The sequence below is a fragment of the Haliotis asinina genome, chromosome 2 (assembly GCF_037392515.1).
Source record: "Haliotis asinina isolate JCU_RB_2024 chromosome 2, JCU_Hal_asi_v2, whole genome shotgun sequence".
NCBI lineage: Eukaryota > Metazoa > Mollusca > Gastropoda > Lepetellida > Haliotidae > Haliotis > Haliotis asinina.
The window spans coordinates 30,560,950-30,705,128 of NC_090281.1; the positions used below are offsets into that span (position 1 = coordinate 30,560,950).

At 39.7% G+C, this 144,179-nt stretch overlaps 1 protein-coding gene across 1 annotated transcript; it reads right to left on the reverse strand.

Annotated features, from left to right (window-relative positions):
* Window positions 1-22,815: 22,815 nt before the first annotated feature.
* On the reverse strand, window positions 22,816-116,199 carry LOC137273574 (CCN family member 2-like). The gene is made up of 5 exons (XM_067806323.1): window positions 115,524-116,199; window positions 50,938-51,133; window positions 38,522-38,815; window positions 36,878-37,077; window positions 22,816-26,334 (listed from the first exon to the last, which is right to left on the reverse strand). The coding sequence occupies exons 1-5, from the start codon at window positions 115,671-115,673 to the stop codon at window positions 26,053-26,055; spliced, it is 1,122 nt and encodes a 373-aa protein (XP_067662424.1). The 5' UTR covers window positions 115,674-116,199; the 3' UTR covers window positions 22,816-26,052.
* Between the last annotated feature and the right edge of the window lie 27,980 nt (window positions 116,200-144,179).

Below are 144,179 nucleotides of genomic sequence, written 5' to 3' on the forward strand. Positions count from 1 at the left end.
CGTTTCATTTTAAATATGTTTCATTTCTTTATGATTGTTTTGTTAACCCCTGTCAAGTAAGAATTAGCAGTTCGTTTTTAGGGTGTCGTCTTATTGATTTTTTAAATAATGTGATACAAAAATGGAAAGACAAGACCGGTACCGTAATGATTAGAGCTTAAATCCATTGTGCCAACAACAAACACAGCTTCATTCCGGCGACAAGGGTATCATTGACACCTTTCCTGGCTTCAAACCAATACATCATTTAATCGGAATTGTTTAATCAAATAGCACAGATCGTTCGATTGGTTTCTCGGGTTTCCTTTCAACGCCTACATCATCAATCAATCTGGACATTTTTGGATCATTAGTTCGAGACCGGGGTGAAAACCTTTCAACCATATTGATAATCTAAAAACTGAGTGTGGAATCTTTTTTCACGTGTGGATACGGCAACATTACGTTCTGTCCAGCATTGACATGTCTGCTGCATGGACTGATGGTTGTATAATGACTACGGTAATGTATATAGCGTTACCTTACACTATCGTAATCAAAGGCAGGGGTAAAAGCAGAACCTTTGAATTTGACGGAAGTCTGTGGCAACTTAAGTGTGCCTTATAAATATAACTGAATGCAGGGTGACATGTTGTACCTTGAAGTATGGGTGAGTGAGTGGGTGAGTTAATATTTCGCGCCACATCGGCAACAACATTCTCGGACATAACGTGACGAAAACAATGTATGTATGAAAAAAGCATACATTTTCAAGAATAAAACCTGTCACGATGGACAGTAAAACTACTAGTGTATCACAGGTATGGGTATAAAACTAGCATCGAAAAGTTAAGGATTCTAATAATTAAAGCACACAATACAATACAAAACACGGGCTATGGATTGCCAACAACTGAAGGTAAATCACCATATTAGGGGTCCATGGGGTCTTACAGTGCCTCTGCTACCTGCATGGACCCCAGCTGGATTTACATCATCCCCTCACCTGCTGGCGATTGTTAGCTACAACTTAAAATGACAATAATACTACAGCTAACACGTGGAAAATTTGACATTGAATGTTTTGGGACTAACGTGCACTCTCAGGAGGACAATAATTTTACGGTACTTCAACCTCCCTTGAGTGTACCACAGGGACTTGTATCGCTTATAGACGGCATTCGAAAGACATATAGGTGTATAGACCCTACCCTCATACTATATAAAAGGAAAGGGATGTAACGAAGAAACCACCCCCTCCTCGATCAAAGTTACATGTTACCACGTAAAATATTTTTAAGGCCCCGTCGAGGCCAATGGATCGAAAGCCAGATGATGTCCCTACGAAATGAGCTATAAAGGGTCACAATCTTATAATTATTTCAGAAGTTATACTCTACGAATCATCGAAAACAGCTACCTCCGCAATTTCACGCCAAAATCATGGATCACCAATTACGGCGAAAACTCACCTCTTAAATTCGTTTATTAATTCCAGCCACGTTTACATCACCAGCGTTGGGCTGGATTCGATCGGCTGCAGCATTCTGCGGGTCGGAAAACTTATTGCAACATCTACATGTCATTTTCTCGACAGTAAGCAAACATTTTCAAGCAAGCCGGCAATCCTACTCACATGTCGGCCTCACATCCGCGGAAACAGACTCGGGCCATCCGATTGGTTGGAAACAAAATATACAGTGGAAATGGCCCGAGTCTGTTTGTGCGGATCTGCTCAGTTCACTTGAATGTCAAGGTCACTTATGGCCGACATGTGAGTAGGATTGCCGGCTTGCTTGAAAATGTTTGCTTACTGTCGAGAAAATGACATGTAGATGTTGCAATAAGTTTTCCGACCCGCGGAATGACGCGGCCGATCGAATCCAGCCCAACGCTGGTGCTGACAACGTGACTGGAATTAATAAACGAATTTAAGAGGTGAGTTTTCGCCGTAATTGGTGATCCATGATTTTGGCGTGAAATTGCGGAGGTAGCTGTTTTCGATGATTCGTGGAGTATAACTTTTGAAATAATGATCCGATTGTGACCCGTTATAGCTCATTTCGTAGGGACATCTTCTGGCTTTCAATCCATTGGCCTCGACGAGGCCTTAAAAATATTTTACGTGGTAACATGTAACTTTGATCGAGGAGGGGGTGGTTTCTTCGTTATATACCTTTCCTTTTATATAGTACTAGGTTAGGCTCTATACACCTATATGTCTTTCGAATGTCGTCTGTAAGCGATACAAGTCCCTGTGGAGTGTACAGCCACTAACAATCTGAGGTATTCATTTAAACTTCCAATCATCAAATACCGAACTCTTTACAAATCAGTCAACAAATCTCATTCTTTTCTGATCAGATAGTTTGTAACATATATACTCTTACAAAAAAGTAGGGGAACCTGAACTTTGAAGTCTGGTAGAAAGAAAACCCATTGAGGAACGTTACAATGACATTCATCTTGTGTATGCAGCATCATTTCACGTTATCACCACACGCAAACACAATGCATGGGAAGCACGTGCACAAGATGGGAGCCTCCTACACGTGTATGGAGTGTTGACGTTTTTCAGGCAGGTCGTTAAATCACTATAGACCATTTTTTCCGATAATTTTCTTGCATCTGTGAGTGATCAGGGTTTCAGGGTCAAATCACACACTACTGACTGAAAATTGTAAACCTGAAATTTTCATGTCGTACTTCAGTCACCTAACAAGGGGGATAACTGAACGAATAGCTTTGCTTTGAATGGAATCCATATCGTGATGCATTCTCAAAAAATCCATTATTATTGTATCAACATTGAGTCAATCCCATATATCTCACAATTTCGACAATCGTACATTGAAAGCACAGTTCCCCTACATTTTTAAAAGTATATGGACATTAATTATACTTAACATTGTACATTTTTGTATGGGAGCTCTTTTTAAGCTTTGACGTTATACTATAGCATTTTCATGTGGGTACGAATAGGGCCGTGTAATGTGTTTCCATATGCTTGCGTCTGAGTATGGACACTGGTTGGATACCATGTAACTTATATTTTCATTTTAGTGTAATCAATGTCTGAATACTGTGTTAACATACCTGCTTATCTGGATTGGAATACTGACTGGATACCATTTGTAGAGTATACTTCTAGGTATGACAGTGGCAAAAATGTACAGTTTGTAACACTCAGCACTGCATGTATGGTGGAAAAGATCTGAGAATGAAAGTTAGCTATACATTTCAAATATGCAGAATATCACAATACCTTATACATGTGATCAAATGTCATTTGGTAGTTCGTATTTTCCAGTTGTAGATAGTAATATAATATTCAGATAGGTCGATTAAAAGGTGCCTTTAATTACAAGTATGTATAATTTGTATGTGTAAGCTCACAGGCCGAAATAACACTGTTGTGATGTATGAAGCCGGTTTGGGGGGTACTGCAAAGTGCGGTCATAGGCTCCATAAAATACAAAATAAAACAGTTCCTCTGATACATTTGCGAGTGTTGACGGTTAAGATAGATTCAGGGCGGAAAAAGCGGGGGGGGGGGGGGGGGGGGGGGGGGGAAGTAACACTATTTAAAAACCAGCTCTTATGCGTGAAATAGTGATGAAAATGGTATTATTTGTTAAACGAAAATCCACCCAAAGACCTAAACCGAATGGGTTCCGGGAATGCTGAGAGTTTGAGAAACACTGAAGACATGGTAAAAACGACGTCTAACCTCAAAGAGAATTGAACAAGGTGATTAATCTGAATGAGGTCCAGAGTGCTTGAAGCTCCAAATAATTCCAATGTTTTCTTGAGTTAGACGAATATTCACTTTAAAAGTAGAATACATGACAACCCCACCACGCGGAATTGTACACTATTAAATGGTAAGTCTCACTAGTATCAGCACAAAACCCCCGGGTTCGTTTTCTTGGTTATTTTTCGGGTGACGGGGGTGGGGTCTCTCGCGTACAAGAGTGTCCTTTAATGTAGCGATGATAAACTTTAATATTGTAACTGTGCTGTTTATTACAGCGTTTTTTTTAAATTTTTTGTTTTGTTTTGTTTGTTTTTTTTGTTTTTTTTGTTTTTAGGTCTTTTTGTTTCTTTTTGCATAGCGCCTTTTACTTTGTTTAATCATTTACGAAAAATAAATAGCAACGATTGTTTGTTGAGTCTTCGACAACCCATGCTTGTCATTAAAGGCGACCATGCTTGTCATTAAAGGCGACCATGCTTGCCATTAAAGGCGACCATGCTTGCCATTAAAGGCGACCATGCTTGCCATTAAAGGCGACCATGCTTGCCATTAAAGGCGACCATGCTTGCCATTAAAGGCGACCATGCTTGTCGTAAGTGGCGACTGACGGGATCGGGTGGTCAGGCTTGCTGACCTGTTTGACACATGTTAGGTTTAAGTTGTAGGTTGTCCCTATTGCACGGATCGATGCTCAGGCTGTTGCTCACTGAATTGTCTGGTCCAGACTCGATTATTTACAGGCATGTAAATGTTACTGAGTGCGGCGTAAAATTAAACTCAACCGCTCATTTGCCTGAGTAGATCTATTGTCTGTCAGCCTAGACCATAAGAAAACTTGTTTTATAAATCCGCCATAAACACGCACCCAGACGGAAACATTACATCAAACTTGTATTCTCCAGTTTGCTAAGATTTAAGAGATCTCGTGCAAATTGGTTTGTTTTATGGGTAGCTTCAGCTAAATGCATTTAGACACGATAATTGTGTTCAATAAAAGAAAGGTAATATCAGATGTGTTTGGTGATGCGATAGCATACATTCTTTGAAGAGAAGAGTTTTCATTGCTAAAAGATCCAATTCATTTTACGTATCGCTACAGTTTGATTATCTGCCGACTAGTATTGCGGGCTTTCTGTTGTGTGTCTTATGTACAACAGTGAAACATTTATGCATTCTTTATGATGACATTTATGTTGAAGATATTGCGAACACGCTCAGCGGTTCGCCTTGCAGAGTTGTATCCCTTGTGGAAACATATAAACTACAACACTACATTTTCCCTCTTGTGACCTCTCGTAAAATATAAGGGCGGATGGGTAACCTAGATGGTAAAGCTGTTGTTTGCCACTCTGGCGACCTCTGTTCGATTCCTCACATGGGAACAATGCCCGTTTCTGGGAAGCCCATGTGTCCATCGCCGTGATATTGCTGGATAAGTCTAAAGCAAATATTTGAAAAAAGCTAGTAAGAAATAAATGAAGCACGTCTACACCCATGATCAGTTGTATCATCTGCATGTCCCAGTTAAACTGATAACCATTATTAGTGATATATCTTACAAAGTACTGTAAAACTATGTTCACTCATTCCCTGCTAATTATGACGAATGTCACATCTGGTGTGAATAAACATGATTGTTTTTCACAAAAACATTAAACAAAAACCCAAGTAGTTCTCATTCATCTCCAACATCTCCTTTAATGAATACTTTTGATATGAAAGATTATGAAATGACGGAGAATACCCACACCCTATCTCATATCCACTATAAACCAAAATGTAATGTTATTTCAAACAATTTGTTTGTCCTAAGTCAATATCTTCCGAGGCAACATCGTCAATGTATTTGATTGTCTCGTCGTTTAAAGATGGTCAAGCTGATATATGATGTTTAGCGTTAGCCAAACAAACTGATAAAAAGTGTATCGGTGAAATTTCAGGATACGCGTGGCCTTTTGAATTTTTACACTTGCTACACAGTATTTTTTCAGGTTTCAGGCTACATTCCTGGAACCCAAAATTGTACATGGATTCCTTAGTAAGCGTCGTCGAGATATAACTATAATAAGCTAGGGCAAAAGGGTACTTGATTACACTTTACACGAGGGTACGTTGAACGTTATTTCTTAATTCTGAATAGGTTCTTTGAAGTTTCTAAAAATGAATTATTGATTCATGTCTCATGAACTATTTATACCTGAATGAAAGGTTTGACTCTGAGAAGGTTCCTGCAATCCAGGATATATCATTTCTGTGAAAGAATGTTTCGAAACTGCCAGGACTGCACTCTCCTCCTAAACACTAGTGTGTACAATACCCATTTCTGTTCTGAAAGAATGGTCTAAATCTATGTACACCGATCTCCTCTTATACATTGAAAGAATCACATTCACAATGAAAGAATTCTTCGAATCTCCAAAAGAAGAACACTCTAACATTAATGTGATTGAAATCTCTCCTCGCTAATGATACAGGGTGAGTGGGTGAGTAGGTTCGTTTTAGGGCGCTTTTTGCAATATCCTAGGGGACACAGAAAAATGGACTTCACATGTTGTACCAGTGTGGGGAAAACAACCTGGGTCTTCGGTGTCATGGGCGAACGTTTCAACCACTAGGCTATCTCACCAGACCCAGTGAGATAGAATACAGACTTCATTACTTTTTGATGTGATATAACTCTTGAGATATAGTTCTACGTGCTGAACATATGCCATATAAAATCAGAGAATTTCTGTCTCATTCCGCATACACAAACTTCATGTCTAGATGAACTCCTAAGAAATACTCCAAGAATCCTACACCAGCATATACATACACATACGGCATTATGTTTTAAATAATAACAGAACAGTCAAAGCCGCCCGTCAATCTGAGCAGGAAGCGACTCCAAACAAATACATATTCGAAATACAAATCGTCATATCGTAAATGTTATAACAGCATAAAATTGCATTTTAAACCGAGTGTCTTCAAGAGATCACATGTTGACACAGTCTTTGATCAATCGTGTTATCCTATGTTTACCTTGCTCGGCTTTGTGTTCAATGAATGGCAATATGTTTGTTCAATCGAACAAAGTATGAAATGAAAACATTTATATTTTAGGCTTCTTTTAAAAGATCAGAAAGCACAAACAAGGTAAACACTCCCGTATTACAAAATGTCAATGAATCGTTGTTCTATGTGCTGACATAATTGTTGTATTTTGAATATCCTTTGTTAATGACACGGATCTACACAGAGTAAACATAGGTATGTTGTGTGCGAAATTGACAGCTACATGCATATATGTCTTACTCCTTTATAGATCTATGTTGTAAAGGAAGCATTTTTCGCTGACAACGGGTAAAGACCCGTGAAGATCCGGGTTAGAATTAATCTTACGTCTTGTCGTAAGAGGCGACCAACGATGGTCAGGTTCCCTGGCTTTGTTGACACGTCATCGTATCCAAATTCCGTAGATCATGCTTTTGATCACTGGATTGTCTGACAGAGATTTTATTTTTTAAAGACCGCCACCATATACTGGAATGCTGTTGAATGTGTCGTTTGCGTATTATGCCCCGCTGGTTGCAGTCGTCATAAATATTTGCAAAATGTTTGTGAGTTCATCTGAAAAAAATCGAGAAAGTGTGAAAAACTGAAGTATCAAATTTTGAAACGTTCCTTACTTGCTCACCATTAACCTTTTGAAAGCTATACGCAGGTCTTGACTGCTGTAATCTTCATCAATCAACTTCTGACTAACAGTGGTATGACGCTCTTTGAATCCCACGTTAGATGAGAAAAAAATATTAAATGGCGTACTCTTTTTCTTCCCTTTAAAGGGACTTCCCTTTTGCTGTTTGATGGAACGCTTTCTTGACTGCTTCTCATTTCACTTCATTTTAACCGGCATCAACATAAATTTCAAAAGAAACTTCATTGAACAGGTCCGAAATATGGAAACAAATGCAGTTGATGTTTTGGTTTAAAGAAACGTTCTCGGTCAAATACCATTCACATAAATGTACCAAGCTAGTTCATATCTTGGGAATCAACAAGAAGTTCATTTTTTGTATATGAACACGATGTTTAATGATTTGAACGTGTTGCAGAAAGTGGAGCTGACAACAGGCGGAGTAAATTCCACTGCACGTACATGTAGCTGTCAAGACACTCATGCTGGACATACAATCACAGTGGACAACGTGTCATGATAACAATCACCTTTGATTATGAAAATATGTACCAACATGTCTTGAATGGCGTCCTACCAACATGGATATCGATATGCTATAGGTCGCAAGACATGATAATACATGGTCTGGGTTGTGGTGATGCTATTCGTGCAACAATGTCATCCTGACAGATTCAAGATTGTAGTCTTTTATGGCTGATGTGTTTCTCTAGCCACAGGGATCGTATTTTGTGCTTTAACTGGCAGAATATGAAAAGGGGATTTGGCCAAGAAGGTTCGTTCAAGCTTCAGTTACCTAGGTGCTCTGGTATTTATCTTACCTCACACATGAATGTCGCTTTCTGATTGGCTGAGCGCTATTTTCAATGTATCCCGCTTGCAGGCGATGTATTATTTTCAATGTACACCGCTGGGAATTCCGAACTCTTCTGGTGCTTCATGGTAGTACTTTTCTTTGTATCGAATAACATTGCATCACGCATCAGCACGGAAATTACCGATGTTTTGAGATTGAAAATCGATGGAGGGTAGATAACTCTAAATCTGTTGTGTCGTCTGCAAAATGGCGATTCGTCTCGCATTCAACAGTTCAAAATTATAATTCAGGTGGTCGGTAAGATAAATACGTTGTTCACTGGTCGCTAGGGGGCCATGGGCTCATGTACCCTCGAGGGTTGTTTATGTTCCCCGAGCCCGCAGTGAACAACTTTTGATGTAAAATGATGAAGCAGCCTTCCTGTCCACGACCTGTGTACTCATGTCACAAACAGCCTGCTTTCAATGAAATTCCAAAGATTCGGGCTCACTGATGAACTGATACAGATGAAAACTCATCAAGTAGCCTGACCTTGATTTACAATGCAGTTGATGTTTTAGTTTAAAGAAACGTTCTCCGTCAAATGCCATTTACATAAATGTACCCAGTTAGTTTGGGAATCAACAAGAAGTTCATTGTTTGTATATGAACACGATGTTTAATGATTTGAACGTGTTGCAGAAAGTGGAGCTGACAACAGGTGGTGTAAATTCCACTGCACGTACATGTAGCTGCCAAGACACTCATGCTGGCTCACTGATGAACTGATACAGATGAAAAAACTCATCAAGTAGCCTGACCTCGATTTATATACTCATCTTTCAATCGTCGTGTCCATTATTATCTGAAGTGATATTCCAGCCGCTTCTTCGATTGTATCGTACAATTTACGCATTTGACGCATCGATATTCCAAGTACAAAGCCGAGATTCAGATGTGTGCGATGCCTGTTGTCTCTGTTCCGAATTCCAGATTGGCCCTGATTGTGATGTTCGTGGGATCGTCAGTGAAGCACACGTCTGACCCGCATCTCTTCCATCGTTCGTCCCATGTCCAACTCACACGATATTGTGTTTAAATGCCATTAAATCCAGATCACTCAGTCAGTATACGTGTCAGTTGATGAACAGCGTGACACTGAAAGGATATTGCATGCTATTACCAGCTTCATCATAATAAAAATTCATCAACATCGCCAACCCTGAATATAGCACATGTTACTGCAGCCAATGTTGAAGTTCAGATTCAACATTTAAACATTTGGTTAAATAAAACAACATAACCTAATGTGGGCTACACAAGGCGATGATAGTGTGACGACTACCGTAAACCTACAGTCACCGTGTAAGTATCGATCGCTTCCTGAACAGAACTCGTAGTGTTAGTTTTGCTTCACGAATATCAACATTAACATTAACACCGGGTGGAACGGAACACGACAAGCATCAACCGTCTTTACTTTAAATCACTCATATGCCGGGGATGCCAAGTACTGTAATGATTATGACTTTAAATCGCTATACACAGTCGATATACTGATTCAGTATAGGTAATGAGTGATTTATCCGTCACTTGTCGCAATTTCCCAATAATATTATGACGGGGAACACCAGAAATGGCCTTCGCACATTTTAACCATGTGAGGAATGGCAACCCGTTTTACCCTCTTGGGACCCTCTTGGGGGTTATCCCTCTTTCCTAGTAAAGGTAAAGAAAATTCAGATTTACAAATCGCTGCTAAATAATACATAAGCGACAATCAATGGAATAAATCCTGATAGGGAACGGTAGAGCAAGTAAATATGTATTATATGTCCCTACGGTATACTGCGTGGTTTCTCCCTTTTCATTATTAACTGTGAACTTATAAAAACATGTAGCTGGTTTCAACCCACTTTTAGCAGAAAATTTAGAATCTAGTTATTTCACTGTTTTCGCTGATAGGCTCTTATTGATTCAAATTAAATATGTTAACGATTCATCATTATCTTTGAAACATTGCCAGCAGAGGGCAAATTGTAACTCACTCACTCCTACTTTGACCATGACGCTTATAGCCATAACAGGTCAGGGACTTGATTGACTTAGTTTAGTTTTACGCCGCACTCAGTAATAGTCAAGGTACATGAGCGTGAACTGTAAATAATGAACCTGGGCCTGAACCAGGCACTCCAGCGCTAAACAGCATGATTATCGGTCTACGTAACTGGTACATGATGACATGTGTCAACCATGTCAAAGAGCCTGACCACCCTGCACCATTAGTTGCCTCAGTTGCTGGAGATCACTTTTAACGTAGATCTTCCCGAGTGGAAAGGTCACGAAATAAATGACTAGAGCATCACATGTATTTTAGGGACAGTGTGCTAGCCTAGTGGGTACAACGTTTGTTCGTCAAGCCAAAGACTAAGGTTCGAAATTTCTAAAAAGCAATATTAAAACACCATGATGTTGCGGGAATGGCGTTAGAAGCGATATAAAGTAATATTCACTCACATGCCTAGCGAATGTTCCACTGACCTAATTCCTAAACCCTTTCACTTTACTGTGATTAAATTTCAAACAGAATTCGAATGTCCCTGAATTGGATGTCCCTCGTGAAACAGGTGACATAAACACCATGTTAATGTGATCCTTTCATTGGCGTCCTCACACGAAACTCCCACAGATAGGCCATACTCCAAACACGTTTGTAGCCCGTGCTATCATAGGCCCTGAGGACTGAGTGTTCGAGCACAAACTGTCGATGCAATCGGCTTTATTGTAGTCAATGTGCTCAATCATTCATGATGCTCATGCCCTCGAAGGACAACAGGTGTCCATTTGTAGCGTCATTCTACCATTAACATGTTGACTTCTTGAATCTAATTAAAGGGTTCAACACAAATGTGACGAGCAGAGCGAGGAAAGACTATAAAGCACTTGAATTCGCACGCAATGTGTCTTGTTTTATACTCAAGACGAAACTTGGATGTGCATATTTCAATAGGTGGAATGTGGTAATGGTTGGAATAGCGCAGTTGTGAATGTTACGAGCTTTTTGTGTGGAAATGTTATGGTAATTGTTTGTTTTATTTCAGACCTTTTGATCAAGTGCATCTGTTTTTTTAAGAACACACAAAGGAGAATATTCTGCTGCTAGTGCCCTGTCTCCAGAATATCACATTCATACTTCTCCTGGTTTTGCATGCAGTGGCTGTAAGTCTTTAAGATGTGCAATTCACACATTACACTATACGTTTTCTTGTCTTGGAAATTATTCACCTCTATATATAACATGAGGTTCGAGGAAATATCTTGCATCCGAAAATAATGACATATACTGTACAACAAAAGAAACGCAATTTCGAGAAATGGAAATCTCATGAAAGTAAGCGTTCAAGTTCATGTCATCTATTTAAAAACTTTACCAAAACATTGTCGCGTTTCTTTTGCTGTTCAGTATATGACTTTCAATAAATAATCGCCGTGTGAAAGTTAAGCATACATACGTGCATGTACGGAAACAAATGCATAAGGGAACACATGAAAGTATAAGTGTTCCTCCTTTAGGTTTCTTCCGCCAACGAGCATTATTACCGTGCATCACATCATACGAAAATATTCGTTAAACATGCTGAACGTGACAAACGATCGACAATAAAACGGCATCAGTGAAGTCAGAATACCCGCCCGACCGTACAACATAATGACATGTATATCGGAGATGGTGACTAGTAAGGCCATACTTGATCTGAACCATTGCAGACGCTAAATGAATCTTCTTTAGAAAATCCATATGATAGTAGTGCCTAGTGTTTCACATTCGTGCGGTCTCTATATACACGCATCAGTGTCAAACATATAATTTTATACATGTACATGTATATGTGTGTGTGTGTGTGTGTGCGTGCGTGTGTGGATTCCCACATATATACATACCGCCATCTGCAGAATTTTCCACCATAAGGGATAGATATTTTAATGTCAAAACAGTTAAAGATCCTTATAACACTGTTCTTTCTAATTTAATTATTGGTTTATTAAAGGAAATTGAATTCATTGAAGAATTCTGATTGCTGTTTTCTGCAGAATGATGTATTTTAATGGTTGGTAGTTTAGATTTGGATCTTGAATTGTTAGTGACGGTAAAGGGGGTTGAAGTATTGTAAAACTATTGTCCCCCTGAGAGGTTACGTAAGCCCCAAACGTCCGTGTAAACATACTAGGACTTTTAAACGTACATGTAGTATTCTTGTTATTTTAATTTTGGCTAACATTTCTTGCAATCGCCAGCGGCTAAAGGTATGGTGTAAATCCAACTGGGGTCCGTGCAGTTAGCAAAGGTACTGTAAGTTCCCATGGTCCCTCGTGTGGTGATCTACCTCCCGTTGTTGACGATCTATAGCCTATTTGTATATTGTGTTGTCCCTTATAGCTAATATGTTTTAGATTCAGTTACTTCTTTCACATGTATACCTGTGATATTCTAGTTATTTTTACTGGCCATCGTTGGCAGGATTGTGTCTAATCTATCTTTCATTACTGTTAATCTATATATTTTGTGTTACGATATTGCTGAAATATTGCCAAAGTGACTTTATATTTTAACTCACTCACTCACTCCATTATATATCTAATTGCTTATGAGTACAGATGTACACACTACCATTTCCTTTCAGATGAAATGTAATGTTACATGCACATGCATATGAATACGTACAACTGAAGTCGTAAGTAAATGATTTACCTATTTGTCATTCGTCGTTTCCTCATACATTGAGCGTTGTTGCTATTTGACATATCTATGGGTGTGTTTGTGGTGTGTATCTTTTGTTGTATTGGATGTGTTTTCAGTGTTAAACGTGCGAAGCAAATTTCCGTTCGACTGATAAAGCATTATCTTATCATGTTTTACTATATGTACGTAAATCCGTTGTAGATTCAATGTTCACCAATGATGCGTTATTTATATGGATGCTCTCACAGCCAATACAGGCTAATATATCCCAGTAGGAGTCATTCTTATGGAACTACCAGTATTTTTATCTGAAGGATCGATTTGGACCGGAATATTAAATCTCTCAAAGCATCTTAGCATTGTAAAGAGAATCAATACTACCACGACAGCACAAGAGGGTATTGTTTGCTCGATGACTGAGTACATATTTACAGACATGTGTGACACAAAGAAATAACATGTAGTTGTTTGTCCGATGCAGTCGTGTTGATAACAGTTTTCTATTTATTAAGTTCTGTATGACTCTGTTCAGTTCACAATATTTAATGAAGAACACTCAGGGAACGTTTTGCTCCGGGGAAAACACTAACGCCAATATTTATGACACAAAACCTCCGTAAGCATCTGAGCGATGGCTTGAAACTAATGTTCATGTTGTGGAGTACACGCTGCAGAATTTGGAAATAATGGAATCAACATTGTCATGACTACTGCCGTGTTTTAATTGATGCTTAAAAATAAGAGTAAAATGCACTTGTGTGTCTTTAATTTTGTATAATCCCTTAGAAAATAACTTGAAATTTTCAATTGCAGGAGTTATCAGTTTCTAGGAATTGTTTGTATGTTAATAATGGATGATTTAAATATACGAAAACTAGGTAGAGTGTACGAAGACAGATAATATGTCATCATGCTCCGCCTGGTCCACGTTATGTGACATTGATAGACAGGTCTCCTTGTCATGTTCCAGAGGCGTTCGCGCCCGGCTCGATTCAATACGTGAGCATAATAGCGTGACGCCCCATTCATTTTATATTCTATCGTCATGTATAGTTAAATTATTTTAGAAAGAATTACTAGGATTTTTTTTAATGTATACGATTATCTGACTGTTTGATGTCCTTTGTTGAGAGATATTTCTAATTTACTTTTAACTATTGTCCATTTATAATTTGATTCAGTCACGATATGACGATATGGCTGAAATATTGCCGATCTGTCTATAAATTGTACCTCACTCACTCATTTCGGAAAGAACTGATACTCGGTTTGGAAACAGCTGACCGCCATTTTGGAAACACAAGGACAAACTATTTTGGAAACACAGCCGATACTCATTTTGGAAACGCATCTGGAACGCACTTCGGAATTACAACTGATACTCATTTCGGAAATACAGCTGATACCCATTTTTAAACACATAAGATACCTGTTTGGAAAGCACAGTTGTTTCTTACTTTGAAACTAAAACGTCCACAAAAGGTGATAAGAATCATGAGTGATGACCTGCGTGCGTGCGTCATCGCTATAGGTAGTGCTCACCGAAAAGATATTAATGATGTTATGTGTAACGCCATGGAAAAGGAACGCATGGCAACGGTTAACAAAGCATTGTGATGCAATGTTCATTGCCGCAACATCCCCAGGGACCTGCAGCATGATCTCACCCAAGCAATATCTCACTTGGAAGCCTTGTCGGTATGATAAAAACATAAATTGATACATTAATAGTTAATAAGCTATTCATAAATACCACCAGGATATAACTATTACATAGTCAATAATTTGCTTTGTGTCTAATATGGTCCATTGTATAATAATGCCTCCTCATGCATCGATGTTTTGCATAATAATGCTGCCACAAATATGAATGCATTATACACTCTTCTTATATGTATTGATGCCTTTACAGATATTAGCATGCATGAAATGTACCTACAACATACAAAAAGGAAATCGATAAAACTAACTTTTGATACATGGCGTTGCATTAACAATGTTCGAGAACACTATGTTGATTTACGTTCCGTTTCCTTTTGTGAGAAGTCGATTCCTTTTACTATAGATTTCAACTCTAAGGAACCCAACTAGCATAAATCAATAGTGGGGATCAACTTCCCTTTTATCTGATCAAGCATGACTTCATGGAAAGTCCAAGGATAAAATATCAGAAAACGGACTAAATCATCTCCCCAGACAGATCAGTAATGGTGTGTTGTGTATCTCCTATCAACCAGATGTCATGTTAGCTACAGAAGATGGACATACTTTGAACGGAAATGGAGCTCAGGCGTTTCAATAAAGACCCTTGAAAAGGGAAGATTACTGCAATACCTCTTGATGATATCAGCATCTTATCCTGGATTACTACATCGTAGCAAATAGTCTTTAGAAAGAAAGTTCTTTCGTGTCTGACGTTTGTTAATGATTAGCGTAGTGGTGTTATGGGCCATCAGACCAGAGCATGTTGTTAAACATTGAGTACGATCATGCCGAGTTTTGTAGCGTCTAATGAAATATCGACTGTGTTTGACTAGATTGTCCAAAAGATAGTGCTGAGATTTTTTCCCATCTGATATAAAGGATTGTATCTGTAGAATGCATGTGTTAAAGCGTAATGGTTGCGTACAAAAAAATCGTCCATGGCATTTCGAAGTTGGTGCAGTAAAACAATGCAAACTTTATGAATAACAACCTCTTTATTGGTGTTGTTATTTATAACATTTGCCTTGTATTGCATACAATAGGGCAGATTTTAACTATTGTTTTGCATTTACCCATGTGGTTTTTAAACAATACATTGCACTTGATTGTGTCCATCTTAGAAAACCTCCTTGTATTACACTAGTAATCGGCGTTGAACAGCAACAGAATATCAACAAGACTCCCGGGGATACCATAGTTCAATAAATCATTACAGACATATTAACAATTTCAGCAATGTGCCGACAACTCAATGCTGCCAAATGGACTTATATTGAACCAGTTTTGTGACATCACATCAAACCTCTATGTGGACCTGGAGGCGGAATGTCTTCATAGTTACTGTCAATGTGGACATCGCATAATGCTTTGTCTGTGTTATACATGTATAAGCTTTTGCTTACTCGATACCGAGTTAGATGAAAAAAAGTAAGTCTTACAACACACAACTTACTTTATGATTTAAAAATAAATACATTTCTTTGTGAAGCCGGTATCGCTTGTCTACAGTAGTGTACAAGGTATCACAAGAAGCGATTCTAGTAAAACGATTCATATTGATTTTAACTTGTTATTCATATGGTTGAATGAATTTCAACCACGAAGCAGCCTTTACTAAGGTTAACCTTAACTCCAATTCTATAACATTGCACTAAGGTTACCTTAGACTAAAGTAACCTTCGTGCAATAGTAAAGAATGGGAGTTAAGGTTAACCTTAGTTAAGGTTGCTTTGTGAAAGGAGCCCCAGATCACAGCCAAAGTTATGCTTAAAATTGTGAAACAATTTCATTTAGTCAAGAAAGACGCTGTTTATTGGATGACTTTGTCATCATGACCTATTATATGCGCATATTTACTCTTTATATCGTATTCCCATTAATCTCAATTATTCCGCCCGAGGAACAAATCTAACGACGACCATAATTTAGCAATTATCAAGACATGCCAATGGCCAGAAGCACATAACACAAGTCCGATCGTAACTGATCGAACTAGGCAATTTTGTGTAGTGGAGATTGCTTTGACAATTACCAGTTTACTCGTATTTGATAGATTCGTCAATAACCCAAGTGTCTAGTATCAAATGTCGGTTTCCTTTGTTGGTTGGGAACGGGCTGCTTCCAGAGTGGAAATTTATAGCAGAGTAACAGATGTGCTACTTGAGAATCTCGGGTAAATTGATACAAATTTTGTAAACAAAGGTGATACCCATTTCGAAAACAGCTGATAGCCATTCTGGAAACAGAGCCGATTCTCATTGTGGAAATACAGCTGATACCTTCTCCGGAAACACAGCTGATAACTATTTCAGCTGATATTCGTTCCGGGAATACAGCTGTTACTCATGTAAGAAACCGTTTACAGTCATTTTGGAAACACACCTGATGGCCATTTTAGACATACAACTGATAGTCATTTCGGAAACACAGCTGATATTCACTTTTGAAACAGCTGATATTCATTTTTTCAAACAGCTGATACCCATTTTGGAAACACAGCTAATATATATTGGAAACATAGTTGCTACCCATTTTGGACACACGTTTGATAACAACTTCGGAAATACGGTGATACGTTTCTTGATGGTCATTTCGTAAACAAATGTCCACAAAGGGAATTGATTAACATCGGACACATCATATTATCCCATATTAAACATAAACATAGCTACTATCGACATATTCTTTGTCTCTGTATCCCTTCTCTTTTCTTCCTTCCCCTCGTCTCTATTTGTTCTGCCCTTCTCTCCCCTTCCTCTCTTTCTCGTTACCTCTCTTTCCTTCTGCCATACCGTTTCTCTCTATTGCTCTCGCGCTCTTAACTCCTCATTCTCTCACATACCCTGCTTTCTCTTTCTCTCAATCTCTTTGTCTGTACGATCATCTCTGTTCCCTTCCCTCTCCCTTTCTCACTTTATTGCCCCTCCCCCATACCCTGTCTCACTGTATGTTCATGCTGTTGCCTCTACTATGCTAATGTATTGGCACGTATGTATCGGATTAGTCCCAGTACGTTAATACCGCAGTTGAACATACCCAACACAGACATAATATAATGAGCACAAACAGACTAGTTCGCCTGAACTAAATAGGAAACAAAATGTTCTGAGGCGGTGAATGAGGTGATTCTGAAATCAGAGCTTAGACCATCAGTGACTGTAAAATTATTGTCCTCCTGAGAGGGTACGTAAGTCCCAAAACAGTTGAAGTCAGATTTAATCTTCCACTTTTTTCAGTCGTAGAATATGTGTCATTTTAAATTGTGGCTAATCTTGCACACAGTCGCCAGCAACTGAGGGGATGGTGTAAATCCAGCTAGGGACCATGCAGGTAGCAGAGGTACTGTAAGTACCCATGGTCCCTAGTATGATGATCTACCTTCTGCTGTTGGCGATCTGTGGCCTGTTTTCATATTGTACTGTCCAAACAGTGATAATATTAGTTTGTAAGTTTCCACGCTAGTAATAAATACTAACTGTGATAATCTAGTGGTTTTACTGTCCTTTTTATGTCACGTATGTTCTCGTCACGATATGGCTGCAATATTGCCGACGTGACGTAAAATATTAACTCACTCACTAGACCATCAGTTCTCCATACATTTTACGAAACTGTGGTGACAAACATATTATCCACTCGCGCTAACGTCTACACCATCTCGTAGGTGAAGGTGACCACACGTATTCATCACTGGTTTCCCTTCAACTGTCTCTGACGCTAATACAATCGGGCTCTAATGACCATCTGAACTCTGCCGGAGACACCACACCACAGGGAGTCACTCTGAAGCCTTAACGGCTCATCCAGTTAGACTCATTGTGAAGGAGCAAGACAACACAGGAACATCATTAATTCCATGAAATGGAAGCAAATTTGCTATTTACGCCCTCAATGATGCTACACCCGGTACCACCTATGAGTCCTAATTGGTCTGCCAACATGATGGCCAAATAACCATACTTGTCTATAGACAAAGTGGTTACAATAGAACCAAATGAACAATATCGATGATCGAAACTGTCAACGGTCGAGCTGATTAAATGGGAAGTAATTGGAAAGCTATGAGTTCTTGTTTTGTTGGTAGACATTTCAATTTCTACTTTGGCGGCAGGAGTTCTGAAGCAGACGCTACAAATACTCACGTTGTACAACCTATTTATCCACTAACATGGTCACTTTGGGTTAATGATGTTATGAAGATTTTCCCAGATTGTTGATGGTTACAAACAAGACACAAGTTCTTTCCTTTTATATTTTTGCGATATCCGTATCTAATTTGGGATTTGAAAAAGACGTTTTTCGATAACATAATACTGCTCAATGTTTTAATGAGAACGTATTATCTAGTATTTATATCCAGTCTACGTAGGCAGTAGTCTGGAGGTAATCCCTTCACCGTCATGTTGTCGATGATAGACTGCGCAATGTTTTCAAAATCAGCTGGGTTGGCAGTGTTGAGAAGAAATAAAACATCCTACTTCCCAGTGATGAAACCTATGAATAGCAAACGGTTTATGAAAACCGTGCTCCACATTAAGTTTGTCCATGTGTTGTACAACGGAGTATTGCCTTTTCATGCAATTTGCACGTGCCTACATTCCACCAGACCAGATACTTTTGTTCAAATGGCAAAGTTAAATTTGGCGATGTTTAACCACGTCCATCTGACAGATTTTATACTTAGTCGAGTTTATTTTTTTTATTATTTATACGGGTATCCCGGTTCTACCTTCTAGTGACTGTGTTTGGCCAAAAAGAATGATATACAATTTTTGAAGGACGTTGCTGTGTCCAATACATTTATATGAAAACATGTTGGGGCTCTGTAATATTGACTTCTCTCTTATTCATTAAGTCCTTTAGACTAAATTATGCATTCTGAAAAGCAGAATTCCTGGCATTGCCGTATCGAAGTGATGCCAGGCTGCTAGTTCTAACCAAAGTTGACGATGGTTACAAATAACATAGCACAGTTGTTCTGTTTCAGTACAGATAGTGAACACATTTGGCCCAGTTGGTTTCGTCCGTTTAATGTCATAACGGATAGTGTTCGATTCCCCGACCCGCTGGGTTCGATTCCCCGATTCTGTCCAGCTCCAGCTTCCTTTCTGACAGTTTTCAAATATTATGAAGAAATACCGTTAAGAACGTAGATATTGGTAATTTACTCATTCATTACTATATCTATATATAGAGTCCAGCTGGACTCACAATATCACACATGGAAATTAATACGATGCTATTGATTCTCCCTGGCTGTCTGATAGTATTTCCCTGTTCACTGGTCTTATCAACTAAAGTCACAATGGCGGCGCCGCCTTTCATCTCCACATGCTACTTTTACTAAATGTACACCTATTAAGAAAGTAGTACTGGTAAGACTTACTGACGCACAGAAACCTAATGGATACTACTGTGAACCCAAAATAGACATTTCTCTACTTCAAAGATTTTGCTGTCTCGGAACTGGTCTCGTGAGAAAGAATAGATAACCCCAATTATCAAGATTCAGCATCTACTTGAACCACTTTCCCAACACGCTAAAAGAGAGCCATAGCAAAGACTCTAGGATACCTGTTATTGCCAGCACAAATCAGAGTTGGCTTTATGCAAATGAGGACAAATGTGAAAACAGAATCACGGACTTGTGGTGTCCATGTGGTGTATGTCTATATGAGGTACTGACACTGACGTGTTACAGTTGTGATAAAAGTTGTTTTTCAGTTTTGCTAATTGAATATGTGATGATTAATAGCAAGATGTTTGGCGACATCGGTGTACATCAAAAGGGGCACACGAGATACAGGACCGTGACGACAGTTTGTTAACATGGCAATGGGAAACTAGATTTTATATTTGTTGTAGGCACAACATCAGTAGGTGTACTGTTACATGGGATACAGGGCAATGATGATGGTTTGTCAGTGTAGCCATGAGAAACTAGAGATTTCATATTTGTTGTAGGCACACCATCGGTATGTGTACTCATCTGTCACATGGGATACAGGGCAGTGATGATGGTTTGTCAGTGTAGTCATGACAAACTAGAGATTTCATATTTGATGGTCTATCAATGTAGCCATGGGGAAGTAGATTTTGTACTTGTGTGCACCAACATCAGCAGGTGTATTGCCACACGGTGTAGCAGGAAATGACGAAGTTTTATCAAATTGGCAATGGAAGAACAGAGATTTATATTTGAGAGTGCCACACTGAGATAGGTAACATATATTCATAAACAGACAACTATATATTTTAATATCGGACTATGAAACCTACGTTATACACCTCGATACAGCATTAGAATTTATTTATTTATTTATTTATTTATTTATTTATTTATTTATTTATTTATTTATTTATTTATTTATTTATTTATTTATTTGCATGAATATTAGTCGGTATTGCCTCGGGAGAAACACGACGCTGGAGGAATCAACAAAGTAGTGATAGAAAATAACAATGTAATCATTTTGTGCACGTAAACATGTGACAGTGTATGGTAATAATTAAGGATGCTAAGGTAAGATATTTTTCCTAATACCTATTCTCAGGTAATTATCTATTTATCGGCAGTTTACCGCATGTTGGCCGTATTTGCCATGGAGCTGTTCTCTTTATATAATAAAACGACTTCATATATGAAGTCCCGCAGTAGCAATCAATACTGTATGACGTCACCTACGTTTCTTTACGACACGAATCATGCTGTACGCTAGTAAATACTCTAATGGCTGCCACGTCTTCACATTCTTGTCCAAATATGCCAAACATTCATTCTCTGCATTGGTGCATGGATTACGAATAACATGACACAGAAACTACAACCTTCGCTAATGACGCAAGATTTCGCAGGACCTATATTTTTTGTCACATCTGAACAAATAACACCTGGCAATAAGCATCCCCGACATTTCCCCTGGAAGTGCACATTGTGCATACATATTTCACATTTACTGTCATTTACCGCCATTGCAACCTTTAGTTCAACGTGATTGGTTGGTTGGGTTCCACATTCACTGATATTCCTGCAAAATGTCACCTGTCTGTAAAAGTCGATCCTGGACCAGTGAATCCATGAGCATTAGCATGGGCTTCGATCAACGCAGTTATGATACGATCACATGTGTCGACCAAATCAGCGAGCCTGATCGCCCGATCCCGTTAGTCGCCTCTTACAAGAATCATGGGATGATGGTCAAGATCAAATCTTACACGGATCTTCACCTGTCACCAATCTATAGAGGTGATCCTTTAGATAGACATTAGTAATAAACACACAGTTTTTTGTTTTTTTAAAAAAGAACTTCTTATGAGAAGCTCTTGTACAGCAACCCAGTGTATGCACAATTATATGATAACTACGTCTCAATTATCCGCAAAACAGGCTAAAATTTCGATTTCACAAATGTATATTTGGACTACTGTGACGACACCAGGGTAGAGGTGAAAATGCCATTCTCTGTTTGTAGACGTGTGCCAACACGCAATGTTCATACAAACTGTACATTGTGTTTGTTTAGTGGAACTCATCACTGCACACAGCACTACGCTTATCATAAATTTATTACGAAGAGGCTTCATGTTCAGCCAGATACAAACTTCTTAAACAGACAAAAAATTAAACAGAGTTAAGCGAGATGGATTTATTGTATATCACTCAGACAGAACATCATATGCTTGATACAACGTACAGCCTGTTATCGTGGTTACAGCCTGTTATCATGGTTAGGCATTTCAACATAACAATCTGAAGGCATCACTCGCAGAGGAATATACATTCTTTATTCCGCCATGAAACACGTGTATACGATGAAGTATTCTACCTAATATGTGCTAATGCAATGGACAGTTGGACACACCTCCATTAATGTTTCAGTTCCCATGAAATCTGTTTATAGTTTGAGATGAAAACAGTTTAATCACCATGCCTTCACATGCAGGTTTAATTATGTGTTTCATAAAGAAAAACGTGTACAATATCATATTTACGAATTAAATAGTGTCCCAACGTCTACGTGTTCGTCTCTAAAACATAACATTATATGACAATAAAAGAAGCACACTTTGTTACGAAGTTTCCCGAATACAAAAATGTATATGCTTTACGTAACTTCTGCAGTTTGATTTGAAAAACATCATCAAAGATCTAATGGATATTTTTTTTCTGTAGGAGATAAACTTGCCAGTGCATGAAAGGTCCTTGGGATAAGTATAAAAAATAAATGGAATGTTAATGCATTTTCAAAGAAAAATACATTTGTGTTAAATCAAGCAACATAATAACACACAAACAGTATGGAACTCGTACTTACGACATGTGCTATATATAATGTGTATGTCAATATTATATACATGTACCTTCAGTTAACAGCCAATACACAACACTCATATTTTCATGCAAGTTGTTGCAATATATCTGATGAAGGCAAACGTTTGAAGTCATGATTCAAATATATATGCCATATATGACTTCTAAAATAACTAGTAACATAGGTCCTTTTAACGCACAGGCCACATACGCCCGTGAATGCTGTATGTGTGTGTGTGTGTGTGTGTGTGTGTGTGTGTGTGTGTCTGTGTGTGTGTGTGTACGCATGCATGCATGTTTTGTGTGTATTTTGTTTCCGTAGCACATGTAAACTGGACGAGGGTGTACATTTTGTCCAAATTGCCAGACCTATACAGACGTATGTCATATATAAGACTCAATATTTCTTATTATCTACGAGGGCGATATCTTTTTATACGATGCCCTAGGGCAAAATATCATTTTGTCTCGGGAAATATCAACACCTCGTCATGGTATGACATGGCCAGTCAATATTTTTTTATATACAACATTTTGCAGGGAATCATTGTCTTATTGGCAAATTATCTTAAAGGTAGACAAAGTAATTTTCAAGTGTTTGTACTGTCACATATAAAAGAGGGATGGTCAGAGGAATCTTCATAAAAATAGTTTAAGCCAGAAAAATCAAATTAACAATAAAACTGAAATTTTCCTAATCGCGAACAATGAAATATACAAACGGTGAACATGTTACAACAAATCAGGTCAATGTGCTGACATACTTTTTGTTATGTTAATAACACTTGGCGAGCCATGCAACAACGTTTTCTGCTCTCCATACTTGAGGTAAAGTATTTGTTTGAATCAAGCATAAACAAATCCGTTTTGAAGGCCAAACAGAAAGTCATACAATTCCCAAATTGTACAGCGTATCATTGGTTATGAATGCATTATATACAAACGTATTCAAACGTTGTCATTAAATGACAACGACATGTTCAACACACATATTGTTACGACCTTTACACGCTGTGCTGTAGATGCACACGGTGATAGCTGCAGTAACAATCCGATCAATATGTATATTGATACATAAATAGTTTCCAGAAATCCAAAATATGTTCCTTCAAGCGTTCAAGAAGCAGTACGCCGTGACCATTCTTGTGTGTATTTACAGAGCAAATCTTTCGGTAGTTTATGATCTTCATTGTCAAGGACAACAGTTGGGTTCAAGTCGAACTCATTAACCATCACTCAAGGACTAAATATGTATTAAAGCTACAAATATTAATATATACTACCGATGTTAGCAGTACGTGTTCACTAGAAGCCAGACAAGTTCCTTGTGATTAGTCCAAGCAACCATTTCTTCACGTAAATGCTTTTGGCATATTTTGAATTTGAGAAGAAAAGACACGCGTTATTTGGTCCAAAATGAAGATAACTAGGTTATTATGAAACTTCTAAAAAACTTCTAATACGCCAATCTTAAAGCAATATAGTGTGTTCTTAAATGCGAAGGGTCAGCAAGGAAATGATCAATATTGATCTTGTTGGTACATTTCCAGTCTGAAATATGACACTCACAATTCTAAACACAAATGGACTTGTCAACCCAAGAAATTCATCTCTAGCATAAAGTATGCTTATACCTGAAACACGACATTATACATTAACCATTATGTTAAAGTTTTCTGGAAGGATCTTATTATGATAACGTCACAACATGATATTCACATCTACCCTTCACATCAGGTTAAATACGCCTAATATACTCAACAACGAAAGAAACGCAACTCTTGCAAATGAATTATTACACCTTGTTTCACAATGTAAAAACGAAGGTTTTGCCCTGCGTTTTACAAAATAAAAAAGGACCGAAGCAATACCCAAAAAAGCGCTTATGTTCCCAACAAAAACTCCAGAAACGGCCCTTCCTAACTTCCTAAACCAGGTTATTTAATGGTCCGTCAATGGTTTGTCTTGGGCTCACGATCTGATAATATCGTGATGAAAAGCTTCCTACACTGTCACAAAAATCAAACGGTGTAGTGGAACAGCTTTTGCGACAATACTTGAATATGTACAGACATGATACCACACAGAAGTATCGTTGATCGTGATGACACCGCTCCAGACAAGTGCTCCTGATGTGAGTGAAGTTCTTGCAGCCGTTTGCAGACATTCCCAAAAACAATTGCCAAGGATTCGGTGTGTTCGAACAAAGAGCTTCACCAAGTTAATATATTACCTTCGTAATGTAGTTCTATTCGCCGTAAGCAATACCAATTGTGTCCGCGTTGAAAAGGAAAAAACTACTTGCATTTACTTAGTGTAAGCAGTTACGCTGACGAACTGTGAGACTTTATGGCAGCAGCTTATGTTATAGACCAACCTCTGCCCCTTACTTCGTATTGCAAGCAGTTGTGGAGCTGAAGTCATTGTATCTCACAATCGAGATAGTTGCTGAAATCTGCATCTTACCACAAACGTTTGAGTGCAGTGGGAGTATGAGACAGTCTTCTGGATCGATCATATTTTGTGATTATTTTGTCATAAGGTTTTTTGCTTGCGTTTTAACAACACACTGCTTTGAAGTCTGTAAAGCTGTTATGGACTGACTCGTCAATAATGTTCCGTGCGCAGCTTCGCCAGGATGATATCAGCAAACGATGTCGCTGTTATTAAGCTATTTGCTGTAAGAACACGTAGGGTTCTGTTATTTTCAGGCACTGGAATAGTTTGCAATACAAACAGAGGACCATTCCCAAACATGACTGGTTTCCTTTCAGATTATCACAAAATATTGACAAAGCTCCAATAGGCTTCTTATTATTCATCAATGTCTTTAAGTAAACTAATCCTTTGAGGTTTTCCCAGTCTGATGTGATTGAAATACCTCAATGTATTGATCAGTTCTCGATTCCCACTGTACAAGTTCTCGGTGAGGTGGTACTCATCCCTTGGGAATCTGGTTCCAAGAATTTTGGCTTCAAACATGTTAAAATGTCTTCTTTGCATTCTGCACATGTAATATCTCATGTTCGTATGTTTGTTCGAAATGATCTTTAGAGTTTGGTGACATGTGCAATTTACTTTTTGTTCAATGCCGAGTGTCCCAAATATGACGCTTCTTCTTGTTGGGGATGTAACACTCCCGGTCACATGCGCACTTCTTAATCCACATAAAGTTCATTATTTCTCGTCGGCCACCACTACATTCGAATTCTACGAACTTGGTCCTGGTTTTCTGAGGGTAACAACATCGGTCTTTTTTACAATTTGTACAAAATTTCATTTTGAATTCTTTCACACTCCGGCAGTCCTGGTACTCTACTCTGTATCGCTGCCCACTGCGAGTAGTCGGTGTGCACTTTTTGCGGCCCTGAAACAAAAGAGAGAGAAAGGTATCATTCTACGACATTTTGCAATGACTCTAAACTTGCTCACTACTGTGTGCATAATGCCCTTTAATGAGGATCTGTATAAAAAAAAATGGAATTCCACAATTCCGTTGCTAATATTGAAACTATATCTCCTTTTCGTTAGTCCACTTTGACAACTCGTTACTTCTTGGGTGGACATGATGCTGGCCAAATTGAGAGTGGGTAGTTTTGCTGTATTCCGATTTTAGCAAGATTCCAGCAATATCACGCAAGGGGACACCAGAAATGGGCTTCACACAGTGTGTCCATGTTGGGAATTGAACCCACGTCGTCGGCGTCACAAGCGAACGCTTTAACCAACAGGCTACCCCACCGCTCCTGACCAAACTAAATCAGAAACATATGACAAATGACAGTATAAACATGAACTATGTCATTTAAAAAGTAAATATTGTCCATACAAATCTATATTTACAGATGGATCTAACGATGGTGACGCAGCTGAAGCACTATTATTGGGTCCAGAGCAACATTGTAGCGAATGCCGGAGAACAGCTTTCACATTTACATCAGAAATAGATGCCATTGTAACAAGTCCAAATGTATCAATATTCAGTCCAAATATAAACAGTGTTTGATATTTTCAGATTCACGTTCGTGCCCCAAGACTATTAAAATTTGTCATGTGAACGCCCCCTTGTAATAAAAACGATTAAACTTTGTAATGATAGTGATACTGGCAACGATGCTTTCTGTTAGTTACACAGCCGTGTTGGAATGCATAGGAACACAATAGCCGATTCTGTTGCTAAAATAGTGAATGAATCTGTGAAAATAATTCTAATACAATATACCCATATACCGATTACAAGACAGGTTTTATATGTTTTATCAGAGAATTAATATTAAACAGTTTATGTGCAATAAAACCACACCCGGTTACATCACTTTTCGCCGTCAGTCCAGATTTGAGACTTTGCTGTATTGGCCACAGCAAATATACTCATGATAGATTATTGAAAGGTGAGGAGTTTTCGATTTGTATTCCTGAGATGAAAGAATCACGTGCACTGAAAAACATGTCCTATTGGACTGTGCTGGTCTTCAGTTACAACAAATACATACTACCCTGTCAAAATAAACTCGTTCACATTTAAGTATGACTGTGTATTCATAATTGAAGTGAAGTGATGTATTGTATACATTGGTAGTATATGATGGGGTAGCGTAATAGTTAAAACGCTCGCTCGCCTCGCCGAACAGCCTGGTTCGATTCCCCACATGGGTACTGGTTGTGAAGCCCATTTCTTGGGTTTTCCGTCGTGATATTGATAACTCACACACTCACTCTTATTGGATATAGATTGTGGCTCTGCCCTCAACGAGAGTTGAAGGATCATAAAGATATAAAAAAATGGCCTCCTGAGAGGTTACAAATTATTATGGTATCTATCACTGTTTTAATTGTAGAATATGGGTTCTGTTAATGTACGGCTGAATGGTGTAAATCCAGCTGGGGTCCAATGTACTGTAAGCCTCCATGGTCCCTGGTGTTGGGATCTATCTTACGTTGCTGTGACGATCTGTGACCCGTTTCTGTATTTTATTGTTCTTTATAGTGATATCCTTTTATAAAATAAACCCTGCTATTTGTAAGTCAAAATCTATGATACTATAGTACAATCATTTGGAAACAGTTTTGTAATGTGTTCACTGTGCTCGCAACTGCTCAGCTGAAATATTGCCCATGCACGTTTTATATTGACACTAACTCATGATATACATGTTTCAAAGTCGTTCCAGTTTTGACTTTCCACACTAGTCTTAATTCAAATCGTGATGCTCTAGTTGTTTTACTGTCCTTTGTCGACAGGTTTTTATAATATACATATAATCCTTTTCAGTGTTAAAGAATTCAATATTGCCGATGTGACGTTAAATATTAACTCACTCACTCACTCACTCAAAGTTGTTCCTTTGTTGGAATGGTAATGCACGCAAAAGCTTTGACAATGTTAACAACGGCAATAACCTCTGTGAGTTATTCTTTCATGTATTCAGTTCTTTTTAGGATTTTTGTTTTTAATGGGGTTGTCATTCGATCATTCCTAATCCATGAAGAGTAGCCTTGTCAAGCCGATGTGCCAGGTTCGATAACCCCCAAAGTGGGCCCATTTCCCGTGTTCTCTCAGTAGTTCTGTCTATGTTTAACACCTTCGGTTAAGTCCCGTCATGCCTCGACAATATGTAGAAGCCGTGAAGAAAGACAACTTGTCTTCAGTTACCTATACTTTTCGTAAGAGGTCAGTAACCTGGTCAGGATCGTTGATTTGGTTATCGTATCCCAAGTGCGTAGATTGTCTGGTTGAGACGCGATTATTTACAGACCGCCGTCATATAGTTAAACTGTTGCTGGGTGCGGCTTTCAACAAAAAACCATCCATCCTTCGAACGTTGTTCGAGGAAAACAAAGTGCCGGTAAAAGATGCCACCTTTACCATGATACCACTATTTCGCACGATATGGCGAGTTCGACTATAGACAGCTAGATTCTATTTTTATAAAATGTTACGATTTTACATTTTAGACCTTGAAAGATAACATCGACACACTGTCGTACACCAGCGCTCTGCCTACTTCTATGTCAATCGATATTTTCCGTGCATTCTTAAATACAATATTCGACGGTAAATCCAAGGCTGAAGACACAGTATTCCATAAAACATTCACGTCTAGATTTCCAGGAACCTTTCCCCTGATTTACGTCAGTTCAGAACACTACTGACCCTTAACATTCAAGTACATCGCAAAAGAGCATCGATACTATTGATATTGAAACTGAGACCCAAATCCCAGCTCTTCCCAGAAAGCACTCAATCCCTCTAATCATGTTTTTCTCAATGCGCAAATATAACGTCCATTCCACAATCTTGACCATCGATCTTGGGGCGCTTTCGAACCGAACCTTCACTGTCGACAGGTGCTCGGTTCACGCGGAGAGGATTATGTGACATTCTTACGACACAAATTAAACACAATTAGTCCGTCTTGAAACAAAATCAATATCATGTTTGCCCAAATGTGATCCGAGGTCTCGCGGAATCAATGATCAGCACCGAGGAGTTCCGAATGCTGATCTGATGCCATCAGAGGAGGAGATTTCACAAGGATGGGCTTATTCGCGCTAGTTTCTGGAGCTTCACGATATAGATTGAATGACGTACAGTTTATAGTCCTAAATTGACTTATTCATGTTTTGTATGCGTACATAATCATGAGCTTGTGTCTGTAATGAAGATGTGACATCCAGAGGGAAGAAATGATCTGAAAGACTAGCCTAATGGTCTTACACTTATCTTTGCTCTTCTTTTCTGTCTTTCTGTTCGTTTGTTATTTAGGACCGAACTCCCTTTCGTGGACTGAGACTCTCTGTACACCGGTTTGTTTGTTGAATATTGGATATTACAATCAGTAATCACAATATGATAATGATTTGTAAGTAAGGATCAGACTATCCAGTGATAGATATAATGAGCACCAGACTACGCAACAGGGAAACGATGACATGTCAACCACGACACCGACCGTCATCCAACGGTCCCGTTAATCGTCTCTTTCGAGAAGCATGAGTTGCTGATCACGAGGATCAGTTTAAACCCGGATATGCACGGGTTCCTTTCTGTAATGTAAAACGCCACACGAAACTACTGAATATTCTGTTACATTTTATTTTCTTCTGTAAAATTCATATATTTTCAGGCTCAAAGGGTTAGTTCAGCTAATCAGGACCTCCCCCATCCACCCCCCCCCCCACACACACACACCCAAATCTTTATCTAAAAAGACCACAACGTCCTTAAAACGTATTGCACCAGTTTGAATATAATCTTGTACGAATTTTAACAGCTTTGCGTGACACATGACGGAATTTGAACATGAGAGAAAAGACTGGAAATGAAAATAATGACTCATTTATAATTAAGGAAACAAAACACTAAGAAACGGATAGCGAAAATTAATATTTGTTCACCAGCAGGAAAAGAATTCGAATCATATGATCACCTAAAAATAATTTTTTAAAAGAACGAATTGAAAAAAATATATTCATTTGAGAACGTCACGGGAAAACTCTATCATCATTCATATCCCTCATATCTGTCAATAAAACAATATGGGGCATGATTCGTAATGGATGCCCGAGGAAGCGATCGTTAAGGGGCATTTACACAACGCAGAGGGTGAATCTCTGTTTCCCTCGGCCACATCAATGTAGTCTCTCCGAGGAGGCTTTTGTCGAGTGGTAATCTACCTTCCCCGCGGAGACCGATTCTTTTGTCACCCTGTGGTATCGGAGTTCTTATTTTCGCTTCGTACGTAATGGGCATCTGACCACGGAATCCTCGGGGGCACCGGTTGTCTTGCCTCCTCACGTGGACCGTGAATGAAATGTGCGTCGTAGCGAGAGAATCCTTATTTGCAATGTGGTGTCGGGGAAACAGGGGAATTCGGTGCAACATTAAAGTATGTCTAGCGAGAAAAAGCGCTCAATAGACACAAGGCTATCATGATGCCAATGTTCGTTTATGAAGGAGTCCAATTTTGTACATGAAAATAACAATCCCAAGAGCGCATTATCTATGAGTGATTGGGTCACAATGTGATTGAATCGTCAAGCCTTCGAAGCAGCTTGCTACATCCCCAGTGTTAAATGACAAAACCAATGACATCCCATGTTATGTCACTGGAGCAAACATAATTGTCTCCCAAGCTTTATGTTTCGTCACCCTGCAGATGCAGGTTGGCAGAACCAATGCGGATGGTGGTCTGAAGGGAATGTTCCTGACACCCTCGTCCTCACCAGCATGTTATGTGTGTGATTGGACGCACACACTCGGGATATCAGTTCACACGTACAAACCTGAGGTAAATTGAAACTGCCAGCGGAAAAGAATACCCAGTTCATGCTATTCTAAATACATATTTCTGTTGGTGTAAAGGGCAAAATGATAGCTAGAGATGAACACTTGAAATCACTGAAAATGATATTCGGGAAAGGCATTATCGCTATAATGCCATACCATAATACCATAATCGCTAATTAAACATTTTAATGCCGATAAAAACCATAGCTCAAATGTGGCCCATGTCCCTCATTACACTGTAGGAGAATGGTAGAAAATATATGCAATGGCTTTAGGGAAATATCTAGGCCATTCTTTTACGCCAGTCAATTTGTATCCCAGAGCAGCAATACCAGTAACAAGATACACTACAACAAAATACTAATTGCTTTCCAGGACATATACATGGAAATACACAATGTCTAGATATTGTTGTGTTATGTGTTTTGAAACCGCAATCCAGCACGCGGGGCGGTTTGGGTGTAATGTTAATCTGATGATGTCCTTCATTAGAACAATAACACCACAAGAATAATTCCCTGCGTGCCAGAACCACATCTTCATGTAAGACACCAAATTATTTCAGATTCCGATTACCATCGACCAAGCAATCAGTTTATGTTTGAATGAGATCGTCAAACACATCTGTGTATGGATCTCCTGGGAGTGGAGTGATTGCAGGGCGAAATAATCAGAATAAAAGGTCACAGGAACGGCCACGGTGTTGAGATCAAGCGTGTGCATTCTGTCTCGTACACATGCATTCCAGTTTGATCAAATCTCATCTCATTTTGTAAAAAAAACACTCATTCAGCACGAACGAACCCAAATTAAAAGGTAAACAACGCTCTTTAAATCACATATTGTGATGTGGCGTGTTAAGCGAACTAAGAAGGACCTTTGTTTCACAGCTGAGGTAAAATGGAATAGATATCGTTTAGGAGAACAATGTTCCCGTTGACATATCGAATATTTCACTGATTACTAATTACAAATTACGCCTCCAATGAGGTCAAGCACCAGCCATTTACCATGCAGATGCTCGATGGTTCGTTGTTGTTTAACACTGCACTCAGCAACATCCTGCTAAATGGCACAATCAAGTAATCAATCAAGTCTGGACCAGACTATCCAGTGGTCAACAACATGAACATCGGAACCCAAATGGGATATGATGACATGTCAACCAATGATTGGAGTCTGACTAGCCGATCCCCTTAGTCGCCTCTTAGGACAAGCAATGTTTGTTGAAGATTCTCCATTCTAACCCGAATCTTCAAGGGTTCCATGGCAGATGATATATTTCAATGGCTTTGCGAAAGGTGCCACAAGCGTTCACCTTTTCGCGACCTTCAGGTATTGTCTCAAAGTGATGCATGAAAATATGCTTAGGACATTCTACTATTAGGAGGGCAGAATCAGTCTTTTGATTACGGAATGCTTTTATAGACTGCATGTATTTGGTCAAAACGGTTTGCACTCGGAACAATAACACTCGGAACACAGTTTACTCTGTGAATTGAAACTGTGTTAAGAGAACTGTTAGATTCTGACAAACCACGGATAATAGCAAAGTCAAGTTGGATTCGAAGTGACTCTAATAAATTCCGTCCGTCTGGTGCGCTTCATAAATGCATGGTCAAGTGATTGCCAACTTCAAGACGTGTTCAAACTGTTCGGTAATGTGTCTACTCGGATGTGATCTCTTATTGAGGACTCGTCGTTTCAGTTTGTGCCTAGGATACCAAAACTATTTTTTCCAAAACTAAATAAGGCTTAAATAGGGTATGTCATCTGTCATTTCAGGCAAATCGAAGCTGTTGTATGCTGTTGTATGCTGTTGTATGGTTGCCCAATATTACCAACAGCAAAACCGATCATATGTGTATATGGCGACCAAAAAGCAAAGGAAATGTCATGAGACAGGCAAAAGTTCCCCAGGATTTAGGAATTCCGAAATGTTTTATGTAGGATTTGTCATCTGTCATTAAAAGCAAATCTTACCTGCATATATTGTTGATGCAAAAAGTAGGGTGAAATGGTTGCCCAAGATGACCTACAGTAAAACCTGTCATCCGTGTATTCAATATAAATATAGTCGTGATATTTCCCACTTGTGTTGGTCTTTGTCGGTTTGTCAAGTGATGCACGTATGGAGTAGGACTGTCATTAATTAACCTTTCCATTGATATTGTGCAATACTATTTCGGTGTCGCCCGCGGAGTTTAATAAGGGAAATCGTATATTCTTCTTTCTCGGCAATGTCAGGTGGAAAATTTGTGAGAGGCCATCAGACAGGCGTTATAGTAATAGCTGTCTGATCTTTCAATATACTTAACGGGGTTCATTTGGGGAATGGTTCTGTGGGTTCTTTTCTTATCACGGGGAAACCAGTAGGTGGACGGAAACTCGTATTGTGAGCTTGTATATTCTGAATTATCCCACGGAATTGACTGAATGTTGTCCACAATGACTGCGACAGAATCATTTTTCTCTTTGATATGAAACTGTTAGAACACATATGTTTCATATTGCTTAGACTTATATGAAGAATGTACATGGGCAGATCCCAAAGGTCAGGTCTATAATATTTATAAACAACGACCCAAACACAAGACCAAGAGAACATTTTCCTTTCAGAACATCTCAAGGACCTGACTTTAGATGGCCATGACGCTGTTCAAGTGTGCACTGTATGCACAACGAATTAGGAATGAGTGAGTGAGTTAATATTTAACGTCACATCGGCAATATTGCAGCCATGTCGTGACACGAAATAAGAAACCCTATACCGTATTGCTGTAACAATCAGTTTCCGATGCCTGACTTTCTTTCTCTAAAATACCCCACAGCATGACTTATTCACATGTTTCGAAATAAATGGTACTTGTTTTTGTGAACTGCTGCGTAAAAGTTGTATTCTGGAAAACTATTTCTACTTCAATAATCATTCTGATGACTAAACTAGAGTGTTTACAGGCTGTCGTCATATAGCTGTACTATTACAGAGTGCAACACATGAGACATTCAACACAACAAACACATGAGACAAACAAAAAAACATAAGCGCTTACTTTTAGTTTAAGCATACATATTTGCAAAAGAAAGAGCCGGCTATACTCGTACATTTGCCTTGCTGATGTATCAGGAGTAGGCGGTGGGATAGCCCCGATGGTGCAGTGGTTAAAGCGGACATTTGTATCTTCCCAGCCGTGACAATGCTCAGTCATTCACAACGGAATGAGTCAGTGGTGAGTAAGGGTTAGAACTGGTCATCAGTCTCAGGAACCTATGTTTGTTGCATGAACCAAACTAATGAACCGAGGTGATCAAGCTCGTTAGCATGACACCGTATCCTGACCCGTTGTTCGTTGCTCATGATATCAATCATAATAATGAATATTGAAGGTAACTTTTCGGGGAAAGATAACTCAACCTTTAAAACCTACAAGGAAGACATTGTCTTGCTTCAGAGAGTAATGACGTCAAATGGCGCCAAATGTTTACATCCAGGAGGGGTGTTTTTAAACCACTTACGGAGCTCTCGTTTTGCAGCTGACAGTGAAAGATCAGTAGCCTAGCGGATATGCATTAACGCCTTTTTAAAATATGTTCCTTAATGGACGGAAGAAACAAGCAATTAACTGCATCATGGCGGCTAGGCGACTGGGAAATTGAGGTAATTTTCTGGACGAAATTGTAAGTGGAAGAAATTGGACACAGCTTTGGTTTGGAAATAGGCACTTGTGGCAATGAAATTGAGCAGATAATTTGATGAACTTTCTGATCATACGCTATGGCTGATTAAAAGACCGGCGAAGATTATCAAAGAAGAGGATGTCATTCAACTTCAAATTCCTCAATACGTCACATCTTCTTTCAGGTTGTTAAGGCCGTGGGGATTATATGGGATTGCGTTGTTATTCTTGAGCAATTATGTTAAAGGGGTTTAATCCTTTATTCTCGGGACATTCTCGAAACATCAAACAGAGTAAGTGCACATCTGTTTGAGAAAAGCAAAACCTCAGTTTCACACTGAATACATATCGAATTTCGCTGTGGACAGCATAAGATAAAACCAACATCTTCTGTCAATTTAGACGTGTTTTTCAAAGGAATGCTATTAATTGTAATTGCCAAATGATTTCAACGTTAATTATCTCTTTGAACATTATAACAACGTTTTTAAAATACGAACTGTGGTGGGGATTTCAAGCTGATCACCCTGCCTAAAACGACGTAGGTAAGTGAGCAGATTTGTGTCCGTTGGTGGTAACAGGATCCGCTTGTTGAAAGTTCTCGTCGTATATCCGTTTTCTTTGGCTGTTTTCACGCGACTTGGTTACTATGACTGCATGTATGGTAACTGTCGTGATTTGATAGGAATACCATCATATCTGCGGATAAACACTATTTACACATTCGCGCATGCTCTAATTATAAGTGTAAATAATGTGTGTTTAGATGTATTATAAATGTTATACTGTCCTTATCAGTAATTCATATATACCAAATTTTGCAGGATACTTTTAGCTCAACTATTGCAACTAAGATTACTGATTCTGTTCATTCGCCCTAAACACATCCGGGAAGATCAACTGTTTAATATACATCAGATCTGATATGAGGGGATATCAAAAAAGTAGTGGTAGTGAACCTAACTATATTCTCGATGTCCATTTTTCATTTTTGTTGTGAAGGGATCATTTGCAAAGCCATATCAAAAAGTTTCACATCTGTGGGTAATGTGGTTCTCGAGATATGAGTCATCACAATGCATAGTAGTTATTAATATTTCTAAAATAATTGCAGAAAATGAAAACAACATGTCAACTGATACCTCCTGGATAATGGTATGTCCTCAGATAATATCGTATAAAATGTGGTCAAAATGGTATTGAATGTATTCTGTCTGTCTGTCTGTTTATATTCCCGTCATAATCAACAGCCAAAGATTAGGATTGCGCGATTCAGATTTAGGCCTGGGCTGTTTTAAGGACACCCCACTTTGATCTTTCACGAACATTGTGTCCAGATATTCAAGCTGGCACTGTTTACAATATATTGGGAGTTGACACTTGGGTGACGCTTCAGTATTGAGCTTAACCATTGGCATCATGTGTGAATAGTGAAAACATCAGAATCAGTTATGTCCTTATGATGAAGTCATTTGGAAGGGGGTGGGTGGGTGTCACTTTCGCAAGCGATTGTATTTTCAATTTGCATTTTATGCACAGTGCATTAAAGTGACTTTAATAAATACGTTTGATATTAGCGGACTTTTACCTACATCAAACATACAAAATGTTTCTTGCATATTTTGTTTCCTGAAGGTTGTGATGCAAATATTGCAGATTTTGCGTTCATGGGGACACACAATAACGAGTCAAACAAAGGCTGGTACATAGAAAACCAATATTATGTAGGAAAACAGAACATAAAAACAGCGGCATTTATATCATTCTCTTGGTGACCCTCACTACGTTTTGATATACCTTCATAAATTAGCACATCTTCTCATTGGCTAATGTTACATTCTTCAGTTTAGCAGAGATTCATATTATGTATTATATAACTGGTACAAAGCGATTCTTTGATATTTTCGCATATGTTCGTCGACTAAAAAGCTAGTCATAATTACCAGAGTAGACACCTCTTCGCCACAAGGCCTGAGGAAACAAACTCTGCGTTCCTGCTCTGCTTTACAGTTGATAATGTCCGCGATGACTCTGACAGAAACGCCCACGCCACAGGTTACAGAGCAAGGCGTCCAGTTTGTTGACGTCAAGTGACAGCGCGGCGTTATCACAGCTGGCTTTGGAGTTGTCATTGTTGGAGGGGCTGAAATGACATCGTTAGTTTCGTTGTAGAAAATGTGTTATTTTCTTTGTTTTCTTCACTTATCGTTTTGCCATGACAACAGTAGGCATGCACCTCCTTTCTTAGAATGCCTTTGATGTTTGCCTCACTTACGTTTCGGATAGACAGGATGTCATCAGCAGGTGCAAAATGTGTCGTTATTGCGAACGAGAAGTAGTTTGAATTTAGGTTTACACTGCGTTTAGTAACAACCCAGCGCTATCACCCGAACCCGGGTCAGCAACGTGACGACCGAACGCTTTAACCGCTCAGCTACCCAACCTCACCTTACGACAAAAAATACCCGAACAATGGATAAAGTTCCTATATGCAATAGGGTATAAGACTTACATGATCATGCTTTAATGTCCTGTCAAGAATGCTTAAAAATGTGAGCATGTGAGCATGAAAGGTATCATACTACTTTACTTCAGAGAATAAATAGAAATTGTTTACATGTTAAGGCTCAACGGATCTCTTGTTCGGACAAACCCATGCTTGCCATTAAAGGCGACTACACTTGTCGTAAAAGGCGACAAACGGGATCGGGTGGTCAAACCCGCTGACTTGGTTGACACATATCATCGGTTCCCAATTGCGCAGATCGATGCTCAAGATGTTGATCACTGGATTGTCTGGTCCGGTCTCGATTATTTGCAGATCACCGCCATATAACTGGATTATTGCTGAGTATGGCTTAAAACTAAACTCACTCACTCACTCTTGTTCGGACACTTACGAACAGTGTCTGTACATGACAAGATGCTGCAGAACATTTGGTCTTTAACACGTACAGGGAGTCTGTGGCAAGACAAGGAACCACAGAAGAACAGTATGTTTACGTAGGTGTCTGTGTATTACGAGGCCTTAAAGAACAATAGAGAACAATACCGTGGATTGTTAGAAACAAAGGAGTTTTACGTTACAAGGCCTCAACTTACAAACAAAGGATACTTACAAACAAAGGGTCTGTACATTACATGGCCCGGTAGGACAAAGGATTTGTATATTTCAAACTGCCACATACCATGGTTTTGTATATTTTCAAAAAACGCTACGTGCATGACCAGGTCCCACAGAATATGAGTGAGTTTAGCTTTACCCCGCACTGACCAATATCCCAGCTACATGGCGTCGGTTTGTACATTTTCGAATCTGGACCAGACAAGGCAGTGATAAGCATTTGGGATACGATGACATGTGTCAGTCACGTCAGTGAGCCTGACTACCTACCCCGTTAGTCGCCTCACACGACACGCATGGGTTACTGAAGATCAATTCTACCCCGATCTTCACGGGTCTAACAGAACATTAATACGTATAGTTACACATGGTCAGAACATTACAAAGAATATGAGTACAGGTCGTTACAAACAAAGGATCTGTGCATTACCAGATCCCGCAAAACATGTGCATGGATACTTACAGAAAAAGGGATTGTGCATGACAAGGTTCTGGCTCTCCAGCGCCATGGAGCTGTCCCTGTATGCGAAGTCCTCTAACTTGTCACAAGTCCACTCCTTGCAACATTTGCCCGGGACAGGGAGGAGGGCAGGGTTCTTGCAGTTCTTGAGGGACGGCTTGCTGTCTTCCTGGGGGCACAGACTGACACAGCCATAATAACCGTTCTGGCACGTACACAGGCGTTTGCAATCAGGTTTAAACTGCTCTCCGTCATGGTACGTGGATCCATCCATGACGCAGGATTTCTTCACTTTCGCTGCAATGAGGATATTCAGTGTATAAGATCAGAAGCTTCGGTGCGATGCGTTGCGTTGCGTTGCGTTGCGTTGCGTTGCGTTGCGTTGCGTTGCGTTGCGTTGCGGTGCGGTGCGGTGCGGTGCGGTGCGGTGCGGTGCGGTGCGGTGCGGTGCTTTACTGTCTGGTGTGGTGCGGCGCATTGGGTGTTATGCGTGTGACTATTCGGTGCCATGCGACGTTGGTATAAATGACAATACACTTCTGATGAGATGGGAAGTGAAGGGATATGCCATATACGGGTATGGTGTGTAACTGAGGAAAAGGGCAGGGTGCGTTTTTTAGCTGAGTACGAACGTACTGCAAACGTACCGTGATACTCATCTGATAGATTAACTCAGTCAACGCAAAAACTGAAATGGTTATGAAGGAAATAAGCAGTAATTGCAATCACTATCACTGACCACGTCGTATGTTCAGATCAAAGTAAAGCAAGGTCACTGTTGATGACATTATGTCTGCAACGAAAATCAAAGCCCCAGGATATTACGCGTCGGCCCATAAATAGGGGACGTCTATTGGGTCACGTCCGACGTCAATGTCAATATAAATTGCAGCGCCAGATTACCTACATAATATCGATTATCTGTGGAAAAGATTCCAGTTTCAATGTATAACTGTTGAAACTATATATCATAATATTTTGAACACTCGTGGCCAGTAATCAAACAAGCACGCCTTCTGTAACTGAATAAATTCATGCAAAATGTATGGTGGGTGCTGCAAGCTAGTTAGTGAGTTTAGTTTTACACCGCAATCAGCAATATTCGATCTTTGTGGTGCCGGTCTGAAAGTTTGGAACTGACAATCCAGTGATCAACATCATGGACATCGATCTACGCAATTGGGCTACGATGACATATTTCGATCGGCTTAAACCTAAACTCACTCAAATACTCACTCACTCAGTGTTTTTGTCATCTAACTTCCGCCATATGTTCCAGCTCGCTATATAATCCCTACTTTGGTTTTGACCATTGCCTTAGCCCATTAATGCCGAGCTCCAGACAAGGAAACAACAAGTCACACCCACTGACCATTTTCAGTTTTCTCGACGACGCTGCTTTTTCTTTGGACTTGACACATCCGCCTGGTCACTGATGTGATTTGTCCAGGTTTACGTGGGCAGTAATGACTTTCTCAATACATTTTATACACGCAATTAACATTATTCCTTAACTGTCAATCATGCTTATGACATTAACAACATGACGTACATTTTAAAATATATATATACATTCCTTTGTATTTTACAGGTGTTGTTTCCAATCGATCGAGTAATGTCTCTCCATTGTAAGTTCGCTTCTCTGTTTCACGTAAGTTCCTATTTAACGATGCATCATATTTCAAAATGATTTTGTGCCAACCTTTTGCATGTAGGCTATAGAGAAATGTCTTATACATCAGTATGTTAAAGGATGTGATCTTTTCAAAGTGCATTTTCTTGACGTCATTGAGCGGTGTTTTTAAACCCAACCTTGGCTTGTTTTTTTTGTTTTAACTTTAAGTAGGTTTTGACTTGTTGATTCCGAACTGACATGATTTTAAGACTTTAAAGACAATACAGATTCGAAGGTTGCAGTAGTTTAAGCCGTCATGAGAACCATTTATAAAACAATATTATTTCGTTTCTACCCGTGAAGACCTGGGTTAGAATTGCTCTCCTGTAAGTCATGCTTCCTGCAAAAGGGTGGTCAGGTTCGCTGACTTGGCGCAGTCGTATCTCAACTGAGTAGATCGATGGTCATGCTGTTGATCAATGGATTGTCTGGTCGAGGTTGGATAATTTGCAGACCGCCTCTTTATAGCGTTAAGCAACAAAAAACAAAGCTATTTCGATCCATATTGGCAATAGCTGTGATGACATGAAAGCCACTTATTAAATGTTTCAATAGCCGAGATTATTAATATTACCTGGCAAGCCAACACCTGACCTGCTTAAGTGATTCGAGTTATCCAGTGTTCAACACATCCGGAAATGGTGGCTATATAAGGAATAATGAGGGACTTAACCTCGAAGGAGCAGTAAGGTCAAGACGTGAAAGTTCGACACAACGGTGTTTCGCTGAATGATACCCATTCACATCACGTTAAAATGGTGCTTGTTGCTTCCTTGCCTGGCCCTTTGGTTTAAAGATATTAGATACGACTTGGAGCTTGGAGTATAACCCGAAGTTAAACCCCTTTTCATCTCAGTTCCATATAAATAAACATTATGTCATTGGCTTTGACATGTGAATTTGATTCCATACAATTAATATGCTTTAATGGATAAAGTAATGCTAATAGTCCTAACCCGGCTGAAAATTAAAGCCATAATTCAACTTGCCAAACCACTTGACAGGTATGAATTATGTGCCATGACAGCATTAATTCCCAAATTCATAAAGGTCCCTAAGCGTGTATTAAGTCACTAAACAACGAGCCTAGCAGCCGAGGCAAATGGCTGGATATTGCATTGTTGGTGAAGGCACCATGTAAACAGTCGTCCCGTTAAGGCAACCACTCAATTGATTTCACATGAAATAAAATTGCCTGTACAGTAAATCGAATAATTCGGCAAGTCAAAGCTGTTTATAGCTTGTCTTGGCTATTAAATAAAGCACCAGCTCTTCCGAGCTTTTAATATAACGAGATTAACCCAAATGTCCATGCATGGTAAAGCTGTATTGAAATAAAACCTGCGTCATTATGGTAATATAGAGACCTTGCCTATTGCCGGAAAAATAATGATCTATGCAGGCCAGAATTATCTGGGTAATCATATTTTTGTTTGATATACGGATAAGGATTACCCGTCACCCAAATAACCCGTGATAATGAAAATGATGGATTTTCACCAGATATTGGCCAGTGTGGGACCAAAATCATATTTACCTTGACTGTATTAATATTTGCAGCCAAGCCATGTGAATAGTCCGAGTAAACGCTCTTCCTGTTCTAGTCCTTAAGGGCGAGAATGTAAACTGGGATAGTCTAGAGTGATTTACCATAGGTATTTGCATTCCCCAGTGCAACAGCGCCCTTCGTATTTGCCATGTAGCAGTGGATTTGTGGAGCATTCAGTGATGTAGATAAGAATTTCTTGATTATATATGCCAGATTATCAAGTGATTGTTCAAATATATACAGAGATGATTATAATGGTTCATGGTTCATGTAGATGTAGAGAACGGTAATGAGGAATATTTTCATTTATCATTCGGTAACGTGTGACAGCGTAATAAGATATCAACAATGGAGGGATATTATTACACAGAATTCAGACCTTGGGAAGAGTTATAAAACTGACATCATTAACGGACGAAAAGTATCATATCATTTTCGAATACGAAATATCAGAAATGGAAAAATAGTGCTACATAATTTTCGGCTAATTTGGGAGCGTAGTAACACTGATATCAAAGACGAGAGAATGGTTTTAAACAATATTCTGCTAAATAAATAGCATTATGAAACCGACGCACGCAAGCACGAGAAACCTACAGATATAATCGGAGATACTTAGCGAATCGAATCCACGGTCAATACTGGGCTTCAAGCATGCAATTCTGTATATTATCATGGAAGATGTTTATATCAGATCAATGACCACTGACTATAAGGTCCATGCACACTTCGAATGAAGGATACCAGGGGTATTTTAATACTCCACAAAGTGCAAAGGTAAAGAAGCTAATGAGATCATAATCGGATTAAGGCATATATTAGATAGTGCGATTCTATGACACACATATTACTTAATCTAAGATCAAAGAGAGGCCAATAAGGCTGTGTCTATACGTCGTACTTAGTGCACTGAAATGAGATACTTTCTATTAAATTATTGTGCCGAGTAATTGCTAAGAGTAGCACTGATGATCTCATCTTTGATTGCGAAAAACGTCAGAACACGTAATAATCAACTTGCCATCGACTTGGTTGCCATTCTTCAGAAGCCAAGTTGTAGTTGGTGTCTTCTTGGCGTGGTTTGCAAGGCAACTGTTCAGGGATATATATATATATATTTGTTTGTGTAATACAAGCCAGTGTGCGTAGTTGAAACTCAGTATATGAATGTATGTGTACGTGTGTGAAATGTGTTTGGCGTGTGATCTGTAATGCAGTTGTTGGATGGCAGTGATGTGTGTAACGTATGCATGTTTATGCGATTGACGTTAGCGTCTATTGCGTGTGTATAGGTGGAATGTGTGTATGCTTTTGCTGTGTCACGCGTGCACTGTGAGCATGTCGCAGGTGTATAACGGCTGTGTGTGTGTGTGTGTGTGTGTGTGTGTGTGTGTGTGTGTGATGCGTTAGTGTGCAGTGCCTGTAATGTCTTTGTGATGCCTTTTTGTAACCTGACATTAAACGATGACAACTATAGCAGGGAATCGTAGGGACTGACAGGTACTTCGAGTTATGCTTAAGATTCGAACCATCGGGATTTGACTATATATACACTGTTGTGTCGAAGCCTACTGCTTAAAACGTTCGCTCGTACTGCGTATAAGACATGGGTTCGATTTCCCAAATATATATAATGTGCGAAGCCTATTTCCGGTGTCCCCACTTCATGACATTAATCGAATGTTACTGAGACCAATAACTAAAAAATAACTCACTCATTTTGTGGTGTGCGTGTGTGCGTGCATTCGAGTTAGACACATTACGATACGGCAACGGCTTGAGAAGACACATACAAACACATAAAACACATTTTCCCTCTTCACGTCACTATCCTTGTAAAAGCGTGCAATTTCTCTTTTTTAATCACTACATTAGGTAGACTTTTAACGTGCAGTGGAAGATTGAATTGTTACTGTAACCTAAGGGCACCCTTCGGGATGACTCTATCGTGCAAGAAGGATGAAGACGTGTTCAAGAAGCATCAATTATACCCAAAACACAATTCTCCGAACGGCAGTAATTAAGCTTGCGCCTCCGCAATTTCGCTACTTTTTACACTGATATTATACCATTATCTCAGAGAGGTCTTCCTAACAACCGCCCTTCCCGTTGTGGAGGAGGCCACTGCACCAAGTTGTGCACATCTGTTCGTGTTTGCTTCAAAATATATATTCATGTGGCATTCAGCCCAAACGTCCACGACAAATATTCCGTGCGTAGACCTGGCTTAACCAGTTGCAGACAATTGGATTAGTGTGATAGCATCAGTATAACGATATAGTGTGTGGAATAGTATCAGCTGACGCATCACGAGGTTCTACTTGTTGTTGCTGTCGCTGCCGTTATCGATGAGGCTGGTAGACGCGATGGCGTGTCACACCGCGTGTTCTGTGTATGGTGGAAAAAGACGCGTGCCCAATCCAACCCTTCTAATGTGTGAGTGAGTACAAGTTAAAGCTGTAAGTCATATCGACAATATTTTAGGCTAACCCTACAGTCAAACCCTTTTACGAAGTATCGGCAGTGTGACGTTGTACGTAAACGTTACATGACGATAAGCTGACAGGATAAATGTTTGCTGGAGATTTTACTCAAGCAATCACGACATCACGTCGTCGTGTCCCGAGTGTCAGCACTGGATAACGATGACAATAGTGATAGGTTTGTATTGCGCCTGATTTCCACCAGACGATGTAAACGGCGCGGAAAACACTCTCTGATTGTCATCAGCCCAGTTAACCCAAGCTGCCTGCTGAGTGCTGAAAGGTTATTCGTCACAGGATTTATCCCATCGAGTACCCATTTTCTGCTGGGTTAACAGAGGCACTTGTGAACATGCTCACATGCCTAGGGTGAGACTACATGTTTCACATGTGTTTCGTCGCGGGGCAGGACTGAAGCCCTAGAAACTCGCTGGGGTAAAGCTGCAAAATGTGGATATTCAGACAAGGACTATCCATGCGCAACGTTGCTTAAAGGTCACATGCAACGTAAAACACAACTTTGCAGATTCTGATACCTTTCGGTATGCACTTACCGAAACAAATCATAAAAAATGCCAATTCAACCTATAAAGTTGAAAAAAACGCGATGAAAAAAAAAGCCCGCGAAATCGGAGTTCAAACGTTTCACTAAATTCCCCCCAGCGCTGGGGGGAAAACTGGTTTCAATAGCTCTGCTGCGCTGCGTCCATAACGCATGCGCAGTGAATAGGTTCGCGGAGCTTGAAACAGTATGCATGCCCAGCGTCTGAGGTCGTGAGCAGTAGTCTAATCTTGGTTGTGTACACAAACAAGTACATAATCTACTCGTTACGTCAAAAACCTTGTTGATTGTGGTAAGCAGTCTCTGTCACAGAGAAAGCTCAGTGTCTGGTTTATTCACACCTATATGTCTGCCTGTCTGTCTGCTAAAGACAACATGCAATACACAGCTTCAATCATTGACCACGTGCAATTTGAACTTAACACCTATCAGACTATACGACATAAAGAAAATAAGATGATTTATGACTCGTGCACCCGAGTCCCGTGTCTGCCACATTATGTAACTAGGCACGTGTGATACACATGACATGTTTTTATGTCTGTGGGTTGCAAACAAACTACATTCATTTTTTTCGGATGACTGGATCTGACGGAAACTGGTGCAAACTTCAAGTCCTGCTTTGTACTTGGACGAACGACAGTTTCCAGTTCACCAACTCTGCTGAGATAATTTTTGATTGAATCGAACGAAAATTCAGAGAACATGTATTTTCCAAACCCAACATCTCTATATACATTCTTCATGGATAACGACTTCTTTTAGTGTATATGATTTTGTTTGACAACAGTATATGAATCCATACTGAAACGACGCATCAACTACACAAAAAGAAGTTGTTATCCATAAAGAATCTTACTTTCTTGTGACTGGCTATACTTCTAACATGCCCATCAAACAGATCATCTTTCTGTACACACAATGAACCCTCGGCATATCAGCAAATGAAACAGCCAATCGGAAACCGTCGTTACACTTGAGTGCATATCCACCCGCTATGACTGGGTTCGGTCTCCCGAGGGCTTCGTTTCGGGGGAAGTAAGCCCAAGTACAAAATATTGCACTTTTGAATCGCGATTGTACGCTTATAATTTTGTTTATTTGTTTTTTTAAAAGCAGCAGTGTATATTATATGTCATGAATAAGTGATAAATGTGTTTTAATTATGTTTGATTTTTTGGTTGCATGTGACCTTTAACTTCAACTGATTTGTGACCTGAGCTAATTGCACGCCACCGTGGTTTTGGTACTGATGGCCCGATCTTGAAATGGAACTAAACACAGCACCCTGGGCATTCACAACGACGAAAACATATCTTACAAACATAAAACGACAGACGAATTCAAATCAGCACTTTCTCTAATGTTTCAATAGCTTCGTGAAATTGAGTTAAGATCATGAACAGGTACTTCATAAGACCAGTGAAGATCTAGTTAGAACTTCAGTACAACATGTCGTAAAATGCGACTAACGGGATCTCGCTGACTTGGTTGGCAAATGTCATTGCATCCCAGTTGCATAGATCGATGATCATGCTGCTGATCACTGGACTGCCTGTCTCAGACTCGATCATTTTTAGATCGTCGACTATAAGAAATGAAAAGATTTACGACATCTATTCGGTTTGCAATACGGGGGCAGTAGTTCTGATGGCTCAGCTCCAACAGCCTGACGGTCCACAGACTGACGGTAGATAAAATCTTGAGACCAAGTAATTAAAAACTGGGACTTCAGTCTAAAAAAGAAACGACATTCATTATCATTATTAGTTGTATACAAATGTCAAAAATATCGGGGAAAATTAAAAGGGACTCGTCAAGCTTGTATTAGTTGCAAAATAATTGGATATCATTAGCCAAATGGCCGTAGCAGTTCGAGTGTACAAAACGCCTTACGGTTCTAAGGCTCTTGTACTTAGAGGAACCACCGACAACCTCTCAAAACCCTCTCTTCCTGTGTCTGACCCCTATATTCCCCGTAGGTATCGACAAGAACTGTAGACCTAATTGGGGTTATTGAACCGTCCCAATTTATCCCGCTTACAGGGTTATCTGATTATTTTCATTCAGTCGTGTAAGCGAATCGACTGCTCAAGAAGTGTAGTGAATTACAAAGGGCTAAATCACTCACTGTTTCTCAGCGGACCGGGAAACGTTATCATAGTCCATACATGTCTACTCTGTTTTTGTGATTGATGTGTGTTCATTTCACACCCGCCTGATATCGACAAGGCAAATGCATCATGTACTGTGTGTCTATATCACATGTCTGTATCCCATGATCAGTTGGTTAAATAATGAGGTCAGTTAGACATAGACGACGATGCATTATGGTTAGAAATCGATGTGATGATGAATCTACCAGATGATACCGTAAATAATGTCTTCAAGGTACATTTCATCATCGAGCTACATCGCTTGTGTGGTGATGATATAAGAGAGTGACAGTTGTACTATTTGAGTAAGATACTAGCTACAGTAATTTGCTGATACTGTGTAACGGTGTTTGTGTGATTTCCTGTCAATTAGGTCCTTTCCAAATCGTTTAAAGCAAATAGTTGATTGAAGAAATAGCTTCATTTCTTACATGCAGATCATTGCTTGACTGCTTCATTTCACAACCAATCGGTGGTGTAGCCTTGTGGTTAAAGCGTTTGCTCGTCACGCTGAGGATTCTGGTTCGATTTCCTATATGGGTACAATGTAGCCCATTTCAGGTGTTCTTATCGTGATATTGATGGAATGCTGGTAAACACTAAAACTCATTCATTCACCCAATAACAGTCACTTCAAAATGGGAAACATATAGCTCTTGATTCTTTCGACGTGATGCTGCTTGAGTATTCCTAACAGCGGTGTAAAACTAAACTCATTCAGTCATTTCACAAGCAGCTTATTTTTTATCGAATAAATACCGTTAAGGTATTTGATCACATTGTCACCACACAGATAGTTTGACCTGATCTAATATTATGACTGATCTGATCACCCGACTCAGTTGAGGTGATGACCGTGAATGGATAATGTGATCATCGATTCAAACGATCTTATGGTCCTTTATGGCTAATATACCAGCCACTTCCTATGACCTCCTCTCCACGACACAGATAGGTGCACAGTGCGATTTAAATGCATCCGTGAATTTTACAACCCAATTCACGTCAAAGCATTTGATCGCAACTGGAGCCTTCGGACCATCCAGGTCAAATGACCTAAAGACCGTTAAAATGAAATGATCACCATTTTACAAAATGACCCTACTGACCCCTCAGTCAAGTGATCATATGACCGCATATGGCTAATGTGATATTATCCATAATATCGGCAAATGAAAATGCTGAAAACGTCCCGCAGAAATGTACATAATTAAATTATCATTACTGCTGAGTTGTCAGGTGATTGTATATTGTATCAATAAACGAAACACAAAAGTTAATGTACGATATCGTCGGTAAGACAGTTTTCATGTCGATAACCATTTATGATCTTTCCTACTGTCGATCACTTTGCCTGCCAGAACGTCCGTACACCTTATTCAAAATCGTGTGCCATGAAATGTATATCGAACATAAAGTTTATATGAAATATGTTTCTGCTTTCTTCTGAATGCCAAATGTCATAATCCTGTCTGTACATCAAGTTTCCTTTCTTTGCCACTTTTCGTGGCCTCTTGGACACACGCGCACCTTCCTCAGGTTCTTCAGTTACATTGTACGCGAGCTAGTATAAGTCTGATAGTCAGTCAATGATCATCTAACCAGCTATAACGATTTTCATCTTCCCCAAGTGAATGACTAACATCTGCACAAGGATGTCATAGATACCGCATAAGCTACGTTTCAAGGTGCTGTCACAGGCACGAATGGAAACTATAATATGACTATAATATGACTATAATATGACTATAATATGACTATAATATGACTATAATATGACTATAATATGACTATAATATGACTATAACATGACTATAATATGACTATAATATGACTATAATATGACTATAATATGACTATAATATGACTATAATATGACTATAATATGACTATAATATGTTCGAAAAGTTGGTATTAATCGGTTTAGCTCCGATTATGACGCCCACGTTACATGCTGGACTAAAGCACGATACTTTCCATGTACTGGCGATTACCATGATTAAACATATTTTGGGGGCGTTCAAGATGTCCGCCAAAAAAATGGAGATTCTCAATTCTAACACCATTTGACTTCCCCCATTGGATTATAACAGAAAACCTTGCACAGTGCTAGAAAATATCATGCTGAAACATATTTTGTTTTGCGCGCGTGTCCGATTTTAGGGTCAGTTTTCATTGTCGTGACGTATTAATATATACTGCCGAAGAAAACAAGAGCGGTATATTTCAAATTTTAAGTAGCTGGGAGACCAATTGAGTGAGTGAATCAGTTTTTGTTTTTACCAGTAATCCAGCAATATCACGGCTGGAACACCTTCACCTTCATATGGGAAATCAAACCCGGGTCATCTGTGTAACAAATGAACGCACTAACCACTATCGTCAGAGACCATTTCGTGTCCGATAATACAAACCACTGATCATCCATTTTCTGGATATTCATTGTGAATACGAGATTTTTGTCTTGTTTCATTCACTTGTTCCATAGCAGGCGTTGTTATAAAGGTTTGATGTCCAAATGAGGATTTGGTACATGCATCGACATATCGACCTGTCTTCTTATCGTGCAAATGAAGCAGATATTTGTGTTGATACTGTGCTTGGTAATATTTCTTGGTGGACAATAGGAATTGTCCATCCATGAACTTGACCGCCAAAATGCCAAATATAATTATGAAGACCATTGTCGACCTGAAATTATATAGCACTTGAGTTCCGTCGCTGACTGACTATTTTTCAGTTGTCTTGAAAATCGACCATGAACGTTCGTTATGGCCTTTTGCAAAATATATGGCTGTAAAGGACAAACGTCTCCTATCAAGATTTTTTTTAAAAGCCAAAAACATCAAAAACCTCGTTGTATCCGCTTCCCTAGCATTTGTGTGTATATCATTCGATACATTATACAGGGGATTCACTTACAATGTAGATATGTATATACACTATATCGATTGGATATCTGTGGTTTCCATGGCAAATGTTCTTGACTGCAACGCGAGAAATCTTCCGACTTCACTGTCCCTATCAATGTATGTTATTAAGAAGCCCAGTTTCATTCTATCATTCTTGTGCTAAATTTACCATTAGGCTATTCTTGGTTCTTTCGGGAGAAAGTGTGTGATGTACACATTACTGACCAGTGATCGTTGTTAATGTCTCCGAAGACGTTCAAACCATTCGCTAACTGGATTAGTTTGATATAGGTAATATTCTGAAAGGTGCCTTCAGTGAAACAAGATATTCTGTGTCAATACTATTTCAGCGATGACTCATACATAACACATGTGCACATATACAAGATACATTTACACAGCAGGCAAAGTACAACATCTGTAAAAAGTGGTTCTTTTTAACACTTTCTGCATACAAACTGTTAGTGAGGTCACTTTTGAAACTCATCCAATCTCAACTGCATTGACATGGAGGAAAAGAATACTGGCAACGCATCACATTTTAAGTACCAGAAAACTTAGATCTTTCAAAATTAATAACATTAAGAGATATTACCAAGTGGAAGTATTTTACACGGAGTATATGATAGGATATATTTCCATGACTTTAGAAAATAAATCATTTATGTATTCAATGTTATTAACTCAATACTAATGTGCGATTGGATATGGGGATACGAGATGCCGCGAGCAGAAGACCACACGGGGTGCAACGTTCTTTAATTAGGGACGAAGGTTCTGGACACAGAATTCTCCAATATTTGTTTTTGTGTAACAGCCTGGATGGTTGATGATGAAGAATGAATAGATGTTGGTGGATGATGAATCAATGGATCATGAAGATGGATGGATGGACGGATGGGTGGATGGATGGCATGATGGATGGTGGATGGATGAATGTGCTTCAAGTTTCAAAGCTGTTTTATAACAAAAACAAATTGAATCATAGGGAGCAAACACAGTCCTGAGTCTTTCTCAGTGCTGCAGTTCATCAGTCAATGGGGATGTACCTAAAACTTTTTGGGTTGTGTAAATGGTCTTACCTTGACATGTCCCTGTAGTGTTATGACAGAAGAGGTCTTTGTTTGAGTCGCAGATGTCTTTGCTGTTGCAAAAGTCACCACGTTGACGTGCGCACATGTAGCAACAGCTGCAGCCGTCTTTCACGATGTTCACACCCTCGTTACATCGGAGCTCCTCCACCGGACACTGGCAGGGGTAACTGCACATCTTGTTTTCCTGTAAGAACAAAACGTCAGGTTAAGATATGCTAGTGATATCACATTCTAAAGATCTGTGAATACCCGGGTTAGAAATGATCTAACGCAATGCTGGTCGTAAGCGGCGACTAGTGGTCAGGCTCAGGTTTGGTTGACGTATCCGAGATACGTAAATCGATGCTTATGTTATCAAAACTAAATTGCCCGGCCCAGGCTCGGTTCTTTACAGGTCTCAGCCATAAAGGCGAAATACTGCTGAGCGCGGCGTAAAACAACAACCAAACAATACGCGTTAGATCGACATCATGTCGGAGCACACGTACATACTCTTGACAACAAAACTCGGCGTTACAATGCACGAATCAACCTTCTAGACTATGACCTCCACATAGCGGGAATATTGCTGAGTAAAACTAAACTCACTCACTCACTCACTCACTCATTCACTCATTCACTCACTCACTCACGACTATGGAAATAAAGAAGGTCAAGTGGTGGTGTTTCAGCTATAAAATATTCTGTGCATATATTGTATTTATAGGTACTCTGATGGACGCAGGATCTAAAATATCGACCAGTGTCCGCATGTCAGACCTAATACCCGTCATACGAAGGCTTGAACAACAGTAATGTTGATCATAAGACATGTTATTCTTTTCTCAAAAAAGATCATGTTCTGAATATTGAAAAATCAATATAAGGTTTCGCTGAACAAATCCCTACATTTCTTAAACGTTTTTGGTCTGATAAGGCAAGATAATATCATTAAAAAAATATTGAGCCAGGCCTCTCACTCTGTGCTGATAAATAACATCATTATGTAAATACTGTATATTACAACGTCTCAAAATTCATGAAAAAAGCAAAACATTGGGCCATTAAGTGACAATGTCGATGTAAAGAAAAGCCATTGGACACTGATGAACATTTGATCAATTTAAATCGTAATCGGGTCAAGAGACGTGAAATTTCGAATGGAATGAAAAAACGTTTTGGAAAATGACATTGCACAACAGCGCTAAACATGTATCTTCCCCTTCCTCTGGGAAACCTGGAAATCCATACTTGGGCTTTACTATTGCCCTTCACGGGAAGATTGTGCATTCTGATGTGGTGATAGACGCTGCCCCCTCGTGACATAACATCTCATTTCATCTCCAAGATATCAACATTGAAAGACGTTTCGCGCTGACGTAAAATCGAAGTACCAGGACATGCTCTACAAGAGTAATAACCCAGAAATTCCATTCCCAAACTGATGTAATGCACCCTTTATGTCTCACCTTATAGAACTTTGGAAAAAATCAATCATATTTTCATTTTAATATAGCTTAAAGTTCGTTTGTCAAAATCACAGGGAGAGTTCATCTAATAAGCCATGTATAAGACGTTATCAGAAGCCTGACATTCCTAGTTCAAACTGATAAGAAACATAGGGACTTTCTGCTTGGATGCGTCCCGTCTTTGTTCACTGTTAAACTACTTAAGGAAATGTATTCAGTCCATTCAAAATTGGACCAATTTAACATGGACCCCATCAGGTCCTGACAATATGATCATCAATTTTTACAGCAAAAGATCCCAGTACCTGACACAATGACAAGTTCAATTGATTATAGGGATAGCCGCCGAATTAATTATACACCTAAACAATGAAGTACCAAGGATTCAAGAAATAATCACTTCAAAACGAATTGACAGAGGAATCCTTGTCGATTGATAGCGTTCTCATTCCCGTTATTGCTAGTTCTCCCAGTTTTATTGGAGAAAAGGTGATGAGTGCAAACGAAAGTCTTATATTTCTTGTCAGACCTGAAGAACCTTCGGCCAAGAGTGTCCTTAATATGAACGTTCTCTCCAAGTGTTGGATGAAAGCCAAGGTTTGTTCAACAATATTGAACTTAGTCGCAACTGGTGCGTGCCAAACCGCCATGATCCAAACTGACAATTTGCAAGCTTAAAGAGATCAATGGTCGTTTAGTTATATCTTCGATATAATCGGATACTCATCCGCGTGTGTGTCTGTACCATGAGAAGCTGAGATTTTACGGTGAAGGTCGAAGGACGAATATGAATCAGATAAATGGCTGGGACACCATATAACACAAGGTTATAACAAAATAACAAAATATGACTGTATATAAATCCCATAGGCATGCACACAGACTGACAGAAATGTTAACATATTGATTGGAGCATTTAATTGAGTGGGTGAGTTTAGTTTAACGTTCAGCAAAATTACAGCTCTAGGTCGTCGGTCTGTAAATAATCGAATCCGGGTCAGCCAATCTGGTGATGGACTGCATGAGCATCGATCTGCGCAACGGGGAACATGTGACATGTGTCAGCCAAGTTGCGCCAAAGTTCAATATTGTTGAACAGACCTTGGCTTTCATCCAACACTTGGAAAGAACTTTCATATTAAGGACACCCTTGGCCGTAGGTTCTTCAGGTCTGACAAGAGACATAAGACCTTCGTTTGCACTCATCACCTTTTCTCCAATAAAACTGGGAGAACTAGCAATAACGGGAATGAGAACGCTATCAATCGACAAGGATTCCTCTGTCAATTCGTTATGAAGTGATTATTTCTTGAATCCTTGGTACTTCATTGTTTAGGTGTATAATTAATTCGGCAGACAAATGTATATTTAATAAGTGTACGCACTTATTTGTCCTAGCCTTCTGAATAACCAGTTTATACACATGATGCAGACAAGTTAAACTAACCCCCTCAGAAAGAAAAAAAGGCCCGGTGTAAATTCGACCCAAAACACAAAAGGTGCTTTACATCGCTCTTAACAGACCTTAGATGTCCAGACTGACCAATCACTTCTCTAAATCACCTTGTGAGCACATTGCTATAATAGGTTAATTGCTTCATTAAATTTTGGTCAGAGGGAAGTAAAGTGCTCATTAAGGTCTATGGCCTTTTGGCATTTCCACCTTAATTAGGTTCGTCTTCAGTCTAAAACTGGGAACCACGTCTGCGCAACCGTCAGCACGGCGGTAACGCATTTCACAATCCCCACCCGACAAACCGCCCGATCTCCACGGTAACGGCGCTTTTTTTCTACGTTACAGTGTCTTCGTTTTGCATTATTATCACAAGAATTCCCAAGAATTTCACATGAATATGATCATGTAACCTTTGAAACAGATTCTGAGGTGCCATGTACGCATTGACGCGAAAGTCGATTTCGTCATCGACTTCTCGAATAGACCAAGTTCTCAGAAAAGATCAGAGTGATAGACAATGAAGTGCAAAGGGAATTCCCAAATTCAGATATATAATTAACTGTTAAAGTGAAAAAGCAGCAATCCAGGAGATGCACAGCGAGTTGCAGTCGATGTCGTTCAACGTCTGCAATTACTGGCGCAATCTGACCATTCGTTTAAGACTTCCTAGGTGCTATTGATTGCACTCGTAATGCCCCCCTTTCATTCAAGCGCTACCTTTTTGTCTTCCTGCAGACTGTTTCAGCATTGCTTAATTCAACAGTTAACGTTAACTCACAACGCTAAGCCTCATATGATTTGACGTCTGACACTGGCCGTGGAATTAACAACGCGGATGAACACGTGTCAGACGGATAATTTGTTTGGAATTTGAATAGATCGACACGGCCAAAGACATCTTCACATTCCTCTACCAGAGAAATCTAAATGTGAAATCGACAAGACTTGCAGACAATCTCATTCTGTTGACAAGACGGGGACGCAATACTGTCAATCTGAAATGAACAGACACATTAAGCCTTGCATTGAGTGCCGTTTAATGCCGCTATATCAACGGGGTTAGTTCGCTGCTCTTGTATATCTCCCACGTGTCAAGATGTCAGGGAAATGGACATGGCCATGTCCATCGCAGCAAACCACCTGAGGCTTTTTGGTTCCGTCTGTCAATAAAAGTCAGGAATCGATATTTAAAAATATTAAAAGCCTTGCTTGAGAAAAGATTACGTCGATTAGGGCTGTGTAAAGTCGCCTTTAGGCCGTGGATGTGATGGTAAATTTGACGTTGGAGCCTCGTGACGCGTGCTGTCATTATACACGTGGAAGGATGTGATAAAGTGAACAGTCAATCAGAAGAACGTTATTTCAGTATCCTTTCTCCTTGACCTACTTCACGCAGCTGTCAACCAACGTGTCAGATAAATGGGTCACGACGTCAGAAAACGTAAAAAAGCACAAACTCGTGAATCACCAGGTCATACGTCGAATGTACGTAATCAGTTAATGAAGAAGATTTCCAAGTAATGAAATGTCACGAACTACGGATGAGCTGTTCTCAAGGGATCAATACACATATATGCTTAACCCTGTGAGAGAACATTGGTGTATTTAAACCTGTTAATTCCCTAGAAAGGATACTCTTCTTTTTAAGAGCGTTGCATGATGTGATGAAGAGGTTTCACTACCATCTACATGACGTCCTTGTAACCATGTCAATGACAAAATGCGCACATCAAACGAATGCTTTTACTCATTGGTATTTCATTTATATGGTACCCTTGAGGGTCTTGGTTTGAACTGATATTCAGTAAACCCATGCTTTCATAACAGGTGGTCGGGTTCGATGACTTGGTTGACACATGTCATCGTGTCCCAGTTGTGTATATTGATAATCCTGCTGTTGATTACTGGTTTGTCTTCGTCATGCTTGACTATTCAATGATGGTTCCAGATATATCTGGAATATCTGGAAACACTCGAACTACAAATGTTACTACTACTACGTCTACTACGACTACGACGACTACTACTACTACTACTTCAACTGATGCTACTAAGACTACTACTCAAGCTGCTGCTGCCACAACTAATACTGATGCTACTACGACTACTACTGCTGCTGATGCTGCCACTACTACTACTACTGCTACTGCTGCTGCTGCTGCCACTACTACTGATGCTACTACGAGTACTGTTAGTGCTGCTGCTGCCACTACTACTGATGCTACTACGACTACTACTGATGCTGCTGCTGCCACTACTACTACTACTGCTACTGCTGCTGCTGCTGCCACTACTACTGATGCTACTACGACTACTGCTGATGCTGATGCTGCCACTACTACTACTGATGCTGCTGCTGCCACTACTACTACTGATGCCACTACGACTACTACTGATGCTGATGCTGCCACTACTACTACTGATGCTGCTGTTGCCACTGCTACTGATGCTACTACGACTACTACTACTGATGCTGATGCTGCCACTACTACTACTGATGCTGCCACTACTACTGATGCCACTACGACTACTACTGATGCCGATGCTGCCACTACTACTACTGATGCTGCTGTTGCCACTGCTACTGATGCTACTACGACTACTACTACTGATGCTGATGCTGCCACTACTACTACTGATGCTGCCACTACTACTGATGCCACTACGACTACTACTGATGCTGATGCTGCCACTACTACTACTGATGCTGCTGTTGCCACTGCTACTGATGCTACTACGACTACTACTACTGATGCTGATGCTGCCACTACTACTACTGATGCTGCCACTACTACTGATGCCACTACGACTACTACTGATGCCGATGCTGCCACTACTACTACTGATGCTGCTGTTGCCACTGCTACTGATGCTACTACGACTACTACTGATGCTGCTGCTGCCACTACTACTACTGATGCTACTACGACTAAATGCTGCAAGTCCCAATAGAACCCCTTCTACAACAACAACACACGTGACAGTTTGACGTAGGTTGTAAGTCAAAGAAGCACCCCATTTATGTTTTACTACTTATATATCAAACGTTTTCATCATCCGCCGCGTAGTGAACCAGTTTCACCTCCCTGCGCTCATAGCCTAATGACCACACCTTACTAAGCAGAGCAAAGTACAAAGGCGCACTGGTTAATCACTATTAGTACCACACCATTCTCTCATAGGTGGCGCTTCTTTCAACGAAGACATAACATCCTCCACCGCCACGTTCTTCCTAATCAAAACATATTCATACATCAGGCATTTTTGTAAGAAAACATTTGTCTCTTCGTTTTGTATTGGCTGGCTATTTTTATAAACAAGAGAGTCGTATGGCATTGTAAAACACGCACTACATCAGAGTTCAAAAATGTGTATTATTGATCCAGTGGCTAATGCTGTTAACGAGACCTTGCTTTGCGGCTTAGTCGAACCATTGTGTCTATACATCTACATGGGCAGGCATTCACAGAAGTCTTTAAGCAGAGAACAATGCCAATTTACTATGTCAATTTGCGAATCACAAAAGAGTGACTACGATATACGGGAACAAGAACACAATCACAATCCATTTCTTGTCACTGTAAGATATATTACTGAGCAAAACATGTTCAAAGGATTCGGAAACAAATACAAAAAGTCCAAGGAACTGCAATACAATCGGGGTTGCATTTTGCGAAAATTTATATGATTAGGGAACAAGGGAGTTATCAGAAATAGCACGATCCTTAATTCAAATGAATACACGATGCTTTTTGCCCGTGCAAACCGTGTCAACTCTACGCTCTCGTCGGCGTAATTCTCAGACGTATCAACTGTTAGATTGTCGTGGAAAAAAAACCTTCTTTTTTAAGGAAGACGTTATCTCAACTTATATGGCCTGCGTGGATATATGATTGTTTTATAGTTCCAGTAATCCAAAATGATTACTGTTATAAGCATCGCCAAAAGGACAAAAAAAAACACAGACATTACAAACATATTGGCGATTATGTATGATCCTGCGTATTGTACGGTAATGCATTGATAGGAGGCTTTATCTACAAGTCTCGAGGGCTGCGGTCTGCATATTTCCCATGTTAGGAGCCCCGTGGGAGCTTAGCGTGGATTGCGACGTAACTACATCACCATTTGTCCACTTCAGATCTCACTCCCTGACACCGTTGGGCTTTTTAGCTGATGAAAAAAATATAAAACAGGTTATGTTACAGATAGGCATCTTTTAATGCATAAATTTCATTGAGACGAAGTGAAGCCTGTCCGAATGGTATCTGTTAAAGGTACTGGAGAATAGCTTTTAACAAACAGCTTTTCCCTTTGGATGGTAGGCTTATCTTGTCCAAAGTTGGCGTAGGTGTTATTTTAAGGATGGTTGATTCCAAAGGCGTAGCAATCAAAGACTGGCTTTGCCAGTACCTCAGCCAACACTCGTCTTAATAACTGGCACGTCCATTACTAAGTGTAATCGACCGATCTACTCCAGGTTTAGCTGAATGTATAGATTCAGCATAGAGTGAGGATAGCATCAGTTGTTTGGAAAAGGTTTTGGGAGGGTAATTTGTGGAGTGTGGTTGGCTGAGGGTTTTTGACTTTGGAAATTGAAAGAGTCAGTTTGATTGTTTTTGCAAATTGAATGAGGGATATATAGAGGAGTTTGTTTGTTCAATACTATTTCACAAGCAGTGTCTGATTTCAGTGTGCGTCCCGTGTGATAGAACATGCCTAGAACATAAATGCAAGAATAGAATGGTGTGTATTACGTTGGGAAGCCAAGTGCTCGAAGAGTTCCTGCATCACGCAGAAGTCCGAGATTCGAGACCCCACACATTCTACAAGAACAAATGGTTGTTATATTCTAAACTATTCTGGAAGAAGAGCTAGAATTGCCTGATTTCAAGGCCATTAATGGGTATATAACTGGGAATATAAAAAGGAACATTGGGTTTTAGCGCGTAATGAAATATCCTCACAAACACTTTGCTAGGTGAAACTTCTGGTTTAGCATATCCGCAATTCGCGTTATCAACAATGACACTAAAACAAAGTCGTATTTAACCAATTACTAATCAGACATAGAGATCATCTCAATGGTGACTGTTACTAATTAGTGTTCCTTAATTACATTTTCTTTATTATATATCCGAGTTCCTGATGTAAGTATTGAGCTACTGGATACCATTATGTTGACCATTCCAAAGTGTGACCTAGTTCTACCATATCCTTGCAAGACACTAGCTTGAGTTAAACCCCAAATCATATCAGTGCTAGGGAGCATGGCGATCCCAAATGACACATAAATATAGACTTATGGGTAATTTGGTCCGTATTTAACATGATGAGTCCCGAAATCAAAGCCTCGTCTCCCTGAATTCTTCTCCTCCGAGGCCTCCCTGTAGTTACCCCTTTCGTCTCCTCAGTTAACACGATTACATTCCGTCAACTCGTTGATGCAACGGTGGAGATTATACCGTTGGCCGCCATCACCTCAAAGGCAGAAAGAGATCGATCTTTTTATTGCCTCGGATCAAAAAGTGACATAGTTTAACTTTACAGACATCGTTTACAACACGGAGGGGACGATACCATGATCTTTGAGCCTTCATCTATGACCTGTCCGCATTAAAGTAATCACCGGTGTGCAGTGAAGATGCTTCCTGTGAAAAAAATCGACTGGGATCGTTATTGCCGCAGCAAGTGTTTGAGTGCTTGCGTTAGGTTGTAGGTGCTTTTACCAGTTCTTAGTCAAGTCATTTTCAAAGAACGTTAAAAAGTTGAGTCCTAGTACATTTATCGTCCACGTACTAATCAATCAACATATCATTAGTCTGACTAAACTGTAAAATAGGATATTATACGATAGTATCGTTGGTAGTTTAATTGATCATAATAATGTAATTTATATGCCGCCGTTCTACGGAATGATTGATCGTAGCGTTACAGGGTTATTACCTTCGTAACAGGAAATAAATTACAGTCTCAGCTCCCTGGGGAGAATACAGTAAAAGGACATTTTATCAGTTACATTAAATATACATCATATTATATCCGTTAGACATGCAAGGATAATTCCTCTTCAAGCAGAAATATGGAAATTACAGTTAGCACATTTATGTCACTTGATTAATGTATATTTAATCACCATCTATTGTATGATTCAACAGCTAACGTCACTGAAAAGGAAATAACAACTCCTGACTATAGAACGCTAAGACATAAACAGAACCGTGAGACTCAATCTACATATGGGACTTGGAACGTGTCCAAATATTACTTGACAAGTATTAGATGAGCCAGCGCAGTGAACGCGTTTGTGACAAGGAGGAGGGGCAAGTAATCTGGACGAATACACTTGGTTGCTACAGGTAGATTGACGATTAGGCAAGTGCAGTACATGCTGACCGTGGCGTGAAATCAATACCTGTACTGTTTAACTCGTGTCCCGGAGAGCGATTTAGTTCGCACGAGGAAATTGAACTTTTCAATATTTAGACGAGAACCTGTTTCCCACTTGCTTCAAATGGAATATTCTGGAGGGCGTTCCCATATATGCAAACTGTCAAGTCGTGGCTCGTGTAATACTTTCCAAGCAATAGGTAGTGGTCTTTACGCATTTTTTTCATCAATATCAAAGGGTAGAAGGTATCCATTTTTGAAGTTGCTGTTAGTGTGTATGCCCGGTGTATTATTTGTCAGGAAGAGAGTCAAAGCTGGACAGTATGACGCACCCCAGAATACACCGTAGAATATTCGAGGGGTAAAATTGGTAGGTACATTATTTTTTCTACACTGAATACAGAACTAGGTTCGAGTTGTTTATTATATCAGATATTAGTATTCATTCGGCTGTGGTGAACAGGGGGCACACGTCCTGTCGGGTGCGTGCGAGTGTGTCGGTGCGTGAGTACGTGGGTGTGTTTGCGTGTGTATGTGATTGACAGCCTGTTTTAGTGCGGACTAATCACAGCCCTCTGTGTTACCATCCTGCAATTTAACAAGGGGCACCACGCAACCACAGAACTGACAGTCCACGTTTTCTTCCGTCAATACCAAGTGCCAGACAGGGAAAGAACAAATCAGCATAGAACTAGCGACTTCCATTTCCCCTTCACTGCTCAGTCTTTCACACTGAAAACTCTGTTCTGGTGTCCATCGCCGTGATTTTGTCACCCGTGAAGGTCCGGGGTAGAATAGGCCTTCAGCAACCCACGCTTGCAATAAACGAGGACCAACCGGATCGAGTGGTCAGACTCGCTGAACTGATTGACATATGCCATCGGTTCCCAGTTGTGCAGATCGATGCTCATGCTACTGATCACTGGATTGTCTGGTCGAGACTCTATAATTTACAGACCCCCGCCATACAGCTGGAATATTGCTGGTTGCGGTGTAAAACTAAATTCACTCACGAGATTAACGTTGAAGAAACCAAGAAATACAATTACAAAGAAGCATCACGGAGAGAAGCGGATCCTGGCACATCTCAAAAAGGATACCTCAGATTATTAGAAGAACTCTCATAATAGACACAGAAGTGTGTCGTCCAAACTGTGAAACATCGATCAGATACATTACACATACACATAAACACAGAGAACACATGAAACACGGATTATTATTCAAACTATTATTTACATTTCTTTCAGTTTCTCTTTGAAAAGGTAAACCTTCAGGATTAAATGTGTTTGAATTGGACAAACATTGCTCACAATATAATCCGAAAAAGTACAATCGACACTACTATTAGCAGAGACGGTTGGGGAAGCGGTTTTGTTGTTTGGAATAAGCCCTTCAATTTTTTGGCAGTTCAGTCATACAAGTTGCGTTGAACGTCGAGTTATTGTGGTAGGTCTGCATTGATTTCATTATCTCTCCCTTATTGACATATGCATATCACATTCCATTAACATCGTGGGGATTGAGGAAATGTCCAATTATTGAAGCCTTATTAATACCAACCTGCCGTGGGTTTAATCAGGAAAATCAATACCATACAAAGTCCAGTTCCAATACCAATTTGATACACAAATTACAAACGGAATGTTATGATATATGATATTATTTCTTGCTACTTCGGGGTTCGTCTAAACATTCAGAAACTGGATATCTGTGCTGTCTAATATGAAGAAACATCTGATGATGATTAGGTTATCAATAACATGAAATGATCTGTTTTTGTTGTAGTCTTGGATTCCTGTGTACAACGCACGGCACAAATCAGGCGATGTTATGTTATATCTGTTTGTTCTTTAACACCTCACTAAGCAATATTCCAGCTATATGGCGCAGGTCAATAAGCAATCGAGTCTGGACCAGACAATCTAGTGATCAACAGTAGGAACATCACTCTATGTAATTGTCGTACCAAGTCAGCGAGTCTGACCATCCGACCCCGTTAGTCGAGTTTTGCGAAAAACATGGATAGATCAATCAGAGTATATCTGAATCCTGGTAGTGTCTACAAAATATTCGAATACCATATCTGAAAGCGTACCCGGAAGGACAAGATGGTAATGTATACTTTAATCTTCTAGTGCCTCTTGTACTCAAATTGTGTTGCATTCCAACATGGCAGCTAAAATAAAATTCGAGAGCATGCTTACTGGCAGTGGTGATAAAATAGCGCTGGGGAGCTTGATAAATTATTAAACAGTCAGCGGTGCTTCAGATAGATAACGCTAAGCTGTACATAAACGACCTTTGAGCAAAGGATAGAATTGTGATAGCTAGGCTAAAAGCTGTGACTAGCGGATCTTTATTGGACGGATTTTGCACAACACAGGGTTTGAAGTTTATAAAAAATACATGATGGTATGCGAACAAAATCACTTAGATTTGATTTATGTCTGAACGCGAGTGAGCGTGTTGACACCGCGTTTAGTAGTATTCCATCGAAGGCAAATTGGAATAACCAGATTGGATTAACCCTATGGGGAGTCGCACACTGACCATGACTACAACAACCATAACCAGTAAAAAAAATAACCTCAAATGAGCACAAATGTATCTGTGTTATGTACAGCGTGTGGAACTGTTCTATCACACAAAGAATACAGTGGAAGCTGCCTAATCGGCACTCATCGGGACTGAAGAAATAGTCCGGTCAGGACAGCGTGCTGGATTGTAGAGCTGGTGATAAATGTACAAGCCACGGGTGGAACTGAGACTTTAAGCTGGTGTTGACAACTTGACGGATTGAACAGATGCCGGTTTTGACAGATTCCACTGTAGTACGTTTGAGCAGTAGCGTAGCTCTTACTGAAGGTAACAATGCAAACACATTGAAATGAACTGTGCATATTAGTAGCCCGCCTGAACCCGAAGTAATAGATGAAATTCCACAAAGACATATTTGGTGTCTGGACCAGTTGCGATGTTGTCTCGATGCTGGCAAGAGAATAACCATGATTAACACCAGAAACAGATTCTTTCAAAATGCTCCATCCCGGTCCTCGTAATGGTAGAAGGTGCCATTGATTTCTTACTTCAAAGAATTCCACTGGAACACCAAGAAAAGGCGCTTTCCTGATTCCATACTGACATCCGCTAACGTTACACGTCTTAAAGTACAAGATAACTTATTGACTTCTTTAAATCCTTCTGTTCATAAACTGGAATAACGTCAGAAACAGTTAATTATGTCAATGCATTCCTGCCATCAAGTTCTACTTTCCGTTTTCCGTCATTATGTGAGACGGGTTAGGCCAATAATCAGTTTCGTTAAGTGATTGATATTTTTTTATTCACTCTTGGAAGCATTTAGAAACGGCCATGTCACCTCAGTTTGTACATAGTCGAGTTGCTATTTTGTTGCCTGACACCAGCTGTATGGCAGCGGTTTGAAATAATCGAGTTGGGACCAGACAATACAATGATCAACTGCATGAACATCGATCTACATACCTGGGAGATACAGCGGCATCTGTCAAAACCGGCAAGTTGTCAACACCAGCGTGAGGTCTCAGTTCCACCCGTGGCTTGTACATTTGTCATCAGCTCTACAATCTAGCACGCTGTCTAGAGTACATTTATCATCAGCTCTACAATTTAGCACGCTGTTTAGACCGGACTATGTCGTCAGTCCCGATGATTGCCGGTTTAGGCAGGTTCCATTGTACTGTATGACTTCCATATCCTCCAAACCATGGAACGTGTCCCGTTAGGATAGCCTTTGTTTGCTGCTGGACCAGTAACAACGTCTTGTGTGTCCCTTCGGATCTATCCAAGTTGGGTAGCCAACAGGTTATTGCGTTCCTTCCTCGATTCAAGGAGCCGAGTACGATTCCCGACAAAGGTACAATGAGTGATATTCATTATCTTTCGAATATCTAAGCAGTTAAAACTGACATGTTATGACGAGCCATTTTCCGTTACGGCAATTAATATTCCTGTATTTCTCAAACAGCCAATGATAATAGATTGTCAAGCTTAACGACCTAGAGACAACCTTTATAAAACTAAGTGTGTCGTAATGGCAAACCGAATATTCATTCCAGAAAAGAGACATCAAACGTTTTTTTCTTTGTAGAAACATTATTCTCAATTCGTATAATAGTGTGTCCTTTGCACAAGGAAAGACATTCCTTCAGGAGATCGCAAAAAGTATAAATTCTCCAAAGGCATCCATGAAATGTTTTGAAATGTCGAACTGATACATACAAATAGGTTCAATTCGGTACGTGAATAACCCACGTTTCCATAAAAATAACGAATTCCATACACATGCACACGTTTGTTCAGAATAATGAACAAAAACACATATCACAATGACCCCGATGCATGTCGAGTGCATGGATCAAAGCCGCTTCGTTACGAACACCAGATGTTGAGAAGAATGTAGTTTTTAATCAAATCTGACTCAATCACATGCGATGGCACTGTAAGTTGCTCTGTATGTGAAACTGCAGTTATTATCTGCAGATACCGACACAATAAACGTCAAAAATAGAACTAATAAAATCCACATGTTGAATTATTACGTCAACCCTTCCTTGCCCCAGGGAGCTGAGCCGACATTTGGTGGAGAAAATTCTGTTAAAAATAGCGGAATTCATGTAAGAAATTAAGTGCTTTCACTCCACTTCAAGAGGAACTTAAAATATTATGTTTGACAGTGTATGGCGGTATAGAAATGCGTTTTTGATTGCCATTGCTTTTATTGACTAGAAATAGAAGTGTTTATGTATGCATATTAAATTAAATGTTCCGAGTGTAACGAAAATAATTGGGTGCTCGTAACCTCTGTTACAACATACGCGCATAACGATCTGTTGTGCTGGGACCCTGACCTCTTGTTAGACATTCTAGTTGAAATGCCGTTAACAAACGATAGTTATGACGAACTAAAATTAGTTGTCCGTTTACATTTTAATCGCATTTGTTGCACTTTGGTGACTTTATATTATCTTCACGATCCTCCGACTGTTATGAGCCCTACTTTATGAAATTTATGTCTGAAGATCTACTCGGCATTTTTTTCTGTGATGTTAACGTTTTCTGATATGTCACTGACATTAACGTTCCTGTATGGAACCTGACTGGCGTGAACGTTTCGTATTTAATGCGTCACTGACGGGAATATTACACATGTTATACGTCACGGGCGTTAACGTTCCACATTGTACATGTCACTGACGCTAACCTTTCACATTGTACACGTCACTGACGTAGACGTTTCACATTGTACACATCACTGACATACGCGAAGTTCTGTTTCAAAAATAGGGTTGTATATAATAGATTAAGATACCCAGTTTTGTATCCTTTTTGAAATTATCAAATGAGTCAACATAAGTTATCGGAAGGGCAAACAGACGACGAATTTATATCTATGGCCGACCCAAGACATGCAGAAATTGTTCATAATGATGAAACAACAGGTTGGATATATCCTGCTCATATTCTGAACCCTCAAGCCCGGTCTGAATAGAAGTAAGAATCTATTTTCGATATTTACATTTTACTTTTATACAAGTTAATTAAAGATCAATTATCAGGTCACGTGTACACAACTTCGGATCCTCTAAGATTAGAAGTTTCATATGTGAATAATCGTTCTTGGCATCTTAAGTCTTGGAGTTTATGGATTATCTGTTTCAAACAACATATTCCACTAATTATGGTCCTCGTGCCCCTGGAATTTACCACAATATTCCATGTCTTCGGCAAGAGCAATAATGTCACTACCGTCTCCGAAATATATTGGACTCATGTAGTTGCGGCAGAAAGACCAGAAATGTACCAACTCTTTAAAAAAACGCCATCTTTGTGTAATTAAAAATTTTTTCCTGGTTTTACAAGTATTTCTCCAAAAAGTCGCCGAGGAAATATGCCAAGCAAAATGCACGTGCAAGTAAGGGGGGACGAATGCGGTGTTGACCACTTTAGAAACACAAACGTTGCGTTCAGTGTTGTCAATGTTGCGTCATCGTGGTCAGTCCACTCCGGGTTTGAAAAGAATTTCCGACCACACTCTCAGGAATTGACTGCGCGATGTTGGGATTCGACCAAGATGGACATTTGTCGCCCGTTTCGAGAAACGTCCATAGGCGCAGTCGCTCACGGTGACGTCGTACTATTCAAAGTGGACCCTTCGAAACCGGAGGCGAGTTTGGTTCAGTGATGAATCACGTATTCTTCACCGACGAGATGAAAACAGCATGATTAGGTGGGAGAAACGAAAATTCGTGTCCTGAACTGCATTCAACAGGTCTTTGGACTCGCTAGGAACAGCGTCATACCGTGGGGTGGGGTCTCCAGTATACAAAGAGGTCACTGCATGTAACATGCTTCTGATTATGAACTGGGAGTTGTTCCTGCGTGACAATGCTATTTCACACAAAGCACGCGTTACGGTCGCTACATGTACCTTCCCATTTCACATGCCAATGTCTTTCCATGAACTTCCCAATTACCTGGTCTAAACCCGATGGAACACCCAAGGAACGAATTTCGTCGACCTATCCTATCTGTGTCAAGAGGGCGCTAAGCAATCATTGCTGTCAAAGGTGGCCAAAGAAAGTACTGACTCAGACGCTGTTTGTGCAATCAAATAAAGAGAAACACAGCAAAAAGATCTGATGTGTTGGCGAACTCAGTTGTCTACCATTGAAATTACATTACCTAGTTGCTCTTAAACGACTTGTGCTTTTCTTCGTGTGAAGAGTGTTAGCTGACAGTATGATACAATAGTGTTTGGGTTTTCCTTTTTTCGCTGTTAACAGCTCAGCAAGAATTCAGCTGTCTGACGTCGGTTTGTGTAAAATCAAAACAAGACTAGACAGTCCAGTGTCAGCCAAGTCAGTTAACCTGACCACCCGATCCCGTCAGTCGCCTCTTACGAGGACGGGGTGCTTTCCCGGATCTTCACTGGCAATTAATGTGTAACTCTCAGTAACAGACCCAAGGGTACACATATACCTGAACCACAACTGATCAGTGTTTGTTCTCACTGCATGACAAAACCTGACGACCATCAAAGACAGACACAAAGAGACAGATATTTTTGTTTGTGTCTTATCGAAACGGACGCATGCTATCTGATGTTTTCATACGAGAAGTGTTACGTGACGTTGGTAGGGCACTTTATTTGTGTCTGTTCTAAACTGGGAGAAGTGTATATTCATTGTATTTTGCGGTACTCTCATCGCATAATCGGCATTATAAACAAGATTTCGACACTGTGGTTACTTTGTTGATGGTCTGCACTGGCTATTATCACAGCTACATTGCCAGGCTGTTTACCCAATAAATACTTCATTCTTTGTCAAAACAGTGTAGCTTTTTCCACGATGATCTATTCAGCGCCGGCTGTTTTCATGACGTCTGCAAATGGTCTGAATACCAGCAGTGCCATTCAATAACTAATGCCATTGCTCACAGGTGTGTCCGATGAATTCAATATTCTGACGACAATTCATTTCTCATGTTTTTCTGTCTGGCCATTTGTATAGTGTAGCGACTCAGAATAGCAGCAAAATAAATAATTCCACCGACCCTGTTTAATGATTTCATTACTCTGGGTAGCCCAGTGGTTGAAGCGTTCGCTTGTCATGCCGTGAACTGGGTTCCATTACATACCTATTTCACGCTGCTGGAATACTGAATAAAGGTAAAGTGCAGCTCACTCACTCACTTACTCACTCACTCACTCACTCACTCAAATCTATTCTTCAAAATGCAACACATGGCAACGCATTTGTATCAGGAATCAGCTATTAATTAACTCCCATTTAGAACACAATTAAAACACAGGTTCAGTTAAAATTTTAATTTCAAACATCAACTGAAGCATATGTAGTCATGCATTAAGCCCCTCTTGTACTCCACCTCCTGATTTTTTTATATTGTTCGGAATATCTGTGGATGGATTGTCAGTGAGGAGAAGTATAATGGATAACAAAAGGCCTTCCCCCATGAAATATTACCACCGGTGAAATCTCCGAGGGAAATCCATCGGGAGTGATGAATAGACTTCCCGAACAGCTTAATTTCCGTTCCACTAAGCTTGAGAACATATAGGAACGATTCATCAAGCATCCAGCATGCATATGAGGAAAGGCATACGTACAAGCATTACAATGCCTTGACGCACGCTCGAGTGCACCGGAATGCAAGCAACCATCCCCATAAGTCTATATCACATTATGTAAGTAGGAGGATATTTTTCAGTGTCATAATATATGTAGGAGTGTCAGAAGTCCCCGGAGTTTTATGAAAAAAAAATGTCTCCATTTGTATAGCCCAAATTATCAACTGATGCGTGTTTCTTGTAACTCGTTAAGATGTAAAACGTTCCTGAGGCGTACCGCAGTTTAAAGTGGTGTTGTCTGAGTCACTTTCAATGTGCAAAGTGCACGTGTGCACACACACACACACACTAAACTGATGATGATGATGATGATGATGATGATGATGATGAATATCGTGTTTTATTACAAACGTAAAATAATACGTGGCATAACTACAATATCGTTTCTGTACACCACACCACCGTCACAATTTCTAGTTAAGATGTGTACACAAAATACGATGACATTTGTCCTATAAAGCCCTATCATACGTTTGGCATTTTTACTTAAAGCTCGAGATCGATGTAGAACTGCTTTTAAATCATCATGCTGACAGAATTTGGTGTGATCTGACAGAATAGACTCTTTTAACTAAGTAGCTATTCGGCCGATTTCTGTCAGAGGGGATAGATTCAACATTGACAGTGTGGGGTATTCTGTCCACCATAACTGCGAAAACCTTGGCCATACTAACAGTTCTTCATTTGATTTAAGTTTTGCATATATCCCTCGAAAGGCCTTACGACCAAATACATTTGATATTTGATCTGTTTTCTAATAAGCACCATTCCAGCTACATGTCGACCATCTACACACACCGATGTGTTGTTTATCGCCGCACTCGGTAATATTCCAGTATATGGTTGACATTGATTTGAGTTATTTTGAACACAATATTTTAAAATCTTTTGCCTTATTTCCCATATTTCGGAATTACATGTGAGATCCGTAGTTCGTATATAATGCGATAAAGGGGAAATAAAGTGAAGGAGGCCACATACGCGCAAAATGCATTGGTTACACGTCCGTGTTGCTCCTATTACGATGCTTCTCGTCGTCTATTTACGACAAAGGAGCATAATCACAGCCATCGAATTACTCCCCTGTGATTTACACAAGACAGGAACTACCGGAAAGGCAAATACCGTATTACCCTTGAGCACCTGGTGTCTCGATACGTGGTTGCACTGATCATGTTTGTTAACGCTGATGTGCTAGGAACCCGATACATAACATAAAGAAACACTTAGCATTGATCATTGTGGGACAGGAGACTATGACCTTTCTCGTGAACACCTGGTGTCCGAACTGATTGTCATGGATGCTTAAATGTAACTTTCACATACCATACAACAGGAGAGTGTTTCTGGGGATAGTTAATACTAGGTAGTCTTTGGTTTGGTTTGGTCAGTCTTTGACGTTGCATAGCAGACATGTCCCTAACGACCAGATAGATCCAGAACGTATTTAGGGGAGGTCAAGCGGGTAGTGAATATGAGATATGGTGAATAGAACAAACACTCATACTGACCGATTAATATTCCCCTCATTTCGTTAAAGTGACAGGTAATATTAATAACCTCGGCTAGTGAAACCTTTAATAACTAGCATTCACTTCATCACCTGGGATATCGCCTATATGGATCCAGCATGGATTGGAATACTTTTGTTTGTTGTTAAACGCTGCAATATTCCAGTCTGCAAATTATATAGTCTGAAATAACCAGACAAATCAGTGATCAACAAAATGAACATCGATCTACGCAACTGGGATACAATGACATGTGGTAACCAAGACAAAGCGATCACGTCAGTCAAGTCATACGGCAAGCATGGGTTACCAGTGATCTTTACTGGTCTCTTGCAGTGACGTTGCATATTTGAGTTGATATACTAATGAATTCCCAGTGGTTGTTTACAATCTCCGTTTAACGTTTTCTTGAACTACGTTCATTGTAGTAGTTCAATGTATTCGTGCATACTTTGTACGGACCTTGTGGTGACCGGTAGAGGGGGATGAATAATATATTCCATAATTGACCAGTGGGCCCCTTTACTCATGCATGATTTAATAAAGGCATCGTTGTGTGTGCTTGACCAGGGAATGGCCAGTGGGAAAGGGGAGATATTTAATAAATCATTCATGATTTGGGTTTGATTTGACGAAGTAGGGTCTTGGGGTATTTCAGAGTGTGAGATACGAGGTGTGCCTCATGGCTTTGTGATTGGAATGGATGAATGTGGAATTAATTTACAGCAACAATGTCACGGAAACGGGACCTCTGTGCATGCACGTTTCTCAAATTGTAGGATATCGACAGATTAACGGGATTCAGGCAGTAATCTTCATGGAGTTTAAAGACAAAAATATTCGCCACATCTAATGTAAACGATATTTAAAAGGTTACGATAGAAGCTATTTCCACATAAATACTACACACGTCTAGTCACTGATAACACACAAATGCCTTTGTGACATAGTTTTGGTTTTTCAGATAATTTCAATAAATGTTACATTTGGGATTACACGTTCTCAATAAAGTACAGATTCTGGAATATGACCACTTTCTCAAAGTCTTGTGTATTCCATATCAACGCAGATATTCATATTTATGCATCGGAACAGACAGTTGACACAACCAAGTAGTCGGTTTAAATTGCATTATTAAATGTATTGATTTCATGTCGTGGGTTTGACAAAGTAACAACATAATATGAGCGATGTTGTTGTTACCTCTTTAGTCATCCTGACTTATTGACACGGATGACAGTAATTCAACTGACATGAATATTGCCCCTCTATTACGTAAAATTAGATATTTTTTTCCTTTTGTTAAATTGTTAAACACAATAATGGTTCCACCGTCAGTGCTATAACTATATGATATGATAATTCTATTTCATAAACCGTTAACATGTAATCGTGTTGGTCGCATATGTGGAGCGAGTGACAGGTAGACTGACCAGGAAAGGAAAGGCCTGCTTTTAAAATAGGGGTTCTCTTCCCCCACCCTGTGACGATCGGAATCACAGCAATGGATCTGGGATCATCTCGGATCTGGGTTGTTTATTCTGAGCAGCAAAATTTCGAAAAATTAGGGGTGGTTGAGTAGCCTCGTGGTTAAAGCGTTCGCTCGACACGCTGAAGAACAGGATTCGATTCCTCTCATGGACACAATGATTGTGTAAACCCCATTTCTGGTGTCCCAGCAATGATGTTACTGGAATACCGCTAAAAACGCTGTAAAACCTTATTCACTCACTCACTGAAAAAAAATGAAGTAAACGTTCATGTTTATGTCCTGTATGTAAGAACTTCACAAAGGGCCAGAATTGCGTTTCTTTTGCTGTTCAGTATATGCTTACTCAAGCATGCGCTACTCTTCTCGGTTCTGTCAAACCTCTGATATCTTGAAGTTTACTTTGGCCCCTTAAGCTTCGACACAACTGAGTCTGTATATGTAAGCCATACAGGTCATAAATACATGCACACGAGCAAACGAACACACACACGCACGCACGCACGCGCCCGCGCTCCGTACATACACGACTCTATTCTAAAAGTCTATCTGACTGACACTGTTATACATGGCGCCAAAGGAGACAGTGTTACTGGAAAGACAATACTGCCATAGTCATTTTCACATATGTGGCCGCTGTCTGTAAATAATCGGGTCATCATCACAGCTAGATTACAAGAAATAGGTTTCACAAATTGCAACCATGTTGGGAACTGAACCCAAGTCTCCTGTGTGACGAGCGAACGCTTTAACCACTGGGTACCCCTACGCCCTATTGTTCATTAATGAAAGTCTATAACGTCATACTACTGACTACGTTACCGCAACACGCACGCAAGAAGCACACTCCGCCTTATATAGCAAGCGTTGATAATGGTCAATAAATGGTTCAGTGTGGAACAGATAATACTGTGAATGACATAATAATAATAATGTACAAATCGGGGATACAAAGATACGCACTAACCAATCCAATGGGTCTGACGAACCAGACCTTCAGTTGTCTCTTACAGACTAATTATAACAGGTAATTCACACTGAATATACTCGCGAAACGGAAGTTATTGAAAACCATAAGCACTAACGGTGTGCTGTTATCATTGGTGATGTTTGGTAGAATATTTCCACAGTAGCAAAGCTTGTTAAATACAAACTACCGAAATATGCCGCTGATAACGTGTACCGACGTCAAATACGGTTGACCTGTCAGAACGTCAAATGTCTTCTGAATTTGATAAAGCACAGCATTTATACATCTATTTAACACTCGCTGAAACCAGTTAATTTAGTTATAAGTCGTGGTGACTAATTATATTTAAATATGTCTTGTTATGTTTTGATATGAAAAGGATGTCTAATTTTCAAGGAGATGCCTTAGGGATGCTTTGAGAAGTCGAAACTTTGACAAAACGGATTCTTTGATTGACTTCTCTGTGAGGATCAAAACGGATTCAAATCTCTCTGGACCTAGCACCTGTACGAATATTATTTCATGGCTAGAGGGTTCTTTGTGTACAAGCTTTCATCTGTTAGGCGGAAACCTGATCACAGACATCCAGGAAAAAAATGTCATTTTGTCTTGGATCTGTGATTACTCGAGAAATGTCAAACGGGAATTTGAACAAAAGATCTATTTTATTACAATTTGGAGTAATCAGTGTCGTTATTTTGAACAAGGGGACTTCAAAAACGTAAAAATAACTGTCAGATCGCTGGTTCTGTATCATTGCTATTAGAGGTAATTGCATTTCATCTGTCGACTGGTGCCGACTTTGGAGCTGGAGTATGCAGGGAGATGCATGTATTACTTTCCTTGATGTCAATCAAGTTTGACATAAAACGTCAGCTTTTGTTTGACAAAAACGAATCTTTTGGCTGTGGCATCTTGTACAAAAAAAGACAAAAATCTATATTTTACATAACAAAGTGTAAATTTTATCTAATTAACAGCTGCATTTTTCTCTAATTTCACATGCATATTTTTTCCCTACATCAGACGCAGTTTGAGAATTAAATTCAATTTTGCCCATCAAATATGTCCTCAGAAATGGATCTGATATGCGTCTTATAGTAATGAAAAGTTATTTGTAGACCAAATGCCCAGGAGAAGTGAAGGTTTCATTTTGCTGTGTCTCTGTAACGTTCATTCAGGATGACGCTGGCACAATGAAGTGAAATTGCATTTAAAAATGGTCAAAAGTTTAAAAAAAATTAAAGGAAACGAGATCAGTGTTAGGATTTCAATGGCAAGTCAACTGACTAACCTTTAATGTGCTTTGATGAGAATTTCAGACACAGTTCCAACGCAGAATCTTCCAAGGCACACGCTGGGAGGCGACTCTGTTGAGGAGTTCTCTTGGGGGATGAAAGATGGGAGTCAGGCCTTTAGCGTGAGAACATTTCAGTTATAATTAAGAATAGTGTTGGATTTGGCACCCCAGTCAGACGGACTGGATATTATTTAAATTGTCATTTGCCACCAGGAGCCGGTACCGCCTCGAGAAATAATGAGCAATTCCGGTGTAGGTACGAATTAATCGAATCAAATTCTCCAATGCTCTCAAGGACTGACTTATACTGGGTTTGAACCAGCGTCGGGTACAAGTGGTTGGGCCCGTATTGAATAAATCTTGCTGGGAAAATGTCAGTAACGTGTAACTTCTCAGTGGTAACTGAAGTATAGATTTATCGGATCGGAACATGTTCAATGTTATGTTGCTGAATGGTGCCATCGCCAGTATGCATAATTTTATCATGGTCATCAACGGACTATTGTATTCTTAGACTACATACAGACAAGACGATGTGATTAAAGGAGTTATAACTTCCAGTCCAACGTAACCCTACTTTTCTAACCACGTGTGTTTGAGCCATCGTGCGAGTGTGCGGGCCTACGTGAGTGTGTGCGTATAGTTTCTTGTAAAAGTCCATATTAAGGCCTTTCGTGTTTGTCGAGCTCAGATCAAGTTTAGCATGGGCACCCTTCGACTTCGGGACGTTTTTATTTTTATCCTTGATCTATTCCCTCCACACCCGGTTGGTGCTCACAAGAACAATCATCTTTTAACGTTTATTTTTTGTAACATCCCTCCGCCGGGAATAGAGCACGCGACCTTCCTTCCGTCGGTCAATCGCTTCCTGTGCTTTAAAAGCCGGACTACTGTCTTTTTTAATGTGCTAACACAATAGGATACCATGCAGCATTTTAACTGTACAATTGCGGCAATTCCAGTACAAGCTTTTCGGAAAACAGTAGATGTCGGTGAGTGAATTAAATGGCATCCATTTGCCTGATATTTACCTATTCCAGTGCCGTGTACAATAAATGCACACACGATAGCAGTGATTTCATAGGATTATGAAAATGGTATTATGAAAAAAATTAGCTGTTAAAATAATGATAATAAGGACAATAAGGACAATTAAGTCGAAAAGGCAGTTTCAAAGAAGCCAACAGTGTGAAGCCCACTTCTACGCGACCATTCCAAAGCCAGTCATTCGAAATAACAAGAACGACAGTTACACAGTACGTAATGCACTCGTATTAGCATAACAACAAATGTCATTCCGCTGGTTAACGAGTTTCAGGCGTAAGGAACTGATGTTAAAGTGTAATAAAATCATAATGAAACGAACAGATGTGGGCAGAGAGGCTAGACAGTCGCACGAGGACGACATTAAAATGAACATGTCATGGACTTCATCAGTCAGGCAACAGGGGCCATTTTCTCGCGGATTGTCCAACCTATTTGCTAGGAATTCATTTTTGGTGAAACAGGCACATACCAAGAGGAATCCAATAGCTTAAAGAGTTGGAAATGTCGTATTAGAAGGCCTTGGAATTCATTTGAGCTTCCTCATTGTGCCATAACGAGTCAAAGCACGATGTCCTTTCTACACCCTTCATTTAACGCATGTCGTATCGACGTCAAGTATCTTCTTCAGAGGCGGACATTAAGCCACGACGCCCGCAGTTTGCGGGCTTGAGATTCTACTGTCGATGTGACTGGAATATTTTCTACGGCTGACTGTCAGCAGAGAAATAGTGTGACAAATTAAATAAATGGAAAATTTCCGAAATGAATTCCGTAATTTATATTTGCACATTGTAGCATGCGACGTTGGTTAATCCTATTTGGTGTTTGCCATTATGTTTGCAGTCTGTGGTAAGGCTGAAATAGCATTAGTTTACGTCATTTGATTGCGCATAGGCTAACCTTTCGAGAAGTATTTGCAAGAAAGAAACTTATAATGCACTTTGTGTCGACGTTCAAAGTATGAAAATTAAGTTCCCGTTAGGAATACCGAGACAGAAGGGGGTTTAATATTCAACCGCAGGGGCCAAAATGGTTTACGTGCGGTCACTACCCACATGATAGGTGACCGTCTGAGTGACCAGTTCTCAACTGGACATCCCGTTAGTGTGAAAGGAACACAATAAGTGATCGCATATTGTACTCATGAGGGAAATCGTAATAGAACCTCCAGCATCACGAACAAACGCTTCAATGGTGTGTCTGAGAGTTTGCCACAAAACTGATTACAGTGGAGAATATTTATAACGAGCTCGGTTATAACTATCTGACAGATGTAACGAACTGTTTCTTGGTCCCCGATTCTCATTGCTCTAGATTCCTCGAGTGAGTGAATGAGTATGATTTTACACCGCCTTTAGCGAAATTCACCAGAAATGGGCTTCACGTAGATTTCCTCGAAGTACGCACCACAGGCTACTCTTATATCGAACTAAAACTGAAATTACAGGTCTGCCATATTCCTCTTCTTATAACTGTACTACTAGTATAAGGTGCTTACTATCAAATGCATTTGCTCCATGGTCGAAGCTGTTAGTATTATTTATGTACATCTGGAATCACGTGCGTATGTGTGCACTAGCATCAGTGTGCCTGTGTGTGTGGTGATGAAATGTGTTTGTGCGTGTGCGTGTGCGTGTGCGTGTGCGTGTGCGTGTGCGTGTGTTACTAATGTGAATATGAGCATGGCAAACCTTCTCCGGAGCATTAACGAACGTGAAATGTAAAAGTAACAGTGAATAAAATGATCGGGGTAGTATAACCGCTCCGACTCCTTAAACGTATCCAACATTTTACATTATGAGCAGCAAGCTACCCATCTGCGATACTATGACATGTGTCAACCACGTCAGACCCTCAATACCCGATGTCGCCAGCCGTCTCTTACTACAATGATGAGTTTCCGACGAGCAAGTATAAACCGGATCTTGGCATTGAAATTACAGTCCATGCCAGTCTTCCGTTGGTATTCGCACAGATATCATCCGCACAAGTGAGTATGTTTTTACTCCGCTTTTAGTAATATTCCAGCAACACCAAGGCGGGGGACTCTAAAAATGGGTCTCACACATTGTACCGATGTGGAGAATTAACCCGGAAATTTCTTGACGAGCGAACGCTTTGACCACAAGACAACCCACCACCCGTCCCTCATCCGCACAAAGAAGTCTATTAGCAACAACATTTTAGCATCGGTAAGGTATATTAACCAGACAATGGAATTACATAGAACAAAGTTGTATTGGGAAAGCAAATAAGCTTAACAAATATAAAATCTTTACACTCGTTTCAAAGTCAATAATTTGGACATTTTGGAAATTGGGTTTGAAATAACGATTGTATTCAAATCGCTTGTCATTAAAAATGCTACAGCATACAGATCATGTTTGTCATGGAATCGGTTCCATCGGAAATGCGACTACAATGTGCATGATCAAAAACTGTGAGTCACAACTCATGTCATTAACGGGTGTGTCTCCTCAAGGATTGGATGATGCGTCTGAACACAGCTTGGGGAATGCGCCGCCATATTTGTACCAACATGGCACCAAGCCCCTGAAAGTTCTGTGGAGGGTTCCTTACTTGACGGAGCCGCCTGCCTAACACATTCCACACATGCTCTATGGGGTTGAGGTCGGGAGATCTTGAGGGCCCCTCCGTGATATTGATGCCATCGTTGCTGAGGAAACTCGTTGTTAAATTGGCCGTATGAGGTCTGGCGTTATCCTGCTGGAAAGTCAGACCTGGGCCATGAGCTGCCATGAATGGCAAAATCTCTGGAACGAGCACCTGATCCATGTATGCGGCCGCATTAAGGTTTCCCTGGATGACAATGAGTCGGGATCGAGCATGGCCGTTGATGGCACCCCAAACCATAACGCCACCTCCCCCAAATCGATCCCCTTCCTGTACGCAACACTTGGCATTGCGTTCTCCTCGTCTTCTCCAAAATCTAAAACTTCCATCAGCAAAGGTTAATGCGAAGTTTGATTCATCACTAAACAAAACACTATAAATTCCAATCTCTCTGGGTCCATCTCAGGTGCCGTCGTGCCCAGAGAAGACGTTGTCGTCGATGAAAACGGGTTAGAATTGGTCCACGATATGGTCACCTTGCATGAAGACGAGCAGAGCGTGGGCGATTTCGAATGGTTTGGGTAGTCACTCGACCCCCAAACAATACATTCCCAGTGGATGTGTCAGTGACAAACCGATTACGCAAATGACGGAAGACAATCTGTTGGTCTTCTGCGTGTGACGTCACACGCGGTCGACCAGGACGGGGGCGTTCACCTGTGGTGCCAGTTTGATGGACAAGTGTCTGGAGATCATGGATGGTCTTTCGACTGCATCCCATAACCCTCGCAACATCAGTGACGGATGTTCTCGTATTCAGCATGCCAATGGCACGTTCACGCTGAATGTTTGGCAGTCGTGGTATTGCAAATTAACGAATAATTAACCATAAAACCGTGTTTTTTTAGATGACACTCTACTCTGCTATCGTGAGATCAGTTGCACGTGTATCAATAGGTCACGTGACTTGTGGCACGTGGAAACGTGATTTTAGCGTGCAGTGCTCCCCCCTTGCTACGTAGGCCCGACCAGTAGAATGAATGTAATGCCCTTGACAATGCATTTAACCATAATCACAACAAGAACAACAAGAACTGTTTCAAGAAAAGTTTCAAAACACTATTTAAAAAGATAATGAGTGTCAAGTTTTGGGTTTTTTGTTTTTTTGTTTTTGTTTGTTTTGTTTTTTTTTTTTGTGTGTGTGTGTGGGGGGGGGGGGGGGGGAGGGGGGGGGTGGGTTGCTGAGTTTATTAATCTGGAAGTGTCCGGATACTTTAATCTGGATGCACAGTATGACCTTAGAAGAACACTTGCCATTCGATCACAAACCATTCTACCGACCGATGGTTAGAAGACATTAACATTTAATAACATACCAGTCTCCTTTAGGTCCGTCGGCTTTAAAGTGCATAATTATCGCTACCAAATAACAGGAGACCCTAGGTCTCCCGGGAATATATGATCACAGAGTTCCAGAATGTCTCGCATATGTCAACCGACAATCCATCAAATGAAACAAATCGGGATGATCATATATTTATGAAAGCGATATTAAAGTCAAAGGGAAAACTATGTACACTGGACAACGTATACTATACATAACATGTGCTCTCGGATGTAAAATTTAGAAGCATATTGCATTTCAAGATTACTGATAGGTGATTTTCAAATGGCGATCAAGTGCCTCTCAAGAGGAGGTGGTTGATCACCAAAGACTGGTTTCCATATCTACACTAAGAAACCCGCAGTCACTCTAGTCCAGTCATATGAATGGTACTTTAGTTGATAGTAAGAAAACCAGTACGATGCCGTAGACGATCAAGGAACTACAAGTCTTCTCAATTTTGCAGGAAATTCACCCATTACTAGTCTTAAAACACCAAATATCGCATTCCGTGGTACGTTATATACTGAAAACATTCTTCGGTTTAATTTACTCGACTATTCTTGGTTCAAGGCGAGAAAGCTCTTGGTCTTTCACCAACTGACGCCGAAGGGTACGATCAGAGTCAGACATGCCGCAGAATGAAACTAACAATGATAGGGCCGCTTATATAACTCAGAAGTCCACGACGCACAGACTGGGTCTATGCGAACACAATATATTGTACACTATCACACTAGATAACCCAAGCTGCCTGTGTATTGTTAATTATTATACTTATTTGGCGTATGCCACCGGGGTACACTTTTTCTGCTTGATGAAGAGAGGCTATTTTGAATAACTCACTTGCCTGACGTGAGACCACAATGTGTACTTCGTTATGGGTCAGTCCCAGAAAATGTCAGGAGTGAAGCCGCCAAACACTGTCACCCATCCTAGATCTCTCCGGAACCAGCGTTGAGTAACTTCACATGATTTGTGTCCCTCGCTTTATGAACAAGATCATACACCACCACAGTAATACTGTCAACGACCCCCGGGTTAAGGTCACGACTTAGTGAGCATGGTTTGGGCCGCTTTAGCAATATTCCAACAATATCCCAGCGTATGACACAATAAATGGGTTTCACACATTATACCCATGTAGGGAATCGAAACTTGGTCTTCGGCGTGATGAGCGTACGCTTTAACCACTAGGCTACTACACCGCCCCGTTAATGTCCAGGAATATTACACTGCTGGACATGAGCAACGAAGCCACAACAAACTTGTATGGTTGTATGTGGTCCCGCACTCAGCAATGTTCCAGTTACGTGACCGTGGTCAGTAAATAATCGAGTAAAATACCAGACTAGATCTGTGGACCGACATTAAGAGCATTGACCTGCCCAGATGAGATACGATGACAAGAAAATACCAAGCCTTCAAGCCTGATATACAGATTCTCACCGAGCAACAAGCGTGGTCATATGTTGACGAAGGTCTTAACGGAGGTATTCCTTCATCAAACTGCAGGGGGGTTGTGTGAGGAAATTGCAACAACAGACCAATATTATGTCAGTTTATCACGACAAAATTTGGTTTGCAGAGTACTAAAAAGAAATTTGGTTCTGAACAAATTTACCTAGGCCACGGTAACACATTTGGGTTTCACGAACGTAATGCCGAAATTCAAAAAGAGTTTGCGGTTGTTTGAGTATTGTTAAAAGACAACCTAAACTATAAACGTGTACAAGGAACTAGCTTTTCTCCGTGATAAAGAAACAAACCGAGATATTGTTGATCATATTGAAATGTGTTGTTCGTGAAAGATTCATTTGGCAAGTTCCCGTGTATGAGATAAACAATCGAAGTGTGTGTCAGCCCGCCCTTGGCTTGCAGGTTTCACCAGTGCAATTTACGACTACTTCCTGGTCTGGTCTTAAGAAGTACTTGCCATCGACCATGCATGGAACGAAGTTAATCCTTACAAGTCGGTCATATTATTCGCCACCTTTCTGCAGATGGTGTCCTCTTAAAAGAACGGAAGAACTACTCCCTGGACGTAGACAGTCGTAGAATGGTTCCTCATGCTTGGGCGATATGACCTTTCCATCGCCAGATGCCACGACCATGCACAGCATTAACAGAACACCTGGTGTCACCACTGTCACAGTAAGCCGTGACTGTCCAGAAAACATTCACTGTCCGTGTCTTTGAACTGTAATTAATGTGCCATAAGTATGAATGACAAAAATAGAAACAGAACTATTTAATGATATACCCATATTCCACTGATATAATCTTGGTGACACTGTAGTTAGGGTCTGATATAAGACGGTAATGGTGTTCTGTAAATCTAATATGACACTTCTGAAGTGATATTAATGTGTACATCTCATATATCGCCTATGTTTTAACACGTGATGTCAGCACCTAAGATATTGCTTCCTAAGTAACACTGCTATCAACAGCTCACATATCGCTTCTGTTGTAACACGCGATGTCCAACGCATTACAGATTGCTTCTGTTATAACACGTGATGTCATCACCTCAGATACTGTTTCCCAAGTAACGCTGCGAGCAACAACTCTGATATCACTTCAGCTATAACACGTGACAACAGTTCATATATGGCTTTTGTAATAACACGTGACAACAGCTCATATATCGCTTCTCTTGTGACGTCCCTATCAACAGCACACGTCTGTAGTAACACGTGTCAAGATCTGATGTAACGATTCTGAAGTAACAAAGCTATCAACAGCTCATATATCACTTTTGTTGTAACACGTGTCAAGATATCATACATGGCTTCTGAAGTAACAAAGCTGTCAACAGCTCATATATCACTTTTGTTGTAACACGTGTCAAGATATCATACATGGCTTCTGAAGTAACAAAGCTGTCAGCAGCTCATATATCACTTTTGTTGTAACACGTGTCAAGATCTCGCATATCGCTTATGAACTAACACCTATCGACAGCTCATGTAACACTTCTGTACTCACACGCCAGTCTACTTCTCACCTCTGTATTGGCATTATTCAGATCTGAATAATCTCTGTGAATACAACACGCAACACTGCTATTATCACATGTTTGCCAGTATCAGTTGGGCCTCTTCGACTGGCATGCCTAAAAAACGCACCATAGCCCCTGACGTGCAAACTTTACTCCCATAGTCTCACGCTTTGTTAGTCCAGTCTACAGATCACAGTGTAATTGTCATGAAGGAAAAACTTTGATTCAGCAGGTTGAAATAATTAATTAGCACAGTAAATCTTCATATTTTCTATTACAGCAAACATATTTTCCTCAATGTCAATACTTGATGAACTTGATGTAATTATCACATTTTATATCGCTCCAAATCAGCTTAGGTCGGATGCGGCTCCTTGTACCATTATCACCCTGGGAAAGATCGCCATGATTACAGAGAATTCAGAACTTAGCCTTTACGACGTTAATTTGATTCATCAAAAACGGTACGTATTGATTGAAAAGATGGCAACAACACAGAGTCAATCACCGAGTACGGATTTTCCGGATATTTCTTTAGCAAGCACGCCCATTTTTCGGTTACAGTCATACTACGATGAGAAGCTTAGTTGATCCCAGTTTGGGGATTGATGAAGTAGACTCGTCAATGAGAAGGACAGTTGCAAAGCATTACATGGTTCCATTTTCTCAAAAACATAGCTGTTTGCTGATCTGGAGAAGTCCTTTTTTGAGGATGGGATCAGCTAAGGATGGCTTCTCATTGCTCCAAGCCTGGTTTGATTAGTTAAAAGAATCGATCTTATTCGCGACTTATTGTGAACTTAAAATAACACCGTGAATCATGGTTTTTAAGTCAGTAAATCATGTTTTGTGATTGCAAGACGACTGAGAGTGTTCGTTTCAATTATTTAAGATTACGACTCCATTTAAAGTTAACTTGCTGAAAGTTTAAAAGTTAAAATGCTTAATCATTCATCATTTTCATCTTTAAAATGCTAGAGTATTAAAACAAAGCTTTATCTTTGTCTGAGATCATTCTTGTTCTAGATTTTCACGTTCATCGTCGGTCATGCTGCACTAAGGAAGTGCATATTACTTTTTACTGATTACACTGGGAGGTGTGTCTCCCGGACAAGAATTCCTGTGTTGAAGTTGGTAAATATTTAGGAGGTAACATTACTATCATGATTTTATTTAGCATTACCATGGTAATTCCGTGGTTTAGTATTGACCTGGAGTGACCTCCGGTGGATCAGAAGGTCAGGTTCTACGAAAACAAACTCACTGGAGTCATGCCTAAACTGGTATATTGCTAAAGGCAGATGAAAATAACATCAACACACAAAAACATATTTTATCGTATGTTTACATAACTTTCAGTTTTATGAATAACTTCCTGTTTAGGTGATGGGATACAGTGTTTCCATCCTGTATGAATATTGCCAAGTGTGTTTAGTTTATGGCTATTTTGCGCCATGTGTACTATCATATACTGCTGTAAACTTCACGATAAGGATTAGGGTTGTTTGAAGGTGCCATAACTTGCATACAATGCACGATCCACTCTACTTGTTATTCTTGATTATTGTGAACAAATCTCGACATTGTCTTCCTATTCTTGGAGCGAAAATCACTTCCAGGACTGATCTTAAACTCAATGTATGCTGTGAAAATCTGGCTTCTCCACCACAACCTTAACAAGCCTTTATGTCCTGCGCTCTGTTTTCAGTTTCAAAGCACTAAAACACTGTCGCTCTTAAAGACAATTTTGCTTGTTGATATAATTAAGCTGTAATTCGAAAATGAAATACATGCTGAGAAAAAATTATGACACAACGGTCATCAAAGGTCGGTTCCGGGAAATGTATATCATCGCAAGAAACTAGTTCCTATTGTTAAGAATGCGTGTTTTTGCACAGCAGAATTTATCATCTCAACCTCCTCAAATATTTTGTCCTCCTAGGCACAAAAATAAACCTAATAATACACGACTGACTGTATCAACGGGCAAAAAGATGGCCATGCAATACATCTCCCTAGATCACCCTTGTCTGCTAAACTAATTGTCCTGAACATTCTCTCCCGAGAGATCCGAATGATTTTTTACTTGGAGATGCCAGGAAATCTATGCCACACAAGATGGATGCCAGATACACGACACATGATTGCGTCTGGAGACAAAGACGAGACTCATAGATGTTCTTCAATATTTAAGATTACAGAGATGAAATTGACTCTTGGGTATGAACGTAATGTTTCATCGATTAGGATAGACAGCTTTCTGTGAGCGAGTGTGATGCATTGTTGCAAAGATTTAGATACCGTTGGTAATGACAATGATTGAGAGGTGTAGCAGTATTTTATCAGTACAGTCACTGTTTATAATACACAAAAAGGTCTTGTAAAAGATGTGGATCGGAAAAACCTCAAAACATATCTGTTAATTTCAGAAGAGATCATTGTCAGACCTGAGAAGAGACAGTCGTCATCACCAATTTATCATCCTTTGCAAATATCAGTTACGTACAAAAAGACGAAAACATAACATCCCCTGAAAGAAATTGACATCGCTCATCAATTACGTAGGTCTTTTGCGTATTCAACTCGGTTAAAGCTCCATAGCCATTTTATATATATTCTTAACACCAAGCATGGAATTACATCCAGAAAAAACAACTCCCTGACAGAATGACAGAGATTGTTGCCATGTTGGAAGGCAGTAACGGTGCCATGTTGGACGGCAGTAAGGGGTTAATTTCGTTACAAGTTTAGTTTTGAACTGAAGGGGACCTAAACGTACTTCAAACGCATGACGGCTATGGTGGAAATAATAAAGTGGACGACACTGTCACAGTGGATAACGTGTTTGTTGGAGACGACCTTTGCAACCCTTTCAATATTCACAAAGTAACGTGCACAGGTTTATTTTACATGTCGAGCTGAATCACTGTCGACACTCTTAACATTCTGATCTAAAAACAACATGATTATGCTAATGTGTTCACGTTAACGCGAAAAAAGGTAAGGGGTTTTACAGTCGTAGTCTATTATGTTAACGTTCTCAGAGTAAAGCTTAAACCTGTAATGGGTTTACAGTCTTAGTATGTTATGCTAACGTGTTCAGGTTAAAGCGAAAAAAAGTAAGGAGTTTTATAGTCTCAGTCTCAATACATGACATGTTTGTACATTAGCAGTTTGCACAATTCAGTTGGTGTTCCCAAAGAAACAGGACTCCATTACTTCGACATGTCGATCTGAATATTACTCCTAACATTCCGATCTGCTAATATGATTCATATTATTATGTTAATGCGTTACCAGTTTTCAGGTTTAAGCATTAAAGAAAAGGACTTTTAAATCTTGGTCACAGAGCATAACATCTTTGTACTTTAGCGTTTGTTTCAGTTCCTTTGATATTAACAAAGAAACAGGAGTGTATTACTTTGACATGTCGACCTTAATAGCTTCTAACATTCCTAACATTACGATTTAATAAACCAGTTAATTTGATTATGTTATCAGTTTTCAGATTAAAGTGAAAAAATGGAAACAGTTTTAAAGTCTTGGTCACGATGCATAATGTGCTTGTTCGCAATGGCTTTACAAGTAGTCTGATAGTTTTCAAAGACTCGTGGACAGGACTATTTCACTTTAACGTGTCGATATGACTAACTATCACTTCAGATCTGTTAAATCATTTTGAATCATTATGCTAATGTGTTTTCAGTTTTCAGGGTAAGGCGAAAAACTTTAATGAGTCTAGGAGGAAAAAAAAGTAACGGCGTTTCAATCATTGTTCATCTGCTCACTTCTTTTCTAATAGGAGTTGAAACATGAGGCAATCACTCAATGAGAGCGTCAGTTGAAGTACATATCGTGTTACTAAATATGTCAGTTGAAGTACATAACGTGTAACTAAATATGTCAGTTGAAGTAAACTCATGGGCAAAAGAAACTTATCACTTTAAAATTTCCATTTACGCTTCTAAACAAAACTGAACTAGGTAAAACATACTGAGAAAACATTCGCTAAAACACATTTTTAAGCTGAGTAGCAAGCAAAAAACCCGAGATATTGTGATTTTCGTGAAAGCACGAAAAACAGTGAAAAAGGTTTTTTGAGTGTAACCAAAAGTTCTCGTGCACATTGGTTGCATAAATACAGCTGTTCGACAGTGCAATCATGCATTATCAAAAAGCATATCAAAGTTATGCCACGACTGTCATCGGAGCAACGCAATAGGGCCATCGGTATGGCCCATATGGGGGCGTCACAACGTCAGATTGCCAGAACATTCCACTGCAGCCAGGCAACAATCAGCAACCTCCTGAGACGTTTTCAGCAGACAGGTCAGACCACTGACCGTCCAAGATCAGGTAGACCAAGGGTTACGACGCCCGCCGAAGACCGCCATATCCGTACGATACACCTACGGAACAGATTCGTCACAGCGACGTCAACGGCGACCACAGCCTTGGGACACCGCATCAGCAGACGAACCGTACTAAGACGTCTCCGTGCTGCTGGTATCAGAGCTCGCCGTCCATTCCGTGGAATGCCCTTGACCCGCCAACATTGTCAACGTCGGCTGCAGTGGGCACGAACAGTACGTCGGTGGCAGCGACGTGACTGGCAGAGAGTGCTCTTCACTGATGAAAGTCGTTTCAACTTGTACAGAAATGATGGCCGAGCCCGTGTATACCGACGTAGAGGTGAGCGATTGGCGAGGAACTGCATTCAAGAGGTGCACCCATTTGGAGGAGGTGGTATCATGGTGTGGGGTGGGATTTGTGCTGATCAGAGGACACAGCTTGTCATCCTGCATGGAAATCTGACAGCCCAAAGGTATAGGGACGAAGTCTTGAGGCCAGTTGTTTTGCCCTTTGTGCGTCAACAGCCAAGAGGTGTTCTTTTGCAACAGGACAATGCACGTCCGCATACTGCCAGAATCGTTGAAGATTACCTCAACAACGCCAACATCAACGTTTTGCCCTGGCCAGCACGTTCCCCAGACATGAATCCCATTGAACACCTCTGGGATCATCTCGACAGACAGCTAAGACAACGACAGCAACCACCAGCAAATCGCCAACAATTGGAGCAAGTTCTCTTGGAACTGTGGCAGAGGATTCCTCCTGACGTCATCAGGCGTTTGACGACATCAATGCGGAGACGTGTACTAGCGTGCATTGATTCAAGGGGTGGACACACTAGGTACTGAGTGCTCAGACACTTCCAAGATTCAGTTTTCCACACACTCTGTGAATGCAATCCTCTGTGTAAACTTTCACGTCCACCCCATGTGTCATCTACCTCACTTCCTGCATGCATGAACATTGACAGGGCATCAACAAATACAGTTTTTGCTGTGTAAATGGCTTATCTTTCTTATATAAACATTCTTTCTGACATTTTTTTGTTTTTGTCGTTTTTAACACAAATAATGTCGGGTGATAAGTTTCTTTTGCCCATGAGTTTACATATCGTGTAACTAAACATGTTATGACTTAAATTACAAGAACATTCTTTTTGTATGCATATACATATAACATATAACACATTACAAAATCAAACGATTTCGCGATTGTGCAAGACAGTTACACATGACAGATTCGACGTAAGTAAATTCAATGCATAACTGTGAATCTCTTCAGGAAGAAGACAAATGGCGCTCTTGAGGCGAATGATGTTTCAGGAACAGATTGTCCCAAATTGACATCTTCAGAACAATGGTGACATTCCGTCGTAAAGCTATTTTACTGCTGATTCTGTATGCTGCATTTCTATTCCGATTTCCTAACAGCTCCATCAGACATACGGCGGATTCCTAGTGTAAAACATGGCTTGCTGATTATTTCAAACGCTTGTCTTGATCGTTTCTAATGTTCTCTAAACTAATTCGATCATAGCTCTATGTATTTGGATCATGAGAGTCTTTTATCAGGGGTTTCATCTGATCGATAACGCCAATTAGCAACTCGGCACACCAACTGCAATTACCCAAGTTTTGACAACTTGTCCCCCAAAATGAAAGAGTGTATATTCGATTACAGAGACGAAGCAATGCTGCTCTGACGGTATAGTTAACAAGGTATGGGAAAAGAAAAAGAATAATCAGATTTACATAGAAATTGACAGGGAGTCTTGGCGAACATGACGCGAATTACAATACATTTCCTTCTTTTTTCAACAATATCATCGTGTATTGCCTATGCTCCACAGACAGCGAGTCAACAAGAGAGCGCGGAATAGAATTTTGTTATTTATCACCTTCCATTACGGTTCTAGTTTGATAAACCGACCGACAGTCCTATTGTATCTGACTGGGTGTCGGATTGAGAGTCCTTGTACTCACTAACCGTGTGCATTAGTTATATCTGTCTCGCTGGCGCTTTTATTGAATAGTTTAACTGCGGGAAAAACGCTACGATGGTGGTAATAAATCGTATAAAAGGTCCTTGAAGAGGCAAAAGTGCAATAGCCCGCAAGTAAAACACCAGCCTAACGCGATTTATTAGTCGCCAAAGATGCTCAACGAATATCCAGGATGAGCACAAACGAATTCTGTTGGCATGTACCAAATCAATTTATTGGCAATCTCTGCACCGTCGCTTCCACTTGGTGCCTACACTGAGAGTAAAGCAACTATGTCCAAGCGCCTGCATGGATGCAAGGGGCGCGTTAAGTCTCTATCGGGATAGGTGATTTACCTGATCAAAGCAGACTGTGGCTTTTCAAAAACACATGTAAACGAAAAGGTCATGGCTACATTAGTGTACCACTACCAATGTCGTGTTACTTTTCTATAAAAACTGAATTTCGATTTTGAATATAAAATAAATTGAATATAGCGATCCGTGCGTATAGATATGCACACTATCTTCTGCTATTCTGAACGTCTCTTATGAATACTAATGGAATGAGATACAAATGGAATGAGATATTAACTCATGTGGAATATCATTGCTACTGCACTTATATTCATATATTGATTGATCCGGACCTTCAGCAGTGAAGCTAGGATACATGGCATTGATAAGCAATGTTTGTTTTCATAGATTTATATATTATGTATATCGAAAGATACCCATACATTATTGTGAACAACATTTTACAAAGGAACAATTTATTTATTGTTTATTGTGTGTTTCTGGAAGCCGCGGTGGCTGAGTGGGTTAGATGGCTGCCTTAGTAGGTGCCTGATACTTGATTGTGGGTTCGAATTCCGGATGAGACGAAACCACACACAAGTACTACAAGTAATCCAAGATTTAACATGTGTTACATTTGACAACTTTCTAAATTATATTATACGTTCAGTAATGACATTCGGTATTTCCAATGTACAAATACTACAAAAGAGAATTATTATATTATTATTGTGTAGTCATTTCAAAATTACCATTAGCCTTAGCGTTCATGGATCCATCTGTATGGCAGAGAACAGCAATCTTCGTCTTTATTTCTGCGTTGAATACACAGGTCGGAATACAGTGTGTTGATGGTACTGACTTCACAACGTGGATAATAAATAACATTCATCTACGGTTTGTGTTATTCGTGCGTATTGATTGTCTCTGTTCCAGCCTCCAGAGAATGATCCTCGTACAATCCAATGTATTTGGGGATCTTGGATGCGATCCACAAAGCATTCGTAACGCTACGACCTGTTGTAGCTTTGTAGGATGTGAACGTCGTACATCTGCGAACGTTTTTTTTTGTGGGTCGGAACCTAGGGTCTAGTGTCTTGTACACAAATACAAACATTCAGTTGTTCGCTCGTCACCTTGAAGACCCGGGTTCGATTCCCTTCTCTGAGTACAATGTATGAAGTCCACTTCTGATGCCCCAGGTCGTGATATTGCTGGAATATGCTAAAAGCTAAAGGTATTCCTAACTTATTCATATATCTGTAATGGTTCTGAGAGAATCACGAATGAGAACTTGTGTTGCAATTTCTTTAAAGGATACAATTAGGAGTTGGTATATTCAGATAAAATGACATAAGCTAAAAACCTATTATGCATTCTACAATCAGCGAGAGTTCCTTTCTGGTAGGTTCATTTCGGCAAGATATATTTGTACCAGTTATGTTTGTTTTGCTTCTACACGTGACAAAATCAGTTACTAATACATGAGAGAACACTTTGGAGACTACTGACAATCTCGAAGTAATACTGGGCATATATAATCGAATATATCAGAATGTAGCATAGAATCATTTATGAACATAACAAAAGATATGAGACGCCAATAGTTCCCATTACTTATTTACATTTGACATTTCGGATACAGAAGAGTAATCGACAGGAATAGTTTGGTCACACCTCTATTGTCAGCAATGTCGATCCTTCTTCAGCGAAACTTCAGCACCTATTACTAAACGTCCTCGTCACGATTTGTGGTTTATCCTTAATACATCAGTTTTGTTTGTTTTATTCCAACTGCGGTCTGTGAACAAGACAATCCAGAGATTAACATCATGAACACCGAATACGCAGTTGGGATACTTTGACATGCATCACCGACCTTGGCCACCCGATCCTGTTTGTCACCTTTTACCACAAGCATTGCTGAAGAACAATTCGAACCCGGATCTTCAAGGCATTAATAAGACATTCAGCATTGACATTAAAGCATAGAGTAATAGCTAACTACATGTGCTATGGGAAGTCGAATGACGTAATGTGAGAGAAATTACGTTTGATGACATTCAAGTTTTTTTCAGTTATGAAACGTATCATCTTGGATCAGAAAGGGCTAATGACGGTTTCATAGCTTTAGCTATAAATACCATCCTTTAGTTCAACGTGGAAAATATATTACTCGACCAGTCCTTGTTTCATTTCCTCAAGGTCGAGTTTCAGGCAGAGTAACAATAATTACCACCCTTAAATGAATCTTAATATGACACTGCCACGAATCGAAACACCGGCCTTCGGCTTTCTGAGTAAACACCCCACATACTAGTCTAGTAGACGGTCGCTTTTGATCAGGAGAATTGATAGTATTTGAGTTAGTAGCCATTCGGATGATGATCTACTTTCTGCAATGCCCCAGCTGATTTATTGCTTTGCAATTACACCGACGGCGCAGATCAATGCTCAAGCTAATGCCGTGGTTTCTTTAATATCGGTCCGAATCCTCCATGGAATTTCAAGACAGAATGTATCCTAAGTACGCAATGAAGCGATTTGAACGTTTCTGTAGGTTTCACTGAGTGACCTCGTTGAGTTTGTATCATCGTACTTGGACATGGTTCGTTAAGCGATGTCGACCATTATTTAGCTGGGTTCAGATTCTGTTTACACCATGGCTGTCGTATTAATGTCTGGCGCACTTGGTTGGCATTTTGACAAGTTCTTATACAATTAACGTATGTCAAAAGACTGTTGAAACATTAATTCATCACTGTTTATATTAGCATATCGGGTGTGCGGTTCAGTTGGAACTGTGGCAGTTGCTATCTTTCTCTTACTGATTCTGAATTTGGATTGTGATTTTTGTTTTTTGTTTAATGCGGTACTTAGCATGCCAGCTGTATAGAGGGGGGTGGATCAGTGAACCCAGTGATTGATATCTTGAGCATCGATCAGCATCGATCGCAATTAAGACCACCTTAAAAGCAACGCAGCTCTTTTTTCGATTACAGTGAGTGAGTGAATCTAGTTTTACGCCGAAGTGGGTAATATTTCAGCTATATGGCGGCGGTCTGTAAATAACCGAACCCGGACCAGACAATCCAGAGGTATGAGCATCGATCTACGCAATTGTGATACGATAACATGCACCGACCAAGTCAGGGAGCCCGACCACCCAATAGTCTCTTCTTAGGACAGGCATGGGTTGCTGAAGGCCAGTTCTAACACAGATCTTCATAGGTGGATGAACATGTATTACCTGAGCCGTCATGTCGAAAAACGTTAAGCTTACAATCAACCTTCTACTAAGGTGTTGGGAGTGCGAGCAGGGCCATGTTGACAAGTTGTAGTTGAAACCCTGAGTGATTGAGTTTAGTTCTACGCCGCACTCAGCAATATGCCAGCCATATGGCGGCGGTCTGTAAATAATCTGGACCAGACAATCCAGTGGTCAACAACATAAGCATCGATCTACGAAATTGAGAACCGATGGCATGTGTTAACCAAGTCAGCGAGCCTGACCACCCGATCCCGTTAGTCGCCTCTTACGAGAAGCATAGTCCCCTTTTACGGCAAGCATGGGTTGCTGAAGGCCTATTCTATCCCGGGACCTTCACGGGTCAGTTGAAACCCTGAACACCCTGTATGACCCGTTCTGTCTTCATCGCATATTTTAAGCGAATTGTGTGCGTGATTCAGTTGGTAGCATCATGACTTCGTTAGAAGCAATACTACTCTTGATGCAAGCAGTGAACATGTACAAGAGATGAATGGAATTAGATTGCCACGAAGGGCTCACTAACACCACGTGGCCAACAAACACAACGGAAACGGTAGGACAATTCCAGTGCGAGACAAAGTAGAGTGGAAATACAAACGGACATTCCCAATCACAAGGGTAATAGGATTTCTTTGCTTCAGTTAACTAAAAGAATTACCTTGACTGCCAATACGTTACTGTAATTACTTACATGACCTTGAAACGACGGCGTCTAGTTCTTTCCAAGACGATGGAAAGGGTCTTTCACATCCATGGCATCACATAAGTTAATACCAGTCCTTGAAATACGGAGGTCATTTGAGGAAATGTGAAATGGGTTCACTTGACGCGATAGCAAAGTTTATCTTTTTGACAGGTTGTGATACCAAACTTGTGATCTTTTGAGCAACGTCCTGGGTGAGTGTGCAGCGACTTGCCAGCAGTGTGTGAGTGCCCTAGGTATTTTTTGTCTAGCGTCACTGTCAGCAATATTCCGGCTCTATGACGGAGACGCGTAAATAATATAGGTAGATCATCTGGATCGTGTCTTTCCATACTTCTCTCTCTGAAATACATCTCATGCTTGTGTCCAAAGTCAAAAATGATGTGGTCATTACGTTCCCGGATGTGCCAAAATCTTAATTGTGGTTTACATATATTGATAATGATTTTGGTAATTTGTTATGTAACGGCTCACTCAGCAATAATCCAGCTATATGACAGCCATGGGCGGATCCAGGCGTTTTGAAAGGATGGGGTCTGGGTCTTTGGAACCCCCACTGGCTCGGCCAAGGCATAAAAGTCCTTCAAGATGATCATATGTCATTTTCAAAAGGGAGGGTTCGAACCCCATGACTCTCCCCACCCTCTAGCATCCTGTCCAGATCAGAGAACCGGTGATCAACAGGAGCATCGATCTGCGCAGTTGCCAGACGATGACATGTGTGAAGCGCACCTGGCCACAAGATCCCGTTTAAGTTTGTTGCGACAAAACATGCTTTGTTAAAGAACAGTTCCATTGTATCGTATAGTTGTCTTTCCTTGTATTTAGCTAACCCATTGCCCTATTTAATCTATTTCATTACATCAATGTACTCTAAAAGGTGTGCTTTCATAACGTGCACATCGTAAAACATCTGGGATATCTCCAGACACAGGAATGAACCTCCGTATCATGTGGTGTCAATCAAATACAACGCAGGGAGCTGTCAAGCGAGTGTGTTATGTGAAGTTTACAGCAGCTCGTTGCGGGTGAAGGCGTGACGTACATGCAGGGAAAATACATTCCACTACGTGTGGGATTTCATATTTAATCAATGAATATAACCAACATAAACTATTAATCACGAGATAAGAGATACCTCCACAATATATAGCATCATTATCACGAATAAGGAAACAGTAAGTGATTGCTTTCACGCTACTTATAATGATAAATCTATGTTCATGATCATAAAGTGATCAGATAGAGATGATAGTGAGATGGGATAGTCGATATGTTATACAGATTAGCCACAGCATGATTATTGTAGTTCTCCGTATACGATACGTCCGTTTCTCGCAAATCTCCGTTAACATTCAGCCTCGATATCAGGGTATATGTTCCAATAATTCTCCACTCTACCCTGGATGCATCTGAGGTCCGATAATTTTATTACCTCCCTTTGCTGGCTCCGCATTCTCCCACTAGCCAATAAGGTAAGAAGCCGTTTCAAGTGACCTTGCTAGTGTAAACACAGACACCGGTCGCAGTTGCGAAGGTTTGTCCCCAGTGCGACTCATACAGAAATCATACAGACAAATTCACAGGTCCGGAACTAAAAGAGAACAAAGGCTCAAACCCCTACCTCTATCAGAGTTCTTTTGCACGATTTGTGTTGCAAAGTTTAATAGACTAGACAGTTTAAAATTGTGATTGGCACGCTCACCTCCCAGTGTGGACACTTGATTGGATAAGAAAAGCCAAGGGAGGTAATAAATTCATCTGGCCGAGCCGTAGCTGCATCCAGGGTGTAGTTTTATCGGAACGTATACCCTGGAGACATCGAGGATCTTAAAAGTCAGACGTTGAAACGCAACAAATTAGGATACTGTCACCACAAGGAACACTACCGTCTGGTTCAACAAGGTCCCACTTGCAAATTGCACAGATCGATCACTGGGTTGATCACTGGGTTGTCTGGTCCAGACTCGAATATTTCCAGACCGCCGCTAGGATATTGCAGCGAAAATTTGCGGTTCAAAAGAAATGGATTATAAACATGTGATATCTATGAACTCTGCTAGCGCTTTGATCACACTTTAGTGTGGAGATTTAGCACAATGTATGAATCCATATTATTATTAAACTCTCTGCAATCCTCGAGAATGCGGGCACCCGAATACGAAGCCATGTAAATCACGTGTCATAACGCTTGAATATGTAAACAGTTTTCTTCGCAACAAAATATAATAATGTTTCTAAAAATTGTCCAGGTGACTGGAACAAAAAAAGCACGCCAATCAATGTAGTTGACTTGTATGTTAAGCAAATTTCTCCTGCATTCCTTTTACCACCTCCAAGCGGTATTACAACAATAAAGCTTTTAGCGGTCCATCGACGCTGTATTTTTACGTCCTCACTAGAACGTCACGTCGATGTGAAGCGAACCGACAGGACGAGGAAACACAAGGAAAAACTGAAACAGGAAAAGCCTGAGATACACCGACACGGGGAGACACTTTACTTTCATGGATTTTTGGGCACCGTGATTGGGCTGTCGTATTATATTGCGCATTAACACATTCTTTTCGATAGCTAAAAAGCTCTTCAGCATTGTTTGCTACCGACGTTAATTTCGTTGAGAGAAAAATGAATTAGACAATTTACAGGGACTGTCGTGGAACGGAGAGTATATCACAAATTTTTGTAAGGATTTAGTGGAATGATGATTTTGAATAATAGATTCTTGAGAAACATATGGAAACGGTTTTGACACAGTAGGTTATTGATCTTTTTATGTCATATTTTCATTTTAGAGTGTTTGCGTACCCCGTTAGCATATGAAGTAATATTCATTATCCTGGGTTGACGTATTGTACATCCACTTAATGGGCCGTTCCTTATTGAGTGAACTGAAACGATGTCAAACAATACGGAACCGACATCACGGCGGGGGACACAATAAGAGGTTTTTAACGCTCTGTTACACCAGTACGGAATCGAACTCGGATCGTCGCTACGCTTCCCTTCGGCTATGCTTTCGCCATCTCAAATGGAATCCGATAAAATGACACCATTGTTGTTGACAATGAAATATTTAAACGAAACGCATAAATAGTTAATTGAAATAAGATGATACGTGTTGCTGCTTTTCAGTCTAGCGTCCTGACATAAATTCATAATACCTCTCAAATGCGTATCATAACATGGGAAAGTTGAGTGGCTGAGTAAAGTTTTATGCCGCTTTTATCAATATTTCAGCAATACACGGCGGAGGTCACAGGGAATAGCTTCATGTGTGAGGAATCGAACCCATGTCTTCAGCATGACTAGCGGACGCTTTAACCATTAGGCTACCTCAACCTCCCACTTAACAGTGGGAAACGAAATACATTACCTTAAAACGAGGAAAAGAGAGAGTAATGAAACTCCGTATTTCATTTCCGTGACACTGACAGTACTCGTTGAAATGATAAGAATACTGACGTTTCAGAACGAGCTGCAGTATGACACGTATGCAGTATGACTGAAACTTGAGACTGATAGCATGAGCATCACTGAAGAATCCGGAGTTCAACATCAGGTGGAAATGACACATCTGTTAGGCGTCACTCAATACATTTGGACACGTTACAAAAGCATGCATTGTCCGTATTTCCCGAAGAACTTTTATTTTCATAAAGTATGGTATAAAATCTTTTGAAAAATAGGGTCTTCCGTAATCAAATAAATGGATGGTTCGAGCGGTGAAATTAACTAATTATTCTCACTGGTATTGCAGAAAATGCCTTCTTCTAAAAGATATTTAATCAATATCAGAACAATTTTCTCGAGGACAATCCTTGTTTTTCACTGAAATTTCGAAAAAAAGGATTAAAAGATATAAAAGCAGCCTTCCTACAATGTGCATTTTTAATACGACCCTCTTTCGTGATGTGCAATAAAAAGATAATTGCAGCATGTTGAGAATTCCTCGTTACTGCGGGTATTGCCTTTCATGGCCTCTTTATGTATACCAAACCTGTCCATTTCTTGTTGACGAAAAGGTCTTCAATGGAAAACAATAAACGCCTGTGTAAAATCGATAAAGCATTATCGATCTGAGGGTACTTGAAGTGTCAGAGTAAGGTACCGATTGTTCTCGGACGATTTAATCCGATTGGGCCAGTGTTAGAAAGTATTAGAGAGTTTTGCTTTCAGACATTTATTCTGCAGGAAGTGAGTGGATATCGAATTTTCGAACCCGAATCACTCCGCGGGGAAGTTAATGATTTTATGTCAAGGCGAAATTAGCATTATCAATTTCAAGCGTTTTTCCCAGCAAGCACTGAAGCGAATGTACGTAGTTGTCATTGTGGGGAATATGTTCAATGCAAGTGAACAACGTTATATGTGCGGCTTGGTTTTGATTTGTTCTTTAACGCAACACTTATTTAAAATTCTGCTATTTGGCGGGGTCTGTAATAATCGATTCTGGACCAGACAATCCAGTGATCAACATCGTGAGCATCGAGCTACATGCAAAAAAAAGTCAGCGAGACTGACCATCTAATCCCGATAGTGGCTTCTAACGATAGCACGGATTGCAGAAGACCAATACTATCTGATCCCGTTAGTGCCTTCTAACGATAGCACGGATTGCAGAAGACCAATACTATCTGATCCCGTTAGTGGCTTCTAACGATAGCACGGATTGTAGGACACCAATGCTAACGCGTATCTTCACTGGCCGTTTTATATGTGAATACAATATTACCGAAACAATCATGTTGAAAAAAAGACTTGAACTTCATATTTGAATTTGTAGTCACATACTCAATACCTTTAAATTAAGCAGAAAATAGTAACTGTCTTAAATATCAGTACCCAATCCTGACATGACAATTGACAAAGAGTGAGTGAATTTAGATTTATTGTCGCATCTGCGGTATTGCAGCCATACCGACAAAAGAAAATTATACATCACGACAATTTTGAATAGAGAGTATACAGTCACAGAGACTGTTGAGTCGTATAAGTTTGTAATCTTCTTCCCTCACGTTACATCTCTAGAAGCATGAATTGCATATCTGGGAATTTACAAATTAACTGATACTTACTTTCTAAATACAATCACATGACACATAGAAGCAAATTAATGAGTCACGTTTGGTCACACTACGAACCTGCTTGGTTATGTTACTCCTTCAATATAATGAGTGAGTGAGTTTAGGCGTACGCCATATTCACCAATAATTCCAGCTCTATGGCCGTAGTCTGTAAACAATCGAGTCTGGAAAACACAATCCAGCGATGAGCAGTATGTGCATCAATCTACGCAACTGGGATAAGATGACATGTGCCAACATATTCAGCAAGTCTGACCACCCGATCACGTTAGTCGTCTCTTACGACTGATTCTAACCCGGATCTTCACAGGTAACTAACCAATATAATATCACCTGTCTGTGAACGTTTGGCATAGTGCGATGATTGAATAATGGTCGAATTTCTTTGTAATTAGAGCGTCAAGCCAAATAACATGATGCGTAATATTCCCTGATTAATAAGAGTTTGACTAGTATGAGTCACGGTAATGAGTTCGAATCCCAAATACGATAATTATTTTTGCAGTACAATTTTTCGACAAGTGAAGATGTGTCTTAGTATTGATCGTCAGGAACTCATGCTCTAACGGGAGGAGTCGACTCATGGAAGTGGTTGGTCCATTACTAACACACCGCCACCTTATACCTGGAACATAGCAGTGTGATGTGTAAAACTAAACTCACTGTCCCAGTAACAATTCCCAGCTATCTAGGACCGGCATCACTTCATGCCAATTCTCCAAAGTTTATTCGCCGTGATATATCTGAAATCCTGTTAAAATCGGCGTTCAAGACCTTCGTCATGATGTACAAATCTCAGTTGAATTTAGATATCAGTTAACTCCTCTCCTATTCAACGAAAGCCTCGTCTAGAATTCAGCACAGTCACTCGCCCGCATTGTTTTCCTGTCAACGCAGCTCTTTCTGCGATGCTAAAGCCCTAAATGAAGCAAGTCTAAACGCCCACAGGTACTAAATCTCCAATCTCACTTGGACTCTCTCTATCTTTACTCTTTCAGCATAAAGGGAATTGATTGTTTCTATCAATCTCATATATATACAGGACAAGAATAGTTAGGGACATGTAACTTTTGAAATTATGAATAATGATCTATTTATTGATTGACACGCTGATGAAATATCAATCATAAACTACAAATATCCCTTACTATTTTGTCCAGTATGTTCAGACACTAAGCGTTACTTTACCTTGTACACTGAAGCAGTATAGGTGAACAATATACATTGATAATACGAAACCTTCCATGTGTCTTCTCTTTCAAATCATCATTGAAAGCCTATTGCCTGCGGCAGACCTATCGTAACTCCTCTCTTTTGGATCATACAGTACACTGAGACACGTGTTAAGTTGCAAGTAAACTATTATTATAACTCTATTTGCAGTACAATGCCTTCAGAGGATAGGAACAGGTAAGCATGATCTTTGCGTTCACGATTTGCCTGAAGATAGTATCTTTCAGTAAAATGAGATTTGTATATTCCATATACCATCAGACATATATCAAAGCATTCCAAACACTGCGTATATGCGAATTCGATGCCCTTTCCATATCTGTGTGGAACAAAAACATTTAATGCGAATGAGTTTCCTTACCAAGGTAAATAAATGTCATCTGGAACTAAATATGCCTGTGTTCGGCGAGGTGTACTTCAACTATTATATCTGATTTTACGACTAATTAATATAAGCTCTTAGTTATATGAGAGCCTTGTCCTGGGAAACATCCTGTTCTGTGGAATTGGCCTTCATCAACCTATACCTGTCATTAGAGCCGACTAACAGAAATTCGACGTCACGTTCGTCACTTGGTCATATCGTATGGTGTCACTCACTGGATTCAATACAGAATCAAGATTAGTCACAGGCCGCTGCCATATGGCTATAATATTGTTGACACTTGGTTATTAAAACTTTATTTTGGATGAGAAGAATCAATCGAAATTCTAAATTTCTGAATATTGACACAAAAACGATTATTTTGGATGGCTTTATAGGGACATCTGCCTTTCCTAGCTTTTGTAATCTTATTGTTACCACGTCCAACCGGAGTTTCAGGCTCAGTACCCCGTCCGATAAGGCAGTTGTAGCCGAAACGTTGCCACACCTGACCTAAAGACATCCTGCCCACCCATGTGTGTGAACGCTACCAAGGTGCCACGCTTGCGTCACGACTGTCCCTTTTGTGTAATGTTAAAAAGTACCACGTAAAGATGAAACATTGCTACCTCTAGCATAAACACATCTTACTCACTCTTGAGGTTACAGGGAAAAGGTGCTAACGAATGTATTACGATTAACCCTTTCTTGCACAGAAGTCCCACGTGAAGACGAAACATTACTACACCTAGTATAAACGCATCCAACCCACTCATTTGTGTTTAAGCGACCACGGTGCCACGGATGCATTACGACTAACCCTTTCGAAAATTGAAGAGCACGTGAGTGAATCATGCGAAAATTAAGTTTCCCATCTAAGTTTCTCATCACAGTCATCCATTGTCTCTTAAAACGTGATTCAAGCAACGCCCATCTGTCCGAAGTCCTCCGTTTCATCTCATTAAGAAAAACCAGCGTCCACAGCTGGTAGGTTTTTTGTCCAATAATGGCGTCTATAATGTTCTCTGCCTCTTTACTTTCAGTTTGTTTTCTTCCGAGGTCAATGTTCTAGTGTAAAGAATCTGGAATATCTGGGCCTGGTATCGCCTAATTAAATACAACGGTTCCCCAGAGACGGCTACATAGATTACAAGCTTGGAATTGAAACTTAGCTCTCAAAAAGTGTTAACTGAAGAGATCAATCTGCTGCGTTACCAAAGTACATCTGGTGCTAGACCTATCCGAATTGGTGAACCTGAATGTTTGTTTGTTGTTTAACATACAACAAAATTACGGCTGTATGGTGGCGATATGAAAATAACCGAGTCTGGACAGTCTGGGACAGTGAGCGTGACCATCAGATCCTGTTCGTTTCCTCTTCCGGGAGTCATGGATTGTTGAAGACCAAATCTAGCATGCATATAAATGTATTATTTTAGTATATACATGCATAAAGAAAACAGGCAGTTATGACCAATTCATGTTGATGCTATGACTATCTTTAATGTAACACGTTGTAAAACTAGACAACCACAATAATTCCGTCGTCTGTCTTCACCCTCCATATAAGATACTTTGAACATGTTCTCAAATTTGGCGGGTTTCTCACAATGTTGTAATGAATTCTGTATGTCGTAGTTTTAAGACTCATTGTATATTTAGCAGTAAGGTTGGAGAGTTAATACATAAAACGCTTTATAAAAACACAATGTTGCCAAGTAAGGAATCAGATGTCTTTTGCGCCATTCCGGAGAAAAAATGTATTTCCCTACCCTGCCCACATACTTTCCTAAAATACATTTTTTGCTGACAAGGGTGTGATTCATTCACAAAATGCCAATCTAATATTGATCAAGATGGCTCTAAAATCATAATCAATAGCATCTGCCAAGTAGATCCCGACCAAAAGGTCGTCAAGCGAGGCTGTTAGTCTCGTGATCAACTCCACAACATGCAGGCGAAACATCAGCAAAAATCAATCAAAAACAGCGAAGAATTATGAACTAGTTGTGTCCGCTTAATAAGGTCTATTTGAAGGCTGCATGTGTCTTAATCAATGTCAACTACAACGGCGGCTTTTGTCCCTAACTGGTAGGGAATCAACCGATGTTTTTGTTACAATTAGCGTGTCATTGCCTAATGCAGAATCGCGCATTTAAGAAATCAATGATAAGCGTATCCGCGATTAAATGTTCACAAAGACGTTTGTTCATTAATATACGTCAATACAAATTAATGTTAATGTCATTTGAAAAACTACGCTGTATTACAATGTCGAGTCGCAGACGCCAAAGAACATCAGACCACACATACCAATGGGTAATTAACAAAATTTATAGATATGCTATTCTAAACGCTATCTTTGCTCTTTTCGTCAAAAGAAGTATGTTTCCAAACATTTTTCAACATATAGCCACAGCAAACTGAGATTGTTATAAACGCCTTGGAAGCGTATTCAGACTAGAATCTTTGAAGGGCATTTAGAAGTGATACACATAAATACAAGAGGTTTTTTTATGGATGGCAGCTTGTTTTCATTGCGAAGAGTCAAGACGTTTCGAAGTATGTTCTTACGTCTTCATCAGGTGGTGGTGAAGTAAGAACATACTGTATCACCTGATGAAGAAGTAAGAACATACTTCGGAACGCCGTGACGCTTCACAATAAAAAAAGTTGTCATCCATAAAAACTCTTGTCTTTATTCAGACTAGCTGACCAAGTCTAATTCTCAGCGCACTTGTTTTGACAAGTAGTGTTATCAGGTTTCAAAGAAGATCCAGCAAGAGCTATGACTTCAATCTACGTGATAGGAACATTGCATGTCTACCAAAGAGAATGTTCTTCAAATTTAATTACCATTCTGGGTAAAAGGTATGCAAATAATTCACTAGCCTACAAAATAAAGAACACAGTTGGTAAATATTTTGAAGTAATCCATTTTGTCCACTGATGAACTGACTCCAGTTTTGCTTTGTCTGGGCGTTAAGCGGCGTAATCAGCAATATTCTAAGACCGTGGCCAAAAAGAGTCGGAGCTGGACCCTGTGATAGATAATGTGGTCAACGACGAGCGTTGACTGGGTACAAATGACACCCATCCACGGAGCTGGACGCAATTCGTTGTGTCTCTAAAAGAGAACCAGACCTCCAACGATTCGGGAATAAATACCCCGTGATGCCGTGATGTAACTCAAATATTTCAGGTAAGAGACAAACGTGTGAGATGAGTGAGGCTAGTTTTAGGCTGCTTTTGGCAATATTCCAGCAGCATCATGGCGGATGACACAAGAACTGGGCTTTATGCATTGTGCCCAATTTTGGAATGGAACATCGTCTTCGGCGTGACGAGCGAACCCTATCACCACTAGGCTACCCCACCACCCGGCAAGCGTCTAGAAATGGACCCCTATCATCTAGCGCTTACAGGGCACATAAAACGTATCCAAATACATCCACCGTGACTTATAAATATTAAGACAGTATAACACACGCGCGCACGCACGCACGTACGTACACACACACACATATGTGTGTGTCTATATATATATATATATATATATATATATATATATATATATATATATATATATATATATATATATATATATATATATATATATATATATATATATGTATATGTATATATATATATATATATATATATATATATGTATGTATGTGTGTATGTATGTATGTATGTGTGTGTGTGTACTTGTACTTAATATATATACGTTGTACCCATTTAAATCACAAATATTAATTACAAGTAGCTGCTGCATCGATTGATCAATTTTGAATAACACTCAGTTACCAAAATCACGACTTCATCGTTTCCAGATGATTTTCAAGATGCACTACCATATACTATCGTATCTTCTGAAAACATGTAAAATACTTACTCTTTCCTCTCCTAACAACGACGTTAAAACGATTCTATCACATTAATGAATTATTTATCTCCAAACGGTAGCAGGACGGGAAATTGCTGTACCCAAAGGTCAAAAACAGCAGTGAAAAAGATATTCACGTCAACATGTCTTTAAGTACCGCTATTAATATTTCATCTTCATTTCACGGAGTATTCTGTGTGGCCAATTCTGTATAGAATACAGCTCCGGGGTAACAACCCCCATCTTGCATGTCATTGTTACACAAGTCACATTTTATGCCCATTTGATAACCTGTCTCGTCCGCTATAATCAAGAACTGCATGTATCTGGGAGGTAGTTAAGGCTTATTATATAGCTGGGCGATATCGCGCTGGGAGTGGGTCCAGAACTGTTGTTAAAATGAGATCGTCTTTAGTGTGGGGTTATTTTGTGATGGGAGGCTGGGTGTCTACACAAACCGTTACTTCGAATATTGATTGTCGTAGGGAGCTCAGTGGCCACGTGGAGGTTGTGTTGCCATGGCCAATTCATTGCTGCATTGCCTTCTTCAATGTGAGATGAACTAGTTGCCATTGTTTGACGAGTTTATTTACTGATGGTGGTTTGAAAACATATTGTTACTGTCAATACTGTCTGTAGTTCACATAAATGATATATCCTTGCTTGCCCTTCTTAGTAATTTCCATGCTAAAAGACGGTGAATGTAATCGAGTCTGGGCAGTTATTCCAGTGACTGGACGGTCTACGCCGTTGGGAGACGATGACATGTGTCAACCATGTCAGGGACTCTGACCAATGGATCCCGTTGGTCACTTCTTGACACACACAAAACATTGGTTACTCAAGATCAGATGGAACTAGATCTTCTAAGGTCAGAATGATATACATGTAAATAAATGTATAACCTTTAATGAAGATATTGATTGTGACGGGTGTACGTTAGGGTGATATGCCTTTTCGAACGTCTATTGTCATCTCTTGTTTCCAGTGGGTACATTTAAATAACTACCACCGTCAGTTTGCCCGTAGCCATTAACACCGACTGAAATCGTTTCCTGCGTATGATTGAGTGGAATCGTTTCATATCGATGACGTTATGTATATTTCAAAAGAAATGATAAACCCTCACTGTCTCTGAGGAATGTAACGGCGATATGATGCCATTGGTTGCCATAACGTCACAGTCAAATGAATGATCAATAGAGATAACAGTCAGACACCATTAGTCTAGAACCTCCGCAATCAGAGCAGCCATTGTGGAAACTATATGCACATGTGCACAGAGACAGAATATCCGGTGTTACGTTGCTCTGTACATGCTCGCAACAGGTATGACATATACTCATGGAAACGAATGAGGAAACAATTGAAAGTGTCCCTTTACTTACTTCTAGAATGTCGAGCACAGTGCAATACATAACTAACAGAAGAAACACGGAAAGGAATATACGAACACGTGTTCTTTCAGGTGTTCCCATATTCGTTTCCATGATAATATACACGTATATACGACAGAGGGCATGATGAAAGGATCCCAGAAACAGCAATAAATACGAATGATGTGTGTATAAACCGTCAAAAACTTTTATCGTACGGGTCTATATTATCAAAATGAAGAACAAATAAGACATACTCAGTAGAAAATATATCTTGACATTTCCAACGACTGTTACGTTTACGGGTGACAGCAACAAAGTCCGTAAAGCTTTCAAAGGCGGCCTTGGCCATAAGAATGGTGTATGTAGCCACATCCAATTGGGTGGATTGATGTTCTCGATGTCAGTCACCGGATTACCTAATCCAGTCTGCCGTCATATGGCTGGACTATAACTATTTTGTGTCATTAAAAAGCAAACAAAAACATAGAAAACATTTCTTCGTAAATCAAACCAGTGTTTAACTCAGGTTGTGTAAAGATTGTCGTTCTAACAAATGCACTTAAAAGGATAGTTGTTCGGAAATAAACACGCATTGTTGGATCAGTGCTGGAGTGTAATCTTTTATTTACGAAGTGACTTCCTACACTTCTCATAACACTGTACGTTGCTGACAAACTAATTAATTACTTTCAGGCAATCGTGTATCGTCACGCAATAAGGTCGTTCATTACAGCTCTTTTGCTGAATTGTGGATACGTCGAGTGGAAAAAGCTGGCATGTAGTTGCGTTCAAGATATGTCCAATGTTGTGTCTTCATTTGCAGTGAATTTTATTTATGTAGCCTCAGTAGTGCTATACAGTACATATATTGCACCGAGGTGTGTGTGGGTTAATTATGTCGTTCTGCCTTTATGCACTTCAACGGTGCGAGGAAATACCGATTTCTTTCGGTTTGGTATTTGTAAAGAATCATACTCCTCGTTGTCGTATTTCTGGTATGTACATATTTTAAACGCTTTCAGTCTCTCTTTGCAGGAATTTTTTTCTGTTTACATAAGGATGGAAATGAAAATTTAAGATAATGTAGTGTATGAATAAACGCTGAGTGTTATGATTATTCTTGAATATTCAACTTTAATAGGTTGGAACAGAGTCATCACCACGCACATGACTGGTCACGGTATTGAGACCGTAATCTCTGTTGTATTCCGGTGAAAATATACACATTTCAACATACAAGGCTACAGCATCATTGTATAAGTCCAATCATATATGATAACAGTAGGCGTAGCAGTTAGTACAATCGGATTGGACTGGGTCGAATGGCTGATGCTTTTAGAGCATTTGAGGTACTACCGCTGATGGCAAACATTGAACACCTTACGAAGGTTTGAGTAACGTATAGGCAAAATAACGTTTACTTATATATTTATACCTACACATACATACGAATATGGGTACAATGTGTGCAGCCCTTTTCTGGAGTCCTTTTCCTTAAGCGTTAAGTACATTTGCAGTTTAACATCACGATTCCGGACACTCACGACCCGATTACTGTAACCTACGTTGACCAATTACTGTATATATCTCTCCATGATAGGGACGGTCGGGTAGCCTATTTGAAAAAGCGTCCACTCGTCACACTGAACACCGGGTTCGATTCTCCACATGGGTAAAATGAGTGAAGCCTACTTTTAGAGTCCCCCGCCGGGTTATTGCCGGAATACTGCTCAAGAATAAAAGTGAGTGAGTGAGTGAGTGAGTGAGTTAATATTTAACGTCACATCGGCATTATTGCAGCCATATCGTAACGAGAGCATTCTTAAAAAAGGAATCTATGTATATGATAAAAACCTGTCGACGACGGACAGTAAAACAACTAGAACATCACAATAAGAAATAAAACTAGCGTGAAAAGTAAATATCCCTATTCAGACAATACAATATAAAAACAGGCTATATAGATTACAAACAACTGAAGGTAGATCACCATACTGTGGGCCATGGGGACTTACATTACTTCTGCTACTTGCATGGTCCCCAGCTGGATTTACATCATCCCTTCAGCCGCTGGTGATTGTATGCAAGATTAGCCACAAATCAAAATGACTGAAATACTACGGCTAAAAAAATGGAAGATCAAATTTGACTTCAAATGTTTTGGGACTTACGTACCCTCTCAGGAGGACAATGATTTTACAGTGCTTTAACCCCCCTCGAGGATACAGCCACTAACACTCTAAGTTACTAATTCAAACTTCCAAGAATAAAATATTTATCTATTTACAATTCATTTAGCAAATCTAATTCTTTTAAAAATGCAATAATTAAATGAGAGCTAACATTATTAAAAAGATCCTTCAAAGTTCGTGAATTAAAATATTTATCCTTTGTGATGGAATATTCAACACAGTCAAGCAGGACATACTTGACTGTGATTCTTTCATTACAAGGGATACAAAACGGAGGATCTTCACCTTTTAATAGATAATCGTGAGTATACCTCGTATGGCCAATGCGACATCGTCGCATAATGACCTCCTCAAATCTGGACTGACAACCCAAGTAAGTATAACCGATGTAAGGTTATATTTCATGTAATTTATTTATACCTACCCGGGTGTCCCACTTCTTCTGCATCAGATGATGGATATAAGATCTTATTGTAGCTTTATAATCTGAGTATGGAATAAGAAGTGGTGTCACAGATTTGTTGAGTGCTGCCTTAGCAGCAAGATCGGCCATTGTGTTACCACAAATGCCAACGTGACTAGGTAACCAACAAAAGACGATGTCGCACTGGCAAGTAGCAAGATCATTGTACAATTCGACAATTTCAGTTAAAAGTGGATGTTTACAAGACATATTTTTAATCGCCTGAAGGCAAGAAAGGGAGTCGGAATAGATTATATACTGTTTATGTTTAGGGTGTCTTTGAATATATTTAAGAGCCGTTAGTATGGCGGTTGCTTCAGCTGTAAAAATAGAACTATTATCCGGCAATCTCTCAAGAATAAAAATATATATTCACTAACTCCATGATACTGACTCTGTTCATTCGATGATAACATTCATCACGCGAGCAATAAAGAGGCTTTCATAACATATGCAGTTCTGGTACAAAGTAACCTTCATGAGAAGCCTATCGAGTGCACAAATCGTTCCGTCATATTACCATGCCTTCTTGTGTCCTTCGCTATTGGAGCCGAACAGCGCAATGAATATATAATACAACAATCGAATGTACGTTTTTTAAATGTGAATACAGACTGTATTTTAATGACAAAGATGCCAAGACAACCAAGTAAGGGAACGTCACATAATACATGAAACAGTAATTTAATTTGTGAATTCAAGGTTGACGTGAGAAATGAAAAGGTTTGTAAGTTAATGTACGTTTCTTTGTCAGTTCTAATAAGAAACGATGCAGCATATTTATACTTGTGAAGCTTAAAGCACTTAAAGCCAAAGTCTTGATGGAAGCTGTTGAAGTATGGTGACACGAACCATGTGTTGGTGCCAGGCCATCGTAACTTACTTTAATGAGGACCGCTCCTAACATGGAATCTCGATAGTTGTCTTGTGTATGGTACCGTTGATGACAAATGTCACCAATTACCCTAGGTTTGCTTCTAAAATTTCCTTTTAGTTGAAGTATAAAAATAAGAAACAGATTAAAGAGACCCGTAGTTTACTAAGATCCTAGTCTGTTGAGCCTTTCACTCCCTTATGAATAAATGAATGAATGGAATCGTTGATGATACCTATCATCAATAAGCGTGGACTTTTTTCTAGAATTTCACTATAATTGTAATTTAAAAAAAAGTTTAAATAAGACCACTAGTTTACACAACATAAAAGCTGTTAAAGTCAGCGTTAAACCGATTTCAACTTCCTCATGAATAAATGAAGGAATGGACTCGTTGATGATAAGTATACACAGATAGCCTATGTTTGTCTCTAAATTTTCAATTTTGATTGAAATAAATAAAAAAAATATTAAATAGACCAGTAGTTTACACAAATGAAACGCTGGTAAAGACAGTGTTAAACTGATTTCAACTCCCTCATGAATGAATGAACGAGTGGGGTAGTTGATGATTAGTATCTACATTTAGCGTAGGTTTGTTTCTAAAAAAATACTTTAATTAAAATATAAAAATATAGAACGCATTAAATAGACCCTCACGTCACATAACTGAAATACTGTTAAACTCAGCGTTAAACTGATCTCAACTCACTTATGTACAAGTACCATTTAAGCTTCCGTTCGATTCGTATCTATGTGGGCATATGTGCCCATGTCGGGACCCGAACCTAGGTGCCTCCACCGCCGATCGAACCCGGGCCTACAGTGTAAAAGAAGACGCCTTACCGCTGCACTATTACACTCTTGATAACGCTTGATAACGTCATTCACTGGCTAAACTTCATGGGGAATGTTCACGCTTTAGGCATAGTTTCTGACAGTTTACCTTTCCCTTGATCTTGGTCACCATCGACCATAGTTGCCTGAAACTGATCTCTTTGAAAATGCCTTTGAAAAATAAAACGTGTTTTACTCTGCTCTACACTGCGTGTGACTTTCCTTTGCTCTTTTTGAAAAAAATATACAATACTTAGTACTACAACAAAAGCAAGTTGTACTGAACAAAAGGTTTGACTACATTAACTTGCAGGTTAACGTTATAAACCTGGGAAATCCAGGTTAGAACTGATCTTTCAGCACGTGTCCTCGACCTTGGTTGATACAAGTCATCGTATCTCAGCTGCGTATATGGAGCTTTCGGTGTTAGTCACTGGATTGTGAGGTTTCGTATCATTCCAAAACCGACATCATATAGAATATCGCTGAGCATAACTTTAAAGCATAGCAGACAGACGGAGGAGCGGTTTGCCAAGATCTTAGGATAGTTTGTCATGCATCCGAAAATATTCCGGTTTCAAAGGGTTTTCTGAAGGTTGTGGAGTAACTCTGGTGGAAACTGGAGAACACACTCACTGGTACGCAGACTTGGCATGTTTCTAATGCTGCTGCCTTCAAGAGCCTTGAAGTGAAATAACTAGATTATACGCATAAGAAAAACCGATGCTTCATTTGTCGGAGCTTTTTATATAGTTGTGTCAAGACGACAACAAGCTCCTCGCAGTTGTTATGGATGCAGAAGAGTTAGACAGGACCGCTGTAGAGCAAGAGGCATGTTGTTATCAATTATTCACATATCTGCAATTTAAAGTCTTCTTATCACGTTTCCTTCAAGGCACGGCTAAACTTTAGTAGACGTCATAGAAAAAGCGTCCTCAAGCTAGCATTCCTGATTTTATTTCCATAACGTATCGTTCAAATTAGCTGGATAATGAGTGTGAACTGTATCGATTTGAATCCAGATTCTTAAGGTTTTATAAATAACGTACGTAATTAGTCTTTAGTTTAAATAGAAACAAAGAAGATCACACTCGGGAAAAAAAGAATGTGTAAGTAATGCAAGGAGATAGCAGGAAAGGTTTTAGCGTATCTTCTGGTTGTTTTGCAATGCAGTTCAAATATCTGAAGACACTGTTTGCTCGTAAGAAGGCATACACACGCTATTCGGGGTGTTTGACGTTTGCCTTCACTGTTGAACAACAGATGCTGTTGTTTTTCTGCAGTGTGGGCTTGTCGATTATTATCATTCTCAGGATCCTACTGGATCAGGTGACTATGCTTGCTGACCTGGTTGACCCAATGTCATCGTATTCCAATTGCTTAGATGCCCATGATGTCTTTCTCTGGATTATCTAGTTCGAATCTGATTATTGTTATTATGAAGATGTCAGGATATATTACAGGATTTATAATTCTGCGTATTGGACAAGAATTAGTGCTATGAATCATCCGGGGTAGAAGAGACCTTCAGCAACAATGCTTGTTGTGAGGGGCGGCTAACGGGATCGGGTTATCAGACACCCTGATTTGGTTGATGCATGACATCGTATCCCAGCTGCGAGGATGGTCTTGTTGTTAATCACTGGATTGTCTGGTCCGAAACCGTTTATTGACAAACACCCGCCATATAGCTGAGTGTGAAGTTAAAACAACAGACTTCACCTGCTTTGCTGTAATCCTATCGTAGGAAATACTGCATGTCAGTTATTGCATCCATTTAACATATTCTAAATAATACAAGTTCCCACGTCCCCGAATCAACAAGCGATTATCAACATCAATACTCAAAAAAAAAAGGTCTGGAAAGATCTCTTTTAGTGTTCGGCGCAAATACACGCAACCTGTGCTGAGCCGTACGGATGACTCATGATTAATTGAATTAGAATACGGATTGCCTTCGGAACGGTTTTTTATTACTGTGTTTCAGTTTCTTCTAGGATTGGAGTAAACCATGGTCAGCATTATGTCATATTGCCTTTGGGTGTCCTCGTATCTATAAACAGGCATCGCTGTTTAATTGTAGGCATCGGGCTGTTCAGGTCAACAAAATACACCACAGAATGTCGTACTGCGTATTATTCTATACAAGAATCAGAAGCATGAATCACCCGTAAAACTCCAGGTTAGATTTAATCTTCCGCAACCTATGCTTGACTTAACCGACTAATGGAATCGGGTAATCAGACTCACTGACTTGATTGACACAGGTCATCGTGTCCCAGATGCATAGACCGACTGCCATGACATCCACCACGGAATTTTCTGGTCCTGACACAATTACTAACAGATCTCCATATAGCTGGAAGATCGCCAAGAGTGGCGTGAGAATATCACAAACGTCATTACGAATCATACTACGGTAATGTAGGATGGGATGAATTTTCAAAGTGTGAACAATCGTTATTTGCACATATTACAAAAGCATACTTGGTAACATACTGTATCACTGCAGCAGTACCATGGGAATTGTGTTTGCAGCTGACTTCACCCAGGGTTGGTGGGGGACAAATACTTTAAGCTGGTATGTGTTAAATGTATTTCCGGACAACCGATCGTCAAATCTCGCATATGAGGCTACAGGAAAACAGGCATGGAAGTGTTCACTACATGTAACTGACATAAGAGCATCTAAGCTGTCCATTATTCTGAGACTAAATTCCCTTTGCAGGACTGCAGGCGGCAAATAAAGCACAAGAATCGTTCAACGACACCGATAGTGCTGCAACAGCGCATCGTTAATTTAACAGACAGACGTGAACAAATGGTACATTGTCACTATAATCAGTCGAATTCACAGAGAACTGGGTAAACACAAGGTGCAAGTTAAAGTTAAACGGCGCATCAACATCGTCTCAGCAACAAAACGTTCGAAACACATTCATACATAGATGAAAAGCCACAGAGGGAAAGCTAGGTTGTATGGATACCAACTACTTTATTGCAATACGTGCAAGGTTTCGGTGTCGGGACTAACACCGTTATCAAGGAAGTGATGACATATTATTCACTGAGGGAAGTACATGTTACAACGGGGAACAATCTTTCAACGGTACTTCAAGTTGGGATAGTTACATTGGTTATGAAAGAGTTATGTGTATATGTTATATCGGGGAACACATTTTCTATGTTTTCAAGTTGGGATAGTTACAGTAATCACGAAAAAGGTACATATATATGCTACTTAGAGGAATACACTTTCTACGGTTCTTATAAAAACTAATACTTCATATGACAGTGGTGAAAGGTTGCGCAAACCCTGACCTATCGGTAGAACCCCTCAAAAAACACACGCAAAGGCACGTCAGTTATGTGTCCCAAAAGTGTCGAGCGTATGTTGCAGATGAAAAGGGAATATAATTTTAGTCTGCTTTTAGAAAACATCAAGTTTAGTGAACTCTCCAGTTTACAACGCATTTCCAACAACGTTTGAGTCTTATGCGGCTCTTTGAAATCTTTACAGGAAGGGCATGCTCGATTGTATCTTGAAGTTTGTGACGTGCAGAGACTTTCATGTTGTAGCTGATGGAATATTGCACAACATACCTTCTTGTTGGTAGTGTCTTGTCGCTCTTTGTCATCCTTATGTTCAGATCTAAACGAATGAGGCAGTGTAGCTGGTCGCTTTTATTTCTAGCACAGGTGGGAAACTGAGCGGAAGGAAATTGGCCGTTTGACCATTATTGAACGATAATGGTTGGCAAACTCAGCGATTAAAGGGATGGCTCATTGGGTCCGATTACAAGCAAAACTCACTCTGTGAAACTCGTTCTCTTGGGTATTGTTGGAAATATATTGATAGTGTGGTACAATCATAACCAGGATGACATGTGAAAGACATCTATAAATTGACACCAGTGGAACTATTGCTTTGTCTATTTGTCTTGAGAAAACATTCCGAAAGCACATTTGAATTGTTTGAGATCTAATATTGCGTACCTATCAGGAATTCGATGAGAATGAGGATGACCATTTCTTTAATGTATAACACGACGTTACGGGGCGACGTTTTGCACCTTGTTCACACCTGTCTGTATTCACCCGAAGAAAGGGCCACAGGTCGGGTTATACAATAAAGACGAAATTATACTCATCTTATATAATCACTAACATCTAAATGCCTCTCAAGAATCTAAGGACTTTCACTGATTGCACGCGGGAAAAGACAGTGTAATACTCCCTCTTAAGAAAAAAATGAAACATACAAAAGCAAAACACACTTAAGCAGTTAATTACTTTCTGAAGTTCTCACCAATATCAAATCTACAATTGCATTATTTCACAATAAAATTATTTTATTCTGGCAAATGATTATATGGCTAAGGCACTCTATCACGATAATTGAATTACGTGATTTCTATGACGTGAGGCAACCAAAATATAGCTGATTCTGACGACAGTTTACGGATCACTCTTCAAAATATTTTACGGTCACATTCGGTCGGGTATTCTGCACGACTAGTAATTATTAATGATCTGGGCAAGAAGTTTAAATCGTATCAATAGTGCAACAGTGCAACATCCCATATTGTTTAAAGGTACTATCTACATCTGAACAGGTCTATTGTAAAACAAATTCGTAACGTTGAAAAGGGTATTGTCATAGGTTCAATAGATATTGAAATTCCGTGACAATTGAAGAATTCTTAACAACTCTTTGCAATAAGATGTAGCTGTCCATATGCAAGATATTTGCACGTGATCCTCAAGCAATTCATCTGCATAAGGTTTAAAACTGGTTCTGCCCAAAGTTTAGTGGAGAAAGACATCTTCGTAGTAACCATATATAGATGCCAAACCTTTGATGAGTAGTATAAATCCAATCATTACAGTGATGGTCATCCGACTTCTAAAAGACCGATTTTTTTCAGTCTACTTTTCTGAAGCCATCAGGTCATTGTACTGTTAAATCAGTTAACTCTTATGAAAAGTACTCCCCCTTATTCAACTCAAATAGGTCGATCCCGGGTGTAGTAAGTGCTTACATCCACACAACACGTGTCAGCGATCTGTTCAAACCATTCACCGTGGACAAATCCAATAGTTTCAACCGTCCCAAACCATGCCACTTTATTCATTAATGTCATTCTTGACCTACATATCGCAGACACTGGCTAGACCCCAAAGTAAGTTAAGACAGAAATCTAACCTACACGAGATCGCTGGGACAGGAAAAACCATAAAATTTTTCCTTTCCAATGAATCTGCCAGAAGATGGGAAATCTTCACGCCGCAGCTAGAGTTTCCCTAACCAGGAATATCAATAATATTCGTTTTCATGATTGACTGTCCGATCGCACGGAATTGAAAGGAGGCACGGAGAAATCCTCAAGGTTAAACGACTCGTGTTATTTGCAACCTCACACGTTCGGAAGTCTCCTGTTCGTTATGGGTAGGACGTGAATGAGTTTCTTATTGTAAGTCGGTGAAATAAGAGAAATGTTATTGCGACCCTTTCATTACGGAAAGAGGCGTGTAATCTAATTGTTGCCTCTTGAATCAATCCCGTTACAAGTAAATTAAATAGACAGTGTCGCGGTATTCTGATTCATTTGGGACAATATAAGCGAAAAGTAACGCCTGTCGGTTTGGCTTGATGACATTTATATGCAAGTTGACAAGCTATAAAGACGGATTTTGGACAATCGTGGAAATAAGCAGGCTTAGTCAATCAACACTTTTTGTTAAAGGTTTGCGAGTGATCATTTTGTGACCAGAGTGAGACAGAAAATTATGCTACTGTTGCTTGTGGGTGGTATTATAAACAAGTACATGTACACACTGTGTTTGTTGTCTGCTTCTTGTTTTATAACGCGTTTTACGTCCATGTCATGGCGGTATGTGTTAGTCCGGAACAACATCGTGTGTTTGACAATTGAGTATTTATTGCACAAATTAGTACGATGGTATGTGTAAGTAGTCAGATTGATTAGTCGCCTCGTATTGGAAGCATACAGAAGACCAATTCTATACTGTTCTTCACAGGTACATATTCATTACTGAGAATTTCAGGAACAAATTAAAACTATTGACAGATCAGAAAAACTGTGTCGACATCACGACATAAGTTACCATCAACGAAAGAATATTTTGCTTCAAGATCAAAAAGTTTCCTTTAAAGTACACGTCTAATTAAATAACCCGCAATATATCTTTTCATACCCGGTTCTTTATGTGGAATCGATGAAATATAGCTTTGTTTGAAGTTGAAAATATCAATCAGAGATGCACTATTCAAATCTCTTCATCGCATCACATAAGATGTTTCTGTCTGTTTTTATTTTGCAGTCATTATCCTTCATCCTGAGAAGCAGTTCATATTACAGCTTGCATATGTCACGTTTAAAAAAATATCACAAAGACATTAACATCTGACTAACAGCTTCATTTTATGTATTTTGTTCTTCCCCTCATCGATTTTCCGACGGAATTGCCAATTAATCGCCAAGCAAAGTCACGGTATCATTTTTCTAATCATGCGTATTCAGATAATCCATGGGGATGTCATCTAATGCTCGGAACGAATTGGGTGCTGAAATGATCTTAGACGGTAATTTTGATATAGCTTAATCAAGGATAATTCTAGGTAGCAACAAGTAACACACACTATGGTCGTCCTTACCTGTGTTTGCTCTGGGTTATACCTAGAAGATCCATGCTACTGTCAGACATGATCACCATTGTGTTTACACCTGTCAACATCGCTCTATGTCAGGCGTGTACGTTCTCTGCGCTTTATCACGGATATAATCATATCAATGGCATGGTGATAGCAGTTAGGTAAGAAGCGCTATGGATAAGGTAAATATACATGTATGTGGTACATACCGGTTTCCGTACCGAGAGATCCGGGTGTTCCCTGTGGACGATGTTGAAGAGTTGACATCCGTAACACGGTGCATGAAAATCCCCACGTGTTGAAGACCACCCCATAAGTCCTATGAAGAGGATTTGGATCACTTGGACATGAGGCTCCATGGCTAGAGTATCTGTGTCAGTACGAGATATATTGCTCTCCAAAGCATGCACGTCAGGACGTCATATCACATCTATTACACTCTTCACTGTTAAGCTATGTCATCTCGACTTTGTCATTTCAATATCCATCGACCAAAAAATTGTCGTCTGCTCTGATGCTTGAATTTGCAGTTATTACTTCTATGAAGAGTGTTCAGTCCGCAGACATGCCTTGGGCCAGGTACATCCGATAGCGACCTAAATGTGCACCTTCCGAGTTCGAATCGTTTGTCGTCTGCTCGAGCACTGGGAATTCAATCTATCGTCTGCTGCTCTCTTCGTGTATTCTCATACCGTCTGCGCAGAGAGCCGCGTATACAACTGACTCACTTTGTCGTTAGACGAGTATCCAATAACTGGCGTATTTTATTAAACATACGTAGCTTGGTGTAATGACAAGAAAATCGAAACGCTTGTCTTTGGATTTCCGAATATCCCGCAGAAAAACAGTCCACTGTGCTACACAATCCGGTATATTAAATCATCTACTTTGGGTCAAAATCTTCTTATCTGTCACAGAGATGATTAATCAATGCTACAAGCGGAGTAAGTGTTCGCGGAGATAGAACACAGCCAATTATCTATCTCATGGAAGAGGAGAAGCGCTAGGTTCGGTCCACGCACAAGGCGATATCGTGCTGCAACTTCAAAGACGATAGCTACAAGTATATGCTTCACGAAGCGCGGAAGTTCTTAAGACACAATACGATAGGTCTTATCGTCTCGGGACTTCCTCAGTGCAACAAAGCCTGATACCAGCGTGTTAGACCCAGGCAACAGTCTGTTGCGTACTGAACGTGCTCTCTACTCTTCGACTCGAGGCACGATCTGAGCCTTCTGCTACAAGTTAGCGCCAATTAAAAGTGGACAATATTCTTCTAATTTGTAGCAATCGCCCGCCAGCATGAAGCCGTATCGTAAAATGAATCTCCGGACCGGTTTGGCATGAAAACGTGGAAACTCAACTATCGACCGATGGGAGGTACTTCAAGTGTCTTCTGCACGGTTCGCGGCAAATAACAAGCATGGAACTCCCAGTCGACCTGCATAACGCTGGCGGTGAAGACCCATGCTCAATGTTCAATATTTGGAGTTAATTTGCATCACACGCGTCCAGATCAAACAATATCGATCAACTTCGGGTGGGACAGTGTCAGGGCTGTTCTGTAGGGCATGTGCAATTCACAGTGGAGGTCCTTTGTCAGGAAGAGGGTGATTAGATTATACAATCGACAATCCGGTTGGAAATCAAGTGAACAGAACACTTCTTCTCCAAATCGAGTCAGTTACCTAAAATCGTTAGTGTTTCATTAAATAAACATCATTGTTTTTTGGGAAAATTTGGTAACTCTCTAATTTGGGTAAAGGGATCTGTTGGCGTGACGGTAGCCCGGTGGAAACAGAAGATGTCTGGGCAAGGAGACACACACTCTCTTTGAAGGCAGCAATTCTGGAAGTTTTTCGGCTGAGGGCCTTCATGACCCGATCGTTATCGCGCACGTTCAATATGCTCTGTCTGTTGGTGAATAGGAAGCCATACAATTAGAGAAGTTTTAAACTATTTGTCTCACTGGGGGAGACATTCCAATCCTGTTTAACAGTGAAGGGATATTTTTGGATGGTTTCGAATGCCTGGTGCCAGCTTTCTTTCGGTGTCGTTTGATAATTTAATAACTATGTGATACCGCATGTTGAGTTTACTTGCCAATTGCCCAACGTGATGGCATTACTATGATCAGTTTCTGATAATTTCGCATGAGAAAATGTAAGATGATTTTGTATGTGTACAACAACACACTCCTCAGAAGAAATAGTAGAATATCTTTCAGACTCAATCTGTCATATCAGATAATCCATAACCTTATGATGAATACCATTTTCTTTTACTAAAACATTGATTTTTTAGGGTCTTTGTGTGGCAAGAAAACGAGTTGATTCCGGTTATGGATACGTCGAAGTATAATACAGTTAAACGTGTAAGTATGATGATACTTACGAGTAGACTAAGCTGGGACTTGTGGTCATCAGCCTTGATTGCTTCGCTCGTTACATGTCAGACTGACCATATGGCGTAGGTCGTGGTGTATTGTGTCGGTGCCAGGTTTCTTTGTCAAGTCTCGGCATGCTGGCTCCGATTTTTGCAGAGTGTGGCAATGAGCATTTAGTTATCAAGTTATACGATGTCGCAAAGAGCTGACTATTCGTGATGTATTCGTTTACAAATAGATAAGGTTAGGGATCATTAACTAACGATTTTGGAAAAAGAAGTTGAAGAAGGTGTTTGTTCAAATACAACAGCTGGTGATCAACCTTCAGTTGTTGGTCATCAACCTCAGCTGCTAGTGATCTATAGGTCGTTTGTTTTTCATATTATACTGTTGTCTCTAGTGATTCCGTCTTTTGATAGCGTGCGAATTTGATATTAAGAGCTGTGATAATCTTGTATTTCTTACAGCCGATGATAGCTTCTGAGGTTATTGATTTTGATACTGATCTAGTTTTCTCTCCTGACGATATGGCTACAGTGTTGCCGATACGACGTTAAATATTAACTCACTCACCCACACAAGTACATCTGCAGACCCAGATATGTTTTACAATTAAACCTGTGCCTAATATTGGCCTACATATTCTTACATTGCATATTCTTGTAATTCTGTGACTATTTAAAGCTTTTTAGGTATAGATTGTGAACTGTTCGAATTACATACACAAAGAAACAAAGTTAGCAAGTTGTAAATTGAATTGCATTTTTTGTTGAATTGAAATGCGTAGTTTACATTGAAGAACTATGTCATGTACAACAACTACCGTTGCTAATAAAGTCGTGAAAACTATAAAGAAAAGAATATTTAGGTATTGAAAGAAACAGTACCAGCACCATCAGAAGAAAAATCTATTTGGGCTCTTCAATTATTTGTGCATTACCATAGCAACAGGAAGATATTTCTACACATAAACATAGCTATACGTATGATCTGATAGTTGCATTTATAATGTATGGTCGTTTTACATTTGACATTTCTATGATATGTTTAATGCAGGGATGACGACAATGGTGAAGATAACTTATTAATTCAAATAACTGTACTCCTGTTTTGGGGTTAATTCTTTCCACATCGACTCCAGATCGCAAATCATCAACCCTTTAAACAGTGAAAGGAAGAATCATTTTCTCACTCATTTCTGTGTCCGTATTACATTTCTAATTTACACGTTTGTTTATTTTTTGCCCAGTTCCAGATCGAATGTTGTTAACCTTTTGCTTAGTGAAAAGGAGAGTCATGTTCATTCTCAATTCTGTGTCCGTATTACATTTATCATTTATAACTTTGTGTATTTTTTGTCTTTTGGTTAACGTACCTCTAAGTGGTATTCCAGCTATATTACTTAAGTCTGTTAATAAATCGAATATGGATCATTAAATCCAGTGATCTATGTTCAGTATGAGCATCGACCTACGCAATGGGGATACGATACCATGTGCTGAACACCCAGTCCCTTCATGCGCCCCTAACGCTAAGCATGGGTTGCTGAACAGCAGTTCTAAAAGTGGTCTTTACTTGTTTCGTATCATATGATATTTACGTTTTCGGTAGAGCGAAATGATTCATAATAACCTGTATCCAAGGAATCGTGGTCATGTTGTTTGTATCCAGGTGAGTGGCTGCTTTTAGTAACACATGAATAATGGAAAATGCTTTGTTTGTCAAAGAAAGTATGGATATCAAGGAAATAGGAAGTATGTGTATTATTTCTGACCTGTATATGTACATATGGATGTACAATGGCAGCAGAGAGATGTTAGCGTATGTAGATGCACGGGACACTTCGGAATGTAGAAATTGCTACATAGTGTTACATAGACATATATTTCGGCATATAAGTGAAGATGGTGGTTCATTCATACATACATACATACATACACACATACACACATACATACATACATACATACATACATACATACATACACACACACACACACATACATACATACATACATACATACATACATACATACATACTTACTTACATACATACATACATACACACACATACATACATACATACATACATACATACATACATACATACACACACAGAGAGACATACATACATACACAGAGAGACATACATACATACACAGAGAGACATACATACATACATACATACACACACACACACATACATACATACATACATACATACATACATACATACATACATACATACATACATACATACATACATACATACAGAGAGAGAGAGAGAGACATACATACATACATACACATGGGTGTAGGTTGATGGTACATGGGTGGGTACATGGGTGCAATCGGCATAGGGGTGTGAATGAGTGAGGTTAGTTTTGCGCCAGTTTAGTAATATTCTAGCAGGTCGCCGGACAGACGAACTGGGCGTCACTCATTGGTGTACCCGTGTTGGAAACAGAACCAAAGATTTTCGCTTGACGGGAACGCTTAAACCACTTGGCCACCCATTCCATCACCGCGGATATGAAGGAATGGATGAATGGGTGTCTCTTTTTAATCCAGATAAAAATCCGGGTAGCATATAACCCTAGAATGTATACAAAGGTACTGTATGGGTGGTAAATTGATATATTTAGGGCAGCAGATGGTGGTATATGGATGTACAATAATGACATCAGAGAGGATGTTGGTGGTACATGGCTACACAATGACGATATAAAGTGAAGCTGGGTGGTACAGGGATACTCATTTATATAAGATACAAGACGAGTTTTATAACTGGGTGCGATGGAAGTGCATTACACAGACAGTGTTCTGAAATATTCAAGTTCTGTATATGGTGAATTCGTATATACGTACAGGCTGGTCGGTGTGGTGACTAACGTCATGCTTAGCAATATTCCAGCAAGATTGAGACGTTTTGTAAATACTCGAGGCTGGGCCAGGCAATCCAGGATCGGTCTAAATAACTGAGATAAGAGATAGTTATGGATATGCAGGCACATTGTCAGTGTATGTGTAGAACATATAATACATGTAGCATATATGTAGAGGGTTTGTATGTGAGCACATATGGGTTGCCACGTCGAGAGCGACCTTGACCGGCGAACAGTGACCCGTCATATACCGCCTTGAAGCGTTATGAAAAGGTTTATTGATTTAGAATGGTGGTGTATTAAAATTCAAGAATTTACAACAAAATTGGATAAAATTTACACTTTTTGCAAACAACCAACTCCAGTTAAGATTCCTGCGAATACGGAAGCTAATGTGCATATATTATGTAAGGTTCCAGATGACGTGGACTGTTGTGGTCAAGCAACAACGTCAGTTGGTTAAGTTGAAGCGCCACTAAAAGATTTATCCTGGTCAGGTGTATTCGGAATCAGAGAGATCAATAATAACAGACCTGAGAATCAAGTCTGCGGCGTTTGGGTCTGGTGCCACGTCACGTCCCTGGCGTTCAGACCTGCTGACAACACACTTGGTTAGAACGGCTCTCAGTATTTTAACGGGGGTAAAAAAGCAGTTTATACTGCTTAATTCACTTAACACCTCTAAGTTTACCCTCAGGCAATACGTTTACACTTAAAAGGTCCTGTTTGGCTTTATTATTCACCGGAATGAACATGTGTTCAAGACAGTCAGTGGTATCGAAAACATTCCAATGCTCACGTTGAATCTGGTCCATGTAATTCAGTGTTCATGTACGTATCACATTAGGTATAAATAACGGAGTGTTTTAACGGATAACATTTTTATTTTTCTAAATTAAATAATGGTTGGCATTTCAAACAACCATGCTGATGGACGAATGTGGCCTCATGCTTCGTTTTAATGCACTCTAATTAATCTTGTGAAGACTTTCTTGGTTTCTTATTGCCGTGGTTTGTTTTATAAGATCATCATATCGCATGGCGTTAATAACTGTATTGTCTGGTCCAGATTCTATTTTGCAAACAACATGGAACAGCTGTGATACTGATGATGGTGTCTTATCGCCAAAATGTACTTTAGTTCGTTTAAGAATCATACGATCAACCCAACCGAATGCCAACCAAATGAATCGGTTTGTTTTTAAACGACATGATACGGCGGCAACACTGCTGAAACAAACACACAGTCATGATATTGTCACAATTTTACAGCCGACTCTGCTTATGGCAGAGATTTCTTCTGGGCCTTGTCGCTTCTATTATATCTGAACTGTAATACATCCCTTACTGCTTTGCCTTCATTTATGGACGTAAATTACAACGTAATTACAACTAACTGTTATTTATCAATATATGGCTTCTAAGTAGACGATGCAATTTAACCATATAACTCGTTACTCTGTATTATGTATTCACCTTGTGCGATACATTTTCATTTCATACAGGCATTTCCTTTTTAAATTAAAACTTTTCATGTTATGACATTGCAGAAGATGATTAAATGAGAAGCTATAATTTGATGTATATTGACTTCCATTTTTCACTGCACATTTCCCCTCACCGTTCATGTTATTAGAAAGAACCCAGTGAGTGAATGTGTGAATAAAGTTTTTTTAAAAAGTTAGAAAAAGTAAAAATAGCACGGCGGGAAGACATTGAGAGGTTCCACACACTTTTGTCCATGTGAAGAATCGAACTTGAGTCTTCGGAGTTACGAGCGAACGCCTTATCCACTAAGCTTCACCCTTATCCCTATTAGACTGGTAAACGAAAAATGTAATTTACATGTTTTAAGGTTCTGTTTGTCGTTTTGTGTTCATTTGCAAAACTGACGATCCGTTAAATAAATTAAGTTTGTTTTTTTTCCTGTTCTCGAAATATTCTTCCAACAGGATAATCACTAATTGCAATATCACTTGTTTAGGCAGCAAATTTGTTAAAATTGATATAACGAGTTGTACTCTTCCTTTGGTTTGTTTTAGGAAAGATGGACACGTATAAGTGATTTAGGCACAGAGACCGATGAGTGATTATGGGCGATCATTTTGGCATAATTTGAAGCAATTTGTCAGAGTGACAGACAATTCTTTGTGAGATATTAATGTTCTTTCATGCAAATGCATCATTGTTAAAATGATTATCATGTGGCCTTTGATGCAAGATTTCCACATTTTTCAAAATGCTGTTTGTTGTTTAACACAATATTAACGAATTTACCAGATGCATGGCGGTTTTCTGTGATCGTGTCTGGACCAGACAATCCAGTGAATGAGAGCATGCACATCAATGTACGCCACTGGCCTCCGGGAACACGCTACCCCACTATTCGACGCTTACAACAAAGCATAGTTCCCGGAGGCCAGTTCTAATCCGAATGTTCACGGGTAATGAAAGTCGGTACATTTTCTCATGTCATGGCGTTAGCAAACTCATCCTTATTAGAACCTACACATTGATAGTTTTCATTTGGTATTTGTAGGTCTGTCGACTATTTCACATAAAATTTGCATTTGTGTGCGTCAGCGGCAAAATGTCACGTGTATGTCTCTCAGTCATGAATTTTACATGGTGACATTTCCGGTTTCCGATATCAGTTGGCTAGGAGAAACACTTTGTCTATGTTTCATACTGTCCACTTGTAACTGTTCATAAAATAGATTTCGTAAACGAAAGCAAGAGGTTGCCACTTCTGATCAATGTTAGTCAGCCGAGAATTACTCACAGATTAAAGCGTGACTGACTGTTGAAATGAATCGCCTCCTGTGAAGGTTTGTTTCGGTTAGGTTTGGTTGTTGTTTTGCGCCGCAGCCAGCAGTATTACAGCTATACGGCGAAGGTCTGTAAATAATCGAGTCTGGACCAGACAATCCACTGATCAACAGCATGAGCATCGATCTACTCAATTGGTATACGATGACATGAGCCAACCAATAACAGAGTCTGACCACACGATCCCATGAGTTGCCTTTACGACAGCATTGGTTACTGGAGGCCCGTACTAAGCTTGTATTAAATAATAATATTTTTAGAATTTTCAAGTCCCTTTTTAATCAAAAGACACTGTAAGCGTCTGATGTAATGTGCTGAATGCTTTCCATCAGTTACTGTATTATCTCTTCAATCACATCAGGCTGTTTCCAGTGAGGCATAAACCTCCTTCACATCGACAGCGACATGCACTTGCTCATCCATCCTACTACTCTGTCCAAAACTAGCACATACACCACTTCCTTTCTCAACGCAGCATCAGGAAGTAAACCGTTATTTCGAGATATGTATTTTTATGACACTGAAGCTATTTAAGTTCATGGGCCATAAAAACACCCCAAACCACTTCAGTCACTGCCTTTAATGATCCAAGCTCCCCTAAATACCCTTCCACCAGCATGTAAAAAGAGCGGGGACTGTTAGAAAGGTTAATGTCATCGCTGGGTATTAGCGGAGCTTCTACTTCAGAATAATTTAATAGGGACTTCTGACATCGTCTCGAAAGCACAAAAGAATCCGTCTAGGAAATTCTCTGGCGTCACTTAACGATATCTGCTTTTCTGTTTGTCGACAGGCAAACATCCTCGGTGGCGACTCGGAATTATGACCGCTTTCCGCTGGCAACAACTGGGGATTAAAAGTGTCAGTAATACTGATCTACGCCTTACACCACCTCCAATCAAGCTTTTAGTGGGATGTCTCAAGTATTGGGCTTCAGACTTCATGAAAGGTTTATAATTACTGACGGCACTACTCCCCGGACTGTCAATACATCAGCGACATGAAGGGTGAGTGCATGTGCTGTATTCGTGACATTTGTATAAGGTCGCGAGTCATAGATGGACCCATTTCCCATACGTGCATTACGTCATATCACCAGAAACCACTTTACATTCATTCTGGGATTCTGGTGCAGTAATATCGAGGTTTATGGGACTGTTCATGACGTCCAGATATACAGTGCGCTTATATATAGTTATGGTCAGTCAGTAAGGAGATGCGTTGTCCACACGGTTTGTATTGTAGAAAATAAATATGTATATAGATCGCAGTGCATGGCATTTCTATTGATTGATCTTTGTTTACAGGCCAACAGTGTGTTGTATCATTCTTAATGCAATTTCCAGATGCTTCTATGTTTCTTACCCAAGATATTTTACATGTCTACTGCCCGCTGCAAAGTCAGTACCCCAACAAACAAGGCCATGGGCGCTGTCTGATCCCAGTCTTTCATTGAGGGTGGATTATTTAAGCTGATACTGCCAAAATATTCTGAAATCGAACTCACAACCCATGCAACGTTCACCTTGTTTGCTATGGAGAAATTATGGAATATTTACAAATTGAAGGTATAGTCAACTTGCCAAACCTTCTCAGGGCTCAGAAAAACCACTGAAGATAAGGGAAACATGTATCCTTGCACAGTTGAGGTTTGTTCTGTTCTGAACAAGCACAAATATATATATTTTTTGACATTTCTGAAAATGTTACAGTTCACCTCAGATAGATGTCAAATAGCTGAAACCAATATCAGTTAATCTTTATTGTTTTCAATATTTGTATTTTTTAAAAATATGTGACTTAATTGTCTTTTGTACGGCCTTCTACCTTGTGGATACATATTTTTGTCTCTGTAAATGTTTGTGGCACTATCTCAGTATAAAACAGGCCGGGGGTATTTTGCGTGTTTTTCTTCTTTCTAGCCTTGCATTTGCATCTTAAGAATATCATTTTTAGTACTATGTATATGCCCCATGGTTGAACTCTGTACTTGAAATATACTTGAAATATCTCTAACATGTAGAAATGGTTCTGCATTGTCAGAGCATTGTCACAGAAAGTATTCATTTAGGGAGGGTTGAATGTCACGGGCCTTTCACAGACATCGATACAAATTTCATGAGCAGACTGAAACTTACTGATATAGTGAAGCAAGAGAGCTTTTCAAGAGTCCCAGTTTACCCTGTCTGATCAAATATGTCATCTGACAACATCATCAAGAGGTATGTAGTGTTCGTCATAGCCGTATAGCCGTCATCACAACACTTGATCTGATACAGTGCATCTTTTTGAGTTCAAGACTCGAATGTCAGGCAACAGGAGCAGACATCCCCTCTTTACAGGTTTTGAGTGAATAAACATGTTGAGGTGATTCGTTGGCCAGCTCCTTCCTTTTCAAAGTATGATACACGTGAAATGCGTCTCTGCACAAAGGTCATCTTTAAATAGTGTCTGACCATGCAAACTTCAATGCATGACCTAGACACGACTGAAACTGAGATTCAATCGTGTGGTAATATTTACATAGTTGTTCACCTTACGTTATTTCACTTTAGCCTATACATATGTTTAGAAATATCCTTTCCCTCGGAGGTTTCCGATGACGAGACATCAATGACAACATCTGAAGCTTCACAGAGAATTAGGTTGAACAATATCCTTCAAAATCATATTTACCATTTTCTGTCACCTGGTGTTTTCTTCCTATTGATATGTGGCAGTGATACTCGATGTCCTAGGTCCTAGTGTAATATATTGTGCATGTGTATAGAAAGTGAGAAGTAGTGATGTGCCCTTTATGGACTCTAGTTCTGGACTCTACAACAACTCCTTCTCGAATGCAGATAGGGTATATAATTGTAGGGTATATAATGTGAACAAACTCTCTTCTCACATTAAATCTCACTTCACGAGAAAACCAGTATTTTGTGCAAATCATATCTTACATTGAATAATCAGCCTATTTCGGATACTGGCAATTACCGTTACTGTTACATGAATATTACCGTCTATGTCTAGCAGCTGTTTGATATACACAAAGCGCCCCTTGCATTAGTAGGTTCTCAAAACGTCTCATGTTGACCATGATGCAAAACGGGAGTTTTCTCTTACTTATATGATCCTTTGACTAAAAAGGGTACAAATGATTGCAATTAGTGTTGCTCTATGATGATAATTGCACTTTATAAAGACAACAACTCTGATTGTCATACAATAATCATGTTTGTACAAGTATGGCATGTTTAAAATTGAATCTACTTGTGAATGTGAACATTCAAAATGTCATTTTCGCGCATTACACGATTCAAGGTCAAACCCGAGTGTAACGTCTAAGTGACTGTATGACAGTTGTTAATTGTTTGATGATTTATGTTGAGTCCTTGTATGAGTCTCAACTTGTGAATTGTAACCGTTTGCTTCATTGTTTGGTGGTGTCATGTTGCGTCCTTGTATGAGTCTCAACTTGTGAATTGTAACCATTTGCTTCATTGTTTGGTGGTGTCATGTTGCGTCCTTGTATGAGTCTGAACTTGCTAATTGTAACACGTTGCTTCATTGTTTGATGGTTTCATATTGAGTCCTTGTAAAAGTCTCAACTTGTGAATCAACGAGTCACTATGTGTGCTTTTTCAGTTTCAATTTGGATGTATCTGAGTTGTTCTATTAGAGAGGCTGATAAATGTAAAACTTTTGTTTGAAAAATCACTGCTTAGAACACGATCATCTCAACACTACCAGTGGAACGTTTGAGATCAGTTTGAAAAAAACGCTTCCTTCTTTTAGATCTTGTATCTAAAGAATCTTCTTTCTTTTGACAGCTCAACATCCTTTGTAACACGAGGCAGTAGCACAACTCTTTGCACCTACTTGGTGATAAATTTGTGAATGGACACTTTCTTCTTCGGATTGTTTTGTAATCTACAATGGCATTCTTCTGAAGAAGGGGGTCACGAAGCGTATGTCCCCTGATTATGACCTGACAGACAAATCGGAAAACTGTGTCACTTTCTAGACTGGTGTGGCGAATTTCCCGTGATTGGAACATTTCAGCTGATAGAGTCACTAAATTTACGAGTATTACTCTGCCTCACAGGCTTTTGTACAAGCAGTGGCAGTGCCAGACAGCACATTCTTCGCCTGTTATCCAGCGTCTAAGTAACTGGACTGAATACAAAGAAAGTTCATCGTCAGATTTCGATCGCTCGAAAAACTGGAACACTGATTGGTTTGCCCAGGATGTCCTGTCTCGGCTTTATTTGTTCCTGGAATAAGACCAGTATGTGTAAGGCTATGATTTCATTGATGGAAGATTTTATGTGTACATGTCCCTTTGTAGTTCAAATCTCTTTTCTTTAAAATCGCATTTGTGTTCTGTATCATCTTTCTTCTGACAATGCCATAACTCATCCGAAATACTTTATCAGTTGTATTACACAGCATCCAACTCCCCGTCCATAATACGGATTGGTAGCATTTGCTTGGAAAGTACTGTCAATCGCTCTATGTTTGATGTTACATGTAACTTCAAAGTTGGTTATCTCAGGCAACTCCTGGTGAAGGTCTGAGATTAAAAGAGTCGGATATACCTCCGATTACAAACAAGGGGAGTATTGATTTGAATCTACCAACCGTAAGGCTGTACCTATGCAGTACCGTGGCCTTTCATCTGAATGCAACTTTCGATATGAAAGAAAGGTTTGCAAGAGGTACGTCTAATTTGGAGCTGGCGAATGGCGGCATTGCTTTATATACTAGAATTAACCACACAGAGAGATGAGCTACACAAGACCAAGATGCATCTGTCATAAATGTACCTTCTATTCACTATCATAATCACAATCTACTAGAATGCATTCCATAGATCTGTAGAAAGGGGGTATCATATCGTTTGATTTGGAGCATCTAAGTGTACTTTCTAAAGTCCAAATTTGTCAACACATGGAAACATCCATTCAACTCTTGCCCACAAAGATTCAAGGTGTCAGACTTTTATAGCATCGATTTTAATCACGTACAGTTTTAGTCATTCGTTGTAGCATGTAGTGACACCTGCCAATACATCTCTGTTTGGACAAACTCTCAACCATTACACCTGGAAAGAAAAGAAAGCTTCCCGGTCACTGCATCTAATAATACAACTTGTCTAATAGAACTATTAATCACCACTACAAAATACCTCCATCGTGACAGTTTGATGAAATAACATGCATATCTTCTCTTTCCATGTCAAGAAATATTTCGACACCTCCCGCGTTTGAAGTCTTTTTGTCACAGGTAAGGCCGTAGAAGCAGCATTTAAACATATCGCTCAAGGCTTGTTCATCGGGTCAACAAGCATGACTCTTGATGTCTTGACTGGTGGTGTAGGTGTCATAAATATTGCAGACATCTTATGACGATGGAGCAGGCTGGGTCGTTCTTATCGTTATCTGTGTCCATTACTGACACCCAACACATTGTTATACAACTTGTATCTAACAAATGTGAAATATGTCATTCTCATTCGTTGACATATATTGTTATTGTTGAAAAGGGGCTAATATGTTTGGTCATTCCGGAACATGTATAATGGTTTGGGGGTCTCAAGATAAATTCTGGCATTGTAAGCATCCTTTCTGAAATTAAATTTGAAAAAGCCGAGTTGGAAAGTATGTTTTTGAATGATGACGTAAAATTCAATCATATAAAGTGTTTGAGTGTTAGTTAGAAATAGCTGAACGAATGGTGACAGAGCAATTCTTTCTACAAGGAAATTCGGCTTTCAGACGTGATTTAATTTGTTGAAAGATATATTAATAATGTATCGAACTGTTGGCATTTAATGTGTTCTCCATTCTTCTTTGAATATTGTTTTCTTTAAACGCACTTAAGATATTCAAGGATCGCGGTCTTTCTGAGCAAGATGTTGCAATTCCGTTGTCATCATTCTTGGAATAGAAGAATGCTACTTCGTCGAGAAAGAGCAAGACATCGTGGCACTGGCGCGATTAACATGACTCCTGTATTTGACTGAAGAATGCATATTGGCCGTTCTTAAAAAATCGTTCTCCATAAAACATTCTATATACTTTGACATATGTGTGATTTTGTTAAAGCCATACTCATCAACATTCCATAATAACGACTGTGTGTTATTAATCGTGTCTGGAACAGACAAGCAATGGAATGACATCATGATCATGGATGTTCAGGATACGATGACAGGCGTAAACCGTCTGACCCGATACGATTTGTCGTCTCATACGATAAACATGTGTTCTGACAAACATTATTCTCACTGGGATCTTCACTGCTTGTAATCAAGATTGAGTATCACTATGCAATGCACTGCTGTGTAATGGGAACCTTTGGTGGTCTCTTCTATTGCAAGGTCAAAGGGTGAAATTGTGGACATGAGTTGAACATCCGTATGCAAACCTTATCCTGAACTGCTTTGAATTTTGAAACCATGAGTGGTTCTTGAAATTTGAAACATTGATGGACAATAAATGATTATTTTCCGAGAATATTGCTCGGGGTTATTGAGAGCAATACACCATTTAATATTCACAAGAAACATCTTGGCATGTTTATGTAGTCGATTTATGATGGTTAATGCATCATGCACATAACGCCAGTTACTAGTTTTATATTACAAAACATGGTTTATCATCGCCATGCCTGTATCTTCTGAAAAATGATAACGTTTATGATCTAAGTGAAGGACTGTTTCTATATTCGACTGCAACATGTGCTTCATCCTATCAATTCACTAAAAGATCAAATGGCGTTGTAAATGATCATATCACTACTTGGTATTGTTGGGGGTATGCAAATACACGACAGTAAAGAAAACTGTCAAAGCAGATGGTTATTGTTTACAATTCATTGTAGTTTACCTTGAGTAAAATTACTTCAAAACTTTTATGTGCATTGCATTTTGTGTGGTGTATACTTTGTGCCGTGTAATGGCTTCACATGATGGAACCGTGACAACTCACAGATGTCACGAACTGCGGCGATGGTCTATGCTATCTGTGCTATCACTTCATGCGTTTCACGGTAGCCGCACACCGTGAATACACACGGTGGCGTCACAAGGACACTGAGGAAGGAAGTGTCATGCCTTCGTCGTACGAGGCGACGAACGGAATCGGATGGTCAGGCTCGCTTATGATTGACACATACTACCGTATCCCAATTGCGCAGTACGACGCTAATGCTGTCAAACACTTGATTGTCTAGTCCAAACATATAGCTGGAATATTGCTGAGTGTGATGTAAAAATAACTATGTATGTGTAAAAATAAGTCTCTGTGTGTGTATGTGTGTGTGCTTTTGTGTGTGTATAGTTGCATCGAAGACTGTTTTCTCCGCTGATATGGAGTTGTCACGGTTCCATGCAGATGATCTGCACGAGGATCATGCATCAAATTATAAGAAAGCATGTGCAAAACTCCCATATGTCCACAGCTGCTGTTTGGCGTACAGTTCTGTTAAGAAATACCCAAATTTCAGTGAGTTTCACCACTTATTGAACTCATGAAAATGCTCAACGACCTTTGTTTAACAATGCATTAAGTTATGCGTAAACAGTACCTTTAAAGAGAATAGAATATTTTGCAAAATCTAGTTTAGGACTGTTGTGGCTACATGTGCACTAGTGAGTCTAACCTTTTGATGGGTAGTACAAGAAAATGACATCTGAAGCACACAAGGTCAGCAACCTAACCAGCTCAGCTACCGCGACTTTCACAAGTCTGAACAAGGCGGGTTCGAACCAATGGACTCGAACCCCTACCTTGTGAAAATGACTATAGACCACGTTGAAATCAATATTTTGCATTGGTGGATTCACCTTTGATTCACCTATGTATCTAGAAACAACCGTGGTATCAAAGGGGTGTTCATATCCTGTGCAGAACTACCACGAGAAGCGTGTACCGTCATGTTAAGGCTTTTTTTCTGAGCTCCGCGTGTGTGCTTTTGTTTTTTAGTTTAACAGTATAATTGACCAGGATTGTGGCAGCATCTTTCACAGTCAAGGGAACAGAACAAATCAGAAAAATCCGGGAGTCTTGTACGTTGTGTGAAAATAACATAACGATATGCACTGTGAGTTCCGTTTTGAAAAGAACTAGATATGTAAACTAGTTCACACATACATCGTATGCTGACAGTGGTTAACCATAGCCTAATGCAGTTTCCATATTTGTCGAGTGGTACTAAAATGAGACCACTGTCATACAATGAATTTGGTGTTGGTATCGCGTCATGATCCATACATTAAAAGAAACCGGAGATGTTTCATGAATTTTCTGTCCAAATGGAAATCGGATTTGTTTATCATTATGAAAAGTGTTACACATCGTTACAAAGTGAAATGTTTGACCGCTCCCGATTAAGTGATAGCATGGTGATACTGAAAATAGTTGTTAACTGTGTGAAAATGGTCGATAATAATTATAATAACTGTTATGATTTAAATGACTCAGAGAATGGTTCATCACATACATTTACACTCCAATTATGATGATACATATCCATCAAGAAATGTTAAGCTTTCAAGTCCTACCGACCGTACATATAGTAACTATTTAGTATAGACCTTGGCTAAGTTCCCATATAGTTTTAAATGTTCTGTGATTGAGTGAATTGTGTTTAAAGCCATTTTTGGAATACCCCCGCAACACAGAGGGTGGCACCGAAAAAAGGTTTCATACATAGTGCCCATATGGGGAATTCATCCCAGACCTTCCGCTTGACGAACAAACGCTTTCACAACTGAGTTACCCCACCACCCCTTTAGTCCTGTGGAATTACCTTTGCTAACACATATGCAAACATTATCAGGGCTATGATGACAAGTGCGAGGAAAGTGTGTGCTTGGTATATTGTGAGGTGCCAATCCTTCAACTGTCTGACGCCATTCTATTCTTGATTACCAGTCGCTGTGACTTCAGTGTCAGTCAGTGCGACAAGGCGATACTTTCATGGGAATCAGAGTGAGTGCACCGTTCTAATTATGTCTGTTTCTTTGGTGTTTGCACTGTCTAGTATTGATGACAACTGTCACTGGAGAACCTTTCCTTCAGGTTAACTAGCAGTGCATGGATGACTACTGTGACTATTTTCTTGCAGAAATCACTGAGTGCGAGCACAAAGTGAACCTTTGATTGTCACTTCTCGTGCGATCACCTTGAAGCAAGGACCGGTTTTCTTTTAAAGAGCACAAAACATCCATTGGGTTAAGAATTAATGTCAGTCCTCATGTGGGATTTCCTGTTGTTGCTTCGAAGCAAAATGAAACTTGAAATTGTGTAGCATCTAGATTTTGAATGCCTCCGAAGAGAAGGGCATTAAATATCAAATTCTGTTCATTTTTATTATTTCCTCCTGTGCGGTGCCAACAGTTTAACGATTGAAGACAAACAATGGAACAGTTCACACGTTCCCATTGGCAAGGACAGTGCATTGACAGAGACATGTTCGCATACTTCATTGTACGTTCGTGAATTCCATAATATTTTATGAGAGGATGAAGTTTTGGCTTCACTTTTCGATACTGAATCCATCTTAAGAGAAAACGAAAGGTGAGAAATGTTGTCAGGACTGTTTGAATCATTCAAAAGTAACAAAGATCAGTGATGGTATGCCAAGCTTTATTTGAAGCTTAAAAGTTTGAATCCAGTGGGCAGTCAAGATAAAGGATACCAGGTTTCATGGATTTAGACAAACTTTTTCTATTTAAATTGACCATCTTCTAAGTCTCGGAACCGGCCCACCGCACATGTTTCACTGCCGATCTCTGGTTTCTGTGAGCACGCGTGGCACATTATTTTTAGGCGCCACACATTCTCCCGTCTGCTGTCGAAAACTCCTTAATATGTCATTAATATGGCCCATGGCTTGTACACGCCCATTTGTAACTTTACCATATATATAATTTGTTTCTATAATACCTGGCTGATATATTACAGGAAGTAGACAACCGTGAATATACGGGTTAGAATTGGTCAGCTACATTAACCCTTGTTGGTCGTAAGAGACATGTAACAGGATCGGGTGGCCAGGCTCTCTCTATGAGTTCAAGCAAATCATTATCTCACCACTGCACCTACCAGTGGTAATGATGTAAATCCGTGTGATGTCAGGTGAAGAAACGATTTTTACAGACTACCGCTATAAAGCTGAAAAAAAACAACCAACGAAATCTGAAAAGAGCAAATGCGGTACAAACGTTAATTTCACTCACTTTGAATACAAATATCCAGACTGACACACACTTGCTGACCCATTCCAAGAATCCCATATCTTCCTGTGGTCCTCATCATATTCCCGTCACCCTTCCATCTCAGTCCAGGGAGGTATACCGTTGACATGATAGTTTGTCCATGTGGACATAAAAAAAATGTTTCAATTACAACCTTTATTGGTCTCAGTTGACTGCAAATAGCACCTGCCCAGCATTACAACATATTGACGACTCAATGAAAGTGTAATGCTGTTGCTTGGGTTTTGTGTCAAGAGATCTACTTAGGAATAATCTAATAGCAGCGTCTGACAGCGTCTCGAAAAAACCAAAAGACGCCGCCTTGGAAATAGTCAGGCTTTGGTTAATCAGATCTTCTTTTCTGTTGGTCGAAACGCAAACATGGCGGTGGCGACATAGGGTTATGTTTCGTTTCCGCAGGCGTAAATTGGGGATTAAAACAGCCAATATAAAGATTTTTTCTTCTTACACATGTCTTCGCTATCTTCAGTCTAGCTCTCTATGGATTGTCTCAAGTATTTGGCTTCTTGCGTCGGGAAAGAATGATAGCAAAGGATAGTACCACTCTCGGGACACTTAAACCAAGCACTAATATCTAAATAAAATGACATATTACTTTATTGAATTCAGTTAGAGGTCTTTACCACCAATTTCAAGAAATACTCCTGTTATTAGTTGAAGTTGCCTTGATTACTAGAGGGAACATGACATAGCTGCAAATTACACTAGGGTGTAATTTTACATTGGTGGATTCACCTTTGATCCACCTATGTATCTAGAAATAACCGTGGTATCAAAGGGGTGTCATGTTAAGGCTTTTTGTCTGAGCTCCGCGTGTGTGCTTTTGTTTCTCAGTTTAACAGTATAATTGACCAGGATTGTGGCAGCATCTTTCACAGTCAAGGGAACAGAACAAATCAGAAAAATCCGGGAGTCTTGTACGTTGTGTGAAAATAACATAACGATATGCACTGTGAGTTCCGTTTTGAAAAGAACTAGACATGTAAACTAGTCCACACGTACATCGCATGCTGACAATGGTTAACCATAGCCTCATGCAGTTTCCATATCTGTCGAGTAGTACTAAAATGAGATCACTTTCATACAATGAATTTGGTGTTGGTATCGCGTCATGATCCATACATTAAAAGAAACCGGAGATGTTTCATGAATTTTCTGTCCAAATGGAAATCGGATTTGTTTATCATTATGAAAAGTGTTACACATCGTTACAAAGTGAAATGTTTGACCGCTCCCGATTAAGTGATAGCATGGTGATACTGAAAATAGTTGTTAACTGTGTGAAAATGGTCGATAATAATTATAATAACTGTCATGATTTAAATGACTCAGAGAATGGTTCATCACATACATTTACACTTAAATTATGACGATACATATCCATCAAGAAATGTTAAGCTTTCAAGTCCTACCGACCGTGCATATAGTAACTATTTAGTATAGACCTTGGCTAAGTTTCCATATAGTTTTAAATGTTCTGTGATTGAGTGAATTGTGTTTAAAGCCATTTTTGGAATACTCCCGCAACGCAGAGGGTGGCACCGAAAAAAGGTTTCATACATAGTGCTCATATGGGAAATTGAACCCAGACCTTCAGCTTTCGCCACTGAGTTACCCCACCACCCCTTTAGTCCTGTGGAATTACCTTTGCTAACACATATGCAAACATTATCAGGGCTATGATGACAAGTGCGAGGAAAGTGTGTGATTGGTATATTGTGTGGTGCCAATCCTTCAACTGTTTGACGCCATTCTATTCTTGATTACCAGTCGCTGTGACTTCAGTGTCAGTCAGTGCGACAAGGCGATACTTTCATGGGAATCAGAGTGAGTGCACCGTTCTAATTATGTCTGTTTCTTTGGTGTTTGCGCTGTCTAGTATTGATGACAACTGTCACTGGAGAACTTTTCCTTCAGGTTAACTAGCAGTGCATGGATGACTACTGTGACTATTTTCTTGCAGCAATCACTGAGTGCGAGCACAAAGTGAACCTTTGATTGTCACTTCTCGTGCGATCACCTTGAAGCAAGGACCGGTTTTCTTTTGCACAAAACATCCATTGGGTTAAGAATTAATGTCAGTCCTCATGTGGGATTTCCTGTTGTTGCTTCAAGGCAAAATGAAACTTGAAATTGTGTAGCATCTAGATTTTGAATGTCTCCGAAGAGAAGGGGATTAAATATCAAATTCTGTTCATTTTTATTATTTCCTCCTGTGCGGTGCCAACATTTTAACGATTGAAGACAAACAATGGAACAGTTCACACGTTCCCATTGGCAAGGGCAGTGCATTGACAGAGACATGTTCGCATACTTCATTGTACGTTCGTGAATTCCATAATATTTTATGAGAGGATGAAGTTTTGGCTTCACTTTTCGATACTGAATCCATCTTAAGAGAAAACGAAAGGTGAGAAATGTTGTCAGGACTGTTTGAATCATTCAAAAGTAACAAAGATCAGTGATGGTATGCCAAGCTTTATTTGAAGCTTAAAAGTTTGAATCCAGTGGGCAGTCAAGATAAAGGATACCAGGTTTCATGGATTTGGACAAACTTTTTCTATTTGAATTGACCATCTTCTAAGTCTCGGAACCGGCCCACAGCACATGTTTCACTGCCGGTCTCTGGTTTCTGTGAGCACGCCTGCACATTATTTTTAGGCGCCACACATTCTCTCGTCTGCTGTCGAAAACTCCTTAATATGTCATTAATATGGCCCATGGCTTGTACACGCCCATTTGTAACTTTACCATATATATAATTTGTTTCTATAATACCTGGCTGATATATTACAGGAAGTGGACAACCGTGAATATCCGGGTTAGAACTGGTCAGCTACATTAACCCTTGTTGGTCGTAAGAGACATGTAACAGGATCGGGTGGCCAGGCTCTCTCTATGAGTTCAAGCAAATCATCATCCCACCACTGCACATACCAGTGGTAATGATGTACATCCGTGTGATGTCAGGTGAAGAAACGGGTATTTACAGACTACCGCTATAAAGCTGGAAAAAAAAACAACCAACGAAATCTGAAAAGAGCAAATGCGGTACAAACGTTAATTTCACTCACTTTGAATACAAATTTCCAGACTGACACACACTTGCTGACCCATTCCAAGAATCCCATATCTTCCTGTGGTCCTCATCATATTCCCGTCACCCTTCCATCTCAGTCCTGGGGGGTATACCGTTGACAAGATAGTTTGTCCATGTGGACATAAAAAATGTTTCAATTACAACCTTTATTGGTCTCAGTTGACTGTAAATAGCACCTGCCCAGCATTACAACGTATTGACGACTCAATGAAAATGTAATGCTGTTGCTTGGGTTTTGTGTCAAGAGATCTACTTAGGAATAATCTAATAGCAGCGTCTGACAGCGTCTCGAAAAAACCAAAAGACGCCGCCTTGGAAATAGTCAGGCTTTGGTTAATCAGATCTTCTTTTCTGTTGGTCGAAACGCAAACATAGCGGTGGCGACATAGGGTTATGTTTCGTTTCCGCAGGCGTAAATTGGGGATTAAAACAGCCAATATAAAGATTTTTTCTTCTTACACATGTCTTCGCTATCTTCAGTCTAGCTCTCTATGGATTGTCTCAAGTATTTGGCTTCTTGCGTCGGGAAAGAATGAAAGCAAAGGATAGTACCACTCTCGGGACTCTTAAACCAAGCACTAATATCTAAATAAAGTGACATATTACTTGTATTGAATTCAGTTAGAGGTCTTTACCACCGATTTCAAGAAATACTCCTGTTATTAGTTGAAGTTGCCTTGATTACTAGAGGGAACATGACATAGCTGCAAATTACACTAGGGTGTGACAGTGTCGGTTGAAAGATTTGGTGTGACAGTAAATGCATGCCCTATTCTGTATGAGGATCAGTATTCAATTGGGATGAGACAAATATGTCTTGCGACAGTTTGCTCAAACGGACTTCTTGTGGAATAACACTGTACACATAAAACTGTCGCATCACTGTCACAAATAAGTCTTGTTTTTCAAAGTTGTTTTTCGTCATTTATATCGAAATACCGTTTACTTTGACAAAATGTACTTTGAGACATGTATGTGCATTATATATTGGGTGCTATTTATTTTGATTCCAAACATGTTCTTCCAACTACAATTGATGGAAACCTAATTACATAAAGATATCTTTGGGTTAGTTCTATAACGCAAATGTTGCCACTTGATGTGGTTCACTTCATCTGCAACATATACACCCGCCGTTGTATCACAGGGATACTGCTTAAGTGCTATGCCTTTGTTATTATATTACCCCACATTCTCATGACAACTCCATTTGGGTTTGTTCCTGATGCTTGGACACAAGCCATTAAATTACATGAATTACTCGTTGTTGAAAGCTTGTTTTGATTCAACTACAAGTGCATATATAATTAAAGTGTGTGTGTTTGTGTGTATGTGTGTGTGTGAATGCATAGTACATTTGTATTTTGAAGAGTAAACAATGCGACAAGAAAGAAAGCGTGCCACATATTTAAATTATTGCATTTAATGCATTCTCATCAAAGTAGTGGTGGGTGGGGGGTGTCTCTGATGTCCATCGTTTTAGTGAGACAACAGCCTTAGCGATTTGCAGTGATGCATTAATTATCACTGCACAGATGCCAGCCAGTATCTTAACTATGATCTTATTAAAACTGTTCATTAACTCAGTATGTCTGCAGCGGTACAAGCAGAGTGAGTGAGTTAATGTTTAACGTCACAAAGGCAATACTGCAGCCACATCGTGACGAGAACATGCTTGTCATAGAAAAGTAATATGTGTATATTATGAAAAATATGTCGTCGAAGAACAGTATAACCACTAGAATATCACAGTTGGACGCTAAAAGCAGAGTACTACCACATTATGTCATGCAGGAGACAACATCTTGAGAAATAAAGGCTAACACAATGTAAAACATTTTTGTCTTCTCCTTTCTTTACACCCTATCGAGAAAACGATGCAGTCACGTTCTCAAGCAACTTTTTATGCAAAGTCCTGTTTTTAATGCAATGTCTGTTCAATAACCTTCAGTTGACTTAACGCTCTTAAACATCGTTTCTTCACAACAACAAATTTACACCCGTCAGTCATGAATTGTTTATCCTGACATTTAAGTTTAACGTTATCTTAGGTGTGTGGCTGTGAAGCTGTGCCACATTATTTGATAGTGTGTAGATAGTGAATTTGTCACTTCGAGTTTGAACGTACCGGTTTGTTTCTTGTTACGAATGTGTTTTGTTTTAAAACAGTACTGAGTGAGTTAGCTAGCTTCCGTTTCGATTCCCGAACACATGCAGAATGCATGAATCCCATTCCTGGTGTTACCTGCCGTAATATTGCTGGAAACGTGTTAAAAGCGGCATGTAACCATACGCTTTCCAAGACTGTCTATCAATGACATATTGTGTCAGAAAATAAAAATGCAGACAGTCACTGTCAATTTTCTACTAAAGACAAGATGAAGCGATCCTTGGGTAATATTTCGTAATCTGGTGGTCAGACTCGCTGACTTGGTTGCCAAATGGCCTTCAGCAAACCATGCCTGCCATAAAAGACGACTATGCTTGTCGTAAGAGGTGACTATAATGTGATCGGGTGGTCAGGCTCGCTGACTTTGATGACACATGTCATCGGTTCCCAATTGCACAGATCGATGCTCATGTTTTTTATCACTGGATTTTCTGATCCAGACTCGATTATTTACAGACCACCGCCATATAGCTGGAATGTTGCCGAGTGCGGCGTAACACTAAACTCACTCATTCACTCAGTTGCGCGGATCGATGCTCATGTTGTTGATCACTGGGTTGTATGTCTTATAACTGGAATATTGCTGAGTGTGGCGTAAAACTAAACTCACCCATCCACTTGAAGATTTTGCTCGTGTCAGTCATTCTATCACAAGTATTAAATGTTAACGTTACACACTGCGTTTCCCCTAGCATCGGTTTGACTCAATGAATAACATATTAGATAGATTTAAACGCAGCTCAGACAATCAGATTGACGTGTTCAGAATGGCTTTGTCCAACCACCGTTCATAGTGTATTAGTTTCGTAGCATGAAGTAACCTGCCAGTCCCATTAGCAACCTTTACGAACTCTGTTTTGCTTGTGGCCTCAAGGTGTATCAGAACCTGTCACGAGGATAAACAGATGTTCAGTACCTTGGGAATCATGATAAGGTTTTCAACTGACTGCAGTGAAGACTGTGTGAGTCTTGTAATATGATCTGAGGACCCGAAAGATAGTGTTTTTAAAGTGGTAGTAGTTAACTTTCAGATTCAATGTGTACTTGGAGATTAGTTTTCGTCCCTTAAGTCAGATCTCTGTGGTCTAGTTTCCGGTTTTCGTTTGAAGATACAGTGAACCAAAAATGTGACAGAACAGGACATTGATCAGGCTTATGAGCAATTTTGCTGGGTTGGGAGAGGCAAACATCCAGGTGTTAGACCCTCATTATCCGACTTATTCATTTGTCTACAACAGCGAAGTTTGAGGTTGGAGATGGTTCAACCCTTAATTGTATTGAAGCAAAATGTTATTAAACACAAGCGAGAGAGAATGGTAAATACAATGATGATTTTCAAACTCCAAATTACCTTTAAAACGGGTTATCACATCCGTTTCGCTCTGAATCTGATGATAAATATCCATCATCCAACCCATAACAGGTACCACGATTCATCTGATTTGAAAAAAAAACGTATCGATAGAGTAATCAGGCAGACCTTATTACACCATCGGCTATTTTAACACCAGACTACTTAGCTATGCTTGATTATCTCGGTTATCAATATTCACTCTGAGAGTATTTAGATTGTATATGTGGCGAAACGTAGTTACGTTGATTTTCTCCCTAACTTTATGAGAATTCATCCACTATTCAAAGCAATCATTAGGGACAAAAGTCTATTCCCTGGGCACTCACGTGTCACTGTGAAATATTCAATCAAACAACTTTACAACGTTAACAAGAATTTGCAGTACATACGAAGCTACATATCTAATTGTGAAAATGGACCGGTGTCTCATTGTCTCTGTCAATCGTCATTTGTGACTGGAAACCATTATTACAGATTAAACAGTTGATAAATGTAGCATTGGTTATTGATCAGTGTCTGCAATTAAACTTGTACCAAGAGGTACCATATCGCTGAATGTAAGCACAATGTGATTCGTTTTGTCACTTATCATACGAGGTTTCATTTTCCTTAGATTATGATGACGCAATGGCTGTTGCAGTTTTGCGGATAAATTCAATCGAGTTTCGCCTTTACGTAAGGTCTGCTTATATATTTTGCAGTGCTTATAGGCAAGACGGAACTTTGACAACAAATCGTATAGCACGTAGAATTTGAATACTGAATAATTTCATATCTTAGTGAGTATACTAATTTCGTCTTATGGGATCTCCCGTTGTAAACATTAGCATATGTTAAAGAATGGAAAAAGTCACGTCTCTCATTTTCACTATCCCTGTGCATCAACAGTGATTATATCGCCCACAACGTTCATGTGTACTTTCACGAAGGACCTGTCAGTTCCGATCAGAAAACATGAAATATGTTTTGACAGAATAGCTAAACTCGTGTAGCTGTTAGCAATCGAATACTCTCAAGAGAAGAGCATGACACGAAATGTTGTCAAGTCTTGGTGATTAGGCCTGTTTGAATATTTCAGTTTAACCAACATCAATACTGTCATGTCAAATGTAATTTAAAGGTTTAACGTTGAAATCATACTCGAGCATCGGGTTTCAGTTTTGATACCTCAAGCATAATCTAGACAAAACATAATCGATCAATTTTAATCATTTGGACAAATGTCTTCCTTAAAAAGTAATCGGCCAATCTAGGAAAAACTTCATGTTGCATGAGTTGTGTTTCAACTGTGTGCGTAGGAACGGATGGAGCGTTGTTTGTGGTGTTGAAATTCGTTTGCTGTAACCTTTTTCTCATTGGAAGTCTTGTCAAACCGTGCTACAGCTTGTAATCAATGCCATCAAGAAATACTAAATTATCCGGGGCTAGTACATCATGGATTAGTGCACATTTATCCTTAAATGGTTATTATTAAATCATATGTACTTACTTATCTAGTAGTCTATTGTCATTCTTTATTTGGATCCTGCTTTGCCGAATGTCCTCAGTTATGGTTGGTAGGTTGTTATCCACATATTGCAACATGAATACAAACCATAGTTTGAGAGAACTTATACCCTTATAGACATACTTTACACTGTGTATGTTAAGGTGTTCTAGCGTTAGCGGCACTGGTTATTCAACTTTTCAATCATATTCACTTCGGCTACAAATGACCACCTCAACGTGCACATGCTAACCCATTCCACAAACTCCTTATCTTCTTGCCGTTCCCATAACATGCACATGCTAACCCATTCAACAAACTCCTTATCTTCTTGTCGTTCCCATAACATGCACATGCTAACCCATTCCACAAACTCCTTATCTTCTTGTCGTTCCCATAACATGCACATGCTAACCCATTCCACAAACTCCTTATCTTCTAGTCGTTCCCATAACATGCACATGCTAACCCATTCCACAAACTCCTTATCTTCTTGTCGTTCCCATAACATGCACATGCTAACCCATTCCACAAACTCCTTATCTTCTAGTCGTTCCCATAACATGCACATGCTAACCCATTCCACAAACTCCTTATCTTCTTGTCGTTCCCATAACATGCACATGCTAACCCATTCCACAAACTCCTTATCTTCTAGTCGTTCCCATAACATGCACATGCTAACCCATTCAACAAACTCCTTATCTTCTAGTCGTGCCCATAACATGCACAAATTCCCGTCATCCTTTCTCCCAAAGTTCAGGACGAACAGCAATGCAGTTAAGAAAGCCATTTACGATGGAACTGCCTAAACCCATGTGGACTTGAGACAACGTTTCAGTTACAAAGTCTAATGGTCTGAGATGACTGTAAATAGCACCTGTCTGGTATGACAAATAGCACCTGAAAACTTCAAGAAGTGTAATCCTGTCGCTGGGGGTTGCGGGTTCTACATCAGAAAAATCTAACATCCAAATCGGACAGTGTCTCGAAAATCACAAGAGACACCGCCTGAGAGATATTCGGGCGTTACTTTAATGAGATCTCCTTTCTTTTCGTCCCATATAACTGGTGACGTATTGTTGTGTTGTTTCCGTTGCCGTAGATTGGGGCTTAAATGTGCCTAGATTAAGATTTACTTCATGTCCAAACCATCTCCAATCTAACTTTCATCCGGATGTGTGAAGTATTCGGCTTCCGATGTCGAGAGATGGTAATTGAAAAAGATACCACCACTCTCGGGACTCCGAAACCAACCATTTACATTCCAATATAGGTCGAGCTTTATGTGTGAATTCTTACTTGTTTTGCATACAGCACTGTACCGCCAAACACACATTTCATGTATGTATAAGAGCTTCGCACTTCGAGAACATTGTTACCAGATTTGTTTCATTGTGGTCGAACATATATATATATATATATATAGAGAGAGAGAGAGAGAGAGAGAGAGAAAGAGAGAGAGAGGGGGAGACACATACATACACACATACACACACACGTACGTACGTACGTACGTACATACATACATACATACATACAGAAAGAAAGAAAGAAAGAAAAAAGAAATGAGAAAACTGAGAGTACAGTAATACATATATAACATGTTGTTTCAGAGATGATAACACGACACGGATCTTCTCCCACATGCTTGAATATTGTGTCTTCAGGGAGATTCTTCTGTATATATGCACAGATATACAGAGAAGAGAGAGAGATTATATGTATATGAATGTGCATATAACATTAGTTCCTTAATCACTGAATAACCAAGTATGAGTTTCTCTCTATCACTTCTAGGAATAATCGATGCAGTCACTCTAACAATCACACCTTTTATGTTTGTCCTGTTTTCTTGTGTATGACAAGACCTCGAACTGACGTATTGAGGTTTGTTCCCTATTGTCACGAACCTGTCATTACAGACTTGTTTTATCATTTTCTTTTTCTGTTACAGAGGAGCCAAGTGAAATTACATTCAACGCTGAAGAAGTGTTTTTTTTCGCAGATTGATGTTTTAGCTGACCTTTCGGAAGAAAGAAGGGTGCTAGTACAGGTCAAACCATGCTATGTTAACCTACTAGATGTTGGCAGTCATCTTTGCCACGTTGTGTTTGTAAATAACATGCGCATGAGATATTTCTTGACAAATTTTGACGGACTATTGGGCATCGACATTTATGTGTATCTATATCATTTGACCTACGTTTTGGGGGAATCGTATTGAATCACTTTGTGCTTGCTATAAGGACTGGCGACAATGTCCTTCGAAAGATACAGACACACTTTCCTGGTTACAAGGGGTTTCTGCGCTTAGTTGTTGCTTCAGAAGACCGAATCAAAAGATCCCTTGAAGCGGGATAATGATACTATTGAAACACC

Excerpts from the sequence above, each read along its gene's own strand:
- LOC137273574 (XM_067806323.1), bottom strand. The coding sequence starts at position 115,673 with ATGGAGCCTCATGTCCAAGTGATCCAAATCCTCTTCATAGGACTTATG. Across the intron at positions 51,134-115,523 it reads ATCTCTCGGTACGGAAACCG|GAAAACAAGATGTGCAGTTA; the intron begins GTATGTACCACA and ends TTGTTCTTACAG. Across the intron at positions 38,816-50,937 it reads CACTACAGGGACATGTCAAG|CGAAAGTGAAGAAATCCTGC; the intron begins GTAAGACCATTT and ends TCCTCATTGCAG.